The sequence below is a fragment of the Rattus norvegicus genome, chromosome 6, assembly GCF_036323735.1.
Source record: "Rattus norvegicus strain BN/NHsdMcwi chromosome 6, GRCr8, whole genome shotgun sequence".
Taxonomy (NCBI): Eukaryota; Metazoa; Chordata; class Mammalia; order Rodentia; family Muridae; genus Rattus; species Rattus norvegicus.
Genome location: NC_086024.1, coordinates 142,316,492 through 142,460,670, shown reverse-complemented (window position 1 = coordinate 142,460,670; position 144,179 = coordinate 142,316,492). Strand labels below are relative to the sequence as shown.

At 39.4% G+C, this 144,179-nt stretch overlaps 5 gene segments (V, D, J or C); all 5 read left to right on the top strand.

The window, feature by feature from the left end:
* Positions 1-57,175: 57,175 nt before the first annotated feature.
* On the top strand, positions 57,176-57,547 carry LOC120103447 (Ig heavy chain V region 186-1-like). The segment is given in 1 exon segment: positions 57,176-57,547. A coding segment is annotated over 1 exon segment (372 nt).
* Positions 57,548-66,550: 9,003 nt separating this feature from the next.
* LOC120103446 (Ig heavy chain V region VH558 A1/A4-like) lies at positions 66,551-67,053 on the top strand. The segment is given in 2 exon segments: positions 66,551-66,641; positions 66,725-67,053. Coding segments are annotated over 2 exon segments (375 nt in total).
* An 18,699-nt stretch (positions 67,054-85,752) lies between these two features.
* LOC691939 (immunoglobulin heavy variable 2-70-like) lies at positions 85,753-86,305 on the top strand. The segment is given in 2 exon segments: positions 85,753-85,901; positions 85,986-86,305. Coding segments are annotated over 2 exon segments (444 nt in total).
* Positions 86,306-99,261: 12,956 nt separating this feature from the next.
* On the top strand, positions 99,262-99,912 carry LOC503095 (immunoglobulin heavy chain, variable region). The segment is given in 2 exon segments: positions 99,262-99,353; positions 99,437-99,912. Coding segments are annotated over 2 exon segments (375 nt in total).
* A 29,761-nt stretch (positions 99,913-129,673) lies between these two features.
* On the top strand, positions 129,674-130,265 carry Igh-6-ps1 (immunoglobulin heavy chain 6, pseudogene 1). The segment is given in 2 exon segments: positions 129,674-129,790; positions 129,874-130,265. Coding segments are annotated over 2 exon segments (438 nt in total).
* The last annotated feature ends 13,914 nt before the right edge of the window (positions 130,266-144,179 follow it).

Sequence of the window (144,179 nt, the reverse complement as noted above, 5' to 3'; positions counted from 1 at the left end):
TTGTCATGGAATATCTTGGTTTCTCCCTCAATGTTAATGAATAGTTTTTGCTGGATATAGTAGTCTGGGCTGACATTTGTTTTCTTGTAGGGTCTGTATGATATCTATCCAGGATCTTCTGGCTTTCATAGTCTGTGGTGAGAAGTCTGGTGTAATTCTGATAGATCTACATTTATTGGCCCGTCCAGCGAGTCAAGTTATTCAGGGTTCTGAAGAGGCTCTACCTGAGTGTCAAGGTGGGAGTAAAGCAGGACACCAAGCAAGGTTCTGTCATCAAGGTCTCATTTATTGAGAGGAATGTACAGCATTTAAAGCTCTGAGGCAGGAATTGAAGCTTAGGTTGGGGAATATTGGGAAGTGCCCAGGGATATAATGTGAATCAATAAACCACAAGATATCCTCCTTAAACAAAGAGGCAACAGTCTTCCGGGGACATGTTCTTTGAAAAGGTTGAACCCTTCTCAGGAATCTGCTCAGGGACATCCGGTGTTTGCTCAGGCTGAAACATCCTGTGATTGCTCCCAAAACCTTCCTGGAAGAGGCTTTTGTCCAACAATCTCATAATTTTACAGCAGCCACCATAGGGGTGAGCGTCTGTGGCCATACAGCCCACAGTCACGTAGCCACCTTGAGCTATACAGTCACAAAGCGGCCAGGCCTCAATCCAATACGGCTCCCCACATCTCCCCCGTTTTTCTTTTATAAAAGACCATTAGGTGGAAGTAGTGGTCTGAGAGAGATCAGACATGCCTCACAGAGTGCCCAGCTCAGCCATGGCGAGCCACTCTTGCAGTTAGGACTACACCCCATTGGCTATGAATGAACTTATGCTATAACACACCGTTCTGGGCTATACGTGTGTGTTTTTGGGGGGAGAAACTGGGCAGAGGAGCATTTGACCGGCCCGTACGTTTAAACGGGGTGCAGCCACCTCCATCTTAGGATTGACCTCTCGAACCCTAGCCTTATCCGTCATAGGATTACCTAGTTGCCCTCAAGGCTCCGTGTCTATATTGGTCAAGGGTCAGAGGAAGTTGCCCATCACTGAGGATGGCTTACTACTTTGGGTCATCTTCTCATTCCTCTTACTTGAGCCCAGGGGGTAAAGGGTAGGGGCCAAATGACATTAATTTAGGAGATTGTGGAAATTGAGCCTCTCCCGATATGTTGTGGGCACCTCATCTTGTTTGTCATCTTTCTGGTTCTCCTCAGCTGTTCCAGTCTCCAAGCGATGATAATATACTGAAACAGAATTTCTAGGCAAAGCAGAATCTATTTGTGATTTAATAAAGTCTGTAAGTCGCTGAAAGGCCCAAGGACTGAATGAAATCAATAGAAGCAGGCTCACAAGGGCTCCTAAAATCAAAGGCAACACGGTAGAGAGCCATGGGGATGTAAAAAACCAGTTTTTGTACCAAGACTCCTGTTGCTTTCTCTCTCTTTCATTTTTCTAGACTAGCTCTCACTTTTCTTAGACTGTCTTCTACATGTCCAGTCTTACCTACATAAACACAGCATTCCTCTTTTAAGGCTGCACAAAGTCCTCCTTGTTGTAGGAAGAGCAAATCAAGCCCTCTTCTATTTTGCAGTACTACTTCTGACAGGGATGCAACAGAATATTTTAAATTGGTTAAGCCCTCTCTCAGTTCAGCTAGGTCCTGGTCAATTGCAGCGCTGAGTAAATGATAGCATTGTAGATTTTGTTGGGAGGTCACAAGAGAAGTGATGCCTGTGCCTGTCCCTGCTGTCCCTAACCCCAAGAGGACTATGAGAGTAAAGCCCATATAGGCTCTCTCTTTTTTCGATGGGGTGCACCAGGGTTTCTATCCCAAAATCCAAGATATCTTGTGGCTCATGAATGCTGAGTCTGGGGAGTAGTTGTACTAATATGCAATAATTGTGCTGCTGCAAGAAATCAGATATTATTACATAGGTAATGATGAACATGCCAGATAGGTATGGTTTGGGGCGAGCAGGTACTCATGATATGTGTTAACAACCAAGGTATGGTAGCATATTTCTAACAGCTGGTGAGGAGGGAGTATATGTTCTCCCAAAATACAACTTCTCACCCCGGATACCTCAGTGAGGGTAAATCCTAAAAAGTCTCCATCTTCCTCCAAGGGCACAGGAATGACTCCCGGGACCCGAACCAGGAGAGCTGAATCTTCATGCTCCCAGGATCAGCATGTCTCACCAGCCACTCAGGCAGCTGGCACACTTCTGTAGCATCCTGTAGAAAAAATACAAAGATTCCCTCTTCCCCATAAAAATACTTCGACAGGATCATGCCAATATGTGGATCTTTCTATTTCACCGAGACAGAAGTATGCCTAGTTGTAAGGTGCCATAAACACTCAGAGTGTTCCTTGGCATCCAAATTTTAAAATTGAAATAAAAGGAGAATTATTTAGCATACAGGGGTAACTCCCCTTTTTATTTATTAAGATATAGTTAAGATATTTTTTATTAAGATAAGTCCTCAAGGATTAAATTGAGGACACTGAGCACTTGTATTTATAAATTGACTTTTATACCAAATTATTGTCTCCAGCATTATTGTTTTGGTGATATAAAGAATGAGATTTTTTGACTAATTGTTCCTATGTAAGGCCTATAATCTGTCTGGTATCATTGTCCTCCCTTGCTAAGGGGTCCAGGCAATCCAGTTTGAGTTCTTAAATTGCCTATAAAGGAACAGTACTTAATGCTCTTAACCACTAAGCCATCTCTCCATCCCCTCACCAGCTTTATATACCTAAACATAAGCATTAATTAGAAATGCCAAATCCTGTAAACCTGGTCTAGATTTAGCCTTACTTAGAAATCCCTGAGCTGGCAGGGCGAGGCTGGGAGTTGAGAGTAAGCAAATGGAGTCTTCCTCTTTCTTTGAGGGTATGCTATTATCTCCATTACCATTTCTAAAGAGCTGGGTATGAGTCTATGGTTTTGTTTAGTTGTCTGAGGTAGAGCACTGAAAGGACAGTGAGTTGTTAGACATTCACACTGAAATCATCACTCACTGATTTCATGTAGAAAACTTGCCTCCGATAAAGCAATAAGTAATTGTAAAATTTGAGGGTTAGTAGTATCTAAAAAAAAAGGAAAACTTTTTAATCAATTGTAAACCACAAGCCACACATTGGCTATTAATGTATGAATTAATAGCTTGATTCTCTTTTTTTTCTTTTTAACATTTTAAAAACAGTGGCTACAGCATGAAATTTAATAATCTGTGCTGAAGCAGGGGAAACTCAAGAGAATAAACAAGTGGTCCAATCATATATGTAGCATTTTTATTAGATGAACCACCTATAAATACAGTAAGTGCATTTTCTATGGGTTTACAGTAAATACAACAGTATGTAAAGAGTAAAAGTATCAATTTTGCCTGAAAGATTTGTATATGTAATAGGCCAAATATCAGTATTTTTAATAACCAATTTAATTGCTATTTGGAATAAGATATGTTTTACCAGGTTTCTTTTTAAAACACTTTCAAGGCTCTAACCTACAATTCTCTTTAACACAACTGAAGCTTTACCTCCAATGAGGAAAACAAACAAAGGCCTAAGTCCTCTGGTAAGGTGAGGTACTGAAAGAGCATACCCCTAAACGGGGAGCCACGTCTCTCGCTCCAATCGCGGGGTGGGGTGCCCCCAGGAATCACGAGTAGCCAGTCTTGATGTAACAGCAAGCGGTAGCTTTTATTAACGAGATCCCTATTAGCGGGATCCCGGGTCGATACGTATTCCACACAGGAGACAGAGGAATCGACCCCGAAACTCAAAAGTCAGGGGTTTATATAGGGAAGGCTAGGGGGTTTGGCGCGTTTACACACAATTGGCTAATTTCTGGCACGGCTATAAGTGATTGGCTCATTTAAACATGGCAGTGAGATTACAGCACAGCAGGAGAATACGTATTGCCTGGAGCATACAGGATTTTAGGAGCTAGGGGCGTATCAGGGTTTGAAGGACATCTGGTTAAGGTGTGACTCTGAGTTAGCTGGGGGAGGTGCCTTTCTGCCAGATGGCTTGGGTCAGTCCTGATAACTCGGGCTGGTTCCTGCATTCCTTTTCTTTATCTTTATGGTCTGTTAGTCCTAGCGGCAGGGTGGGGCTGCCTGGACTTGCTTTTCACAGTGTTTAGTCCTGAGTCTGAATTTTGAAACTTATTCTTTTAACTTCATATTTTTAAACCTTAAATCTGTATAATTTTCCTTTCATTCCCCTCTTCTTCTACTAAGTAATTCTAATCTTAGAATTTTGATATCAAATCTCATATTTGGTTTCACCAGTTGTCCTAACTGATTGGTACTGTTGTCTCAGAACCATCAACAGCACAGCAACCACTCAATTTTTAACAAAAGCAATTAACCAGTTTGTCACGCAGGGTCCAAAAACTAAAACCACGAAAATTACTAGTGATGGCCCAGCTATATAGCAGAAAGTAGGGTAGTCATCCAGGAAGACCGAGTGAACCAAGACTCAAACCAACCTTGTTCAGCGTCTCTATCTTTTTGTAGGAGTCAAGCCTATTAACTAGTTTCTTTAACACACATGGACCTATAATCAGAAGCAGAAGCAAAACTAAGAAGGGTCCCATAAGGGAAGATATCAGAGTAGTCATCCAAGGAGATCTACTAAACCAGCTCTCGAACCATCCCTGATGCGCTTCTCTGTCTTTTGTCTAACCTTTCTCTTAAGTTTATTCATGGAGTCTTTAATTACTCCTGAATGGTCTGCATAGAAGCAACATTCTTTCAGTGTAGCACACAGGCTCCTTCTTTAAGGAATATCAGGTCTAATCTTCTCCTATTCTGAAGGACTACCTCTGAGAGGGAGGTTAGGTATTCTTGGAGGTCAGCTAAAAAGTCTTTCACTCTTCTTATATCTGAGTCAGTGGCAGTTCTAGAATCTCTATAAGCCTTGTATTGTAGGGCAACAGCACATGTCCTTGTGCTGCCCTTGCAGCACCTAGATAGCCTTAAGTAATTCTCAACTCTTGTTTTTTTTTTTTTTTTTTTTTTTTTTTTTGTCTTACTAAGTCTTTAGCATCAGGATTCCAATCTGGACACTATCTAAACCTACACACCAAGATCATGACTAGCTTTTAGAACTTCTAAACTTATACAGATTGTGATCCCTGAGTCACAGTCCCAAGAAGTGTTAGGAGTACTAACATATGCAATGTTACATCATTTGTAATAGAAATCAACCCTATCCCCACAACTATCTTGATAGAACCCAGGACAAACATGACTGAATTTCCCTCTAGGTTCCAGCTCTCAGCCCCAACAGCTAGTACACGGCTGGTGAGGGCTGAGAGTTGACAGCTGTCAGGGTGGTCAGCAGCACCAAGTACAGTCCTTTCCAGTGAGGCTCGAGTGTCTGGGCTCAGTGTAGCTGCAGTCTCCGACGTGGAACTGATGGGATGTCTCAGGGGCCTCCGGGGCATAGGCTGCTGTCAGCTGTGAACAGATTAGCCTGGCACACAAATCATTATTACTATGGCACTATGACATGTTGATTCAGTAACATCATCTAATACAGTCAGGGGAGCTGAGGCTCCATGTAAGATCTCAAAGGGGGTAAGGCTGAATCTGGAAGGGGTATTTCTTGCTCTGAAGAGAGCAAGAAGAAAGGAGTGCCACCCAGTCTGTGCCAGTCTCCATGGTCAATTTGGTCAGGGTCTCTTTTAGAGTTCTATTTATTTACTCTATCTGTCCTGAACTATGAGGTCTGTAAATACAATGTAATTTCCAATAGACCTCTAAATACTTGGCCACACCCTGGCTTACCTTGGCAACGAAAGTAGGGTCATTGTCTGACCAGATTACCTTGGGCATTCCAAATCAGGGGAAGATTTCTTCCAGTATCTTCTTGATGATTGCAGAGGCTGTCTCTCGTTTGGTGAGGAAAGCTTCTATCTATTCCTGAAAAAGTATCTACAAGCACTAGGAGATACTTGTGATTATATCGTTCTGGTTTTATCTCAGTGTAGTTCACTTCGACTTTTCACTAAACTCTCTAGGTCTCTTTGCCCTGTTTGCTTGCTAAGCATTCACTTATTGACATACCTTATACTTTCTACTGTCTCTCTGGCTAAAATCTTGAAGTCTATTACATACACCTTAACTATTTGTACAAACTTTTTATCTAAGTAAGTCCATATCTGTATTTGGCAAAGTGAGTCTTTTTTTTTTTTTTTTTTTTTTTTTTTTTTTTTTGTTCTCTGGGGAGTATAGCTTTCCCCTCAAGTGTGCCATTGTCTTTTTTTTTTTTTTTCATTTAAGCAATTTGGGCCTTTTCTTCTGTTGTACATTCTAAGTGAGGCCATCCCTTAGTCCAATCCCAGTTCCCAGTGGCTGTCTCTTGCAGGCCTGTAACCAGGATAGGCTCCTGCATAGCCATTTCCCGAGCCACTTTATCTGCTTTGCTACTGCCCAATGCCACTGAATCTCTTCCCTCCTGATATCCTGAGCAATGAATAGTACTCCCAGTTGTTGGCTTCACCAGGGCATTCAAGAGATGGCAAAGGCATCTGCCGCACTGATGTACTGGGGGGTTGAGGTTCAGCCATCCCAGATGACATTGTGTTGTCCACCATGGCAGCACCCACTTATCTCTGACCTTCATGAAGAGAACTGTTCCCGTCTGTAGACAATGTAGCCTCGGCTTTCAGCATGGGTCAATCAACCAGTCGCAGAGGTCTTTCCTCCACCCATGGGCTTCTGCCAGTGCTTGACAATCATGTTGCAGTGGCTCCATGTCAGTATTGGGCAGCAAGGTGACCAGATTGTCCCCAACCAGTGGAGAATCTAGTCCATGGCAGCTGACCAGTGGTCCCATCTTTTGGGACGTTCTATTCAAAGGCAAAACGTCAGCCACTCTATCACAGTTTAAGTCCTGGATTGGGTGATAATTGTCAGTACCAGGCTGGCAGGAACAGTGTGTTCCAGGCAGGACGGCACTAAGCCACACATCTCCCAGCATCAGGTACTGGTGTACTGAGAAAAGTCTTAATCCCCACATACACAGTCTGCAGATATGCATCTCATGAGCAAGGGATAGAGGCAGTCAGGGATGACCATGAGCTAGTGGGTTACACAGCCCACGCCAAGGTCAACTGTTCTTCAGGCAGTCCATAAGTATTGTTTGTTGCCAGTAGGCCCCTGTACCCAAGGTCTTTGGATACTGGCCCACTGGAGCATAGGAGCACAGAGCATTGGGTCCCTGTATCCATAAAACAACTGGGCAGACTTCCCTTCTATCTCTGCACATAGCCAGCACTCCAGGACCGAGAGGCTCTCCAGTGTCCCCTCTTGTTCTTTCTGGGGCAGTCCCTGACCCAGCGTCTTTTTTTCTTTGCATTAGGCACATTGATCTTTAGCCAGGAATTCTCTTCTGTTGCCAGGTACTGTCTTCCTAGGTTCCCTAGTATATGTTCCTCTCTTGTCTTTTATCTCTCTTTAGCTCTCTAACTTCCTCTTCTTTTTGTCTCTTTTCTTCTCTAGCTTCCTGTTCTTTTTAATCCTCTTTCTTTCTTTCTTTTTTTCAATCTCTCTGTCTGCATCTTCTTCTACAGCTATTAGGTGCTGTCCACCTTTGTGCACAGACCCTGAACCACACATCAAACTTATTTTCTCTGCAACTTACAATAACTCTCTCAGTGATTTAGCTTAACCCTTCAAGTTTCTGTAACTTTCTCTCCATATCCTTTCCTTATCTTAGTCAGATTGGTGGGGCACTTTCCAGCCCCTCAGAGACCCACCCTTGGAGTCTGGCGGCAGACCTGGAGCACTCCCTACCTTTAGGCATATTGAATCCAACAGGCAGGAGTGAGGGCCTTCTATCCGTGTCTGGAACATTCTTTCTGGCCTCTAGTAGGATTCCGTCTTTCCTCGGTGGTAAACAAGACCTCTAACAGTTACTAAAAATCATCTCAAATGGGATGGTGAGAAAACAAGAGAATCTTGAGAATAGAGGTCTACCGAAGAGGGCAAACAGCATTTAGTCACACAGCTAAACCAGGTGGCCTTCTTGGACAAAAAGGCCATTGTATAAATAAGCACAAGCTTAGATTTTCCCTCAAGGAGTATCTCTCTTCAGTGTCAGCTCCGTGGCTTTGCCTCTCAAGAGAACTAGCCTCCAAATGACACTAGGCCTTTAGTAACAACTAATAACAAAAGGATGGAGAGATGGTTAGAACCTGGGTGCTAGATGCCAGATGGCTGACAAAAGAATCGTAACCAGTTCACCTGGGGCTATCAGGACCTCAGTAACAGCCCTTTTACCAAACTGTCTCACTGGGTTTAAAGGCCCATGGAAAAGAAAACATTAATCCTGACCTTGGCCACCGCCTGATAAGGCAGGCTTCTTTAAAGAACTTCTCTAAATGAGCTCTCTCCTACTGTGAGTAAATGTCAGAAATTCCTTTCTTGTTCTTGTTTTCCTTATAGTCCTCTCCCACCTCGCTCTCAGCCTTTTTAGATAGTTCTTCCTGTAGCATTTCTAACACAGCCTGTCCCTTTTTTATAGCCTGTTGACAGCATTTCTGATCTTTTAAGCAGCTACGCACTAAATGCCATACCAGCTGAAACTCTGCCTTTAAGATTCCTTGCTCCCAAGCAAAATTTACTCACTTCTCTAGCTTATCTCAGCTGGCTGTGAGCACAAGCACAGATAAAACACTGTTTTAAAAATTAACTTTGGCTATCAACCAACACACAGCCACTAGAGCGGGGTCCACAAAATTAAGTTTCTTACTTACTAAGCACTAAGGGGACCAAGTAAAACTCTTCGACGAACAAAGCAAACAGTTCCATGATTTCAAACACAGTCGTCGGTCCAAGATTTTAAACACAGTCGTCAGTCCAAATTCAAACACGAAACAAAAGTCAAAAAGACACTGGACAATATCACAGAAAACAATCCAGACAAACAAGACCAAGACAAAGCATCCTATAACCAATTTCCACAGATGCCTGGTACCTTCAGTACCTGGCCCAAACTGCAGCTTAACCTTAGCTGCTTCTGGGATACCAAACACAGAAACAGAATACAGACAACAGACACTAACACATCTAAGCACACTTGTCTGTGCCTATACTTAAATAGGCAGCCGAACGCGACTTCCAAAGTCAAGTCACAGTCAGATCTTTTTGACTGTCCGTTGCCGGGTCCTCCCGACAAAATTTGGCTCGTAGAACTTCTCTCACGCGTCCCAGAGCCTGCGCGATTGGGGCGTCCCCCTATGCGCTTTCTAAAAAGGAAAAAGAAAAAAAAAGACTATTCAGAGTAGGAACCCTTCATCTACTCACAGGGGCCTATTCGGGGTGGGGAAACTTCTTCCACCCGTGCACAGGGCAATAATCCTTCTTCTGCCCAGACAGTGCACTCTCAAGCTAGCTTTCTACGGGGCGGGAATCCTTCTTCCACCAGTGCACAGGGCAGGAATCCTTCTTCTGCCCAGACAGTGCACCAAGACACTAAACCGGTACCGAAAAACACAGACTACAGGACTTAATTCACACACACTCACACACAGCGGCCGCTTTCCAGCACTCACACTAACGTACCTCCAAGTGGCATTCGGGGTTCCGGGGGGTCACGCTCCGATCCCGGACGAGCCCCCAAATGAAAGAGCGTACCCCTAAACGGGGAGCCGCGTCTCTCACTCCAATCGCGGGGTGGGGTGCCCCCAGGAATCACGAGTAGCCAGTCTTGATGTAACAGCAAGAGGTAGCTTTTATTAAAGAGATCCCTATTAGTGGGATCCCGGGTCGATATGTATCCCACACAGGAGACAGAAGAATCGACCCTGAAACTCAAAAGTCAGGGGTTTATATAGGGAAGGCTAGGGGGTTTGGCGTGGTTACACACAATTGGCTAATTTCTGGCACGGCTATAAGTGATTGGCTCATTTAAACATGGCAGTGAGATTACAGCACAGCAGGAGAATACGTATTGACTGGAGCATACAGGATTTTAGGAGCTAGGGGCGTATCAGGGTTTGAAGGACATCTGGTTAAGGTGTGACTCTGAGTAAGCTGGGGGAGGTGCCTTTCTGTCAGATGGCTTGGGTCAGTCCTGATAACTCGGGCTGGTTCCTGTATTCCTTTTCTTTATCTTTATGGTCTGCTAGTCCCAGCGGCAGGGCAGGGCTGCCTGGACTTGCTTTTCAGTGTTTAGTCCTGAGTCTGAATTTTGAAACTTATTCTTTTAACTTCATATTTTTAAACCTTAAATCTGTATAATTTTCCTTTCAGTACTTAGCCAATTAACATATCCTTAGAAGCTTAAAAATTAGTTTCAAACATTCTTTTCTGGAGTAGTGCAACAGCTACTCCCCAAATATTAAAGCTCATTTTGAGAGGAAAGGTTTGTCGTAAAAATTTCCATATACACTGAAAGATTTAAAGTTTTAACTTCTTACATTGAAGAAGTGACAAAATTACATAATATAAGGCTATTTGCCATTTTTTGTAAAATTTTTAATGATATCACTTCATGGGCTTTGTAAAATTATAAGCAAGCTCACGAAATTATAACTCCTCCAATTGCCAGGACGTAAACAAACTGCATAAAAACAATCCTCTAAATCTATCTTGAAATGGCAGTTGGAGTAAACAAACAGGCTGCAGTGTTCTCATAAGTTCTAAAACCTCATCAATCCTTCGTAAATACTGTAACAATCTCTACCTGATTGATTTTTTCTTAATTACAAATAAGTTTGAGTTAGTAAATATAACACTGGCAATCCTTAATAACAATCCTTAAGTTCTCCTTGTAACACCAGAGCACAAACACAAATTTGGGAAGTCACCTGAGTTCTGAGTATGTGACTAGGCAGCTGTCCTTGGGGCAGTAGAATTAGCATCAAAATACAGATAACTTCGGGGCAAACCACAACTTTGGAAAGCAAAACTCAACCTCCAACAATCTAGTTTCGAAAATCCAGTCTCCAAAACACCGAGTCTATCCTTCATGCTACAAAGTTTGACTGCCAATTCCTACATATGAATGTACGATGGTGCGGTCTCCAATACTTCAACAAAGAGACATTGCCCTAAAATCTTTTAGAAGCCTGGTTTCTAGGATAAGAGTTCTATAAAAATATTATCTCAATTTAGACCTGTTTCCCTAGGTTAGCTCATGCCACATGTTATCTAGAATGACTCTATCCAAATTACTAGTTTTATGTCAACTTTCTGTTACTGATGTTATAATTTTTTAACCATCTCCAATAACTTAAAGCCAATAATACATGACCAAGGTATATAGAGCATATTTATACATTTAAAACCAGGCATAAACAAAATTGAAGTGGCTACACATGTCTTTAATATTTAGATCAAGCACCATTTTTACTTTTCTAGCTGTGATTTTAAGGGAAGCACTTTGTCACCTGCTAAGTCTAATAATATGTCAGGGATTTTTCTAAGAGAAACAGCCATCAGCTCCCGTACCATAGAAGCTGAGGAGCTGCTGGTACCTTTAAGATCAGCTCATGCAGACCCTCGGTCTCTGGGCAGCTTCTCCAGCTGACCTAGGCTCCTAGGTTCAGGAGCAGGGCTCCAAAGGCCGATTGAAACTGCTTTTTATTCATTTGTTACTTTTTTTTTTTGAAACGAGTTAAAACCAAATCAAGGTGTGAACGACCAGCAGATAAAGTTTTTACCATTTTTTTTCTTTTGAACATGAAACATAAACGTTTAAACAACGAGAAACAAAAACCACAGACATAAACTGACAGACATGGACAGCTTGGTGCACCAAGGACAGACAATAGACAGAGAGGGGAAAAACTAGATGGTGTCCCACTGAAGGGATCCAGATATCCTACCTATGGAACCCAGAACCAGAAATAAGCATTTCTCCAATAGGAACCAGCAGAGAGCAGGATGTCTCCTGCCTTTCTTTGTTCCTAGGAGAGCTCTGAAAGTTTTTCTCTTTCTCCAAAGCATCTGTGGAGAGTCCAGGAGGACTGATTTTCCCAAACCCATTCTCTCTCATGTCTAGGGTGTAAACTATCTCTAATCAGGGTCCAACGACTAAAACATAACACTAAAAGAACGCATACGCAAAAACACTTTACCATTACCTTGTCCCTTTTTTATTACAAGTTTTACTCATGCTAGCCCAAATCATCAAGGCCTTTTCTAGCCCATCTTACCCCAATACATCCCTGTTTCCACGCTGGCTTCCTCACCTTGAAACTCCTCTTATGCTGACTTGGCCTGAGCTGCGCTGTTGCCCACGCACAGCCTGCAGCTTGCTTGCTAGCAGTCCTGTACGCTTGTCACTCTCAGCCCCACACTTCCCTACTCTGTTTTGTCCCTTTCTCATGGTCTCTTGTAAGTTTTGAATCTCTAATGTAATGTCCCCTAGCTCCTGTTGTAAATGTAAGACTTGTTTGAGTCCGGTGATTTGAGCCTGAAGCACAGACTTAGTCTGAGTTAGTCCCTCTACCACTGCGATTGGCAGAGGTGCGGGAGGAGCTGACTGAATTTGAGGCAAATAGTGTGGGGGGCGGGTAGGTCCGGATCTTTGTGTGAAAAGGACCCGAGGTTCTTGTGGCATGGGGCCATGTTTCTTTTCCTCATACCTTCCCCCTCTAATTCGCCTCAGAGGCGGGGTTTAGACCTGAGTCAGAGGGGCGGTGATATCCGTGGCTTTTGGTTTCAGCCGCTGACCCGCCATGTATTTTGCCCCTGGACTGAACCAGCTGCCCACATCCCAAGAACACCCGGATGGCCCTCGCATCCGCCAGCTTCAGTCCAGCTTCCCCGAAGCGGCCTGGCACCTGCAGCACTGCGGTCGCCCCACACCCCCTGTGACGGCTCGGAGGGCACAGCGCTTGGGGGGGAGCCGCACAGGGCACTGATGTCGCATGGCACGGCACGCCACATGGTGCCCTGAGCAGCAGAGTACTTTTTTTTTAAACAGTCTAGTTGTCGAGAGTCAGAGAACAGGGGTCGTCAAAGTCACAAGTAACACAAAACAAAGACATAAGACACACAGTAGCCAGCACAAAACACAAAGACACAAAGACACAGATGCTATCTCCTGAATCAGAACCGCCTAGGATCCTTTTTCTTACAATAAGACATTTAAACACTTTCCAACCTTATTCCAACTATAGGAATTAATTTCTGGTCCTTCAATAATAAACCAAGGACAAGTTTCTGACACAAAGACAAAAACAAATTCACTTAAAATTAACCAGGGACACTTTTCATCAACAAAACAAAAAATTAATTAAATCCTTTTTCTTAACTTTTATTCCTCTCTCCCTGAGTGAGTGCTTGATTTCTCCTATGAAACAAGTTTCCTTAGACAATACCTTCCCCATGCCAATCAGACAACAATTATTTGGGGCCCTGTCTTACTTCCCTCTCCAGCGACACACGAGCAATGCGGTCTGAAGAGTCCTCTGTCTCTCTGCGGATCTCCTTTTCTCCATCGTCCTGTAGTTGGCCGTGCTTCGGGGGTCTCTGTTCAGGCGCCACTTGACCCGTCCAGCGAGTCCATTTATTCAGGGTCTCGAAGAGGCTCTACCTGAGTGTCAAGGCGGGAGAAAAGAAGGACACCAAGCAAGGTTCTGTTGTCTAGGTCTCATTTATTGAGAGGAATGTACAACATTTAAAGCTCAGAAATTGAAGCTTAGGGTGGGGGAGTATTGGGAAGTGCCCAGGGATATAATGTGAATCAATAAACTGCAAGATATCCTCCTTAAACAAAGAGGCAACAGTCTTCCGGGGACATGTTCTTTGAAAAGGTTGAACCCTTCTCAGGAATCTGCTCAGGGACATCCAGTGTTTGCTCAGGCTGAAACATCGTGTGATTGCCCCCAAAACCTTCCTGGAAGAGGCTTTTGTCCAACAATCTCATAATTTTACAGTAGCCACCTTAGGGGTGAGCATCTGTGGCCATACAGCCCACAGTCATGTAGCCACCTTGAGCTATACAGTCACAAAGCACCCAGGCCTAAATTCAATATGGCTCCCTACAATTTAAATGTTACTTGACATTTTTTCCCTTACTGCTTTTAATATTCTTTCTTTGTTTTGTGCATTTGGTGTTTTGACTATTATGTGACGGGAGGAATTTCTTTTCTGGTCCAATCTATTCAGAGTTCTGTAGGCTTAGTGTATGTTCATGGGCATCTTTTTCTTAAGTTAGGGAAGTTTTCTTCTATGGTTTTGTTGAAGATATTATTGGCCCTTTAAGTTGGAAATCTTCACTCTCTTCTATACCTATTATTCTTAGGTTTGATCTTCTCATTGTGTCCTGTATTTACTGTGCGTTTCAGGCTAGGACATTTATTCCATTTTACATTATCTTTGACACTTTTGTAGATGTTTTCTCTGATATCTTCTGCTCCTGAGATTCTCTCTTCTATCCCTTGTACTGTGTTGGTGATGTTCGCATCTATGACTCTTGATCTCTTTCCTGGGTTTTCTATCTCCAGGGTTGTCTTGCTTTGTGCTTTCTTAATTGTTTCTACTTCCATTTTTTAAATCCCGGATGGTTTTGGTCATTTCCATCTGCTGTTTGTTTGCTTTTTCCAAGTACTTATTTAAGGGAATTTTGTGTTTCCTTTTTAAGGGCTTCTAGTTGTTTGTTTGTATTGTGCTATATTTCCTTAGGTGAGTTATTTATGACCTTCTTAAAGTCCTCCATCATCATGATAAAATATTATTTTAAATCTATATCTTGTTTTCTTGTGTGTTTGGATATTTAGTGTTTGTTTTGGTGGGAGAACTGGACTCTGAGGATGCTAAGTAGTTTATGGTTTATGTTGCTTGGGTTCCTGTGCTTGCCTCTGGCCATTAGGTTGCCTCTGATGTTAGCTTGTCTTGCTGTTTCTGATGGTGGTTTGACCCTCCTGTGGGCCTGTGTGTCAGTACTCCTGTAGACCTGCTTTTCTGTTTTCTTTCAGCCATTTATGGGAACAGAGTGTTCTGTTTTCAGGTGTGTAGACGCTCTTGGTGGCTGGGTTTCAGCTCTCCTTGAAGGCAGCATCAAGAAGGGTCCTGCCCCTCCTTTTCCTAGGTCCCTTTGTGCAGGGGGCACAGATGGCACAGGGCATTTTGCTCTTGAGTCAGGAATGTGAGCAGAATTCTCAGATGTATCTGCACCTCTGAGGGTCTAGCTCTCCACCTCCCCCAAGGGATTTGGGTGCAGGGAGCTGTTTGACTGGTTCATTTCAGATCTGGGCACAGATCTGGACTGCAGGGCTCTATGTAGTTCAGAGGCACTATGCAGGCTCCTCTTGGGCCAGGGAAGTGGGCAAAGGTCAGTCATTGTTTTTAGTAGCTGAGTAGTACACCATTGTGTAAATGAACCACATTTTCTGTATCCATTCCTCTTGTGAGGGTCATATCCATTCTTTCCAGCTTCTGTCAAATATATGCAGGGTTGTTGTAAAGATAGTGGAGCATATGTCATTGTTATATTTTGGACTATCTTTTGCATATATGCCCAGGAGTGGTAGAGGTGTTCCTCAGGTAGAACTAAGTACAGTTTTCTGAACAAACTCCAGGCTGATTTCCAGAGTGGTTGTACCAGCTTGCAATCCCACCAACACTGGGCAAGTTTTACTCTTTCTGCCCATCCTCACCAGCATCTGTTGCCACCTAAATTTTTTTATCTTAGCCATTCTGAATGTGTGAGGTGGAATCTCAGGGTTGTTTTAACTCTCACTTCCTTGATGACTAAGGATGTAGAATGTTTCTTTAGGTACTTCTCATTCATTCGGTATTCATCAGCTGAGAATTATTTGTTTGGCCACGAGCCCCATTTTTAAAAGGGTCATTTGATTTTCTGGAGTATAACTTCTTTAGTTCTTTCTATAAATTGGATATTTGCCTTCTATCAGATGTAGGATTAGTAAAGATGTTTTACCAACTGTTGGTTGCTGTTTTCTCCTAATAACAGTGTCCTTTTCTTTACAGAAGCTTTGCAATTTTATGAAGTCCCATTTGTTGATTCTTGATCTTAGAGCATATGCCATTGATGTTCTGTTCAGGAAAATTTTCCAAGTGCCCATGTGTTCCAGGCTCTTCCACAACTTTTCTTCTATTACTTGAGAGGTGTATTTGCTTCTTTTTGTTCTAGAACTTTGAGGTGTGCTTTCAAGATGCTAGTGTATGTTCTTTCCAGTTTCCTTTTTGAAGTCACTCAGAGCTATGAGTTATTCTCTTAGCACTGCTTTCATTGTGTCACATAAGTTTCAGTATGTGCCTTTATTTTTATCGAATTCTAAAAAGTTTTTAATTTCTATGTTTATTTCTTCCCTTACCACATTATCATTGAGTAGACTGTTGTTCAGTTTCCTTGTATATGTGGGCATTCTTTCAATTTTCTTTTTGTTATTGATGACCAGCCTTAGTCCATAGTGATCTGATAGTATTCATGAGGTGATTTCAATCTTCATGTATCTGTTCAGGCCTGTTTTGCAACTGATTATGGTCAATTTTGGAGAAGGTACTTTGAGGTTCTGAGAAGAAATTTTATTCTTTTGTTTCAGGATGAAATGTTCTTCAGATATCTTTTATATCCATTTGGTTCATTACTTCTTTTAGTTCCTATGTTTCTGTGTCTAATTTCTGTTTGCATAATTTGTCCATTGATGAGAGTGTTATGTTGATCTCTCCCACTATTATTGCATGAGGTGCAATTTGCGCTTTAAGCTTTTGTAAGGTTTTTGTTATCAATGTAGGTGCCCTTGCATTTGAAACATAGACAGTAAGGATTGAGTGATCATCTTGGGTGATTTTTTTCTTTGATGTGTATGAGATGTACTTCCTCATTGTCTTTAATAACTTTTGATTGAAAATACATTTTACTCAATATTAGAATAGCTACTCTTGCTTGTTTCTTCGATCATTCGCTTGGAAAATTGTTTTCCAGCATTTTAATGTGAGATAGTGTCTGTCATTTAGGTATAGTTCCTGTATTCAGCAATATGTCGGGTCCTCCTTATGTATCCAGTCTGTTAATCTATATGTTTTCATTGGAGAAATAGGTCCACTGATTCTGAGAGATATTAGAGATCATTGTTGTTTTCTGTTGTTTTTGTTGTTAGAGGTTGAACAACCTTTTTTAGGCTAGTTTAAATTAGATTACTCTCTTGCATTTTTGCAGAGTGCAGTTTCCCTCCATTTATTGGACCTTTCTATTTATTATCCTTTGTAGGGCTGGATTTGTGAATACATATTGTATAAATTTGAATTTGCAATGGAATATCTTGTTTTTTTCCATCTCTGGTAATTGAGAGCTTGCTAAATATAATATATTGGGCTGTCATTTTTGTTCTCTTAGGGACTCTATAACTTCTGCCAAAATCTTCTGGCTTTCATAGTCTCTGGTGAGAAGTCTTGTTTAATTCTGATAGGTCTGCATTTATATGTTGCCTGCCTTTTTCCCTTAATGATTATAATATTTTTCTTTGTTTTGTTCATCTGGTGTTTTGACTATTATGTGATGGGAGAAATTTCTTTTCTGGTCCAGTCTATTTGGAGTTCTCTAGGCTTCTTGTATGTTTATGGGCATCCCCTTTTTTAGCTGAAGAATTATTTTTCTATAAATTTACTGTCCCTTACAGTTGGGATTCTTCACTCTCTTCTATACCTATTATCCTAAGGTTTGATCTTCTCATTGTGTCCTGGATTTCCTGTAGGTTTTGGGTTAGGAGCTTTTTCAGTTTTACAATTCTTTGATGGTTCTGTTGATGTTTTCTATGGTATCTTCTGCTCTTGAGATTCTATCTTCTATCTCTTGTATTCTGTTGGTGATGCTTGCATCTATGCTTCCTGATCTTTTTCCTAGGTTCCTATCTCCAAGGTTATCTCCCTTTGTGCCTTTTTATAAATTGTTTCTATTTCCAAATGTAAATCCTGAATGGTTCTGTTCAGTTCCTTCACCTGTTTGACTGTGTTTTCCTGGATTTCTTTAAGGGATTTTTTGTTTCCTCTTTAAGTGATTCTATTTGTTTACCAGTGTTGTTCTGTTTTTCTTTAGGGGAGTTAGTTACATCCCTCTTAAAGTCCTCTATCATCATCATGAAATGTGATTTTATATCCAAACCTTGCTTTTGCACTGTGTTTGGATATCCAGTGTTTGCTTTGGTGGGAGAAATGTACTCTGATGATGCCAAGTAGTGTTGGTTTCTGTTCCTTAGTTTCCTCACTTGCCTCTCACCATCAGGTTGTGTCTGGTATTAGCTTATCTTACTGTCTCTGACAGTGACTTTACCCTCCTGTAAGCCTGTGTTTCAGCACTCCTGTAGACCTGCTTTCTTTCAGCAAGATCTGGGAACAGAGAGGTGCTCCTGGGTTTCTGTGACCTGAAGCCTCCATGTGGGTTGCTTGGTGTAGATCAGTTGCTTTCACTTCTGCTCTCAGGTGTGTAGGCACTCCTGGGAAATGGCTTTAAGTTCTAGGTGCAGACAGAAACCTGAAGGGTCCTGTCCTTGACTGCTTCTATGTCCCTGTGCCCAGAGGGCACAAATAATACTAGGCTGTTTCCTGTTGGGTCAGGCATGTGGGCAGAAGTGGGCAGAAGTGGTGGTATCACCCGAGGTCTCAAGATTGTCCACACTCCTGGTTCAGCTCTCTCACCCTTGAACTGTATTTCTTTAAGGCAGCTATTTAATAAAGTCCTCTAACAGCATCATGAGTTGTGATTTTAAATCAAAATCTTATTTTTCCAGAAACCATTTGGAAAATTTATACCTAAGTTTATAGAATATTGTAATTACATGAGAAATCCAGTGTAATAATTATTGACTGGAAACTAGTAAACCTAAAAAAATGGAGAGTAAAATAGAACTATGTTATTCCACTACATCTGTAAGTTTTTTCCTCTCCATGGCAATAAATGTCTGTAATAAAGCTAGTCAGAGAAACAAAACTCTACAATTTGAAAATTTGAAAATATATGGCGATCAGTATGTAACTAGAAGCAGGCATAAAGTGGATGAAATTTAAAGAGATTATGACAACTTTGAAGGTGATAAGTAGTTATGTATTATAGAATGAGGTAATGCACTGTTTTATTTTAATTTTCTGGGTATGCCAGTTTTATACATACATGTGGTGACAAGTGATGCACATGAGGTGCCATTTTTTTGTCCTAGAATTCACATCTCATTCATCATCACAGTGAGCATTTTCACAGATCAACAACATATGTGACCGCAATAACTAACAGGGATGCCAATGTGGTGCTAACCCACTTTTTTCCTCTGAGAATGATCTCTCTAAAAATTAAATAATAGGTGATGCCATGCACAGGATGATAATTCTCCCTGTAGAAGCTACAGATCATCAAGGAAGTGGCCAGTTTTAGGTATGTGAAACCTCAATTTGAATATTTGTTTACAAGTGGTCTAAGAGATGCTTCCAAGAGGACATCTTAACATCTTAGTTACTTGCTCTTGGTAATTTTTATAAGTGTTATAAATTTGAACACCATAAATAATCTTCAAAATTATTCTGAAAAATATATTTCTCTTATGGAAAAATGTGATTTTCTATTGTGGTTATCTGTTACATGATATATAAACACGCACCTTATACTAATACCGGTTAGCACTAACAGACAGCCCTCAGACTGTCTCTAGCCTTATAGACAGGTCAAGACCATATTCTTTTTTTTCAGGGACTGTCTCCTCTCTGCTCACTAAACTCCCATTGTTGTCTTACATAGCCCATGCTTCAATATTTTCGTGGCTGGCTGGAAAATACCACTGCACCCTATGCTCTGCTTCTGCCATACCTTCCTTGGGTACCCAGTTGAGTTGCCATGTAAAGGAACATACCACACAATTTCAGTTTAGAATCAGTAGGTAACACAACTGCTAGGCACAGAATCTAGAATCCTTTTTTAATGAACTATTTTATGTTAGAAATTCTCTGGTAAATCAAAAATACAGCTTCTGACTTCCTATATTCTGTCTGTTCCCTTGCTCCCACTATCCAGAAGGGAGCCTATGTCTCCTGCCTTTTTCTTCTTCTTTCTGACCTGGAAGTCCCACCTACAACTGGACCAATGATCAGTCCCTTATAATGTTTATTTTTAGGGGAAAATTCCACCACAAGCATCAAATATTTCTTTTGATATAATATTTAAATCATTAAGAGTGTTTACTTATGAGCTCTCTTCTCTCTTCCTCACTTCTTCCCCTCTTTTAATAGAGACATCCAAAAACGAAAAAAAAAGTGTTTCCTTATGAAACTTCAAATTTAAACAGCCACATTTTGTAATCCGAAATATTTTACTTTTTTATTTTGGCCCATCTAATTAGCTCCTATATTTATCAACTTAATCCAACATATTTAATAAAATTGTTCATGTATAAAGGAAATTCAGGGGAAAATAATGGAGCAGATACTGAAGGAAAGGCCACCCAGAGACTGCCCCACCTAAGGATGCATTCCATCTACAGACACCGAACTCAGATACTATTAATGATGCCAAGAAGTGCTTGTTGGCAGGAGACTGATATGGCTGTCCCATGAGATGCTCTGCCTGAGCTGACCAATACAAATGCAGATCCTTGCAGCCCAGAATTGATATTGAGCACAGTGATTTTAAGAGAAGATTTAGGGGAAGGACTGAAAAGGTAGAAGGGGTTTGCAACCCAATATGAGGAATAACAGTATCAAATATCCAGATTCCCCAGAGCCCCCAGGAACTAAACTACCAACCAAGGAGTTCTTATGGAGGGATCCATGGGATCAGCTGCTTAGGTAGCAGATAGCTTTATCTGTTTTAAACATAAGTGGAGGCTGTTGGTCATATGGAGACTCGGTGCCCCAAGTAAGGGAATGCTAGTGAGGTGAGGTGGGAATGAGTAGAAGGGTGGGTGGGTGCGGGAGCTCCCTCATGGAATCACAGAAAAGGGGGATGGAATAGAGGGGTTGCGGAGGAGGAAATTGGGAAGGGGGATTGCATGTGAAATGTAAATAAATAAAAAAACAATACAAATAAGGTTATAAAAAAAGTAAAATCTAAGCTTACAGAGCAGGCATAAAATTACTAACATGAAACAAATAGAACTTTTATGGTGTTTTTAACAATTAAGGATTCGTTCTGGGCTGTGTGTCCCATCCTTATGAAGTACATGAAAAACATGGAAATATACTGAACCACAGTATTCATCTAGAATGGAGGAATGCATCATTGTCTACTGTTTCCATCAGGGCAATGACCATTCTCACTCCAAATTTCTTCAACTAAAAATTATTATAAATTTCTTTTTTTTTCTAGAACATCCTTTTTTATTTTCCCTTGAACACACCAAGCTCATTTCCACTCCAGGGTTTTGTTTAGTCACTGTTTCTTCTGCCTAGAAGGTTCTTTCTCTTTTTGTTTGCCTCATTTATGTTAAGTAGAATTATCTCCTGAAAGAAGGCTTCCTCAGTCAGACTCTGCCCACAGTGTTTATTTTTTTTATTTTTTATTTTTTTTTTTTATTAACTTGAGTATTTCTTATATACATTTCGAGTGTTATTCCCTTTCCCGGTTTCCGGGCAAACATCCCCTCCCCCCTCCCTTCATTATGGGTGTTCCCCTCCCAACCCTCCCCCCATTGCCCCCTCCCCCCAACAGTCTAGTTCACTGGGGGTTCAGTCTTAGCAGGACCCAGGGCTTCCCCTTCCACTGGTGCTCTTACTAAGATATTAATTGCTATCTATGAGGTCAGAGTCCAGGGTCAGTCCATGTATAGTCTTTAGGTATTGACTTAGTCCCTGGAAGCTCGGGTTGCTTGGGATTGTTGTACATATGGGGTCTTGAGCCCCTTCAAACTCTTCCAGTTCTTTCTCTGATTCCTTCAACGGGGGTCCTATTCTCAGTACAGTGGTTTGCTGCTGGCATTCGCCTCTGTATTTGCTGTATTCTGGCTGTGTCTCTCAGGAGCGATCTACATCCGGCTCCTGTCAGTCTGCACTTCTTTGCTTCATCCATCTTGTCAAATTGGGTGGCTGTATTATGTATGGGCCACATGTGGGGCAGGCTCTGAATGGGTGTTCCTTAAGTCTCTGTTTTAATCTTTGCCTCTCTCTTTCCTGCCAAGGGTATTCTTGTTCCCCTTTTAAGGGAGTGAAGCATTCACATTTTGATCATCCGTCTTGAGTTTCATTTGTTCTAGGCATCTAGGGTAATTCAAGCATTTGTGCTAATAGCTACTTATCAGTGAGTGCATACCATGTATGTCTTTCTGTGATTGGGTTAGCTCACTCAGGATGATATTTTCCAGTTCCAACCATTTGCCTACGAATTTCATAAAGCCGTTGTTTATGATAGCTGAGTAATATTTCATTATGTAGATGTACCACATTTTCTGTATCCATTCCTCTGTTGAAGGGCATCTGGGTTCTTTCCAGCTTCTGGCTATTATAAATAAGGCTGCTATGAACATAGTGAAGCACGTGTCTTTTTTATATGTGGGGTATCTTTTGCGAATATGCCCAAGAGAGGTATAGCTGGATCATCATGCAGTTCAATGTCCAATTTTCTGAGGAACCTCCAGACTGATTTCCAGAGTGGTTGTACCAGTCTGCAATCACACCAACAATGGAGGAGTGTTCCTCTTTCTCCACATCCTCGCCAGCATCTGCTGTCACCTGAGTTTTTGATCTTAGCCATTCTCACTGGTGTGAGGTGAAATCTCAGGGTTGTTTTGATTTGCATTTCCCTTATGACTAAAGATGTTGAATATTTCTTTAGGTGTTTCTCGGCCATTCGGCATTCCTCAGCTGTGAATTCTTTGTTTAGCTCTGAACCCCATATTTTAATAGGGTTATTAGTCTCCCTGCAGTCTAACTTCTTCAGTTCTTTGTCTATTTTGGATATAAGGCCTCTATCTGTTATAGGATTGGTAAAGATCTTTTCCCAATCTCTTGGTTGCCGATTTGTCCTATCCACAGTGTCCTTTGCCTTACAGAAGCTTTGCAGTTTTATGAGATCCCATTTGTCGATTCTTGATCTTAGAGCATAAGCCATTGGTGTTTTGTTCAGGAAATTTTTCCCAGTGCCCATGTGTTCCAGATGCTTCCATAGTTTTTCTTCTATTAGTTTGAGTGTGTCTGGTTTTATGTGGAGGTCCTTGATCCACTTGGACTTAAGCTTTGTACAGGGTGATAAGCATGGATCAATCTGCATTCTTCTACATGTTGACCTCCAGTTGAACCAGCACCATTTGCGGAAAATGCTATCTTTTTTCCATTGGATGGTTTTGGCTCCTTTGTCAAAAATCAAGTGACCATAGGTGTGTGGGTTCATTTCTGGGTCTTCAATTCTATTCCATTGGTCTGTCTGTCTGTCCCTGTACCAATACCATGCGTTTTTATCACTATTGCTCTGTAATACTGCTTGAGGTCAGGGATAGTGATTCCCCCTGAAGTCCTTTTATTGTTGAGGATAGTTTTAGCTATCCTGGGTTTTTTGTTATTCCAGATGAATTTGCAAATTGTTCTGTCTAACTCTTTGAAGAATTGGATTGGTATTTTGATGGGGATTGCATTGAATCTGTAGATCACTTTTGGTAAAATGGCCATTTTTAGTATATTAATCCTGCCAATCCATGAGAATGGGAGATCTTTCCATCTTCTGAGGTCTTCTTCAATTTCTTTCTTCAGTGTCTTGAAGTTCTTATTGTACAGATCTTTTACTTGCTTGGTTAAAGTCACACCGAGGTACTTTATATTATTTGGGTCTATTATGAAGGGTGTCGTTTCCCTAATTTCTATCTTGGCTTGTTTCTCTTTTGTGTAGAGAAAGGCTACTGATTTATTTGAGTTAATTTTATATCCAGTCACTTTGCTGAAGTTGTTTATCAGCTTTAGTAGGTCTCTGTTGGAACTTTTGGGATCACTTAAATAAACTATCATATCATCTGCAAATAGTGATATTTTGACTTCTTCTTTTCCAATCTGTATCGCCTTGACCTCCTTTTTTTGTCTGATTGCTCTGGCTGGAACTTCAAGAACTATATTGAATAAGTAGGAAGAGAGTGGGCAGCCTTGTCTAGTCCCTGATTTTAGTGGGATTGCTTTAAGTTTCTCTCCATTTAGTTTAATGTTAGCAACTGGTTTGCTGTTTATGGCTTTTATTATGTTTAGGTATGGGCCTTGAATTCCTATTCTTTCCAGGACTTTTATCATGAAGTGGTGTTGAATTTTGTCAAATGCTTTCTCAGCATCTAATGAAATGATCATGTGGCTTTGTTCTTTCAGTTTGTTTATATAATGGATCACGTTGATGGTTTTCTGCATATTAAACCATCCCTGCATGCCTGGGATGAAACCTACTTGATCATGGTGGATGATTGTTTTGATGTGCTTTTGGATTCGGTTTGCCAGAATTTTATTGAGTATTTTTGCGTCGATATTCCTAAGGGAAATTGGTCTGAAGTTCTCTTTCTTTGTTGGGTCTTTGTGTGGTTTAGGTATAAGAGTAATTGTGGCTTCATAGAAGGAATTCGGGAGTGATCCATCTGTTTCAATTTTGTGGAATAGTTTGGATAATATTGGTATGAGGTCTTTTATGAAGGTTTGATAGAATTCTGCACTAAACCCGTCTGGACCTGGGCTCTTTTTGGTTTGGAGACCTTTAATGATTGCTTCTATTTCCTTAGGAGTTATGGGGTTGTTTAACTCATTTATCTGTCCCTGATTTAACTTTGGTACCTGGTATCTGTCTAGGAAATTGTCCATTTCCTGCAGATTTTCAAGTTTTGTTGAATATAGGCTTTTATAGTAAGATCTGAGGATTTTTTTTAATTTCCTCTGAATCTGTAGTTATGTCTCCCTTTTCATTTCTGATTTTGTTAATTTGGACACACTCTCTGGGTCCTCTCGTTAGTCTGGATAAGGGTTTATCTATCTTGTTCATTTTCTCAAAGAACCAATTTTGGTTCTGTTGATTCTTTCTATGGTCTTTTTTGTTTCTACTTGGTTGATTTCAGCTCTGAGTTTGATTATTTCCTGCCTTCTACTCCTCATGGGTGTATTTGCTTCTTTTTGCTCTAGAGCTTTTAGGTGTGCTGTCAAGCTGGTGACATATGCTCTTTCCTGTTTCTTTCTGCAGGCACTCAGCGCTATGAGTTTTCCTCTTAGCACAGCTTTCATCGTGTCCCATAAGTTTGGGTATGTTTTACCTTCATTTTCATTATATTCTACAAAGTTTTTAATTTCTTTCTTTATTTCTTCCTTGACTAGGTTATCATTGAGTAGAGCATTGTTCAATTTCCACGTATATGTGGGCATTCTTCCCTTATTGTTATTGAAGACCCGTTTTAGGCCGTGGTGGTCTGATAGCACACATGGGATTATTTCTATCTTTCTTTACCTGTTGAGGCCCGTTTTTTGACCAACTATATGGTCAATTTTGGAGAAAGTACCATGAGGAGCTGAGAAGAAGGTATATCCTTTTGCTTTAGGATAGAATGTTCTGTAAATATCTGTTAAGTCCATTTTACTCATGACTTCTCTTAGTCTGTCTACGTCTCTGTTTAATTTCTGTTTCCATGACCTGTACATAGATGAGAGTGGGGTGTTGAAATCACCCACTATTATTGTGTGAGGTGCAATGTGTGATTTGAGCTTTAGTAAGGTTTCTTTTACGTATGTAGGTGCCCTTGTATTTGGGGCATAGATATTTAGGATTGAGAGTTTATGTTGGTGGATTTTTCCTTTGATGAATATGAAGTGTCCTTCCTTATCTTTTTTGAGGACTTTTAATTGAAAATTGATTTTATTTGATATTAGAATGGCTACTCCAGCTTGCTTCTTCTGACCTTTGCTTGGAAAGTTGTTTTCCAACCTTTCACTCTGAGGTAGTGTCTGTCTTTGTCTCTGAGGTTTGTTTCCTGTAGGCAGCAGAATGCAGGGTCCTCGTTGCGTATCCAGTTTGTTAATCTATGTCTTTTTATTGGGGAGTTGAGGCCATTGATGTTGAGAGATATTAAGGAATAGTGATTATTGCTTCCTGTTATATTATATTTGGCTGTGAGGTTATGTTTGTGTGCTTTTCTTCTCTTTGTTTTGTTGCCAAGATGATTAGTTTCTTGCTTCTTCTAGGGTATAGCTTGCCTCCTTATGTTGGTCTTTACCATTTATTATCCTTTGTAGTGCTGGATTTGTAGAAAGATATTGTGTAAATTTGGTTTTGTCATGGAATATCTTGGTTTCTCCATCTATGTTAATTGAGAGTTTTGCAGGATACAATAACCTGGGCTGGCATTTGTTTTCTCTTAGGGTCTGTATGACATCTGTCCAGGATCTTCTGGCCTTCATAGTTTCTGGCAAAATGTCTGGTGTGATTCTGATAGGTCTGCCTTTATATGTTACTTGACCTTTTTCCCTTACTGCTTTTAATATTCTTTCTTTATTTTTTGCGTTTGTTGTTTTGACTATTATATGACGGGAGGTGTTTCTTTTCTGGTCCAATCTATTTGGAGTTCTGTAGGCTTCTTGTATGCTTATGGGTATCTCTTTTTTTAGGTTAGGGAAGTTTTCTTCTATGATTTTGTTGAAGATATTTACTGGTCCTTTGAGCTGGGAGTCTTCACTCTCTTCTATACCTATTATCCTTATGTTTGATCTTCTCATTGAGTCCTGGATTTCCTGTATGTTTTGGACCAGTAGCTTTTTCTGCTTTACATTATCTTTGACAGTTGAGTCAATGATTTCTATGGAATCTTCTGCTCCCGAGATTCTCTCTTCCATCTCTTGTATTCTGTTGGTGAAGCTTGTATCTACAGCTCCTTGTCTCTTCTTTTGGTTTTCTATATCCAGGGTTGTTTCCATGTGTTCTTTCTTGATTGCTTCTATTTCCATTTTTAATTCCTTCAACTGTTTGATTGTGTTTTCCTGGAATTCTTTCAGGGATTTTTGCGATTCCTCTCTGTAGTCTTCTACTTGTTTATTAATATTTTCCTGTGTTTCTCTAAGGGAGTTCTTCACGTCTTTCTTTAAGTTCTCCAGCATCATGATCAAATATGATTTTGAAAGTAGATCTTGCTTTTCTGGTGTGTTTGGATATTCCATGTTTATTTTGCTGGGAGAATTGGGCTCCGATAATGCCATGTAGTCTTGGTTTCTGTTGCTTGGGTTCCGGCGCTTGCCTCTTGCCATCAGATTATCTCTAGTGTTACTTTGTTCTGCTATTTCTGACAGTGGCTAGACTGTCCTATAAGCCTGTGTGTCAGGAGTGCTGTAGACCTGTTTTCCTGTTTTCTTTCAGCCAGTTATGGGGACAGAGTGTTCTGCTTTCGGGCGTGTAGTTTTTCCTCTCTACAGTTCTTCAGCTGCTCTTGTGGGCCTGTGTCTTGAGTTCACCAGGCAGGTCACTTGCAGCAGAATAGTTGGTCTTACCTGTGGTCCCAAAGCACAAGTTTGCTCGCGGGGTGCTGCCCACGAGCTCTCTGCAGCGGCAGCAACCAGGAAGATCTGCGCTGCCCTTTGCGGGAGCTTCAGTGTACTAGGGTTCCAGATGGTGTTTGGTGTTTTCCTCTGGCGTCCGAGATGTGTGTGCAGAGTGCAGTCTCTTCTTGTTTCCCAGGCGTGTCTGCCTCTCTGAAGGTTTAGCTCTCCCTCCCAAGGGATTTGGGTGCAGAGAACTGTTTATCCGGTCTGTTTCCTTCAGGTTCCAGTGGTGTCTCAGGCGCAGGGGTCTTGCCGCTACTGGGCCCTCCCCTACGGGAACCCAGAGGCCTTATACAGTTTCCTCTTGGGCCAGGGATGTGGGCAGGGGTGGGCAGTGTTGGTGGTCTCTTCCGCTCTGCAGCCTCAGGAGTGCCCACCTGACCAGACTGTGAGGTCTCTCCTATAAATTTCTGTATTGAAGTTTGACAATGGATTCAGCCTATAGAAAATAAAGATACATTTCTAGGGATAAAGAATTAGGCTGAATATACAACTGAATATTTTCATATCTACAATTTAAACAATTTGTGTCACTAGAATTTTACAATATGCATTTGAAAAGCGCCAGAATCTTCAGCAGAGATAGGGAGTGGGTATGGAAGAGGACTCCATATCCTATGTGGCTTACTTTCTTAACTGACATGTGCATATTGTGATTGACATATAACGTTTTCATGCTCAAACACTGTGAAGATTCAGTTTGACAAACTTCAAAGACTTATATTTTCTTGTATTTAAACCTGGAACCCTGAGATATCTCAGACACTGAGGTGCCAATGAGGCAGGTACATGAGTTGGTCTAAAACACCCTACGCATAAATAGCAGTGGGCTGTCTGGGCTGGCATCAGTGGGAGAAGATGTGCCTAACCCTTGAGATACTTGAAGCCCCATGGAGAGGGGAATATGGTGTGTGGGGCATGGTCCTGAAGATGGGGTGGAGGAATGGTCTGAGGAATTGTGGGAGGTTGAACTGGCAGTGAAACAATGACTGGAATGTAAAAAATAAAATTTATAAAGATAAATACTAAAATATATATCATATATTCTGTAAACATAATCTTTCTAAACTTATGGCAGACCCTTTACAACTCACCCAGCTACATGCCTTTTCAAATTTTCTATGTAAATAAAAGACACATGAAAGGAAAAAGAAGAAACACAAAGAGACATAGAAACAAGCATGCATATACATAAAAATGCAATTCTGTAATCATTATCTATATCCAACAGAAAAGTGAAACAAAATTAATACTCAAACCAATGAGAGTAATGATCTACAAAAACACTGTTGGTTTCACTTTGTGTTCGCCTTTTGCTAGAAATACATCATTAAATGTGATGAATAAACCCAATAGTGCTCCATTGGAGAAAACTAAATTTTTCTTTGAATATGAGGGCCAGTTTCATAAACTTCTTGGTAAAAGGTGAAACCCTGTTGCCGTGTCTTTCTCTTAACACTGCCTCCATTTGGATTGAGTCTGTGCATACACTATGCCTTTTGTCACAGAGCCTGTAGCTTCATACGTGTATAAATCTCTTATGTCTGGAAGTCAGTTTCCTAGGGAGATGCACTGCCCTCCTATGCAGGTACCTCTGTTCAAAGACTTTTACATTAAGATAAAACACAAAGTTCACCCTTGTGCTTTCTACTTAGCTCTCTGCAAGTGAATAACTCACATAACCATAGAGCATGAGCAGAACCAGGTCACTGAGATAATACTAACACCTAAACTTCAAGTAGGCATATCACCAGCATTTCATTAAATTTATTATTTCCTTTCCTTAAATTTATTATTTGTGATAAAATAATGTATAAGCAGTTCCATAAAGCCATATTACAGATAGAATATAAAACTGACCCACCAACATAAAGACAGTTCCAAATGTATGATGAACTATTGATTTGATTTTTGACTACTTGTTTAGAAATAGATTTTTAAGTTTTGTTGCTTTTTATTCCAAAATGATCTTTTTACTTCCCAAATTGATAAATTTTTGCTGTGCTATATGCATTCTGTATCATCTATGTATTTTAATTTTACTTATATTGAAGGTTCTAGATTTCATCTTACCTCTTTTTATTATCCTTTATTTTGATTTATGCTACATGAATGTCTTATTTTCCATTTCCCACCACCATTTCATATTAGAAATATGATGCCTCAACTACCTGTCTTCTCTCTTTTTATTTTATCTTTATTTTACTATATAATCTTTTGACATTCCTCAGACCTTAATGGCCTCCCTTATCTTATACGGTATCTGACCTAGAAGTTTACAATTTTAGTCTTTGAGTAAAATGTACCCAAGTGTGCTTGTCTGTTATGTAGTGACCAACTACTTTTTAATTTGACTAGTGACCTGCTCCATAGGAAAGACTTCTTCCCTGGTAAACAGTGTCAAAAGGCCATGGCTACAGATAACATAGGCCTAGTAAACCCTAGTTGCCTTGCTAATGGTCAAGTAGTCAAACTGCCCTAAAAAATTTGTATATACACTAAAAATAATTGCTTCTCTCAGCCTTGACAATGGCAGCTTCTATGTACAGTATACATATGTACAGTGTAAAGATTAGGATAGACATGCATTAATGGAAAGGGAGAAGAGAATGAATCTCTGAAAACTTAATCACAGATGAGTCTTCTATATAAATGTTCCACGAAAACCCACAAACTATCCCAAAAAAAGGGGATGGAAAGAACATAAGATATAGAATGTTGGATATATATATATATATATATATATATATATATATATATATATATATATAAAGACCTCAGGACTTGACATGGTCCCCTGAACTCTCAGCAGCTATAGTTTTAAGCCAGTCAAAGCTAAAATTTGAAAGCCTGTGCGAACGTTGATCAGAGAAAAAATGTCTTCTGAAAAAGCTTCATAATAACAGTTTAATTCATTAGACCTATATCATACAATACAAGAGTTTAATTTCCTAAGCTGTCCTCTTTGGATTACACTTATACATTGGTACATGTGTGCTCTCTTCTCACCACTAAAGATAGTTTACAATTTAAAAATATTAAAACAAGGATGGGGAGCAATGCCTCATCACCCATATTAGCTGAGGGTTTATTGACATTTGATGACCAATGAGAAAAATTTAATCATATTTTAGTAATTTTTTTTATTAACTTGAGTATTTCTTATTTACATTTCGAGTGCCATTCCCTTTCCCAGTTTCCGGGCCAAAATCCCCCCAACCCCGCCCTTCCCCTTCTTTATGGATGTTCCCTTCCCCATCCTCCCCCCATTGCCTCCCTCCCCCCAACAATCATGTTCACTGGGGGCTCAGCCCTAGCAGGACCAAGAGCTTCCCTTTCCACTGGTGATCCCACCAGGATATTCATTGCTACCTATGAGGTCAGAGTCCAGGGTCAGTCCTTTTATAATCTTTAGGTAGTGGCCCAGGCCCTGGAAGCTCTGGTTGCTTGGCACTGTTGTTCATATGGGGTCTTGAGCCCCTTCAGGCTCTTCCAATTCCCTCTCTCATTCCCTCAACGGGGGTCCTGCTCTCAGTTCAGTGGACTGCTGCTGTCATTCACCTCTGCACTTGCCGCATTCTGGCTGTGTCTCTCAGGAGAGATCTACCTCCGGCTCCTATTGGCCTGCACTTCTTTGCTTCATCAATCTTTTCTAATTGGGTGGCTGTATATGTATGGGCCACATGTGGGGCAGGCTCTGAATGGGTGTTCCTTCTGTGTCTGTTTTAATCTTTGCCTCTCTATTCCCTGCCAAGGGTATTCTTGTTCCCCTTTTAAAGAAGGAGTGAAGCATTCACATTTTGATCATCTGTCTTGAGTTTCATTTGTTCTAGGCATCTAGGGTAATTCAAGCATTTGGGCTAATACCCACTTATCAATGAGTGCATACCATGTGTGTTTTTCTGTGATTGGGTTACCTCACTCAGGAAGATATTTTCCAGTTCCAACCATTTGCCTACTAATTTCAGACAGGCATTGTTTTTGATAGCTGAGTAATATTCCATTGTGTAGATGTACCACATTTTCTGTATCCATTCCTCTGTTGAAGGGCATCTGGGTTCTTTGCAGCTTCTGGATATTACAAATAAGGCTGCTATAAACATAGTGGAGCACGTGTCTTTTTTATGCGTTGGGGCATCTTTTGGGTATATGCCCAAGAGAGGTATAGCTGGATCATCAGGCAGTTCAATGTCCAATTTTCTGATTTCCAGACTGATTTCCAGAATGGTTGTACCAGTCTGCAATCCCACCAACAATGGAGGAGTGTTCCTCTTTCTCCACATCCTCGCCAGCATTTGCTGTCTCCTGAGTTTTTGATTTTAGCCATTCTCACTGGTGTGAGGTGAAATTTCAGGGTTGTTTTGATTTGCATTTCCCTTATGATTAAAGATGTTGAACATTTATTTAGGTGTTTCTCAGCCATTCGGCATTCCTCAGCTGTGAATTCTTTGTTTAGCTCTGAACCCCATTTTTAATAGGGTTCTTTGTCTCCCTGCGGTCTAACTTCTTCAGTTCTTTGTATATTTTGGATATAAGCCCTCTCTCTGTTTAGGATTGGTAAAGACCTTTTATCAATTTGTTGGTTGCCGTTTTGTCCTAACTACAGTGTCCTTTGCCTTACAGAAGCTTTGAAGTTTTATGAGATCCCATTTGTCAATTCTTGATCTTAGAGCATAAGCCATTGGTGTTTTGTTCAGGAAATTTTTTCCAGTGCCCATGTGTTCCAGATGCTGCCCTAGTTTTTCTTCTATTAGTTTGAGTTTACCTGGTTTGATGTGGAGGTCCTTGATCCACTTGGACTTAAGCTTTGTACAGGGTGATAAGCATGGATCGATCTGCATTCTTCTACATGTTGCCCTCCAGTTGAACCAGCACCATTTGCTGAAAATGCTATCTTTTTTCCATTGGATGGTTTTGGCTCCTTTGTCAAAAATCAAGTGACCATAGGTGTGTGGGTTCATTTCTGGGTCTTCAATTCTATTCCATTGGTCTATCTGTCTGTCTCTGTACCAATACCATGAAGTTTTTATCACTATGTCTCTGTAATACTGCTTGAGTTCAGGGATAGTGATTCCCCCTGAAGTTCTTTTATTGTTGAGGATAGTTTTAGCTATCCTGGGTTTTTTGTTATTCCAGATGAATTTGCAAATTGTTCTGTCTAACTCTTTGAAGAACTGGATTGGTATTTTGATGGGGATTGCATTGAATCTGCAGATCGCTTTTAGTAAAATGGCCATTTTTAGTATATTAATCCTGCCAATCCATGAGAATGGGAGATCTTTCCATCTTCTGAGGTCTTCTTCAATTTCTTTCTTCAGAGTCTTGAAGTTCTTATTGTACAGATCTTTTACTTGCTTGGTTAAAGTCACTCCGAGGTACTTTATATTATTTGGGTCTATTACGAAGGGTGTCGTTTCCCTAATTTCTTTCTCGGCTGGTTTCTCTTCTGCGTAGAGGAAGACTATTGATTTATTTGAGTTAATTTTATACCCAGCCAATTTGCTGAAGTTGTTTATCAACTTTAGTAGTTCTCTGGTGGAACTTTTGGGATCACTTAAATATACTATCATATCATTTGCAAATAGTGATATTTTGACTTCTTCTTTTCCAATCTGTATCCCCTTGATCTCCTTTTGTTGTGTGATTGCTCTGGCTAGAACTTCAAGAACTGTATTAAATAAGTAGGAAGAGAGTGGTCAGCCTTGTCTAGTCCCTGATTAGTGCGATTGCTTCAAGTTTCTCTCCATTTAGTTTAATGTTAGCAACTGGTTTGCTGTATATGGCTTTTACTATGTTTAGGTATGGGCCTTGAATTCCTATTCTTTCCAGGATTTTATCATGAACGGATGTTGAATTTTGTCAAATGCTTTCTCAGCATCTAATGAAATGATCATGTGGTTTTGTTCTTTCAGTTTGTTTATATAATGGATCACGGTGATGGTTTTCCGTATATTAAACCGTCCCTGTATGCCTGGGATGAAGCCTACTTGATCATGGTGGATGATTGTTTTGATGTGTTCTTGGATTTGGTTTGCCAGAATTTTTTTTAGTACTTTTGTATCGATATTCATAAGGGAAATTGGTCTGAAGTTTTCTTTCTTTGTTGGGTCTTTGTGTGGTTTGGGTATAAGAGTAATTGTGGCTTCATAGAAGGAATTCGGTAGGGCTCCATCTGTTTCAATTTTGTGGAACAGTTTGGATAGTATTGGTATGAGGTCTTCTATGAAGGTCTGATAGAATTCTGCACTAAACCCGCTGGACCTGGGCTCTTTCTGTTTGGGAGACCTTTAATGACTGCTTCTATTTCCTTAGGAGTTATGGGGTTGTTTAACTCGTTTATCTGTCCCTGATTTAACTTTGGTACCTGGTATCTGTCTAGGAAATTGTCCATTTCCTGCAGATTTTCAAGTTTTGTTGAATATAGGCTTTTATAGTAAGATCTGATGATTTTTAATTTCCTCTGTTTCTGTAGTTATATCTCTCTTTTCATTTCTGATTTTGTTAATTGGCACACACTCTGTCCTCGAGTGAGTCTGGCTATGGGTTTGTCTATCTTGTTGATTTTTTCAAAGAACCAACTTTTGGTTCTGTTGATTCTTTCTATGGTCCTTTTTGTTTCTACTTGGTTGATTTCAGCTCTGAGTTTGATTATTTCCTGCCTTCTGCTCCTCATGGGTGTATTTGCTTCTTTTTGTTCTAGAGCTTTTAAGTGTGCTGTCATGCTGGTGACATATGCTCTTTCATGTTTCTTTCTGCAGGCACACAGAGCTATGAGTTTTCCTCTTAGCACAGCTTTCATTGTGTCCCATAAGTTTGGGTATGTTGCCCCTTCATTTTCATTAAGTTCTAAGAAGTCTTTAATTTCTTTCTTTATTTCTTCCTTCACCAGGTTATCATTGAGTAGAGCATTGTTCAGCTTCCACATATATGTGCGCGTTCTTCCCTTTTTTTTTATTGAAGACCAGCCTTAGGCCATTGTGGTCTGATAGCACGCATGGTATTATTTCTAACTTTCTGTATCTGTTGAGGCCCATTTTTTGACCAATTATATGGTCAATTTTGGAGAAAGTACCATGAGGAGCTGTGAAGAATGTATATCCTTTTGCTTTAGGATAGAATGTTCTATAAATATCTGTTAAGTCTATTTGATTCATGATTTCTCTTCATCTGTTTACGTCTCTGTTTAATTTCTGTTTTCTTGACCTGTCCATTGATGAGAGTGGGGTGTTGAAATCTCCTACTATTATTGGGTGAGGAACAATGTGTGCTTTGAGCTTTAGTAAGGTTTCTTTTACGTATGTAGGTGCCCTTGTATTTGGGGCATAGATATTTAGGATTGAGAGTTCATGTTGGTGGATTTTTCCTTTGATGAATATGAAGTGTCCTTCCTTATGTTTTTTGATGACTTTTATTTGAAAATTGATTTTATTCGATATTAGAATGGCTACTCCACCTTGCTTCTTCTGACCATTTGCTTGGAAAGTTGTTTTCTAGCCTTTTTCTCTGAGGTAGTGTCTGTCCTTCTCTCTGAGGTGTGTTTCCTGTTGGCAGCAGAATGCAGGGTCCTCGTTGCATATCCAGTTTGTTAATCTATTGGGGAGTTGAGACCATTGATGTTGAGAGATATTAAGGAATAGTGATTATAGCTTCCTTTTATAGGTTCCAGCAGTGTCTCGGGCACAGGGGGTCTGCAGTTCCAGTGCACCTATCTACCGTTTCCCAGAGGCTGTATACAGTTTCCTCTTGGGCCAGGGATGTGGGCAGGGGTGGGCAGTATTGGTGGTCTCTCCCACTCTGCAGTCTCAGGAGTGCCCACCTGTCCGGGTGGTGAGCTCTCTTTCCCACAGTGTTCGGTTGCAGTAAGCTGTGGGCAGGGCTCCGTGAAGTTTGGAATCCAGCTAAAAATCAGAAGTGCCTGGTCCTAGAGGAATTTTGCCTTTGTGTGTCGTTAGACCACCAGTCAGGTCGTTTGGAGCAGAAAAGTTGGTCTTACCTGTGGTCCTGAGGCTCAAGTTTGCTCATGGGGTGTTGCTTATGATCTCTCCACTAGGGCAGTCCCAGGAGGACCTGCGCTGCCCTTTTTCAGGATCCCCCATGCAACAAGGTTCCAGATAGCATTTGGTGTTTTCCTCTGGCATCAGAAATGTTGGCAGAGTGTAGTCTCTTCTGGCTTCCCAGGCTTGTCTGTCTCTCTGAAGTTTTAGCTCTCCTTCCCACAGGATTTGGGTGCAGAGAGCTGTTAATCCAGTCCCTTTAGGTTCTGGTGGTGTCTCGGGCACAGAGGGTCTGCAGCTCCAGTGCACCTATCTACCCAGGATTTGTTTTCAAGTAGCAAAGGAAGGACTTTCTCTGGATAGGGAGGAAACTGATGCAGAACACAGGAAAACAGTTTTTTATAAAACTAAAATGGAATAACCTATGTTCTGATGAGGGGTTTATTTTTAATTGGCCATGATATAATGAGAGATCCTAAGGAGTTCTTTTCATGTATGTATGTATGTATGTATGTATGTATGTATGTATGTATGTATGTATGTATTTTCTATCCATCAATTCATTCATTCACTCATTCATTCATTTATATCCTTATTTGTTACCCCTCTCTCTTGGTTTCCCTTAAACAATTCCTACTTCTGTTCTGATCTCCTCTCCTCTGAGAGGGTGATGGTATATTGTATATCCCCCCACCCTGCTGCATCTACTTTTGCAGGCTTAGGGGGATCCTCTACTACTGAGTCCACACAAGGCAGTCTAGTCCTGGGAATACATACTACAGATAGACAACAGCTTTAGGCATAGGCTCCACTCCAGTTGTTGAGGGAGACCAAAGAAAACTGAACTCTACATGTGCTACATATGTGCTAGGGTCCTAGGTTCATCCCATGTATGCTTTTTGGTTGGTGACTCAGACTCTGAGAGCCGCTGTTACTATGGAGTGATTCTCATAGCAAACCTCTAGAATTCATATCTTTGTATGGATGGTCCTTTTAATTTTCTATAGTCAGAATGTTCACTAATTTTCCATTCTTGTTGATACAGGTCTATTACAGCACTATGTTCAAAATGTTTTCAGTTCTTAAGAGCCAGCCAGGTCCTAAGTTGCTGTAGCATTTCAGTTATTTATGTCAATATTCTCAGTCCTGTGTACAGTTATTGTGTAGGTCTTTTTACTTTGTCCATTATACAATGTAGGGTGAGTGATTTACACTCTGACTACAGGTTCTCTGCTCCAAAGGTAGCCTAATGAGGACAGAAAAGAAGGTGTTATCTCCTGTCACTACCTTTTTAGAAATGGGAACTGTAAGAGCTGGATCCCATTGACACCAAGGAGCAACCTGGGTTTGGGAGCGATACTATAGCAATACTAGCACAATGTAAAATCTCTGATGTACATGTCATTATCCCCATGTATTCTTGATCCATTTCTCTCTTCATCTAAGTTCAATGAACACTGATGTTACAGGGATAAATTATTTCTGAAGCCAGACTGCAATTTCATTGTAAGCCATGACAAACCTACCTGTGTGGATTTTCATGAACAGCAGGGGGAGCAATGAGGCCAATAATCCCTATAGAGAGATGAGGAGGGTGTGGGGGGGACAATGTCTCCACTGTGGTTTCCCTTCTTAAGTATATTAACTGATCTGGCCTGTTGTGATTGACATGAGTTGTCTCCATGCCTGAACAACATCAAGATTCTTTGTGAAACACTTCACAGAAATTCTATCATGAAATTCTATGTTCATGTAAGTAGCTCTATCTACCAGCACACACACACACACACACACACACACACACACACACACACACACACACACACACACAAATCAAACCAGTGAAAATTACTGTAGTGGAGATCTTGAAATGACTGAACAAGTAAAGATAATTGCACAGCGGGTCCCCACAGTCTAATGTATCCACTTCGGAGCATATATACCCTCTTCTCACCCAAAAATAATATAAAATATTAAAAAACAAAACATTACAAGGTGGATGTGAATGAATCCTTGAGAATCTACACTAAGCTGAATGTCTTGACATTTGATAACTGATGGGAAAAATACATTCACTTTTTTGGCAGAAGATTTCTGGAAATTTAGTATTTACTAGTGATGACTCTGTGTGTATGCATAGTACATTTACATTCAGTCATTGTAGTGAGTTTTGAAATATATAACCTTTTGGAAAAGTAAATATTAATTCCATATATCTGAAATAAGGCAATAAATTCTAAAAAAAATACCCATTTTTAGAGTTTTCCATCATTTTAATCATCATCACAAAAACCATCTATAGAGCAATCTGATGACATTGTGTCAAAGTGGAGCAATAGAATCATGGGAAAATTCTTCTGAGAGTCTAGATCCTAGAGTTATATCCACAGCATCTTCTCAGAGTGGAAGTGTATGGGATGCATTTCGTCAGAGAGGATTAGGACTTGTATTTGAGCAGCCTGTTGCCTGACCCATGTGCCTTTTAAGTCCCTCTCCTCTAGTTCTTCTTCAGCTGGACTAGATAATTATATAAAATTTCCCCTGCTCATTAATATGCAAATTAACTGAGTCTACAGCAGTAAATGCAGGGAAGTCTATACTCTGAAAACAACCTATGATCAGGGTCCTCTCCACAATCCCTGAACACCCTGACTCTAACCATGGAATGGAGCTGGGTCTTTCCCTTTCTCCTGTTCATAACTGCTGGTAAGGGGCTCACAATTTCCAAATTTGAAGAAGAGACAGGGTCTGAGGTGACAATGATTTCCACTCTGCCTTTCTTTGAACAGGTGTCCACTCTGAGGTTCAGCTGCAGCAGTCTGGAGACGGGCTGGTAAGGCCTGGGGCTTCAGTGAAGATGTCCTGCAAGGCTTCTAGGTACACTTTCACCAGCTCTGCTATGCACTGGGTAAAGAAGAGGCCCGGACAGGCCCTGGAATGAATTGGATATTTTATTCCTGGATTTGATGTTACTAACTATAATCAGAAGTTTAAGGACAGGGTGATATTGACTGCAAACTCATCCTCCAACAGAGCCTACATGGAACTCAGCAGATTGACATCTGAAAAATCTGTGGTCTATTACTGTGCAAGACACAGTGTTCTAGCCGCATCCTGAATGTGTCAAAAACGGAAGGAGCAGCAAGCTTCCATAAGACTGAGAAGACAGAAAAGACTAATTTTTAGACATGCTCAGGAATAGTAATGTTGAATGTTCATTTATTTTCTCCTCCTCCTAGTCCTATAGTGCCCTTGTCATCTTTATAATGAACATCTATGAATAAAGTGATGCTGCTAGATAACCCTACAACTCACTGTACGTTTTGAATCACTTCACCAGTTACCATTCCTATTTTTTCCAACTTTATTAACTTCGGTATTTCTTATTTACATTTTGATTGTTTTTCCATTTCCTGTTTTCTGGGCCAACATCCCCATAACTCCTCCCCCTCCCTTTCTCTATGGGTGTTCCCCTCCCCATCCTCCCCCCATTACCGCCCTTCCCCCTCTGTATTTGCTGTATTCTGGCTGTGTCTCTCAGGAGAGATCTACCTCCAGCTCCTGTCTGCCTGCACTTCTTTGCTTCATCCATCTTTTCTAATTGGGTGGGTGTATATGTATGGGCCACATGTGGGGCAGGCTCTGAATGGGTGTTCCTTCTGTGTCTGTTTTAATCTTTGCCTCTCTATTCCCTGCCAAGGGTATTCTTGTACCCCTTTTAAAGAAGGAGCAAAGCATTCACATTTTGATCATCCGTCTTGAGTTTCATTTGTTCTAGGCATCTAGGGTAATTCAAGCATTTGGGCTAATAGCCACTTATCAATGAGTGCATACCATGTGTATTTTTCTGTGATTGGGTTACCTCACTCAAGATGATATTTTCCAGTTGCATCAATTTGCCTATGAATTTCATAAAGTCATTGTTTTTGATAGCTGAGTAATATTCCATTGTGTAGATGTACCACATTTTCTGTACCCAATTAACTTTTTTTATAGAATTTCATGTGAGTGCTGTCACAGCAGATTCTGCATCTATAAATCTTTGCTGTTCCTTATGTTTGTACCATGTGTTCTAGGACAAGTATGAAGAACTCATAGTGCACTGCTAGGCAGGTTGTCAAAGACATGATAAGGTAACTTACATCCTTGAGTTTGAAGAGCAGATTTCCCCCTTCTTCATCCTCAACATACTGAATCCTATGGCAGGCAGACCCCAGTGGCTATTATACTGAAGCAGTGGAAGAGCATCCTGACTCCTGTGGCAGGAGTGGACATCATTCAGAAATCTTCCCAACATAACCCCAGAGATGATTATAGCAGAGTTGAAATCAGTGATGGAGAGATATTTTCTGTATTTCAGGTTTCCCAGACAGTCATAGCTCCTGTATTCTTATGTGTTTGAGAAAGGGTATGAAGGTCATCCTTCCTGATATGATGGTTTTTGAACTTACAGCAACCACATACATCTGAAATTCTCACCATTTCAATATTCTCAGAAATTTGCTGTAGCAGCTTTAGGACAGCACTGGTGGTGATAAAGCAATGGCTGTAGAGTCCCAGCACATCCCAAACCCAAGTTCTCAGCACAAAGAAGTCTTCTTTGCCCCAGAGAGATAAAGGGCAGGGAAAAAAGAGGAAAAGTTAGGAGACGAAAAATGAGGGAGTAGGGGAAGGGAACAAGGGAGAAGGAGGATTTGTCTTTGAGTAGTAAAGGAACGACTTCCTCTGGATAGGGAGGAAACAGATGCAGCATACGGGAAAATGGCTTTTTATGAAAGCAATATGGAATAACCTATTTTCTGATGAGAATTGCTACTTTCTCCCGGTTTCCTGCAAACAGTTCCTCCTTCTATTCTGCTTTCTTCTCCTCTGAGAAGGTGATGGCATATTGGATATCCCCCAATGCTAATGCATCCTCTGATACTGAGGCCAGGCAATGCAGTCTAGTCAGGGGATTCATTCTACAGATAGGCAAGAGATTAAGGCATAACCCCTATTCCTGTAATCGGGGGACACCAAAGAAGACTGAACTATACATGTGCTAAATATGTGCTAGGGTCCTAGGTTCAGCTCATGTGTTCTCTTTTTTTGGTGACTCAGTCTCTGACAGTCCCTGTAACTATGGAGTGATTCTTATTGCAAATCTCTAGTATTCAGATCTTCTGTCTGGTTGGTCTTTTTAATTTTCTCTAGTCAGAATTTTCACTAATTATCCATTCTTGTTAATATAGATCTATTACAGGACTGTGTTCAAAATAGTTTCAGCTCCTAAGAGTCAGCCAGGTCCTGAGCTGCTGTATCATTTCAGTTATTTTTATCAACATTCTCAGTGCTGTGTACAGTTATTCTGTAAGTCTTTTAACTTTGTCTATTATACAATGTAAGGTGAGTGATTTACACTCTGAACACAGGTTCTCTGTCCCAGGTGTAGCCTAATGAAGATAGAAAAGAAGCTGTTTTATCCTGTCATTACCTTTTTAGCAATGGGAACTGCAAGAGCTGGATCCAAATGCTACCAAGGAAGAACCTGGCTTTGGCAGCCATATGATAATAATGCAAGCACAATATAAAATCTCTGATATATAAGTTATTATCCCCATGTAATCTCGATCCATTTCTCCCTTCAGCTTAGTTTCATTATTTCTGAAGGCAGACTGCAACTACAGTGTAAGCCATGACAACCCTACCTGTGTGGGTGTTCATGACCAGCAGGGGACACAATGAGGCCAATAATCCCCATAGATAGATGAGGAAGGTGTGGAGGGGACTCTGTCTCCTTTGAGGTTTCCTTTCCTAAGTATATTAACTGATCTGGCCTGCTGTGATTGACATGTCATGTCTCCATGCTGGAACACCATCAAGATTCTTTGTGAAACACTTCACAGAAATTCTACCATAAAATTCTATGTTCATGGATTGAAGTATTCTTACTGAAAAAACAAACTCTGAGTAGCTATATTTACCAGTATACAGACACACACACACACACGCACACACACACACACACACACACACAAATCAAACCAGTGAAAATTACCACATTGTAGATCTTGAAATGGCTGAGCAAGTAAAGATATCTTTGGTAAGCTTGCCAATATCAGGTAAATCTCTTGGGAATGATTAAGCAAGTAGTCCCCTCAGGTTAACAAAACCACGTTAGTGCATGTGTACCCTCTTCTCATCCCAAAATAATATAATATATTAAAAAAAAACAAAACATTACTATGTGGATGTGAAGGAAACCTTGAGGGTCCACACTAAGTTGATTGTTTTATGACATTTGATAACTGATGGGAAAAATATATTCACTTTTGTGGCAGAAGATTTCTAGAGATTCAATATTTATTAGTGCTGATTCTATGTGTATATGCATAATACATTTACTTTCAGTCATTGTGTTGAGTTTTGAAATATATAACCTGTTGGAAATGTAAATATTAATTCCATATATCTGAAAGAAGGCAATAAACTCTAAAAATATAGCCATTTTCAGAGTTTTCCATCATTTTAATCATCATCACAAAACCATCTATAGAGCAATCTGATATTTTGCCACAGTGAAGCAACAGAATCATGAAAAATCTTTGGAGAGTTTAGACCCTAGAGTTATATCCACAGCATCTGCTCAGAGTGGAAGTGTATGGGATGCATTTACTCAGAGAGGCTTAGGACTTGTACCTAAGCATCCTGTGGCCTGACCCATGTACATTTTAACTCCCTCTCCTCCAATTGTTCTCCAGCTGGACTAGGTTATCATGTAAAATTTCTCCTGCTCATTAATATGCAAATTACCTGAGTCTACAGCAGTAAACACAAGGAAGTCACACACTGAACGTAACCTATTATCAGTGTCCTCTCCACAATTCCTGAACACCCTGACTCTAACCATGGAATGGAGCTTGGTCTTTCCCTTTCTCCTGTTCATAACTGTTGGTAAGGGCTCACAATTTCCAAATTTGAAGAAGAGACAGGGTCTGAGGTGACAATGATTTCCACTCTGCCTTTCTCTGAACTGGTGTCCACTCTGAGGTAAAGCTGCAGCAGTCTGGGATGAGCTGGTGAGGCCTGGGGCTTCAGTGAAGATGTCCTACAAGGCTTCTGCGTACAATTTCACTGACTATGCTATGCACTGGGTAAAGCAGAGGCCCGGACAGGGCCTGGAATGGATTGGAGTTATTATTCCTCTAATTGATACTACTGGTTATCATCAGAAGTATAAGGGCAAGGCAACACTGACTGCAGATAAATCCTCCAACACAGCCTACATGGAACTCAGCAGATTGACATCTGAGGACTCAGCCGTCTATTACTGTGCAAGACAGTGTTCTAACCACATCCTGCATGTGTCAAAAACTGAAGGAGCAGCAAGCTTCCATGGGACTGAGATGAGATAAAAGACTAATCTTTAGACATGCTCAGGGACAGTAATGTTGAATGTCCATTTATTGTCTCCTCCTCCTAGTCCTATAGTGCCCTTGTAATCTTTATAATGAATCATCTTTATAATGCTGCTTGACTAACCCTATAATTCACCATACCTTGTGACTCACTTCACCATTTACCACTTCTATTGGCATGTTTCCTACTCAATAAAACAATAAAAGTGAAAAGTGTGGTGATACATGTTAAAAATATCACTGGATCCTGAGAGAACTGGATTTGTAATCATTAAAGATAATGTATAATAAAAATTAAACCTGAAACCCCATGGGAGAGAGACCTCACCGCCTGATCAGGTGGGCACTCCTGAGGCTGCAGAGCGGAGGAGACCACCAACACTGCCCACCCCTGCCCACATCCCTGGCCCAAGAGGCAACTGTATAAGGCCTCTGGGTTCCCGTAGGGGAGGGCCCGGGAGCGGCAGGACCCCTGCGCCTGAGACACCACCGGAACCTGAAGGAAACAGACCGGATAAACAGTTCTCTGCACCCAAATCCCTTGGGAGGGAGAGCTGAACCTTCAGAGAGGCAGACACGCCTGGGAAACCAGAAGAGACTGCACTCTGTGCACATCCAGACGCCAGAGGAAAACACCAAACGTCATCTGGAACCCTGGTGCACGGAGGCTCCCGGAAAGAGCGGCGCAGATCTTTCCGGTTGCTGCCGCCGCAGAGAGGACTTAGGCAGTACCCCACGAGCAAACTTGAGCCTTGGAACCACAGGTAGGACTAACTTTTCCCCTGCAAGAAACCTGCCTGGTGAACTCAAGACACAGGCCCACAGGAACAGCTGAAGACCTGTAGAGAGGAAAAACTACACGCCCGAAAGCAGAACACTCTGTCCCCATAACTGGCTGAAAGAAAACAGGAAAACAGGTCTACAGCACTCCTGACACACAGGCTTATAGGACAGTCTAGCCACAGTCAGAAATAGCAGAACAAAGTAACACTAGAGATAATCTGATGGCGAGAGGCAAGCGCAGGAACCCAAGCAACAGAAACCAAGACTACTTGGCATCATCGGAGCCCAATTCTCCCACCAAAGCAAACACGGAATATCCAAACACACCAGAAAAGCAAGATCTAGTTTCAAAATCATATTAGATCATCATGCTGGAGGACTTCAAGAAAGACATAAAGAACTCCCTTAGAGAACAAGTAGAAGCCTACAGAGAGGAATTGCAAAAATCCCTGAAAGAATTCCAGGAAAACACAATCAAACAGTTGAAGGAATTAAAAATGGAAATAGAAGCAATCAAGAAAGAACACATGGAAACAACCCTGGACATAGAAAATCAAAAGAAAAGACAAGGAGCTGTAGATACAAGCTTCACCAACAGAATACAAGAGATGGAAGAGAGAATCTCGGGAGCAGAAGATTCCATAGAAATCATTGACTCAACTGTCAAAGATAATGTAAAGCAGGAAAAGCTACTGGTCCAAAACATACAGGAAATCCAGGACTCAATGAGAAGATCAAACCTAAGGATAATAGGAATAGAAGAGAGTGAAGACTCCCAGCTCAAAGGACCAGTAAATATCTTCAACAAAATCATAGAAGAAAACTTCCCTAACCTAAAAAAAGAGATACCCATAGGCATACAAGAAGCCTACAGAACTCCAAATAGATTGGACCAGAAAAGAAACACCTCCCGTCACATAATTGTCAAAACACCAAACGCACAAAATAAAGAAAGAATATTAAAAGCAGTAAGGGAAAAAGATCAAGTAACATATAAAGGCAGACCTATCAGAATCACACCAGACTTTTCGCCAGAAACTATGAAGGCCAGAAGATCCTGGACAGATGTCATACAGACCCTAAGAGAACACAAATGCCAGCCCAGGTTACTGTATCCTGCAAAACTCTCAATTAACATAGATGGAGAAACCAAGATATTCCATGACAAAACCAAATTTACACAATATCTTTCTACAAATCCAGCACTACAAAGGATAATAAAGGGTAAAGCCCAACATAAGGAGGCAAGCTATACCCTAGAAGAAGCAAGAAACTAATCATCTTGGCAACAAAACAAAGAGAAGAAAAGCACACAAACATAACCTCACATCCAAATATGAATATAACAGGAAGCAATAATCACTATTCCTTAATATCTCTTAACATCAATGGCCTCAACTCCCCAATAAAAAGACATAGATTAACAAACTGGATACGCAATGAGGACCCTGCATTCTGTTGCCTACAGGAAACACACCTCAGAGACAAAGACAGACACTACCTCAGAGTGAAAGGCTGGAAAACAACTTTCCAAGCAAATGGTCAGAAGAAGCAAGCTGGAGTAGCCATTCTAATATCAAATAAAATCAATTTTCAATTAAAAGTCATCAAAAAAGATAAGGAAGGACACTTCATATTCATCAAAGGAAAAATCCACCAAGATGAACTCTCAATCCTCATCTTCGGTTGGTTTATATACAAGTGTGCAATTTCTAGGCTTGAAAGTAAAATGATGCTATCTGGTGCTGGATAGAGGAGCCTTATTTTTTATTATGGCAGCTTGCTATTTTTGTAACATGGTGATTTGGTTGAACACAATAAAGTACAGTAGTAACTGATCTCCCCTTCTTCCTGGATGAGTGAGGAGATGATTAAATGTTGATGTCAGCATCCTTGAGCATATTCAGATGAGCTTCTGCTTCTGTTGAAAAGGATGCTGTATTTGATTGTGGTCCGAAGCTTTGAAGCACTACTTGGCATCTCCTTCCTTGGAGGTCTCACTGTTTAAACATAACAGATTTAATAGCTTGTTGGTAAGGTGAGGTCCAGCTTGTCTCCACTAGGTCATCTTCATGTGAATCCGGTGGTTATACGGTTTTGTTCTAGGGATATTTCATTTTTTTAATAACGGTTTTAGCTGACATTCATGGAGAGAATGAATCCTTAGAACTGTGCCACTAGTGAAAGGAAATCCTGTCTAGAGTATATTTCTTTACAAAGCTGTGTCACACCATCCTTTGGGCCCTCTGCTGGAAAAGTAGAATCAAGTCTCAAATAATGCCTTTTAAATTGTATCCTCTAGTATTATAGATGTAGGACAGTACTGTATCATACCTCTGTGGATGTAAAATAGCTTGTACCTGCTTTATGATACGTAGTAGTGACCGTGCTTTATCAGAGCTGTTTTTAATGATGTTGCTCAGAATGTTTTCTTTCCAGATGATGATTGAGAAGCTAATTTAAAAAAAAATGGTGCCAGGTACCACAAGAGTAACAGAACTGTGCTGTTTTCTCGGGTTTTGTTTTTTTACTTTTTTTTTTTTAATGGAGTGTGCTGGATGTCTCTACAGTTTTGTTCAGATGACTGCAGAACCTGGAAAAGCTGTTGCTGCTGTTGATGCATAACACACTGCTATTATTGGTCTTTTTATATAAATATAAATATATATATATACAGATATATAATTTGAATTTTTGGAAACTTTAGCTCTGCTGTCAACTTTGGAAAAAAGTATCCCCGTTTACTGTGTTGAGTTGGCACTGTACAGAAATTAACAGCCATATTGGTCTAGAAATGTTGAACTTAAGTTTTTTCCATTTGTACAGGGGTAACACACTGTATTAAATATGTAAGGTCTTATCTACGTGCGTTTGATTACAAAAACTAATAAAGTATTCTCTAAATTTAAAAAAAAATAAATCTAATTGATCAATAAAAAAAAAAAGAACTGTTTACCTTTCTGTGGTTCATCACGAGTCAAGAAATATTTTAGCATATATAATAAAACTACCAGTTCTATTTTAGTTTTCATGCTTTCAAAATGTTATTTGTAGAACTATTTTATTTAAAAAGTCTCTTTGTCTTGAAATCTGTTTTAAAAACAAAATCACCATCAGAAAGAGATGTACACATCTTTGCAACCATTAATTAGACATTAATATGTTTCTAATGCTGTGAAAACAAAATGTTTACAATAATGTGAATTAAAGTCCCATGTGAATTATTAAAAAAAATTAAACCTATAAAATCTAACATAGGCAAGCAAACCCTCTTTCATAGTCACAGTGACCTCAGGTGTGTTGTTATCTCTTGCTGTGTGTTCCAGCAGAATTCTAGTCTCTTAGAATGTAAGGAATATTTATGAGAATGCACAGGTATGCAAATTTAATTCCTGTACAATGCTCAAAATATCATTAAATCACTTTTAATTGAACTACTTTATCAACACAATGTATGTACCTGTGAACTGAGGGAGGTTCTTGATTTTACATAAATGTTTGATCTCATATTCACTTCACTTCCAGTCTCAGGAGTCATCCCTGCATTCACTCTCCTCTATAGAGCATGGACCTATACTGATACAGTATCCACTCTCAGAGTCCATTGCATACTTGTTGCCCAGCTCTGTTCTATGCAGTATTTGTGAACTTGTGTGTGTCTCTATCCACATAGGTTTCTTGTGCTGTATTTTGGTAATTTTTTCTTCTGTTTGTTTTGTCCTATTTCCATTTGTTTGTATTTCCTTTTCATCACATTTGATTCTGTATGTTTTGTAATTTTATGAACAGAGTAGAGTTGGGAGAAGATTGAGAAGGTGTTGGGGAATGGAAACCAGTAATAGGAATATATTGCACAAAGCAATCTATTTTCAATAAGTTATAGGAAAAAGAATTGTAAAGCATTAATAAAGAAAATTTTCTGATAGATACCTGTTGTGTAAATCTCCTACATGCTCAAAATCTCATGTCTTTGTTTACATCTTTAAAGTGTATATAAAAAAGGCAGGATTGAAGTATTTAACATGAGGCATCTATAAAAACTGTAATGTTTAATTATAATGAAATACATAAGTAAAATGTTTGGCTTTTAGCCTATCTTAGCCTCCCTCTCCCTCTCCCTCTCCCTGACCCCCCACCTTTATCTTCATTGCTCACTCTCTCTCTTACAATCTGTCTCTGTTTGTGTGTATGTGAGTGTGTTTGTGTGTGTATGTGTATGTAGTTTAAGTTTGATGTTTTCTATTTTTAATCTCTAAGAGCACAGAATAATTTCTCCTAGGAAAGCTTTTATTTCTTGAAGTCATCACTGCAGGTGTCATAGAGGGAAGCAAATCATGTGAAGATAAGAATGAGAATTTCACAAGGCTGATTGCCTTGTGAACCTGGATTGAAATCTGAGGAGTCTGAGCACAGACTGTTCATTGTAGATATATTTCAATAGAGTACTAGACATCGGAAAAGGGTCTGTAGGCATCACCAGTTTACATAGTCATTCTAAATCCAGTTGAACAGTAAAGTTTAAGGTATGGCCATATAGAAACTCTTTATGAAGTTCTTGTGACTATGAGTGTAGTTCTGCTAAATTCTAGAATCTAGTGTAGTCTCTGACCAACAGCATACAGCTCAGCAGGCCATAAAGTACAAGTGACACCTCCCTTAGGATGGGTAATATTCTAATGATAGAAATGTCTGGGATAATCATTCAGGGTAATTAAGATGAGTTCTGTCCCCACAGATAACAAAACAAAACAAAAATAATACAAAGCAAAAGACCAGTTTGTTGAATACCTCGACTCTCAGCTTTCTGAATGGAGTGCAGATATTTGATTTTTTTTCCCCTTCTGTGAGGAGCCATCTTATGTGACTAAAATGCCTGTAATAAAAACAGGAGGATATTGGAGTAAAATAGGAAAGGTTGATAAATGGAATTGAACCAAAATTCCAGATGAGGTAAACGCCTACAAGTATGCTTCTCTGTGAGTACTAGGCCGTCATGTCCACTGCTATCTTCATGTCAATAGTCATCAATAATCTTGACAAATACCCATTGTATGTTGTCATTGAAAGAAAAACTTCTGAATAAATTAGCTGTGCAGATCTTGAGGAACAGGTTTGTAGGGGTCTGGCACCTGGGCTCTCCCATAAAAATCTCTAACCAGACTAGGTGAATAGTTCAAGGAAGGGGGAGAGAACTAAGCCAGGGAGAGGGGACAGCTTCTGCTGTTCCAACTGTGGGTTCTGCTCTTTTCCACTGCTGCCTGGTTCTTAGGTTGCCTGGACTGAGCCAGCAGGAGACGTACTAGCTGTCCAGGAGTGAAGGGGAACTTCTGTCTGTGATGATTTAGGGGAGAGGAGATCTCTTCTCCAAGCTGCTATGTTATAGCTCTTATGACAGAAGCTCTCAGGCAATGGAATAGTTCCTGCACACCTTTGATTATGAACAGGACACTCAAATACAGGTTTTTGGATGGGTCAGTGTCTGACAGAGGTACTTCCTATTGGTTTGGCCAGAGTTTGTGAAGACTGCATCTGCTTATTTGTAAGTGTGGTCCTATTTCTATGATTGATCTGCCTTGAAGCTACAAGAACTGTGATCACATCTTCAACTGTGGAGGAGAAGGGCTTAGGGCATTGTTTTGAGCCTATGTAACCTGTGGTCACTTCCTTACCTGTGAGGAGGGGATTGAGGCATTGTCCTACATGACTGGTCTGTCTCAAACATTCCTACTGGGACTTTGGGGGGCACAGGTATGTAAGGCTAAGATATTCTGGGAGACTGGGAATGCACCTGCTTTCCCTTTTCGGGTCTCCCAGGAAATTGACCTATCTTGGCCAGGAATCAAGGTAACTTTCACTGCCCACCACCCCAGAATTACCCCTTTTACTTTTTAAAGAAGTAATCATTTGTAATTAAATTTTGGGTGGGCTTGAAGTATCATAAGAAAACACTAAATATGCCAGAGTGTTAGTGCAAATAAGCTGGGGTGGTAGCAAGGCAAGAGGGTGGGGTTGGGAGGTCAAAGGATCGTTGTTCCATGGGTTGTACCATTTGAGGGTATTAACATTAGTTTTTAAACAACATTGGGTTAATCTAACTAGACATCATGTTTTCCTTACTATCACGTAACTTTCCCCAAGTTCAGTAGCCATTTGGCTTTGGCAAGAGAGTTCACTTCACTAGAAGGTCTCAAGTCTGTGGGTCTCAGCTCTCATCTGTGGATCTAAGTGTGTGTCTCTGAGAGTCTTCTGTCAGATGAGGGTCTGGATAAAGGCAACTTTGTTGTCCCTGTCAGGTCTGAGGGGATGGCTTTTGAAGGGATGGATCTGTGGGAGCAGCACTGTAGAAAAACCTGTAAGGTGATCACAACAGAGGAGCAGAAAGCCAGCAGGTGGATGTCTGCATAGGATGGGTGGTCTATGTTAAACCTGTGTTGGTTTGCTTGGGAGTATATCATGGTCTGTTGTTATGATTCTAAAAAAGAAAGCCTGTTTGAGGAGTTAAGTCATGGAAGGCATCCTTTAACTCTGCGTTGGATGGTGGAGGAAGAAATTATCATGTTAATTATGTATCTGGAATAGGCAGTAACATTTTGTCTGTGAAAGAAAACTTGTTGTTAATTAAGGATTAAGTAAAGGTTATCAGTACATTTGGTTTGACCTGTGGGAGTAGATTAGATAGATGACCTTTAATCCTTAAAGAAAATTTTGAAATTTTTTGGATATTAATCGTGAAAACTAGGGAGAAAATAAACAGTTAAATAAAGCGACATGGATATTTTGGGTTGAGAAGCCTGAACATTGTCTTAGGTGTTCCTGTTAGAGAGAACAAGCATTTAAGCAAATTCTGAAAAGTTTCAGGTTTTGGTTGTGTTTTTCCAGTGTCTTTGGCCAGTCTAAGATGTAGTGGGGGAGGGTCCTGCTCTGCCAAGCAGCTGCTGTGGCTGTGTGCTCTAAGCAGGCAGATCTCTGTGTTTTCACCACTTGATTCTTCTTGGCTGGTAAATCCTAATTTGCCAACTTTGAAGAAAAGCTTAAAGAAAGAATAGTCTTGATAGCACAGTCAGGGTACAAGGAGTGAGAAGCAGTTGTTGTGTTAATGGTGGGTGGGGTGTCCCACACCTGCTTTGGTGCTGGGCACTGAATTTGGGGTGGCAGGACAAGGGAAGTTTGATGTGCTTTCCCTGTGCAGTCTCTGAGGCTGTGGGAAGTGCCTGGCGTGGGGAAGCATAATCTGAGGCATGGGACAGAGAGCCAGAGCTTGCTATGTCTCCTTGACACTGTGATGAGACCCTGGGTAGTCTGATTCCCAGACTCTTGGTCATCCAGGTGCCACCAGATGCTGAGGAGGAGCTGAGAAAGGAGTGGGTGCTGTGGGCTGGATTTGCCCGTGGCCGAGAGAAAAGGGGGGAACTATGGCTAGTCCTGTGGTGGAAATCCTTGACTTGTCACAGGTTGGCTCTAGACTTGGGATTAATGGAGGCCACAGCTGGGAACATAGAGTGGACTTCCACTGGAGATTAGTCTGAGGCTCTGCAAACAAAGGACTTCCCTACAGCTTGTGACAGTAGTGGGACATCTCAGGACAGGCCTCAGATTAAAAACTTTTGCAGAAAAGAGTGTTTGGAAGGAAAGACTAATTGTCTAATCTTCTAGGCCTCTAGGTACCTCATAAAAATGAAGATCTGTGTATTGCTTATAGGGGGACATTGCCTTTTTCTGTTTGGGTGGTAGGAACTCCCTCTAAGGCTTGTAAGGTATCTCTCCCTGTTTGTATGGGTATGGTGGCTTAAGGGGAGAGGCAGGTGGAAGCTCTTTTGTTTTTTAATGGAGTCCTACCTTTGGGTAGGCATGGGAGGGGCTAGATGAGCAGGTGGTTTGTTTAGTGTCTCCTCTGAAGCATTGGGGGTTTCCTGAGTCTGCTTAGCAACAGGACACAGCCCCTAGGGACAGTGGAAATGGCAAGTTTGACCACACTTGCCCCACACCACCCCTGCTTGCGTGTCAGGCTGTCTGGCTGTGGGAAGCTGCAGGACACAGCTTCTGGTGTGGGAAGCAAGGTCCGGGTGGAAATTTTCATGTGGTGTTGAATTGTCCTTTACATAAAAGAGGAAAAACACTTTTTCCAATAGGAATATTCCCTGGTCCTATTGGCCTTGGGAGATTCCATAGAGGTTCAAAATGCTAAGCCTAATGGCAGATTTAAGAACTGGCATCTGCCCTGTAGCTTTTAAGTGGCTGCCACGTTATCAGATTTTCTTTTTATTTTAAGGAGAGGTTAGGTAGAGAGTTTTGTCACTACCAGATGTGAGTGTCCTGATTTAAACAGGGGCTAGAGGGACCTTCAGCCAACACCAGAGAGTAGCTCTGTCCAGAAGGCTTCAGTTGCCTGTTCAGATTGTCCAATTACAAGCGATGGCACTGACTGAAAGCACAGCAGTAAAGGATAGGTTGTCTTTAGGGAGGGGATCACCTTTCCACAGTATCTGTCCATCTCGTCTTGTAGTGAGTTGTTCGGGCAACATATTGTGGGCACCAGTTGTAGGGCTCTGGCACTGAAGGGCTCTCCCACAGAGTTATCTCACCTGGATAGGTGCTCCGGTTTGTCAAGGGGGAGATCGACCTCAGGTAGTGAAGGGGGAATGCTTCCACTGCCTCTGCTGCCTGTCCTTCTTTTTGCTGCAGGAGACAGACTACTGGTGAGGAGTACAGGAGAACTTTTGGAGGCAATTTCAGGGAAAGCAGACCTCTTCTTCAAGCTGCGGTGTTAAAGCACTTGTGACAGAAGTTCTCAGATGACAGACTAATTCCTGCATTCCTTTAGTTCTGAACACAACCTTTTAGTACAGTTTTTTTGGATGGGTCAGACCTCATCTACATATTTGGTAATATGGTCATCTTTCTGTGACTAGTCTGTTGGTTTCTACAGAGGTTTGTGGGGGGCTGTAGCTAGTGAGGCCATGATCTGGGATATTGGAAATGCACCTGCCATTCCTTTTAGTGTCTTCTGGGGATTCAATCTATCTCCATCAGTAATCAGGGTAACTTTCATTGCCTGCCACCCCACAGAACTAGAGCCATTCATCCCTTCAGCTGAGCTCTGTGAATGCTGAAGTTATAGGGATAAGTTCTTTCTTAAGGCAGCCTGAACAACTTTAGTGTATGCCATGGCAACCATCATATATGGGAGCTCATGACCAGCAGGGTGCACAATGAGGCCAATAATCCACATAGATGAACTGGGTAGGGAGGTGCACCCTCTGTGATTTCCTTTCCTAAGTATATTAATGGATCTGCCCCGTTGCTGAGTGACATGTAATGTCTTTATTGTCAAACAATGTAAAGATTCTTTGATAAATGGCCGACAGATTTATGATTACTTGTTTTTATTTGCTTTTTATGCTTTTGGAATAAAAGTCATATACTGCATTCTTTTTTTTTCTTTTTTATTGTTCAAGGTTATGTATATATATATATATATTTTTTTTTTAACGAGTATTTCTTATTTACATTTCGACTGTTATTCCCTTTCCCGGTTTCCGGGCCAACATCCCCCTAATCCCTCCCCCTCCCCTTCTTTATGGGTGTTCCCCTCTCCACCCTCCCCCCATTGCCGCCCTCCCCCAACAATCACGTTCACTGGGGGTTCAGTTTTAGCAGGACCAAGGGCTTCCCCTTCCACTGGTGATCTTACTAGGATATTCATTGCTACCTATGAGGTCAGAGTCCAGGGTCAGTCCATGTATAGTCTTTAGGTAGTGGCTTAGTCCCTGAAAGCTCTAGTTACTTGGCATTGTTGTTCATAAGGGGTCACGAGCCCCTTCAAGCTCTTCCAGTTCTTTCTCTGATTCCTTTAACGGGGGTCCTATTCTCAGTTCAGTGGTTTGCTGCTGGCATTCGCCTCTGTATTGCTGCATATACTGCATTCTAATAGCCGATTTCTCTACCCAACTAATTCCAGATCATTCCTAACTTCCAACTCAATCATCTAAACACAGTTTTTTCTCTCTTTGAAAAAATAAAAAACAATAAAAAAGAAAGAAGAAAAAATTAAAAGGTTTAAAAGAAACATATACAAAACAATAAAACCATCAAAAAGCAAGGCACACACACACACACACACACACACACACACACACACACACACACACTGAAAGCAATGAAACATTTGTGTATTCATCAAGTCATCATATACAGACAACAGGTAAGTGACACAAATAGAGCTGAAAAACTTAATATTAGAATAAATGTCAGCAGGAATAATATTGTGTTCATTTTTGCTGCCTATCAATTGTTAAATATGTCTTCCATTTTTGATTGTGCTTAATATTCCCTGTGAGACTCCATTAAAGAAAACTAATTATTCCTTTCCTTGGGAGTGTTAATTACTGGACTTTGTTGTTATGCGTGAGAGCGTGTGTTTATTTACTTCTCCTAACTTTGGGATTTTATCTGGGTTGAATTGTTTCAGGCTCTAGGCCTTTCCTCACAGTGCCTGTGAGTTTACATATGTATTAGCACAATTGTGTCTGGAAGATACTCTTTCCTTTGTTAGAGTCATCTACCTCCTTTGACTCTCATAATCTGCTCCATTTTGAAACCATTTCTTAGAAATAAATTTACTTATTTATACAATAGCAATGGAATTACCTCATTCTGCTTTAAACACTCTCTGATCATCAACTCAAAGGAACTTTTCCTGTGCCTCACACTGATATATGCAATTAAAAACTTTTTGTTGTAAAATTATAAAAAATGCTGTCTTTTACCCTGCTAGATCCTGCTTCACAGTGCCTCAAGGTATCTGCTAGATATCTTGCCAGAAACACAAATCCCAACTCCGTGGCAGCCCAGTGTCTCTAGCTGCTGCACTCTCTTCCACTTTAATCTGCACATGATAGAACACACAACACAATAAACTCTGATCCAATTGTAAGATATAATTGCCCACCTAAACAATATAACATATTGTAAAATATTTATAACATATAAAGCCCTATATGCATCCATCCCTTAGGAATATTCATAGAAACCTATAAATACCAACAGTGGAATCTTAACATCAACCTCCATGTTCTCTCCATGGCTACTCTGCAGTCTCCTCCAGTTTCCCTTTCTTTCCATTAGAGTCTCCCCTTCTTCCCTCAAACTTTTCTCCCGGCCATCCTTCCTTCTCATCCAATGACAGGCCTCATTCTATCTTGTACCTGCCTCACCTGTATGACATCATCCCACATTTCACACGTTTTGTCTAATTAAATAAAAACCTTTCTCTCAAATATAAGCTGAGTACACCTATTATCATATTGTAATTAAAAGCATAAAATTAATTTAATATCAGGTCCAATGCTTTATTAGTTAATCAGAACATTTATTTTTCCAATCCAGTTTAAGAAAGACTTAAAATATATGTTACATCCTGGTTATCTTGTATACTATCTTTGATAACTAACTAATAAAATATGTATTTTCAGCGTTTAACAGCCTAATAGACTATGAGACTATAATCAGTCTTCAATACCATCAGAATTCTGAGAATAATCAATATTACCTGAAAATATGAGAAGCACAAAACAAAGTTTCTAAACTTAGCCAATTTATAGAGACTGCTGATCACCTGGACAGTCGCTATTCCTCAAAATGTCAGTGCTTCAGTCTTCAGCCTTTTGGCCCAGGATCATCTAACAGACCTTCCCAATGCAGATGTTTGAAGGGCTGATTACCCCCTCTTGGCAGAGCTTACCAGTCAACTATTCTGCATAATTTGTCCTTTTTTGGATAGTATTTTATCTGTAGATGAATTGAAGCAACTTTTGCCTAGTGGTTGTCTCACTGCAATTGGAGCAACTCCATCGATGCTCAATTTCTTCTTAGAATCCAGGAAGGGATCCTATCAGGAGCAGACATGAAGATAAAGAACTTCAAATCTCATATTTTGTGGATTTTTGATGTTTTTGAAAACCATCTATATATAAGGTAATCTGGACTGTTGTCCGTAAATATCTATTATCTCGAATGTATTCTAACAAACTTGGAGCCATGAATTTGCCATTTGCCCCTTAATTCACATGAGTAATCAATTCAGAAGTTTATAATGGGATCAACAGAAATACTGACTCTAAACCTTGTACTTTTAGCCCACAGAAAGCTGATCATCTTTTGGCATTTGATGACTGGTGTGCCAAATATAATGAATTTTGGGGGAAGTTTTCTCGAGGTTCACTATTTAATAGTGATGACCCTATCTATGTGTTTGTAAGTGGTACTAATGAAACTCACTTTATAATTAGTTAAGAAAACAAAAGCAGTCAGGATATTGGGAAGAGACTGTTTGGAGAGTTTCAAAGAGAACTTCAGGGAGCTAGATGTTGTATATAGTAGTGAGAGTCTTGAAACTGATGTGTGATTATAGCATAATTCATATATCATTGAAAATTTTAAAGAATAAAATTCTTGTGAAGTTTAGAAATAACAAATTTAAATATGTATAGAATTTTCATACTGGTATGATTTGTATACTGTGTATACTTTTCTTGTAACCTTTTGTCCTCTCATTTTCCTTTTGTTCTATTAGAGAATTTCAGTGAGACATTATCATGTATTTGAATATGTAGATATACATAACTATGAAGTACTTAAGACCTACTAACAAGAGTCTCATTATTGTTTGTGATTTTGATTGATTTTAATTGCATCCATTTTCCCAAAAGTAATGGCCTTTTCTTATTCCTTTTTGAAAAATACACACACACACACACACACACACACACACACACATATATATACATATATATATATATATATATATATATATGGTTTAGTGATATAATCCTTTGTTGACACATTTCTGGCTTATGTCCATAATTTAGTTATTGATGATAGTGCTGTAATCATTATTATGTAAATACATTGGTCAATAGTTTGAGTCTTTTAGTTTACAACTTGTTGGAATGGCAACTATTAATTGCTAATATCTGAAAGAATCTCTAAAATCTCAAAAATTAGCCATTTATGAAAATTTCCATCCTTCAATCCTCCTCCTCCTCTTCCTCCTCCTCCTCCTCCTCTTCCTCCTCCTCCTCCTCATCATCATCACAACCACCATCTGTTGATGTCATTGTGCCAAAGAGGCACAACAGTCACAGGCCAGAAATCTGCTGTGATTTTATTTTCTCATGTTAAACCCACAGCATTTCAAATGGCTCAGGGAATGTGTATGGGATACATTTACTGAGAGAGGATTAGGACTTGGACCTGAGCATCTTGCTGCCTGACCATTGTACCTTTCAAATCCCTCCTATCTAGCTCGTGTACGACTGGACTAGGTTCTTTTGTAAGAAGTACCCTGTTTACGTATATGCAAATTTATTGAATCTATGGCAGTAAATACAGCAATGTCCATACTCTGAAAATAAATGGTCAGCGTCCCCTCCACAGTACCTGAACATACTTATTCTAAACATGAAATGGAGTTGAGTCTCTCTGTTTGTCCTCTAAGTAACTGCAGGTAAGGGGTTTAAAGTTTCAAATCTGAAAAGTAGAAAGGACCTGAGGTGAAAATGCCTTCCACTCTCTGTCTCTCCAGAGGTGTTCACTCCCAGATTCAGCTGCAGCAGTGTGGCTCTGATCTGCAGAGGCCTGGGGCTTCAGGGAAGTTGTCCTGCAAGAATTCTTACTTCAGCTTCAGGAGGCAGTTCCTCAGCAGCTACTGTATGAGCTGGGTGAAAAAGAGACCTGAACAGGGCATGGAATGGATTGGTTATATTAATCTTTACAGTGGTGACACTAGCTATAATCAGAAGTTCAAAGGGAAGGCCACATTAAGTACAGACACATCCACCAAAACAGCTTACATGGAACTCAGCAGCCTGGTATCTGAAGACTCTGTGGTCTATTACTGTGCAAGACACAGTGTTGTAACCACATCCTGAGTGTCAGAAACGCCGAAAGAGCAGGCAGGTGCACTGGGATTGAGAAAATGGAGATTATTTTGAAGACATGCTAGGAATTGGTTATTCTGAGTGACCCTTTGTTTGTCTCCTCCACAGTATTATATGGCATTTGTCAACTTTTCTAACTTGTGTGTGCATGTGGTATGAAACAGGAGTGACGATCCAAGGGGCAACAGAATGAATGGAAATATACAACTTTAGGAGGTAGGCAGACCCAGAAGAATGTTCCAGGAACCTGGGAAAAGCGATTCTTATCACTCAAAATGAGTGACCTTAGATTAAATGCCCAAAAGTGGGTAGAGGGAAAGGGTAGAATCCATCTCCAGTACAAAACAGGGTATCAAGTGGAGGGATGTGGTTTCAAAAGCACTGACCCAGATTTTTTTCTGTCTAAAAGAACTGCAGGGACAAAAATGGAGATGATATTGAGGGAAAGAAAGTCTAGTGATGAGCCCATATTGGGACCCATCTCAATAGGAGGCTCCAAGGCTTGACACTAGTACTGAATGCTATGATACACTTATAGATTGAAGGTTAACATGACTGCATTCTGAGAGGCCCATCAGCCTCTGACTCAGATAGAGGCACATACATGCACCCTCCAAATGGTCTGAAGACAGGGACTCTGATGGTTTAATTAGAGAAAGGCTGGAAGAAATTGAGGAAGAAGGCAATCCAATAGGAAGTCAAGTAGTCTCAACTAACCTGGACCCTCAATATGTCTCAGACACTGAACCACCAACTAGAGGAACAGGATGAGGAACTGTCAAAGTGTTGAAAAGTTGGGGACTAAAATGATTAAAGCTAATAAAAAATTACATCTGTGAATAAAGTGATGCTAATTATGCTTACTGTGGTACACTGTATCTTGACATTCTGTTCACTAGTTCCCAGTTCCATTGGTATTTTTATTCTTATAAAATAATAAAGAAGATGCTGTGATAATTCACAGTGATAAAAATATCTCTGGATTCCAAGATACTGGTTTGGTTGTAGTTGCTTTGAATGAAGTAATATGAATTTTAATATAAAAATCCTGCATGATGTTTTTCCTGCACAAAACATCATAACCAAGAAGAAAGTTGGGGAAGAAAAGCTTTACTCGGTTTACACTTTCCACATTGTTGTTCATCACCAAAGAAACTCAGGACTGGAACTTCAGTAGGTCAGGAAGTAGGAGCTGATGCAGAGGCCCTGGAGGGATGTTATTTACTGGCTTGCTATCCTGGCTTGCTCAGCTTGCAGTCTTATAGAACCCAAGACTACCAGCCCAGGGACAGCACCACCCACAATGGGCCGGGTGCCCCCCCACCTTGATCACTTGTCAAGAAAATGCCTTACAGCTGGGTCTCATGGTAGTATCTTCCCCACTGAGTCTCCTATCTCTCTGATAACTTCAGCTTGTGTCAAGTTGACACACAAAACCAGCCAGTATACTTACTTTTATGTGCATTGTAAACTGTGTCTATGTTGTTCGGCAGAAATTTCAGTCTTTTAGAATGTAATGTATGCATATCAGAATATACAATCATATACGCATAATTACTGTAGGTTGGACATCATTTCACAGATCTCAGTAATCAACTCAATGTATGTACATGTTAACTGAGGCAGGTTCTGAGATTGCACATAAATCTTTCATCCCATGCTTCCTTGTTTCTCAGAGTCAGCATGCTGACTCAGCATCATTTTTCACAGTCACCCCCTGGATAATTGGAAGTCACTCTTGTTCTATAGAGCACTTGCTTTTGGATTAATGGGTGACTATCAACCAGGCCATTGTCACCTTTGGAACATGGTAATTTCAGATTAGCTATAGTACGATTTCTCTTTAGCCAGAACATTAATTTTGCATGTTCTTGTAGGAGAGAATTTGCCCCTTAATATATGAATGCCATGTGGATGAAATGGATGAAAAATCATATGGTTAATACATTGCATCAGGTAGGAATCTCTTTGGTCAAGTTTGTGTTAGACATCATTTGTATTTTTCAAAAGTTATTTTGGAATTCTCATACAGCAAATTTTTCCACTGTGTTCATGTACTATGGGGATCAGTGTGCCTGTTTCACTTGAATCTTGGAATGGATGTCTCCTAATATCCAACTTTGTCACTCTCAAGCCTATACACATAGGACTATGCATCTATTTGAGACACCTGCTCTATCATTTTTATTGATGCCATATTGGTATTAGCTGAAACTGGAAATAACCTAGAAGTTATCAATGGAAAGATTATGCACAAAAGTAGTACTAAACTGAAAGCTACCATAAATATGATGAGGACTTGGTGCTTACTTATATCGTCCTGTGCTTGCTGCTTCAATCTCTTCATTCACATGAGCTCTACTCAGTTGATTTAGACAGTCTTGTTCTCCTGGTGTCTTCCATCCCCTCTGGCTATTACATGCTTTTAGCTACATCTTCTGTGAATTACCCTGTGCTCCAAAGAGTGGGATTTGATGGTGGGATTTCCATCTAGAGTTGTGTGCTCCAATGTCTCTTTCTGCGTTAAGTCTAACATAGGTTTCAGTATTTGTTATGATTTAGTTTGATGAAATTACTCATTGTATAAACAAATGGATTTGATTCTTGTCCTTTCTCCTGATGCTTTTTTCCACTTTTATGGTAAAACCACCATAATAATGGTTTTACATTATATTTATTTCTCTACATATTATTTCATAGTTTTGCAGACTGTATTTTTATTTTTTTAATTGGATATATTTTTTCATTTACATTTCAAATGTTATTCCCTTTCACGTTTTCCTGTACATAAGCTCCCTATTTCCACCCCTTCCCCCATAAGTGTCTTTCCCCCATCCACCCCCTATCACACCCCTGACATTTCCTGGTACTGGAGTTCCAACATTGGCAGGACCAATGGCTTCCTCTTCCACTGGTGCCCCAACAAGGCTATTCTCTGCTACATATGTAGATGGATCACTGAGTCAGTCCATGTATAGTCTTGAGTAGTGGTTCAGTCCTTGGAGCTTTGGTTGATTGTCATTGTTGTTCTTTTGGGGTTGAAAGCCCCTTCAGGTCTTTCAATCCTTCAAAAATGTGGTACATCTACACAGTGGAGTACTCCAAAGCAATAAAAAACAATGACTTCTTAAAATTCATATGCAAATGTAATGAACTAGAAAATATCACCCTGAGTGAGGTAACCCAATCACAGAAAAACACACATGGTATGCAATCATTGATAAGTAGATATTAGCCCAAGAGCTTGAATTACCCAACATGCAATCCACAGACCAAAGGAAGCCCAAGGAGAAGGATGACTAAAATATGGCTACTTTCACTCCTTTTATGAAAGTGGGAACAAAAATATCTATACGAATGGAAAGTTATGAAACATGTTGGGTACACATGATACTTTAAGTTAAGACCTGGAAGTAGTAGAGGGTGGGGAAATTCTCATCAGTATGTATTGTATAAAAATGATAATCTTTTTTTAATAAGAGGGGTAGAAGAAAAATACATTCATAAACAGAACCTTACACAACTGTTAAAATATATCAATTTATGAAATTTGCTGGTACGTGGTTTGAAATACAGAAAAAGCCTCAACCAATGTGGAGAACCACAGACTCTAAAAGACAAGCATGTATATATTTGCTTAAATGTGGGTGTTAGTTGTTATGTATTCCATAGACAGGTTACAATCCTTATGAGTACAGAGATGAGATTTACTGGAAGAATCTACTAGAGAGGGATGGATATCCTTAGGTATCAGAAATAGAATGTAAATGGATGGATTAAAATGGGAGTTCAGAGAGCTCAGGGAAAGGGAAGAAACATGAGGAGAGAAATTGAAAACTAAGGTCCATTTGAGGGGTTGTATGCAATCCTAATTCAGGAGAAGTTGCTTAAAATATATACACCTATGAGTGAAATCTAAATCGAATCATCTAATAGTGGAAGAGACAAAGTCCCAACTAGACACCTCTCTCCACCAAATAAAAATTCCGGTTCTTGGAATGTGTCACAGATAAACAATGTGTTAGACAATGGACCACAATTCATCTCCAAAATCATTCAGTCTGCTTCCAAAGCTATTAGTTTCTTTCCACAAGCTGAATGCAAGTTGTTTTTCCTGAAGGCAACATCTATACCCTATATTGAATGGGGGAAGTTGAGCTGCAATCTACTTGGAGTTTTCACTACTCCTGACTAGAATACATGATACTAGAAGTCATCTGTACACTGCCAAAGTAGAAAGATAAACAACAATACAGCTACAATCTGATTTCCAATATGATTTCCCTGTAAGTTATGCTGTTGCAATAGTAGCACAAACCTTGAGGTTTGAAACAACTCATGACTGACTGGGTTTTAGACTCACACTATTGGATGGAAATTATCACTGATGCTGATTTGTTGGCCAAGAAGCTAATACAAAATAGTCCAAGCTTACCAAGAACTAGAAGTTCAAACACAAATTCAAATCACAAATTGACTAAGATGTTCACAACACAGATGTTCAATAATCTCAGAAAATTTCTCTGAGAGTTGCAGGACATTACTGGTGATGGCAAACCCATACCTGTAGGGTCCCAGGACACTTAAGCCAATTTTCAAAGAGAGGTCTTGTAAGAGGGAATAAGAGATAAAGATAGGAAGGAAAGGATGGGAGAGAAGGGGTAAGAAAAGAGAGAGTGAGGATTGTTCCCTAAGTGGCACAAAGGAAGAGAACTTCATCTGCATTGGAAAACGGCTGTTTATGAAGGTGATGTGGGATAAACTATGCTAGGTTGAGGAGTTTAGATTTAACTAAACATGGTAATTAGGATATCCAAAGTGGGAATTTATAGATTTTAAATTCCAAATGCTCCCCTCTCCTCTGAACCCCATAAACAAGTCCCCCCTTCTATTCCCTTCCTTTCTTCTCTGAGAGCGTAGGTGCACCATTGAATATCCTACAACCCCGGTCCATCAAATCTCTGCTGGTTTAGGGACATCAATTCCCAGTGAGGTCAGAGAAGAGAGGCCAGTTAAGGGAATGGATTCCAAGAGAGGTAGTATATTTAGGGACAGACCCCATTACTGTTATTGGGGAACCCAAATGGAGATAGAGCTACCCATGTGCTGGGCACCTTGTTCTAGCCCATGTATGCTCTTTGGTTGGTGTCTCAGTCCCAGAAACACCCTGCCGTTATGGAGTTGTTTCATTGCAAATCTCTAAGATTCAGACCTTTTATGTGGTAGGTCCTTTATATTTTCCCCAAGCAGAGGTTTTTGTAACTATTCAATTGTTTAATGTAGGCTAATTTCAGAACTTTGTTCTAAGGGTCAGACAGGTCTTGAACTGTGTCAACGTTTTTGCTATATCAATAACAACAGTTATTATATTATATATGTATAATATTTATATATTGCATATATTATACATATATATTATATATAATGCATCAACAGTGTAGTTCCAATGCACAATTATTGTGTAAGTCTTTTTACTATGTCTATTACATATGTAGGGAGTGTGATTTACCTGTTGAACAAAGGTGCTCTACCCGAGGTGTACCATGATGAAGACAGGAACAAGGCTCTTATCTCCCGTTTTTACCTTTGGAGAAATTGGAAGCATTAGAGCTGGAATGAACAAAGGAGGAATCTGACTTTGAGAGGATATTACAGTAGTATCTGCACTCCTCAAAATCGCTGATGTATAAATCATTATCCTTAGGTAAACTAGAGCCCTTTATTCCCTAAGATGAGCTCTGTGAACAAGGAAGTTAAAGAGATAAGTTATTTCATAAGCCAGACTGTGCAGCTTTAGTGTGATACATGACAAAGCTACCTGCATTTGAACTCGGGACCAGTAGGGGGCACCATTAGACCAAGAATCCCAAGAGAGTTGTGAGTAGAGGACTCTGTTTCCTCTGTGGTTTCTTACCTTAAGTGTATTAACTGCTCTGTCCTGTTGTGATTGACATGCGATGTCTCCATGCTCAAACCTCATAAAGATTCTTTGTAAAACAGGCCATGGATATATATTTACAAGTTTTTATTTGCTTTTTATAATTTTTGATATATTCATGCAATGTATTTTAGTAACTCATTCCTTCATCCTCAACTTATTCCAGAGCTTTTCTACCTACGAACTCACTCAACTACACACATTTTTTTCCTTTTTGAAAAACCAAAAAAGGAAGAAAATTAAAATGGAATTAAAAGCAAATACAAGTAAAACAAAGCAACACACACAGAGATACACAGACACAGACACAGACACAGACACAGACACAGACACACACACACACAGACACACACACACACACACACACACACACACACACATACACACACACACACACACGTAAAACCACAACTCGGTAACTGTGATATATAGGCCAAACTTAAGTACCACAAATGGAATTGAAGAAGTTCATATTTAAATGCCTGCACTTCTGGTGCTGGCTCCAGTCAAGGCTCCTTGTGGAAGCATTTCAGAGGCAAACACATCATAAAATAATAATCTACAAACGTTAGTGTCCCAATTCTAGTATCTCTGCTTCTACAATTCAATATACCATACAAAATATTCAAATCTTTGAACACATGTGAGTGAGAACATGAATCACCTGCTTTATGGACATGAATGATCTATCTGTTCAGTATATTTTTTCCAGTTCCAGGCAGACACTTAACATAATTTGTTTTACCACTGAGTCACTTTCATTTATCTACATTCAGTCACTACATTTAGCTACCAATTTTTCACATTTTATTTATTTTTTGTTGAAAATCTTGGATTATTCTTTCCACTGTATGCTGTTCATATAGCAAGAGTAACATGTTGTGAATAAATATGTATTTGTAAATGTCTGTACAATAAGGTGTAGAGTCATTTGAGTACAGGTTTGTAGCATTATTGCTGGGACAGAACAAAATGTTATTGATTTATGTATTGGTGATTTCAAAGGAAAGACATTATCCCAGGTAAGTGTGGTCAAAACCCATGTTTAAAGTTGGTATATGTTCTAGTAGACCTTGGTCATATTGTTAATAGTTATGTTGTCAAGGTGCCTTATAAATATTTATGTTCATACCCACTATATTTTGTGACCCTTGATCACAGAGGCTCATATGTGCTGTGTATGAAGACTGAGGGAGACATTCATGAGTATTCAGAGTGCTGAGATTGGAAGAGACTCATCCAGAGATAAGTAATGACACCAATCCCTCAAACAGAAATCAAGTTCCATCGTAAAAAGGGAAAGAAACAGATGTATGATACAGAAAATGGGGCCAAGGAGATCAAAATCTATTTCCAGGGATTCCACTGTTCTTAGTGCACACATGAACTCTCGGTAGCTATACTTAGCTACACAAACTTATTTACCTAATCAAACCAGTGGGCATTATCACAAAGGAGACCTCAAAATGAGTGAGCAGGTAAAGATATCTACTGCAATTTTAGCAATATCAGGTAAATGACTTAGATTTGAATAATTTAAGTCACTCTCAGAATTTACTATATCCACCTTGGTGCACATATGCCCTGAACTCACTGCTAGAAGTAAAATAAATATTAAAAATTACAACATGAAGGTGGAGAAATCCTTGACAGCCCATAACAGGCTGAATATCTTCTGAAATTTGATGACTGATGGGCAAAATATATTCGCTTTTTGGGGGAAGATTTCTGCAGGTTCATACTTTATTACTAGCAATAATCCTATCAATGTGTATATAGGTAGCACTAATTAAACTCACTGTTTTATTAGATAATGAAACAGAGGAAATAAGATGCTGGAAAAGGGACTTATTGGAAGGGTCCAAGAGGAACTATGTGGACTAGTAGTGGTATATTGTGGTATGAGTCCTGAGAGTGGTGGTAGATTATAGCATATTTCATATAAGATTGAAAAAATTCAAAGAATAAAAATCTTTATGGAATATAGACATAATGACTTTACTTATGTACAGATTTTTCAAATGTGCACTTTGTACACTGGATATTTCTCATGATACCACTTGTCCCTCCTATTTTGCCTTTATTCTACTAGAGAATTTTATGGGTACAATATCATGTATTTGCATAAATAGTTGTAAATAACTGAAATTTTTAAGAGCTGCTAATGAGAGTCTCATTTAATGTCTGTGATTTTGAGATTGTCTTCATTAATATAATTATCACGAATTACATTCATTTTTCAAAAAGCAATGTTAATTTCTTATTTTTTTCTGGTCTAAAGTCTGATTATATATATATGTATATATATATATATGTATATATATGTGTGGGTGTGTGTGGGTGTGTGTGTTTTCGTGTGTACAATTTATAATATATATAATCATGACTTACTGATAAAATATTTCTTGACATGCCTTTAGCTTATTGCTATAATTTATTGAGAACCCTCCTGCAATAAGCTTTGATAGTTAAGTAATTTTGAAGCACATTTAATTTTAGTCATTGGCTTTTGAAACATATAACCTGTTGGAAAAGCAAATATTAGTTGCAAATATCAGAAAGCAAACTCTAAAACTATAAAAATTGGCTATTCTTGAAATTGTCCATTATTATAATCATAATCATCATCTTCATCATTGTCACAATGATCACAACACACGATCATCACCATCCACACCATCACCACCACCACCACCCTCATTATCATCATCATCATCATCATCATCATCATCATCATCTCATCATCATTTTCATCATCACAGAGCATTATCTGTAAATCGGTGTGTTAGCATATAACAGAGTGGAGCAACAGATACAGGCAAAAAATTGATTGCGATATCTGTTCATGGTTCATAGAAAGTGACTGGGATCCACTTCCTCAGAGAGGAATAGGATTTGGACCTGAGCATCCTGCTGCCTGACCAATGTGCCTTTTCAGTCCTTCGTCTTCACAGTTTTTCTCCAGCTGGACTAGGTTCTTATGTAGTAAGTCCCCTCATCATGAATATGCAAATTATCTGAGTCTTTGGGAGTAAATACAGGGATGTCCACACATTGAAAACAACATATGATCAGTCCTCCCCTGAACACAATAACTAACCATGGAATGGAACTGGGTCTTTCTCTTCCTCCTGTCAGTAACTGCAGGTAAGGGGCTCATTATTTAGAAATATGTAAAGGAGACAGAGCCTGAGATGGCACTGACATCCACTCTGACATTTCCTCCATAGAAGTCCACTCCCAGGTCCAGCTGCAGCAGTCTGGAGCTGAGCTGGCAAAGCCTGGCTCTTCAGTGAAGATTTCCTGCAAGGCTTCTGGCTACACCTTCACCAGCTACTATATAAGCTGGATAAAGCAGACGACTGGACAGGGCCTTGAGTATATTGGATATATTAATACGGGAAGTGGAGGTACTAACTACAATGAGAAGTTCAAGGGCAAGGCCACATTGACTGTAGACAAATCCTCCAGCACAGCCTTCATGCAACTCAGCAGCCTGACACCTGACGACTCTGCGGTCTATTACTGTGCAAGACACAGCATTGTAACCACATGCTGAGTGTGTCAAAAACTCTCAAGGAGGAGGAAGCTGTGCTGGGCCTGAGATGACAGAAAGAATAACCTTCAGACTTGCTTAGAAAGAGTATTTTTTTAATATCCATTTATTGCTTCTTCCTCACAATCTTATATTGCCTTTGTCATTTTCTTAAGAGCAGTTCTATGAAAATTGTTTTCCTGATTTAGGGTAAACCCACAGTACAGCATACCTTGTTATTCTCTTCACCAGCGACCACTTCCATTGACCTGTTTCTTATTCAACAAGACAACAAAAAATTGGAAACATATGGTGTATTAGTTTCTTTTTATTCTAGAGCTTTTAGGTGTGCTGTTAAGCTACTAATGTATGCCCTCTACAGTTTCTATTTGGAGGCACTCAGAGCTATGTCTTGTCTTCTTAGCAGTGCTGTCATTGTGTCGCATTATTTTGGGTATGCTGTGCATTCATTTTCAGTATTTTAAAATGCCTTTTATTTCTTTCTTTATTTCTTACTAGACCAAGTTATCAATGAGTATAACATTGTTCAACATCCATGTATATGTGGGTATTCTGTTGTTTTTATTGTTATTGAAGACATGCCTTTATCTGTGGTGGCCTTATAGGCTGCATGGGATTATTTCAATTTTCTTGTATCTGTTGAGTCATGTTTTGTGACCGATTATTTGGTCAGTTTTGGAGACGGGACCATGAGGTGCTAAAAAGAAGGCACAGTCTTTTGTTTTAGAATGAAATGTTCTATAAATATCTGCTAAATCTATTTGCTTCATAACTTCTGTTAGTTTCTCTGTGTGTATGTTTGGTTTCTGTTTCCATGATATGTTCAATGATGACGGTGGGGTGATGAAATCTCCCACTATTATTGTGTGAGGTGCAGTTTATGCTTTGAGCTTTAGTAAGGTTTCTTTTATGAATGTAGATTCCCTTGCATTTGGAGTATAGATGTCCATGATTGAGAGTTTATCTTGTTGAACATTTTGTTTGCTTCATAGGAAGGGTCATTCCATATCATTTTTGATAAGTTTTGGTTGAAAGTTGATTACATTTGATATTAGAATGGATAGTCCAGATTGTTTCTTGGGACGATTTTTCTTGGAAAAAAATTTCCACCCTTTAACTGTGAGGTAGTTTCTGTTTTTGCCACTGAGGTACATTTGCTGTATGCAACAAAATGCTGGGTCCTCTTTCTATCTGTTGGTCTATCTCTTTTCATTGGGGAATTAAGTCCATTGGTGTTAAGGAATTTTAATAAATAGTGATGATTGTTTCCTATTTTTGTTGTTAGAATTATGTTTCTGTGCTTTCTTCTTTTGTGTTTGTTGCAAATCGATTATTATTTTTTTTTTGCTTTTTTTAGGATATACTTTCAATCCTTATCTTGAAGTTTTCCATATATTATTGTTTGTAGGGCTGGATTTTTGAAAAGATATTTGTATATTTGTTTTTGTCTTTGAATATCTTGTATTCTGCATTTATGGTAATTGAGAGTTTTGCTGGATGTAAAAGCCTTGATCAGGATATGTGTTCTCTTAGCGTCTGTATGATACCTCCCCAGAATCTTCTAGATTTCACCGTCTCTGTTGAGAAATCTGGGGTTATTCTACTAGGTCTGTCTTTATATGTTGCTTGACTGTTTTCCTTACTGCTTTTAATATTCTTTGGTTTGTGCATTTGGTGTTTTAACTATTATTTGGTTGGGATAATTTCTCTTCTGTCCAATCTATTTGGAGTTCTTTCTATCAGCTTCTCATATGTTTATATGCATCTCTTTCTTTACGTTATGGAAGTTTTCTTTTATAATTTTGTTAAAGATATTTTAGTGGACCTTTAAGTTGGGAATGTTTTCTCTCTTCTATACCTATTATCGTTAGGTTTGATCTTCTCACTGTGTACTGGATTTCTTGGATGTCTTGGGTTAGTAGATTTTTGTGTTTCACATTTTTTTTTTTATTTTTTGTCAATGATTTCTATGGTCTTCTGCCCTGATATTCTCTCTTCTATCTCTTACATTCTGCTGGTGATTCTTGCTTCTATGTGATAGACATGTAACATTTCCATGCTCAAACTCTGTGAATATTCTCTGTTAAACACTCCAAAGATTTGTATATTTTGTATTTTTAATATAAATAAATCCAGATCCCTGAGATTGCACAAATACTGATCTCTTTCCTAGATTTTCTATCTCCAGGGTTGTCTCTGTTTGTGATTTCTTTACTGTTTCTATTTCCATTTTTAGATTCTGAATGGATTTATTCAATTCCTTCACCTGTTTGGTTGTGCTTCCCTGTAATTCTTTAAGGGGTGTTTGTGTTTTCTCTTTAAGGGCTCCTACTTGTTGACCTATGTTGTCCTGTATTTCTTTAAGGGAGTTATTTATGTCCTCCTTAAAGTCCTCTATCATCCTCATGAATTGTGATTTTTAAATCCAAATCTTGCTTTTGTAGTTTGTTTGGATATCCAGTATTTGTTTTTGTGAGACAACTGAGCACTGATAATGACAAGTAGTCTTGGTTTCTGATTCTTTGGTTATTCTTGTCTATACCTCACTATAAATGATAACTTTTAGACGTGGATCCAACTGCCACTAGGAAATAGGAGGACATTTGGAGCATCCTTTATGATAATGTAGAAACAACTTAAATTGAAAGGCTTGAGAGAACATTCATCATTTTCATATAAACAAGTGCAATTACTCCCTGCATCTGAGTCATGCCAGAAAACTCGTTGTAGGGATATGATACTGCTCAATTTAGACTGGCAATGTTAGTGTAAGCAATTGAAAATGTGAAGGTGAGTTCATAACCAAGATGGGGCACAATGTGGCTCAGAACGTCCAGCAGAGAGATGTGGTGGGAGTGAGTGGATATTGTATCCTCTGTGTTTTCCTTTCTTAATTTACATGCACATATTGTGATTGACATAAAATGTTTCCATGCTCAAACTCTGTGAATATTCTCTGTTAAACACTCCAAAGATTTGTATATTTTTTATTTTTAATATAAATAAATCTAGATCCCTGAGAATGCTCAAATACTGAGGCAACAAGCAGACAGCATGCATGATGTGGTCAGATCCCTCTGACACATATACATCAGAAAACTGCCAACTCTGTTTTCAGTGGAAGAATATGCACCTAACCTGATACATACTTGAAGTCTGAAGGAGTTAGGATGTTGGGTAGAGGGGGAAATCTTCTTGAAGACAAGGGCAAGAAGAAATGGGATGAGGGACTGGGTAGGGTTGACTAGGAGTGTGTCAATGCTTGGATTGAAAAAATAAAAGAAATAAAAATAATTATTAAAACTTATACTATGTGTTCTGTTCACTGATATTCTTTTTAACTCCTGCCATAAATTTCCCCATTCATCTAACTAGACATCCTTTCATTTTTCTATAGAATAAAAAAAACATAAAATAGGTTTAAGTAATCAAAAAAAGAAGAATCTCTTTCACACACACACATGCTTGACTCTATAAGCATTTATCTCTCTAATAAAAATGTGACAAATCAATGTCCAAAAGGATGAGAAGAAAAATTACTCAACATTGTTGTGTTCATTTTGTGTTGACCTTCTATACTGATATTCATTCTTATTTTTTTTTAATTAAATTGAGTATTTCTTATATACATTTCGAGTGTTATTCCCTTTACTGGTTTCCGGGCAAACATCCCCCTAATCCCTCCCCCATCCCCTTCCTTATGGGTGTTCCCCTCCCAACCCTCCCCCCATTGCCGCCCTCCCCCCACCAGTCTAGTTCACTGGGGATTCAGTCTTAGCAGGACCCAGGGCTTCCCCTTCCAATGGTGCTCTTACTAGGATATTCATTGCTACCTATGAGGTCAGAGTCCAGGGTCAGTCCATGTATAGTCTTTAGGTAGTGGCTTAGTCCCTGGAAGCTCTGGTTGCTTGACATTGTTGTACATATGGGGTCTCGAGCCCCTTCAAGCTCTTCCAGTTCTTTCTCTGATTCCTTCAACGGGGGTTCTATTCTCAGTTCAGTGGTTTGCTGCTGGCATTCGCCTCTGTTTTTGCTGTATTCTGGCTGTGTCTCTCAGGAGCAATCTACATCCGGCTCCTGTCGGTCTGCACTTCTTTGCTTCATCCATCTTGTCTAATTGGGTGGCTGTATATGTATGGGCCACATGTGGGGCAGGCTCTGAATGGGTGTTTCTTCAGTCTCTGTTTTAATCTTTGCCTCTCTCTTCCCTGCCAAGGGTATTCTTGTTCCCCTTTTAAAGAAGGAGTGAAGCATTCACATTTTGATCATCCGTCTTGAGTTTCATTTGTTCTAGGCATCTAGGGTAGTTCAAGCATTTGGGCTAATAGCCACTTATCAATGAGTGCATACCATGTATGTCTTTCTGTGATTGGGTTAGCTCACTCAGGATGATATTTTCCAGTTCCAACCATTTGCCTACGAATTTCATAAAGTCGTTGTTTTTGATAGCTGAGTAATATTCCATTGTGTAGATGTACCACATTTTCTGTATCCATTCCTCTGTTGAAGGGCATCTGGGTTCTTTCCGGCTTCTGGCTACTATAAATACTGCTGCAATGAACATAGTGGAGCAAGTGTCTTTTTTATATGTTGGGGCATCTTTTGGGTATATTCCCAAGAGAGGTATAGCTGGATCCTCAGGCAGTTCAATGTCCAATTTTCTGAGGATCCTCCAGACTGATTTCCAGAATGGTTGTACCAGTATGCAATCACACCAAAAATGGAGGAGTGTTCCTCTTTCTCCACATCCTTGCCAGCATCTGTTGTCCCCTGAGTGTTTGATCTTAGCCATTCTCACTGGTGTGAGGTGAAATCTCAGGGTTGTTTTGATTTGCATTTCCCTTATGACTAAAGATGTTGAACATTTCTTTAGGTGTTTCTCAGCCATTCTGCATTCCTCAGCTGTGAATTCTTTGTTTAGCTCTGAACCCCATTTTTTAATAGGGTTGTTTGTCTCCCTGCGGTCTAACTTCTTGAGTTCTTTGTATATTTTGGATATAAGGCCTCTATCTGTTGTAGGATTGGTAAAGATCTTTTCCCAATCTGTTGGTTGCCGTTTTGTCCTAACCACAGTGTCCTTTGCCTTACAGAAGCTTTGCAGTTTTATGAGATCCCATTTGTTGATTCTTGATCTTAGGGCGTAAGCCATTGGTGTTTTGTTTAGGAAATTTTTTCCAGTGCCCATGTGTTCCAGATGCTTCCCTAGTTTTTCTTCTATTAGTTTTAGTTTGTCTGGTTTGATGTTTAGGTCCTTGATCCACTTGGACTTAAGCTTTGTACAGGGTGATAAGCATGGATCGATCTGCATTCTTCTACATGTTGACCTCCAGTTGAAACAGCACCATTTGCTGAAAATGCTATCTTTTTTCCATTTGATGGTTTTGGCTCCTTTGTCAAAAATCAAGTGACCATAGGTGTGTGGGTTCATTTCTGGGTCTTCAGTTCTATTCCATTGGTCTATCTGTCTGTCTCTGTACCAATACCATGTAGTTTTTATCACTATTGCTCTGTAATACTGCTTGAGTTCAGGGATAGTGATTCCCCCTGAAGTCCTTTTATTGTTGAGGATAGCTTTAGCTATCCTGGGTTTTTTGTTATTCCAGATGAATTTGCAAATTGTTCTGTCTAACTCTTTGAGAATTGGATTGGTATTTTGATGGAGATTGCATTGAATCTGTAGATTGCTTTTGGTAAAATGGCCATTTTTACTATATTAATCCTGCCAATCCATGAGCATGGGAGATCTTTCCATCTTCTGAGGTCTTCTTCAATTTCCTTCTTCAGTGTCTTGAAGTTCTTATTGTACAGATCTTTTACTTGCTTTGTTAAAGTCACACCGGGGTACTTTATATTATTTGGGTCTATTATGAAGGGTGTCGTTTCCCTAATTTCTTTCTCGGCTTGTTTCTCTTTTGTATAGAGGAAGGCAACTGATTTATTTGAGTTAATTTTATACCCAGCCACTTTGCTGAAGTTGTTTATCAGCTTTAGTAGTTCTCTGGTGGAACTTTTGGGATCACTTAAATATAGTATCATATCATCTGCAGATAGTGATATTTTGACTTCTTCTTTTCCGATCTGTATCCCCTTGACCTCCTTTTGTTGTCTGATTGATCTGGCTAGAACTTCAAGAACTATATTGAATAAGTAGGGAGAGAGTGGGCAACCTTGTCTAGTCCCTGATTTTAGTGGGATTGCTTCAAGTTTCTCTCCATTTAGTTTAATGTTAGCAACTGGTTTGCTGTATATGGCTTTTACTATGTTCAGGTATGGGCCTTGAAAACCTATTTTTTCCAGGACTTTTATCATGAAGGGGTGTTGAATTTTGTCAAATGCTTTCTCAGCGTCTAATGAAATGATCATGTGGTTTTGTTCTTTCAGTTTGTTTATATAATGGATCACGTTGATGGTTTTCCGTATATTAAACCATCCCTGCATGCCTGTGATGAAGCCTACTTGGTCATGGTGAATGATTGTTTTGATGTGGTCTTGGATTCGGTTTGCGAGAATTTTGTTGAGTATTTTTTCGTTGATATTCATAAGGGAAATTGGTCTGAAGTTCTCTTTCTTTGTTGTGTCTTTGTGTGGTTTAGGTATAAGAGTAATTGTGGCTTCATAGAAGGTATTCGGTAGTGATCCATCCGTTTCAATTTTGTGGAATAGTTTGGATAATATTGGTATGAGGTCTTCTATGAAGGTTTGATAGAATTCTGCATTAAACCCATCTGGACCTGGGCTCTTTTTGGTTGGGAGACCTTTAATGACTGCTTCTATTTCCTTAGGAGTTATGGGGTTGTTTAACTGGTTTATCTGTTCCTGATTTAACTACGATACCTGGTATCTGTCTAGGAAATTGTCCATTTCCTGAAGATTTTCAAGTTTTGTTGAATATAGGTTTTTATAGTAAGATCTGATGAGTTTTTGAATTTCCTCTGAATCTGTTGTTATGTCTCCCTTTTCATTTCTGATTTTGTTAATTTGGACGCACTCTCTGTGTCCTCTCGTTAGTCTGGCTAAGGGTTTATCTATCTTGTTGATTTTCTCAAAGAACCAACTTTTGGTTCTGTTGATTCTTTCTATGGTCTTTTTTGTTTCCACTTGGTTGATTTCAGCTCTGAGTTTGATTATTTCCTGCCTTCTACTCCTCCTGGGTGTATTTGCTTCTTTTTGTTCTAGAGCTTTTAGGTGTGCTGTCAAGCTGCTGATATATGCTCTTTCCTGTTTCTTTCTGCAGGCACTCAGCGCTATGAGTTTTCCTCTTAGCACAGCTTTCATTGTGTCCCATAAGTTTGGGTATGTTGTACCTTCATGTTCATTAAATTCTAAAAAGTTTTTAATTTCTTTCTTTATTTCTTCCTTGACCAGGTTATCATTGAGTAGAGCATTGTTCAATTTCCAAGTATATGTGGGCATTCTTCCTTGATTGTTATTGAAGACCAGTTTTAGGCCGTGGTGGTCCGATAGCACGCATGGGATTATTTCTATCTTTCTGTACCTGTTGAGGCCCATTTTTTGACCAATTATATGGTCAATTTTGGAGAAAGTACCATGAGGAGCTGAAAAGAAGGTATATCCTTTTGCTTTAGGATAGAATGTTCTATAAATATCCGTTAAGTCCATTTGGCTCATGACTTCTCTTAGTCTGTCTACATCTCTGTTTAATTTCTGTTTCCATGATCTGTCCATTGATGAGAGTGGGGTGTTGAATTCTCCCACTATTATTGTGTGAGGTGCAATGTGTGTTTTGAGCTTTAGTAAGGTTTCTTTTACGTATGTAGGTGCCCTTTTATTTGGGGCATAGATATTTAGGATTGAGAGTTCATCTTGGTGGATTTTTCCTTTGATGAATATGAAGTGTCCTTCCTTATCTTTTTTGATGACTTTTAGTTGAAAATTGATTTTATTTGATATTAGAATGGCTACTCCAGCTTGCTTCTTCTGACCATTTGCTTGGAAAATTGTTTTCCAGTCTTTTACTCTGAGGTAATGTCTGTCTTTGTCTCTGAGGTGTGTTTGCTCTAGGCAGCAGAATGCAGGGTCCTCTTTGCGTATCCAGTTTGTTAATCTATGTCTTTTTACTGGGGAGTTGAGGCCATTGATGTTGAGAGATATTAAGGAATAGTGATTATTGCTTCCCGTTATATTCATATTTGGATGTGAGCTTATGTTTGTGTGCTTTCATTCTCTTTGTTTTGTTGCCAAGACGATTAGTTTCTTGCTTCTTCTAGGGTATAGCTTGCCTCCTTATGTTGGGCTTTACCATTTATTATCCTTTGTAGTGCTGGATTTGTAGAAAGATATTGTGTAAATTTGGTTTTGTCATGGAATATCTTGGTTTCTCCATCTATGTTAATTGAGAGTTTTGCAGGATACAGTAACCTGGGCTGGCATTTGTGTTCTCTTATGGTCTGTATGACATCAGTCCAGGATCTTCTGGCCTTCATAGTTTCTGGCGAGAAGTCTGGTGTGATTCTGATAGGTCTGCCTTTATATGTTATTTGACCTTTTTCCCTTACTGCTTTTAATATTCTTTCTTTATTTTGTGCGTTTGGTGTTTTGACTATTATGTGACAGGAGGTGTTTCTTTTCTGGTCCAATCTATTTGGAGTTCTGTAGGCTTCTTGTATGCCTATGGGTATCTCTTTTTTAGGTTAGGGAAGTTTTCTTCTATGATTTTGTTGAAGATATTTACTGGTCCTTTGAGCTGGGAGTCTTCACTCTCTTCTATACCTATTATCCTTAGGTTTGATCTTCTCATTGAGTCCTGGATTTCCTGTATGTTTTGGACCAGTAGCTTTTTCCGCTTTACATTATCTTTGACAGTTGAGTCAATGATTTCTATGGAATCTTCTGCTCCTGAGATTCTCTCTTCCATCTCTTGTATTCTGTTGGTGAAGCTTGTATCTACAGCTCCTTGTCTCTTCTTTTGGTTTTCTATATCCAGGGTTGTTTCCATGTGTTCTTTCTTGATTGCTTCTATTTCCATTTTTAATTCCTTCAACTGTTTGATTGTGTTTTCCTGGAATTCTTTCAGGGATTTTTGTGACTCCTCTCTATGGGCTTCTACTTGTTTATTTAGGATTTCCTGATATTCTTTCAGGGATTTTTGTGTCTCCTATCTATGGGCTTCTACTTGTTTATTTATGTTTTCCTGGAATTCTTTCAGGCATTTTTGCGATTCCTCTCTGTAGGCTTCTACTTGTTTATTAATGTTTTCCTGTGTTTCTCTAAGGGAGTTCTTCACGTCTTTCTTGAAGTCCTCCAGCATCATGATCAAATATGATTTTGAAACTAGATCTTGCTTTTCTGGTGTGTTTGGACATTCCATGTTTGTTTTGGTGGGAGAATTGGGCTCTGATGATGCCATGTAGTCTTGGTTTCTGTTGCTTCGGTTCCTGCGCTTGCCTCTCGCCATCAGATTATCTCTAGTGTTACTTTGTTCTGCTATTTCTGACAGTGGCTAGACTGTCCCTATAAGCCTGTGTGTCAGGAGTGCTATAGACCTGTTTTCCTGTTTTCTTTCAGCCAGTTATGGGGACAGAGTGTTCTGCTTTCGTTCGTGTAGTTTTTCCTCTGTACAGGTCTTCAGCTGTTCCTGTGGGCCTGTGTCTTGAGTTCACCAGACAGGTCACTTGCAGCATAAAAGTTAGTCTTACCTGTGGTCCCGAGGCTCAAGTTCGCTCGCGGGGTGCTGCCCACGGGCTCTTTGTGGTGGCAGCAACCAGGAAGACCTTTGCCGCCCCTTCTGGGAGCTTCAGTGCACCAGGGTTCCAGATGGCCTTTGGTGTTTTCCTCTGGCGTCCGAGATGTGTGTGCAGAGAGCAGTCTCTTCTGGTTTCCCAGGCTTGTCTGCCTCTCTGAAGGTTTAGCTCTCCCTCCCACTGGATTTGGGTGCAGAGAACCTTTTATCCGGTCTGTTTCCTTCAGGTTCAGGCGGTGTCTCAGGCAGGGGACCTGCCACTCCTGGGCCCTCCCCCACGGGAGCCCAGAGGCCTTATACAGTTTCCTCTTGGGCCAGGGATGTGGGCAGGGGTGGGCAGTGTTGGTGGTCTCTTCCGCTCTGCAGCCTCAGGAGTGCCCACCTGACCAGGCGGTGAAGTCTCTTTCCCACGGGGTCTGGGAGCAGAGAGCTGCTGCGGGCCGGGATCCGCGGGTGTGGGACTTCCGGTAAACACAGGACATGCCCGGTCCTAGAGGAATTCTGCCTCTGTGTGTCCCGATTTCACCAGGCAGCTTTCTTGCAGCAGACAAGTTGGTCTTATCTGTGGTCCCGAGGCTCAAGTTTGCTCGCGGGGTGCTGCCCACGGGCTCTCTGTGGCGGCAGCAACCAGGAAGACCCTGATATTCATTCTTAAGTGTGGTTTATTAACATTATAGTGCTCCTTTGGTGAAATCTATAATTATCTTTGCATGTAGCTGTCAGCTTCAGAAACTTCTTGGTTAAGGATGAGAAACTGTGGCCATGTACCTCACTCAACACTGGGTCTCCATTTGGGTTGAGTCTGTGCATACCCTGTGTATGCTTTCACGGTCTCTGTGTGAGAGTCCTGTTATGTCTGGAAGTCAGTTTGTTTGAGAAATACACTGTCCTACCATGCAGGTACCACTTATCAAAGACTCCTATATTAAAATAAAACACAAAGCTCACCTCTGGGCTTTCTGCTCAGCTCTCTGCATGTGAGCAATTCACATAACCCATAGAACATGACCATAAAAAGACCACTGAGACAAACTTCAGGTCTGCATATAAATAGTTTTTCATACACTTTCCTTAAATGTATTATTTTTGATAAAAATAATCTAACAGAAAATTGATAAGCCCACAACATATTCTAAACTGAAAATGAATCCTTCAGCTTAAAGACATTCCAAAATGCATATAGACAACTATAAATTATTGATTATTTCTTGAATATTGTTTCAAAATCAATTTATAAGTTCTATTGCTTTTTATTCCACAATTGTAATTTTTCACTCCAAATATCATCCAATTTTTTTCATCTCTAAGAGCACAGGAGAATAATTTCTCCTAGGAAAGTTTTCTTTATTGAGGTCATCCCTGCAAGTGTCACAGAGGGAAACAAACCATGTGCAGACAAGAATGAGAATGTGGTGCCGATTGCCTTGTCAACCTGTAGTGGACTGTGAGGAGTCTGAGCACAGACTGTTCATTGAAGGTATATTTCAACATAATAAGAGAATTTGGAAAAGGGTCTGTGGGCAGCAGCAATTTGTATAATCATTCCAAATAGAGTTGAACAGTAAAGGTTAACGTGTGGCCATATAGAAACTCTTTACAAAATTCTTGTGACTATGCATATGTTCTATTGCTACAGCCTAGAGTCTAGTGTGTTCTCTGACTAACAGCATGCATCTCAGCAGTTCATAAACTATATGTGGCACCTCCCTAGGATGGAAGAGTCTGGGATAATCATTCTGGGTAATTAGGATGAGTTCTGTTCCCACAAATAGCAAAAAAAAAAAAAATCACCAGTTTCTTGAGGACCTCCACTCTCAGCTTTCTGAATGGAGTGCAGATATTTGATTTTTTTCTCCTTCCTTGAGCAGACATCCCTGTGCGACTAAAATTCCTGTAATAAAAACAGAGGGATATTGGAGTAAAATAAAAAAGACTGATAAATGGAATTGAACCAAAAATCCAGATCAGATAAATCATAAAACTTTGCTTCTCTGTGAGCACCAGGGCCTCATGCCCTCTTCAATCTTCATGTCACTGTCACCATTACTAATGACAATTACTTGTTGCATGTATCAGTGAAAGAAAGACATCTGAATAAATTAGCTGTGCAGAACTTGAGGAACAGGTGTGTAGGCCTCTGGCACCCGGGGCTCTCCCACTGAGATCTTTCACCTGATTGGGTGCATGGGTTAGGGCAAGGGAAGAGAACTCAGGCAGGGAGTGGGAACAGCTTTTACTGCCCCAGTTGCAGGCTCTGCTCCCTTTAGCTCCTCCTGCTACTTTGGTTGCTGGGGCTGAGCCAGCAGGGGTCTGACTAGCTGGCAAGGGGTGCAGCAAAGCTTGAGGAGGGGATCATTTCTGGGACAGCAGATCTCTTTCCCAAGTGGATGTCTTTGCCAAATGACAGGGTTACAGCTTTTGTGACAGAAGCTCTCAGATGATGGAATAGTTCCTGCACACCTTTAATTCTAAACAGGACACTTAAATACAGTCTTTTTTTTTCAGGATGGGTCAGTGACTGACAACAGGTACTTCCTATTTGTTTGACCTGAGAGCTTGGGAAGACCTCATCTACATATTTGGAGGCATGGTTCTCTTTCTATGACTGATCTCTCTGATCCTACAAGACCTGTAGTCACATCTTCTCCTCTGGAGGAGGTGATTAGGGTGTTGTCTTGAGCCTATGTAACCTGTGGTAAAATCCTGACCTGTGGAGAGGGGCTTTGGGGTGTTGCTCTCTGTGACTGATCTGTTTTGGGCCTGTGTAACCTGTAGTCACATTCAAACCTGTGGAGGAGGGTCTTGAGGTATTGCCCTACACGTCTGGTCTGTCTAAATCCTCTCAACAGTGGTCTTTGGGAGGGGCACAAGTACACGAGACCCTGATATTATGAGATAATGGGAACATACCTGCTGACCCTTTTAGTGTCTCCTAGGAATTCGACCTCTCTAGATCAGGAATCAGGGTGCCTTTCACTGCCTCCTGCCACACAATCCCCCCCTTTACTTTTTTAAATGAGAGGTGTCATTTGTAGTGAAAATTTTGGGTGGAATTGAAGTATCAAAAAAACCCCATTAAATAGGCAGGAGGGATAGGTCAATTAAGCTAGAGTGGTAACAAGGGATGAGGGAGGGTGTTAGGAGAATAAAGGATCATTGAACGAAATAATTGTTGCATGGTTTGTATGGTTTGAGGGTATTAACATTAGTTTTAAACAACACTAGATTAATCTAGCTAGACATCATGTTTTCCTTACTATCATGTAATTTTCCCCAAGTTCAGTAGCCATTTGGCTTTGGAAAGAGAGTTGATCTGTAGCTGTAAGGTTTCAAGTCTGTAGGTCACAACTGCCATCTGTGGATCTCAGTGTGTGTCTCGGGGAGTCATCAGACAGATGAGTGTCTGGATAAAGCAACTCTCTTGTCCCAGGTTAGCATGGGGTGGGGACATCCTTGTGGAGAATGGGGGTGTGGGGGAGGAGATATGGGATGTGTAGCAGTTGGGGGAGGGGAGTTCAGGCTGGGAATAAAATCTGGAGTGTAAAAATAATTAAATTTAAAAACGAGTTGTTTTTTAAGCATTCATTGAAACATATATCTGTAACAAAGACTTAAGTTTCCTAGTGCTTATTTAAGCAAAGATTCCCCCAGTAATTATTTAAGCATAAAGAGTTAAGTTGTCAGAGCTTATTGAAACACAGGGCAGTTAAGTTCTTGGTGTTTAATAGAGCAGAGAGAGTTATAGAGAAAAGAAGCCAGTGGTTTTCAGGCACAGAATAAGCCAGAGAGTGTTAAGATTCAGAAGCCATCAGCAACTATCCCCCAGTACAGTTATAGATTGTTACAAGGCCAGAGGACATCATTCTTTCATTTAACTCTCTGTTTCTCCTCAGCTCCAAATCTCCAAAGGCTGGGGTAGCCCTCAGCAATATTTATGCTATTTATGTAAATTAAAAATAATTCCAGAAGAAGACTAGTTATCATGTGTGATGTGTGCTCAGGAAAGAGCAAGGAACATGTGAGTGTAACCCTTACAGGTTATGAATAAAAGTACTTTGGATAAGGCATTGAGTTCTTGGATTAGATCTTGTGGGAGTTATTGAGGGGCAAGCACAGGCTCATGTGTACCAACTTGAAATAATAATATGGGAAGTTTCAATCTTTATGAATCTTATGTTATGTCTTCTGAGAGACAGCGCATTACCTTATGATCAGGTTTCTAGCCTGATCAGTTCAAGGGCCAAATGTTGACTCCAGTGTGGCCAGGGTCCACAGAGCGAGAGGAGATTCGTTTCTAGTGGTATTTGATGTCAATATCAGTGTGCAAAATGTCACTTCAGAAACTGATGTCTATATTTCTGTGATCCTAGATACCTTTGGGCCTTGTATCCCTAATCACAGACTCCTTCTAATAGATGAACTTCAGGTGGTATGAAGTTTGCTATTCTGACTCTAGAAGGATCATAGTGTTCAGGGATGATCAAATTTAACACCACCTACTTACTTCATGCTAAGTGTATAGCCCCAACCTTAGTCATTTTGATACATAGTCAACATAAATTCAACAACCTTTTTTGAAAGTCAACACAATTTTCACCAGTCCTTGCAGCTGAACTTCATGTACATGTTTCTCTAAGAAGAGACACAGAAACCAAAACATCACACAAAGTTCTGAAGAAGATGTGAAAACAAGTGCACTTCAAGAGATGTATAAAGTACAAGGAAATAATATAAAAACTACAACAGAACCATTACCTGACACAATACAAACGTGCCAGTTCCTATCTGACGGAATTCAAAATTATGGAAAGAGGTAAATGTCTCATAAAGTATTTGGAGTCTGAATATTCAAAAGAATTAACAATGACACTGAGGAGCCAAACATAAATTTACATATATGCATAAATTTGCAGAATCTTTTCAAGATCTTGACAAGGCAGTCTTCAAAGTGAATGCAACAGTTAATAAATTGGAGGTCAAAGCTCAGAGTGTGGAGGAAAACATAGCAAGGTGATTAAGACCTTGAAAATTATAAAAAAGTGCTTGAAATGAAGGGGATGGGCAACCTAACACAAATTGCAACAAATGTCATCATTGACAGACAACACCATGAAGAAGAATTAATTTCTTTGATGGAGCATACAGTTGAGTAAATAATATAAACAGACATTAATAAGGAAAAAATTCAATAGCAAGAATGATATTTCTAAGAACTCCAGGATATGTCCAACAAGCAAAACCTAAGAATTCACAGTATAGAAGAAGCAGAGGTAAAATTGAACGAAAGAGATCAACTAATAGAGAGATTACACAAAATTTACAGAAAGAAGTAGGCTTCCAAATACATGAGGTATGTAGAACACCAAATAGTCAGGAGTATGGAATATTCCAATCAGGATGTCAAATATAAAAAACAAAGAAACAATACTGAAAGAAGGATCCAAAACACCAATTCACATAAAATGACAGAAGTAGAAGAATTACGCTAGACCCTTTGTTAGCAACCACAAAGACTGGAAAGATGCGGAATGTAATATTTCATTCTCTAAAAATGAGCAACTGTCCTCCAAAAGTATTATACCCTGCTAAGTTATCTTTCAAAATTGATGGAAAAATAAAAGTATTTCAAAAAAGTACAATGTGACACAGCTCATCATGATCAAGTTAGCACTGCAGAAAGTTCTCAGTGGAATGTTTTACAGGAAGAAAGATGAAAAGTAGCTTCACTGTATATAAACAAGCTCCACAAGGGAACAAACCACTACGCCCAACACAGCAACTCATCAAACTCTCAGAACTAATCTGGGAACAGGAAAATAAGTAAACTATGTTGTGTGCAATTTTTCTAAATGCACCTTCTAGGGTACTTAGCCTGTGCTCTGACCACTTCTGGTTCCCTGGTTCCCTGTTTCCATCCAGTTTAGTTCAGGATCGTACACAACCATCCCATAGCCTGGGATGTTTTCAACTCTGTATAGTTAGTGCTGGTCTCTATGAGTAGAATGTGAACAAACGTCATGTAATCTTAGAAGGCCTGTGGGTTATCTGTGTTGATTCATGCGGAGAGACCTGAGTGTCTGGGATGACTGAGTAGGGGAGTTCTGACCCAGGTCCTGCCCCTTGAGCATCACCAGCCATTGATCCACATAATCCCCACGTGTGCTTATGACTGCTGTTGACCTGTAATCGATCTACTGTCTTCACTACTTTACTTACAATCTCTCTTTCTTGGGAATATATTCACCCATTACTCAGAGAAAATCACTCCATGATAAATGAAACAGATGTGCTTCTTAGGGATGAGGAATGCAGATGGTCATGAGGCTGTGGATAGCAAGGAACAGGCATTGTGCTTGGTCTTTAGGGCCATGGGAAAGGATCTAGACACCAATCTCAAAAAGGCCAATAACCTATATAGTCCTTTGTAGAAATGGTTCATTTCCAGACTTGGTCTTGAAGTTGGAATCACAAGGAGATACATGCACTGTCTGTTTCAATGCCTACTGTATTATTTAGCCAAAATAAACTTGGGGACATCAAGGATAGAGAGTTAAAATGGTCTCAAGGAGAAAGGCATGGATAAAAATAGGAATTTAAAAAATAAAAGCAAATGATAGATTTCTATTAAAGAAGGAATACTTGCATATATACATAATTAGTATATATAATTAGTGTATATATATATATATATATATATATATATATACTAATTAGTATGTGAAGGAGAACATTTAGGCTATGGAATTGCTAGGATAAGAAAATAAAGATTAGAGAATTAAATGTTGATATACAAGAGACAAAAAAGTTTTTAGTTTGTTCTCCTAGTTACTGGTAGGATTTGCTATGACAATGCCTAAAGAGATGTTAGAGAGAACTGGCTGCTTTACATGCATACAATTAAAAACTTAATAAAAAATCATTTCAACTTCAGTAGTGTGTATTATCTTTCTGTTCTTCCATAAAAACACTTATTGAGGGCTGCTCTCTGCCCTACCAGGCAACCAGAAGTGCTGTGCCAGATTCCTGTGAAGAACAGGCTGTGGAAAACATATAAAGAAATGTGCTTCTATTTTGTGTTTAGTTTCTGTTTTAAGGAAGCAGGGGTTGCAACAAATGACCTGGAATTCATAGAATTTATGTAAATTTAAGGATTTTATAAACAATTATTCAAAATTATGAAAGCCTTAAAGATGTAACTTTACTAAATGAAAGACTGTGTTCGGGCTCTCTGGTTGGGAGAAAGAAAGAATGAAAGGAGAGAAGGAAAGAGAACGAAAAATTGGGGGAAGTCAAAGGCAAGAAAGTAGAGGAAGGAAAATGAAGAGAATCCTTGGATAAACAGAGAGCACTTGAAATGACAGCTTGCATCCACTACTGACCCTGAGTCATTATTATGTTAGTGCCACTCCCATTGCTGCCTTGCTTCCAGACCCTCCCCAAGCTTAGGCTGTACCTCTGCACTGTGTGACAATGGCTCACGACTGTCACAGGTGAGAGCCTCCTTGTGGCTGTTCACCTTCCTGAAGAACCTACATGTCCTTAAAGAAAATAGATTAAGTTCTGTATAAGGTGTGGAGCTGTCCCTGAAGAAACCATAGGAATGTCAGTTTTCCCATTCCAGACCAAGTTCACTCTGAAGTAGAGCTCTGCTGCCACTAAGACACAGCTTTTTGTTACTGTGCAGGAGACACAGTGAGCAGGTTCCTTGTGTGTTCAGAAACTTCTCCCTTTGAGGATGCTCAGGACCAGCAGAGGGTGGTATAGATCCAACTTTCACCAGGAGTGAAACAGTAACAGGTGTAGAGAAACATCTGGAGAGTGAGGAAGTCCTAGGAGACTCTGAGGCTTCCTTTCCTAACAACACACAACTTCAAAGACTAAACCATACATGCGTTGTAGCTACTGTCACAAGACTACAAATTTAGGACAGTAAAAGTTCTTTGTTAAGTAATTGAGCATATGCTTTATTAATTACAGATTAACCTTATTGGAAGGACAAAAACAATTACATATGCAAATGAAATGATAGAAAATTTCAAACATGCGCCATCATCTTCATTGTCAGCTGCATCTGTAAATCTGTCTGTAACTTCTTTTGACTGGCAGGAGGGACTTTCTCAGTTGGAAAATAAGATTGATTGTGACTTGGAAATACAGTCCTGGATGTTTCAGCCACAGTGTTAAGCCCATGCAGCTCTATTGGAAAAGTGTAGAAGACCTGGCTCTGCTGCCATGTGATGCCCTCAGCTCAGGTGAAGGAGAGAGGGAAAAGCTGGGTGTATTTTATAGTCAGGCCTTTCTTATATTTTTATTTTCTTTTTATTTCCAATAACTTTTTATTATTCAGTTTAAATACAAAATTATTTGTATTCATGGATCAGGGTATGTTATTTCAAAATGTTCAGATACAAATCTCTATGCTTAGAGTCTATGTTTTCTGCTCTTAATTTTAAAGAGGTCATGAATACAGGGCAATATAAAGAAGAAGCAACTGATTGTTGAATAAATAACAATTTCAAATATGTGAGGCAGTAACTTGTCACATCAGTAAAGTCTGTGAAATCACCTTCTTTCATGGAACTACAATATTAATAATTGCCAGATTGAGATGGCATATACTCTTTTACTAGGCAAGAAATCTACTATATCTTTACCAATTATGTGGAAAATATATAATAATGAGACTCATTCATGCCCTAGACACAGAGTGTCCACAATGTAGGAGTAAAATCTCCCCTTTGAACTCCTTATCTATCCTCTGTGCAGAAACATAGAGAAATGATATCTAGATAAGTGGGCAGAGTCAGGATACTTTATGTTAGAGTTAGAGTTTCTATCAATCCTACTGCAACCCAACATCACTGAGCAGAAGTGTTTTATACTGAGGAACCTGGTCTTGTGTGTTATGTACTCTCTGTGGGAAGCAGATATGCACTCTCATGTGGCTCCTGCATCTCCCATCATAGACTGATTGATCTTGGGTCCTAAGACTTAAGTACACCATCAGCGTCAGCACCTGATGAGGGAATGCAAATCTCTCTTGGATCCACCAAACCTTGGGTTGAAAAGACAAAGGTGGGCCTGTGCACTCACTGGTGTGCAGCCATGGGCAGGCTTACTTCCTCATTCCTGCTGCTGATTATCCCTGCATGTGAGTACCAAGGCTTCCTAAGGGATGAACTGTTCTATCCTCACCTGTTCCAACCTTGGCTTCTCCCCTTTCCTTTCTTCACAGATGTCTTGTCTCAGGTTACTCTGAAAGAGTCTGGCCCTGGGATATTGCAGCCTTCCCAGACCCTCAGTCTGACTTGCTCTTTCTCTGGGTTTTCACTGAGCACTTCTGGTATATGTGTGAGCTGGATTCGTCAGCCTTCAGGGAAGGGTCTGGAGTGGCTGGCAACTATTTGTTGGGAGGATAGTAAGGGCTACAACCCTTCTCTGAAGAACCGGCTCACAATCTCCAAGGACACCTCCAACAACCAAGCATTCCTCAAGATCACCAGTGTGGACACTGCAGATACCGCCATATACTACTGTGCTCGGAGAGCACACTGACACAGCCTCAGTTTTCATCTGTACAGTATTTCAGCCTGTTTCTCAGCTCTGTTCCTTCCTCTTATATTATAAAAGGGTATGTCCACAGCTTTTCTTCTGGCCTCAGTGGTTTCCTGTTTGTTCTTAGGTTAAGATGTTTCTATTCCCCTTTTTTCACCCTAGGTCCCTATTACGATGTTCATAAAGAATTCTGTTTGTGTTCTGTTTTATAAAGCTCAGGAAGTTTGGTGCTTATATCAGGTGATTCAGAGCTATGATTCCTTTCAGTCTTAGGCTTCAAAACCCAGCAGCAGAAGATTCCAAACGATCATAATGTTCATCTTCAGTGAACAGATGTATATAGTGGAGGTGGGAATTGCTGGATGAGTATTCTCAAATTGAGTCTTTAACCAGAGAATGTCCATAGATACTTCCAAATAATTCAGGCTGTTCTGAATTATTGCTCTCCACAAACTATTTTTAAGACATTATAGTTCAAGACAACACTTATCTGTCTCACTGAATACAGAGAAGTTGAGTTTGTACCCAAGTAGAATCTTCACTCCTACTGATTAGTGTTCATAGAACTGGAGGTACTTTGTATAGTATTGGATGAGAAAGACAGTCATCAATATAGCTATAAACCCCATCTTCTAAAATAGTTACCTGTGTGTGGGTTATGTACAATAGGTGCAAAAGCATTGTGGAATTAATAATTTACTCTTTGATGGAATTTAAGGACTATGAAATCAGGGTTAGGGTGGTTAGAGTTTGGGTTAGTCATGGCTGACTCTGGTAGAAATGCCAAAAGACTGCAATTGGATAAGCCATGGCCCTAAGGGAAAACCATATGACATTGTTGTGATAGATCAACATATCAATGAAATGATTTTTATTTACATAACCATACACTTCAAACTGTAACTCATCTATCCCTCATCAGAGACATGTTTGGCAGTAGATGGGAAGAAAGAGAGTACCACAAATGGATAATTTGGAGAGTTCAACACATTAGAGCACTGGTAATAAATGGGTTGTCCTCATTAAACCTTCATCTCAATACAAATGGAGCATTGCAGAGGAAGATTTTAAGAGTCAGAGACAATGGATGATGGTAAAGAAACAGTCTCATCCAGACACATAGAACTGATGCATATATGAACTCACATAGACTGTGGGAACAAGCATAGGGCTTAGATAGGTTCAAGTCAATGACACCCTGAACAGAAAGGGGGATGTGGACATGTGCTCCCACCATTAGCTAAGAATCTATCTGCAGCTGGTATTCATTTAAAATGGACAATTAGTCTTCTTAAGTGGATTTTTACTTTCTGTATTAACCACACTAGAAGGTAGGCACTATGACCAGTAGAAGGACAAACAGAACCAACACAATGGCATATTTGCAGAGTATTTGTCTTATATAGTCTTATTTCTTCATTTTTTTGTCTTATTAGTCTTTTCACGTACATTTGGTTTCAGATTTTGTGTTTTTTTTTTAAAGTTTGCCAGTGTGTGTGTGTGTGTGTGTGTGTGTGTGTGTGTATGTGTGTGTGACTATTGTGAAGTTGTAGTTTCTATGTGTTATTTCCCAACCCATTTATCCTTTGAGTAGAGGAACACTACTGATTTGTTTGACTTTTTTTATAACTAGCCACTTTGCTGAAGTTGTTTCTCAGAACTAGGAGCTCTCTGGTAGAATTTTTGGGCTCAGTTATATATACTATCACATCATCTGCAAATAGTGAAATCAGAACTTCCTCCCTCCCAATTTGTATCTGTTTGATTTCCTTTTGTTGTCTAAGTGCACTGGCTAGAACTCTGAGTACTATATTGAATAGATAGTTAGAGAGTGGGCAGCCTTGCCTTTTTCCTGGTTTTCATGGTATTGCTTTGAGTTACTCTCTGTTTAGTGTGATATTGGTTGTTGGTTTTTTGTTTGTTGCTTTGAGTGTATTTAGGTATGAACCTGAATTCCTGATCTCTCTGATACTTTTCACATGAAGGGTGTTGAATTTTGTCAAAGGGCTTTTCAGCAGCTAATGAGATGTTCATGTGGCTTTTTTCTTTGGGTTTGTTTATATATAGGATTACTTCGAGAGATTTGTATATATTGAAGCATCCCTGCATTTCTTGGATGAACCCTACTTGATCATGTTTAATGATGTTTTTTGATATGTTCTTGGATTTGGTTTGCAAGAATTTTATTTATTAATTTTGTACTGGTATTCATAGGGGAAATTGTTCTTTTTTTTTTTTTTAACTTGAGTATTTCTTATATACATTTCGAGTGTTATTCCCTTTCCCGGTTTCCGGGCAAACATCCCCCTCCCCCCTCCCCTTCCTTATGGGTGTTCCCCTCCCAACCCTCCCACCATTGCCGCCCTCCCCCCATAGACTAGTTCACTGGGGGTTCAGTCTTAGCAGGACCCAGGGCTTCCCCTTCCACTGGTGCTCTTACTAGGATATTCATTGCTACCTATGGGGTCAGAGTCCAGGGTCAGTCCATGTATAGTCTTTAGGTAGTGGCTTAGTCCCTGGAAGCTCTGGTTGCTTGGCATTGTTGTACTTTTGGGGTCTCGAGCCCCTTCAAGCTCTTCCAGTTCTTTCTCTGATTCCTTCAATAGGGGACCTATTCTCAGTTCATTGGTTTGCTGCTGGCATTCGCCTCTGTATTTGCTGTATTCTGGCTGTGTCTCTCAGGAGCGATCTACATCCGGCTCCTGTCGGTCTGCACTTCTTTGCTTCATCCATCTAGTCCAATTGGGTGGCTGTATATGTATGGGCCAAATGTGGGACAGGCTCTGAATGGGTGTTCCTTCAGTCTCTGTTTTAATCTTTGCCTCTCCCTTCCCTGCCAAGGGTATTCTTTTTCCTCATTTAAAGAAGGAGTGAAGCATTCACATTTTGATCATCCGTCTTGAGTTTCGTTTGTTCTAGGGATCTAGGGTAATTCAAGCATTTGGGCTAATAGCCACTTATCAATGAGTGCATACCATGTATGTCTTTCTGTGATTGGGTTAGCTCACTCAGGATGATATTTTCCAGTTCCAACCATTTGCCTACGAATTTCATAAACTCGTTGTTTTTGATAGCTGAGTAATATTCCATTGTGTAGATGTACCACATTTTCTGTATCCATTCCTCTGTTGAAGGGCATCTGGGTTCTTTCCATTTTCTGGCTATTATAAATAAGGCTGCGATGAACATAGTGGAGCACGTGTCTCTTTTATATGTTGAGGCATCTTTTGGGTATATGCCCAAGAGAGGTATAGCTGGATCCTCAGGCAGTTCAATGTCCAATTTTCTGAGGAACCTCCAGACTGATTTCCAGAATGGTTTTACCAGTCTGCAATCCCACCAACAATGGAGGAGTGTTCCTCTTTCTCCACAACCTCGCCAGCATCTGCTGTCACCTGAGTTTTTGATCTTAGCCAATCGCACTGGTGTGAGGTGAAATCTCAGGGTTGTTTTGATTTGCATTTCCCTTATGACTAAAGATGTTGAACATTTCTTTAGGTGTTTCTCAGCCATTCGGCATTCCTCAGCTGTGAATTCTTTGTTTAGCTCCGGGAAATTGTTCTTAAGTATTCTTCGTTGTGTCTTTTAGTTTTAGGTATCAGTGTAACTATGGCTTCATACAAAGAATTGGGCAGTTTCCCTTCTGTTTCTCTTTTGTGGAATATTTTGAGAAGCATTCGGGTTAGGTCTTCTTTGAAGGTTTGGTAGAATTCTTCACTGAAACCCTCTGGCTTGGCTTTTTTTTTTTTTTTTTTTTTTTGGTTGGTAAACTTCTAATGACTTCTTCTATTTCTTTAGGGGTTATGTGGCTCTTCATATGGTTTATTTGAACATGATTCAACTTTGGTATATGGTTTGTGTGTATAAAATCATTCATTTCATCCAGGTGTTCCAGTTTTGTTGAGTATAGGTTTTGTAGTAGGATCTGATTATGTTTTTGTATGTCCACCGTTTCTGTTTCCTTTTTCATTCCTGCTTTTGTTATTTTGGATACTCTCTCTGTGCCCCTTTGTTAGTTTTTCTTAGGGTTTTTCTTTTTTTTTTCTTTCTTTTTCTTTTAGTCTAATATTGGCTTTATTGTAAGATTCATCTTAACAGGAAATACTCTATGGGCATTGCTCAACACTTCTAGACTGTTGTGGTAATCAATAGTTTTACAAGATTAGAATTTTGCTTGTAGGAACCCTGTTTAGTTTGACCTAGCTGTAGACTCGTAATTTTTTTTTTATTAACTTGAGTATTTCTTATTTACATTCCGAATTTTATTCCCTTTCCCGGTTTCCGGGCCAACATCCCCCTAACTCCTCCACCTCCCCTTCTCTAGGGATGTTCCCCTCCCCATCCTCCCCCATTACCGCCCTACCCCCAACAATCACGTTCACTGGGGGTTCAGTCTTAGCAGGACCAAGGGCTTCCCCTTCCACTGGTGCTCTTGCTAGGCTGTTCATTGCTACCTATGAGGTTGGAGCCCAGGATCAGTCCATGTGTAGACTTTGTGTAGTGGCTTAGTCCCAGGAAGCTCTGGTTGGTTGGCATTGTTGTTCATATGGGGTCTCAAGCCACTTCAAGCTCTTCCAGTCCTTTCTCTGATTCCTTCAACGGGGGTCCCGTTCTCAGTTCAGTGGTTTGTTGCTGGCATTCGCCTATGAATTTGCTGTAATCTGGCTGTGTCTCTCAGGGGAGATCTGCATCCGGTTCCTGTCGGCTTGCACTTCTTTGCTTCATCCATCTTTTTCTTAGGATTTTTCTATCTTGTAAATTTTTTCAAAGAACCAGCTCTTAGTCTTGTTGGGTCTTTGAACAGTACTCTTTGTTTCTTCATGGTTGATTTTAGCCTTTAGTTTGTTCATTTCCTGACATATTCTCCTCTTTTTTTGTATTTGTTTCTTTTTTCTAGACCTTTCAAATGTGTTGTTAGGCTGCTAGTACATTCCCTTACACTGTGGGTTCTGTCCTTGACAGGATCAAGGGCTTCTCTAACTATTGATGCCCGACAAGGCCATTCTTTCCTATATAAGTGCCCAAAAGGACACTTTCTTAACTATGTTCATAGCAGTTATATTGATGAGAGCCAGAAACTGGTAACAAATTACCTGTCTTTCACTGGAAGAATGGTTCATAAAGTGAGCTTTGTCTACTCTGCCATTAAAAACAAGGACCTCATAAATTTCAAAGGTATATGGATGGAACTAGAAGATAATGGCCTGGTGAACTAACCCAGACCCAAATAGAAATGTGTTGTATATAAACACTTATTGGTGCATGTTAACCACAATTTTCAGGGTAGCCATGCAATAATTAACAGACCCAATGAAGTCAAATACCTAGTAGGGCCCCAAGTAAGCATTATTGAATCATTTTCCGAAGGGGAAACAAAAGTAAATGAAAGTGGATAGAAGGAGGGACATGTGAGGAGGAAGGTTTGTGATGCAGAGTTGGGGGGGAAGATCAAATGTAGGGAGAACAGTAGAGAGAGAAGAGAGATGAGTGGTGGAGTAGGCAATCTCTATGATGTGCCAGAGATCTGAAATCTAGAGATGCTTCAGAGGATCTATGAGGGTGACTCTACTTGAAAATCCTAACAGTGCGGGTGTGGATCTTGAAATGGCTATATCCTCTATCAGTGGAACTTACAAGTGATTATGATTTAATGGAAAAATACATAAAAAAGCTAATACAAGGTAGGCCATGGACCACAACCTAGAAGTTCAAACATAAATTCAAATCATAAACTGAGTAAAAGGTTTACAACAAAGATGATTATATGCATATTCTTTAAGAGAAAATTTCTGGCTAAACATTCATTAATTGTTCCTAGCTCTACAGCTTGGTAGAGAGTTAACAACTAACTAAGTTAACATTGAAGTTTTATATAGTTTAACCCAGTCGATATTTTATCTGTCTTTGAATCTATAAAGAATCATTAGTTCCATTTTTAATTGTTTTATAACTTGTTGAATATATTCTACGTTATGTCTGCTTTTTGTCTCAGCAGCAATTAAGTAATTATATTTGAAGTGTAGCAGATTTCTTATTGTAGTTTTGACATCAGAAAGGACTTAATAGTAGTCCTATTATGGAAGATCTTAATAATTAATGATATTAACTTAGGAAGTCTGATAGGATCATCATTAAGAATTAAGAAATCATCTATTTGTCTATATAATATTACTACAATACAGTATATCTTCATTGTTCTTGGAAATCTCCTGCAAAGTGTTGGCAAATGACAAATGATTGTAGAAATATCCAATAATAACAAAACCATTTTAATAACAGGAATCTTTCCTTAATGTCCCTGGCCTTGGCTATAGGAGCAAATCTGTCATGAGTTAGAATCCCTGGGGGAAATCATATCAGGAAGATCATGTACTGGTTTTTAGCTTCTACTAGATGGCTCATGGGAATGCAGAGATAAACACATAGTTAGATGAGGTTATTGCTCCAGGAAACTTTTTGGGGTATCTGTCCCTGAGATAAGTCAAATAGTAAAATTGGTGCAGGGTAAACAGAGAAAATCAACAAGCTCAGATTGGTCAGTAGAATAGTTTACAGATTGAAGATCTTATTTTATTATAAGCTGAGAGTTCTCTGAAAATGTACTTAAGAATAGGGGTTCATACACGGAGCACTCAGAAGAATAGACTTCAGTAAATAAGATAGATGTACTAAAATAAACTTTTCCTACTTTATAGTGCAGATGGGGAAACATACAGTAAAATGAATTAGGTGTTAGTATTTGCCATTCATGAAAATACTAGTTCAGACATGTGTGTTTTTCTGGAGGGCTTTCAAGCAACACACATTGCCAGTACAGTTGCAGGCTATCATATATTAATTGTGTTGGATTTGGAGTTGAAGTTTTGGGTGGTAGTAGTAATAATGATAAGAATAATCCTTTTGTATTTTCTAATTGTGACTGAAGTTTTATCCCTGACTGTGTATGGACAAAGCAAGTGGATATTCTGTACCATGTAGCAGTCTGTCTTTTTCCTTTGAAACTTGTATGAATAAAGAAGTTGGTACCTAGTAAGTCCACGTAGCAGAAATACCTTGATGGCTGGTCAAATCCACAGAATTGTCCCGGTTGCTCGTCAAAGCCACGGAAGTGCCATGATTGCTAACAAGACAGCTGAGCATTTCCCCTGACTATCATGCAAAGGTCACTTTTTCCCTTCACTGACTCTTTATCTCCTCTGCTGGTCACCCTGTCTGTACAGAGTCTCCTTCTCTCCTGTCCATGTAGTGGAAGCCATATCATAACAGAAACTCCCCTCACACTGTGTTTCTTGTGCTTTTTCTTTTGTCTGTTTTATCCCATTCCTGTTACTGTTTTTTCATCTAATTTTATTTTATTATTATTTTTAGGTGATGAGAGAAAGAGAGAGAGAGAGAGAGAGAGAGAGAGAGAGAGAGAGAGAGAGAGAGAGAGAGAGAGAACAAAGGATTTTGGTAATATTTGCTTTGCAAATATTACATCTGCCCATGTGACCAGAGCTTAAATCCTAGTCCTAGACTGAAGACTGTAGATTTCTTTACGTTTTTTCCTACTAACAGACGTGTCACTTTGAAATATTGAGAAATATTTGTATAATCGAATATAACTTTGAAAATACTTAAAGGTACTGATCTGTTCGCAGTATAGGAATGCTACATGGAACACAGTTCTTACCATACAATAAAAAATGTAAAAATCCCATGTTCAAGATTTTAGAAGTTGAGAAGAAAAATGATGCATAAAATTTACATTACTTTACCACATTTTTGTAGTCTTGCATATCATGCATGGATCATAGGCATTAATCCACCAAGTTTTGTGTCCTCTTTTCCAATATCTTCAATTGAATATCTGTATTCAACATTCATAAAATTTTATTAATCATTCTGAACTTGTCAAAATTTTATTTAAATGCTTTCATATGTCAGATGAGCATCCATGGGCAAAAGTAAAGTGAAATACAACCATTCAGACTGCATTATAATTATGTAATAAAGAGTGTTGTGTTTGGGTTGTGTCTCATAGTGAAAGAAAGCTTTAAGTCAAATCAGATTATTCATTAGTTACTCCCACCAGCTTTGTGCCAACATCCCTTTATCACAATTTTCAGGTAGGACAGATTCTAGGTCTGTAAATGATTTGTGGCTGGATTGCTGTTTACATTTCTCTATTGCTAGCCTGGGATATAGCGAAAGACACTGGAGTCCATATTCAATTAGTTGTGTGAACGTTTAATTCTGCAATGGATCCATGCCCAGAGACCTAGGGTAAAATCAAATACTACTGGTAAAGTAAACAATGTAACAAAATTGAATCCTGATGATATTTTACTGCTGTCCTATATTAGTGATGGATACAGGCATCAGCAGGAAACTTTCTTAAAGCAAATGAAAAAGAAAAGACAGACCAACAGCTAGACGTTAAGGCAAAAATCAGGAATGCCTAGATCTGAATGAATTGACTTCATCAAATCCTACCCATTAGAGCTCAATAAATCTTGAGAAATAGGAAGCAGAGAGTACAAGATCCAGAAGGGATGGAAGACACTAGGATTTGCAGGTTTTAACTCAACTGAGACATAGTCATATGAACTCACAAAGACAGAATTTGCAAGCACCAGGCCACCATGGGATCTCTTGGTCCCTTGTAGGCATACATTTTTTACCATTACTTTTTAACAAAGCTCATCATTCCCTGTGGTCCACAACCCAATGCTGGAAATGGTAGAGAAAATTTATTAAGATATTGAGGAAGTAGGCTTGTTCAGTAATAGTTGGGGTGAGCTTGATCTTTGGCAGCAGTTGAGTCCCATAGCAAACATCAAACACAACTCAGCAGCTGCAAACCAGTCCTGTAGGCAGGCTGACACCAGGCACCTGTAGCTGAAACATGAAGAAACCATAAGACTCACCAGCTGTCCTGAAGCTGATAAAGCATCAAGCAGTTGAAGGAATCTCATAAGCAGTTCTTAGGGGCCATTTTCTCTCAATGTCAGCATTACTATAGGTTGAGCTCAACAATACTATTATGGAAGGTGAACCAATACATGCCTGTTGTTAGATAAGAATAATGAGATGGAGTAACTAAACAAGGGCCAGTGCTTATCTTCCAATGTATGTGTGGTCATATTTGTACTCCTTCTTCAAATATCCTTTCATGTGTTTGCTATATCAAAACATTCTTTCACCTGTGCTCTTTAGGAAAAGTTTTTTTCCCACATATTGTTTTTAGCAACAGTCCTCTCTGTGTATGTTATACTTTCCAGCTTAGTACTTTTATGGGTCTCCTGAGTGATTGAACAAGTGAGCCTCTGACTCTTGTGCTTTCTCTTGGGAGTCTTTTCCTTTTGTTTATTTACCTTGTCCAATGTCAGTGTTATAGCTTTTTTTAGCCAGTTGTATTTTATTTTGATCAGTTCTATTTTTAACTCCTAGAACTTCATTCTTATGAAAGACAGGAAGGATGAGGATCCAGATAGGAAAGAAATGGGAAGGAAGAGAAAAGCATAGAAATAGGACAAATATAATAAGAGTGTATATATATGACCGAAGAATGTAGTCTTTATTAAAGCGGAAAGTAAACAGTAAGAAAAACAAATAGTTGTAAATAACCCATATAGGTATCAGTAGAGATAGTGGTATAATTCTTTCCTACTTTCTTGTATGTTTCTTTTTTTTTTTTATCTTGTCTAGGCATAAAAATCTCCTAGGCTTCCACAAGGAGCTCACCATACAGGAGAAACACATGCAATTAATCAATTTGTTTTTCAAAATCATTCCAGACCTGATCCTGCAGCTCTGGCACAGGAGCACAGCCCTAAATTTCCAGCTCCCATTGCTGAGTGATCTACACCAATCCCAGAACACTCAACAAGAGGTTGATGGTAAGGTGACATTTTCTTATTCATTTTTCTGTTTTCTAATCATTTTTTCTTTGGAGAATTTCATGTGAGTATTGTCACAGCAGATACTGTATATATAAATCTTTGCTGTTCCTGATTTTGTGCCATGTGTTCTAGAACAACAATGAAGAACTCAAACTTCACTGTGAGGCATGTTGTCAAAATACAGGATAAGGTAACTTATGTTCTTGAGGTTCAAGAGCAGGTTTCCCCCTTCTTGAGCCTCAACCCACTGAATCTTATGGTAGGCAGAACCTAATGGCTATGATACTGAAGCACTGGAAGCACATCCTGACTCCTCGTTCAGGAGTGGACATCATTCAGGAATCTTCCCAACATAACCCTAGAGCTGATTATAGCAGATTTGAAATCAGTGATGGAGAGAAACTATCTGTATTTCATGTTTCCCAGACAGTTATAGTTCCTGTATTCATGTGTCTTTGAGAAAGGGGATGAATGTCATCCTTCCTGATGTGATGGTTTTTGAACTTACAGCAACCACATATATCTGAAATTCTCACCATTTCAATATTCCCAGAAACTTTCTCTAACAACTGTAGGACAACATACGTGATGGTAAAGCAATGGCTGTAGATTCTCAGGACATCCCAAGCCCAAATTCTCAGCACAAAGAAGTCTTGTTTTCCCCAGAGAGACAAGAGCAGAGAATAAGAGGAAAAGTCAGGAGATAAAGAAGGAGGGAGAAGGGGAAGGGAACAAGGAAGAAGTAGGATTTGCCTTCTAGTAGAAAGGACTGAGTTTCTCTGGATAGGGAAGAAACTGCTGCAGCATACAGGAAAATGGCTTTTTATAAAAGAAAATTGAATAACCTATTTTGTAATTGAGGTTTATGAACCATGTTTAATTGGCCAGGATATATTTGGAGATTCAAAGGAGATTTATTTATTTATTTATTTATTTATTTATTTATTCATTCATTCATTCATTCATTTATTTATTTATTTATTTATCTGTCTACCCATCTATTCATTCCTTTATTTATTCATTTTATATCCTTATTTTTTGCCCCTCTCTCCTGGTTTCCTTTAAATAGTCCCTCCTTCTATTCTGCTTTTTCCTTCTCTGAGAGGGTGATAACATATTGGATATCTTCAAACCCACTGTATCTACTCTATGTAGGCTAATGGGGATCCTTTCCTACTGAGGTCAGACAAGGTTGTCTAGTCAGGGAATTTCATTCTACAGATAGACAACAGGTTTAGGCATAGACCCAATTCCAGTATTGCAGGACACCAAAGAAGACTGAAGTATACAAGTGCTACATATGTGCTAGGGTCCTAAGTCCAGCCCATGTGTGCTCTTTGGTTAGTGGCTCAGTCTCTGAGAGCCCCTGTAACTATGTAGGGATTCTTATGCAAACCTCTAGGATTTGTATCTTCTGTGTGGTTGGTACTTTTAAGTTTCTCTAAGGAGAATTTTTACTAATTATCCATTTTTGTTAATACAAATCTATCACAGCGCTATGTTTAAAATGGTTTCAGCTCCTAAGAGTCATCCAGTCCTGAGTTGTTGCAGCATTTCAGTTATTTATGTCAACATTCTCAGTTCTGTGTACAGTTTTTGTGTGTTATACAATATAGGGTGATTGATTTACACACTTAACACAGGTTCTCTGTCCCAGGTGTAGCCACATGGAAACAGAAAAGAAGCTGTTATCTCCTGTGGTTACCTTTTTAGAAAGGGAACTGCAAGAACTGGATCCAAATGCCACCAAGGAGGTACCTGGCGTTGTGAGCGATACTATAGTAATACTGGCACAAAATAACCTCTCTGATGTATAAGTCATTATCCCCATGTAATCTCGATCCATTTCTCCCTTCAACTGAGTTTCATTATTTCTGAAGCCAGACTACAGCTTCAGTGTAAGCCATGAGAAATCTACCTGCATGGAAGTTCATGTCCAGCAGGGGGCGGAATGAGACCAATAATCACCCATTAGAGATGAAGAGGGTGTGGAGGAGACTCTGTTTCCTATGTGGTTTCCTTAGTAAAGTATTTTAACTGATTTGGCCTGCTGTGATTGACATGTGATGTCTCCATGCACAATTACCATGAAGATTTTTTGTGGAAAACTTCACAGAAATTCTATCGTGAAATTCTATGTTCAGGGACTGAACTGTTCTTACGGAAAAACAAACTCTCAGGTGATATATTTACCAGCACAACACACACACACACACACACACACACACACACACACACACACACACACACACCACACTACACCACACCAGTGAAAATTAGCATATTGGAAATCCTGAAATTGCTGAGCAAGTAAAGATATCTTCTGGTAAGCTTCCCAGTATGAGGTAAATCTCTTAGAATTTAATTAGGCAAGGAGTACCCACTGGTTAATGTATCCACTTTGGTGCATATGTACCCTCTTCTCATCACAAAATAATGTAAGGTATAAAAAACAAAATGTTACGACATGGTGAGAACCCACACCAGGCTGAATGTCCTTTGACATTTGATGACTGATGGGAAAAATTATATTCACTTTTGTGGGGAAAGATTTCTGGAGATTCACTGTTTACTAGTGATTACTCTAAGTGTATATGCATAGTACATTTAATTTTAGTCATTACTGACTCTTGAGTCAACAAGTACATAACTTGTTGGGTAGGCAGATATTAAATCCATACATCTGAAAGAAGGCAGTAAAAATTAGCCATTTTTGGAGTATTCTATCAATTTCATCATCACCACAAAAATCCATGCATAGAGCAATCTGATGACATTGTGTCAATGTGGAGCAACAGTATCATGGCAAATATCTTTTGAGAGCTTAGTCTGTAAAGTTACATCCACATAATCTGCTCAGAGTGCAAGTGTATGGGATGCATTTCTTCAGAGAGGATTAGAACTGGTACCTGAGCAGCCTATTCCTGATCCATGTGCCATTTAATTCCTTCCCCTCCAGTTCTTCTTCAGGTAGACTAGGTTCTTATGTAATAAGTCTCACAGTCATTAATATGCAAATTACCAGAGTCTATGACTGTAAATACAGGGATGTCCACACCCTTAAAACAACCTATGATTAGTGTCCTCTCCATAGTCCCTGAACACAGTGACTCTAACCATGGAATGGAGCTGTGTCTGTCTCTTTCTCCTATCAGTAACTGCAGGTAAGGGGCTCACCATTTCCAAATCTGAAGAGGAGACAGGGCCTGAGGCGAAAATTACATCCACTCTGCCTTTCTCTACACAGGTGTCCACTCTCAGGTCCAGCTGCAGCAGTCTGGAACTGAGCTGGTGAAGCCTGGTTCTTCACTGAAACTCTCCTGCAAGGCTTCTGGCTACACCTTCACAGACTATGCTATGCAGTGGGTAAAGCAGAGGCCAGGACAGGGTCTGGAATGGATTGGGTATATTCTTCCTTGGAATGGTGTTACTGACTACAATCAGAAGTTTAAGGGCAAGGCCACACTGACTGTAGATACATCCTCCAACACAGCCTACATGGAACTCAGCAGATTGACATCTGATGACTCTGTGGTCTATTATTGTGCAAGACACTGTGTTGTAACCATGGCCTGAATGTGTCAGAAACCCTGGAGGAGCAGCAAAAGACTAATCTTTAGACCTACTGAGTAATAGTAATTTTGACTGTGTATTTGTTGCCTCCTCCTCTCTTTTTAAATGAACATCTATGAATAAAGTAATGCTATTTGGATAAACCTACAATTCATCCTAACTTGCGGATCAGTTCACCAGTTATCACTTCCATTGGCATGTTTCTTATTCAAAAAAAACAATAAAAAGGGAAAAGTATGGTGATGCATGTTAAAAATATCACTGGATCTTGAGAGACCAAGATTTGTAATTGTTGGGAATAATGCATAATACGAATTTGACTTGTAAATCTAAATCACCAAAATAGGCAAGCAAATACTCCTTCATAGTCTCAGTGACCTCAGGTGTGTTGTTATCACTTGCCATGTTTTTCAGCAGAAATTCCAGTCTCTTAGTAGGTGAGAAATATTCATCAGAATGCACAGACATGCAAATATAATTCTTGTACATTGGACAAAATATTATCAAACCACTTTTCATTAAACTCCTTAACAACACATGTCTATAATTGTTGATGGAGGTAGGTTCTGAGATTATAGATAAGTTTTTGGTCCCATATTTACTTCCTTCCCAGTCTCAGTATTCATACCTAGTCACTACCCTCTGTAGAACATGGACCTATACAGATACAGCACCAACTCTCATAGACCATTATATATCTCTTACACAGCTTTGTTCTACAGAATATTTGTGAATATGTGTCTCTCCATGCACAGGTGTTTCTTATATTTTGTGTCTGATGATTTTTCTTCTGTTTGTTTGTTTTGTCCTATTTCCATTTCTTTGCTTTTCCTTTTTGTCATACTTAGATTCTGTTTGTTTTCTAATTTTATAAACAGAGTAGAGCTGGGAGAAGATTGAGAATGGAAATTAGTAATCAGATATATTGCATGAAGCAATCTAATTTCAAAAAGTTATAAAAAAGAACTGTAGTGTATTAATAAAGAGAAATTTCTGATCAGATATTTGTAGTGTAAATTTTCAACATGCTGATAAGTTTCATGTCTTTGTTTAAATCTTTATAGTGTATTTAAAAGGCAGGACTGACAGGATTTAAAGTTGAGGCACGTGTAAAATGTGTAATGCTGCACCCAAATCCCGTGGGAGGGAGAGCTAAACCTTTAGAGGGGCAGATACGCCTGGGAAGCCTGAAGAGACTACACTCTGCCCACATTTCTGACTCCAGAGGAAAATACCTAACACCATCTGGGAACCCGGTGCACAGGGGCTCCTAGAAAATGTGGCGCAGTCCCTCTTGGTTGCTGCCCTCACAGAGAGCTCTAAAGGATCCCCCCACAAGCAACGTGAGCCTCAGGACCACACGTAAGACCATCTTTTCTGCTCCAAGAGACCTGCCTGCTGGACTCAGGACACAGACCCATAGGAACAGCTGAAGACCAGTAGACAGGGAAGAATACACGCCCGAAAGCAGAACACTCTGTTCCCATAACAGGATGAAAGAAAACAGGAAAACAGGTCTACAGCACTCCTGACACACAGGCCTATAGGACGATCTAGCCACTGTCAGAAATAGCAGAACAAAGTAACACCAGAGACAATCTGATGGCAAGAGGCAAGCACAGGAAGCCAAACAAGAGAAACCAAGACTACCTGGCATCATTGAGCCCAATTCTCCCACCAAAGCAAACACTGGATATCCAAACACACCAGACAAGCAAGATCTAGATTTAAAATCATATTTGATCATGATGCTGGAGGACTTCAAGAAAGACATAAAGAACTCCCTTAGAGAAACGCAGGGAAACATAAATAAACAAGTAGAAGCCTATAGAGAGGAATCACAAAAATCCCTGAAAGAATTCCAGGAAAACACAATCAAACCAGTGAAGGAATTAAAAATGGAAATAGAAGCAATAAAGTAAGAACACAGGGAAACAACCCTGGATATAGAAAACCAAAGGAAGAAACAAGAAGCCGTAGATACAAGCATCACTAACAGAATACAATAGATAGAAGAGAGAATCTCACGTGCAGAAGATTCTATAGAAATCATCGACACCATTGCCAGAGATAATGTAAAACAGAAAAAGCTACTGGTCCAAAACATACAGGAAATCCAGGACTCAATGAGAAGATCAAGCCTAAGGATAATGGGTATAGAAGAGATTGAAGAATCCCAGCTCAAAGGACTAGTAAATATCTTCAACAAAATCATAGAAGAAAACTTCCCTAACCTAAAGAAAGAGACGCGCATAAACATACAAGAAGTCTACAGAACTCCAAAGAGATTGGACCAAAAAAGAAACTCCTCCTGTCACATAACAGTCAAAACCCCAAATGCACAAATTACAGAATATTAAAAGCAGTAAGGGAAAAGGGTCAAGTAACATATAACGGCAGACCTATCAGAATCACACCAGACTTCTCGCCAGAGACTATGAAAGGCAGAAGATCCTGGAAAAACGTCATACAGACGCTAAGACAACACAAATGCCATCCCAGGTTACTGTATCCTGCAAAACTCTCAATTAACATAGATGGAGAAATCAAGATATTCCATGGCAAAACCAAATTTACACAATATCTTTCTACAAATCCAGGGCTACAAAGGATAATAAATGGTAAAGCCCAACATAAGGAGGCAAACTACACCCTAGAAGAAGCAAGAAACTAATCATCTTGGCAACAAAACAAAGAGAAGAAAAGCACACAAACATAACCTCACATCCAAATATGAATGTAAGAGGAAGCAATAATTACCCTCCTTAATATCTCTCATTATCTTTGATAATTGAGCAGTACTCCATTGTGTAGATGTACCACATTCTTTGAATCCATTCCTCTGTTGAAGGGCATCTGGGTTCTTTGCAGCTTCTGGCTTTTATAAATAAGGCTGCTATGAACATAGTGGAGCCTGTGTCTTTGTTGCATGTTGGAGCATCTTTTGGGTATATGCCCAGGAAAGGTATAGCTGGGTCCTCCGGTAGTGCAATGTCCAATTTTCTGAGGAATCTCCAGACTGATTTCCAGAGTGGTTGTACCAGTTTGCAATCCCACCAAAAATTGAGGAATATTCATCTTTCTCCACATTGTCTCCAGCGTCTGCTGTCACCTGAGTTTTTATCTTAGCCATTCTGACTGGTAGTAGGTGGAATCTCAGGATTGTTTTGATTTGCATTTCCCTCATGACTAAGGATGTTGAACATTTCCTTAGGTGCTTTTTGGCCATTAGATATTCTTCACTTGGGAATGTATTGTTTAGCTCTGAACCCCATTTTTAATGGGGTTATTTGGTTCTCTGAAGTCTAACTTTTTTAATTCTTTGTATATTTTGGATATTAGCTCTCTATCAGTTGTAGGATTGGTAAAGATCTTTTCCCAATCTGTTGTCGTTTTTTCCTTATGACAGTGTTTTTTGCCCTACAAAAGCTTTCCAATGCCTTTTAAATGTGATTTAAAATTTGTTTATGCCACACAAATTTATCATTTCTCCATTTCCCCACACCATTTCATGTTTGAAACATTTGGTTCCTCTATCTGCCCTCTCTGACTTTATTTGATCTCTATTTTACTATAACATACTTGTAAACTCCTCATGATCTAATGGCCCAATTCTAGTCCCTCAGCTTCTACAATTAAATACATTAAAAATATTTGCATCTTGCAATGCATATGAGTGAGAACATGAAGAATTTGCATTATGGACATGTGTGATCTAGTCAGCATATTTTTCCAGTTGTATGTAGATACTTACAGATTATTCAGGTTGTTATCATATATTATCCATAAATTTCCATTGTAGATTCATATTTGAGTTTTACAACGGATATGTACAACTTATCATTTTATTTATGCTTTGTTGGGAATCTAGAATGAATTCTTCCTCTACATGCTGTGAATTTGCATGGATAATATGCTGTGAATAAGCGTAGATGTCCAAGAGTCTCTAATAAGAAGTAGCATGATTGAAGTACATGATTCAGAGAGTTACTGCTGGAAGCTGCATAATTTTATTTATTATATTTTGGTGAATTTTCATAGGAAAGACTTCATCCCAGGTAAGTATCGTCCAAAGCACATGCTTAGAGATGATGTATACCTTGTTAGACCTCAGTTTTATTGCTAATATTCATTTGTTCAAAATGCCATTTAAATATTTATGTTTAAACACAGTAGATCACCTGAATCTTGACCACTGAGCTTTCTGTGAGTAGTGTGTAAGGACTTATGCAGACATTCATGACTGGTCAAAGTACTAAGAGTGATTGACAGCCACAGACCAGTTAATGATAAGAGTTTCTCATCAAAAAATTGAGAAGCATTACAAAACAGGGAAAGGAATAATGTAAAATAAAGAGAATGATTTAAAAGACAGAGAATTCTATCTCCAGGGACTGACTTTTTCTTATTGCACGTGACGCCTCAGTAGCTATATTTATGAGCACTTCACACACACACACACACACACACACACACACACACACACACACAAATCATATCAGTTAAAATTATCACACGAGAGACCTCAAATTAGCTGAGCAGGTGAGGACTTATACTGGCAATGTTAACAATATCTCTTAGAATAGAATTACACAAGTAGTCCTCTGAGCCTAACACATCTTCCTTGGGTAATGATACAACAATTCAAACATTAAACACGAATGAGGAGGAATTTATGTGGGCCCAAACAAAGCTGACGATCTTTTGGTATTTGATGACTGATGTGCCAAATATCATGAATTTTGGGGGAAGGTTTCTCGAGGTTCCCTATTTAATAGTGATGACCCTATCTATGTGAATGTAAGTAGTACTAATTAAACTCACATTGTAATTAGTTAAGAAAACAAAAGCAGTCAGGATATTGGAGACTTTTTGAAGGGTCTCAAAAAGAACTTCAGGGAGCTAGTTGCTGTATACAGTAGTGAGAGACTTGAAACTGATGTTTGATTATAGCATAATTTATTTATGATTGAAAATTTCAAAGAATAAAATTATTGTGGTTTAGAAATAACAAATTTAAATATGTATAGAATTTTCATACAGGTGTACTTTTTATACTGTGTATACTTTTCCTGTAAACTTTTTTCCTCTCATTTTCCCTTTGTTGTATTAGAGAATTTCAGTGAGACATTATCATGTATTTGCATACATAGATATACATAACTGTGAAATACATAAGACCTACTAATAAGAGTCTCATTATTGTTTGTGATTTTGAGATTGTCTTAATTAATACAGTTATCTCTAATTGCACCCATTTTCCCAAAAGTAATGGACTTTTCTTATTCCTTTTTGAAAAAAATACATGCACACACACACACACACACACACACACACACATATGTATATGCTTTAGTTATAGAATCCTTTGTTGATACATTTCTGGATTATGTCCATAATTTGGTTATTGATGATAGTGCTGTAATCATTATTCTGTAAATACATTGGTCAATTGATTGAGACATTTAGTCTATAACCTGTTTGAAAGATAGCTATTAATTGCTAATATCAGAAAGAATTTCTAATTTCTCAAAAATTAGCCATTTATGGAAATTTCCATCCTTTCATCCTACTCTTACTTTTCCTCCTCCTTCTCATCATCATCATCATCATCATCATCATCATCATCATTATCATCATCATCACAACCACCATCTGTGGATGTATCTGATGTCATTGTGTCAAAGAGGAGCAATAGCCACAGGCCAGAAATCTGCTGAGATCTTATTTTCTCATGTTAAATGCACAGCATTTCAACATGGCTCAGGAAATATGTATGGGATGCATTTACTGAGAGAGGATTAGGATTTGGACCTGAGCATCTTTCTGCCTGACCATTGTGCCTTTTAAATCCCTACTCTCCAGTTTGTGTCCAGCTGGACTAGGTTCTTTTGTAAGAAGTACCCTGTTCATGAATATGCAAATGCATTGAATCCATGGCAGTAAATACAACAATGTCCATACCCTGTGAGGGTAACCCTACACAGTATCTGAACATACTTATTTTAAAATGGAATGGGGTTGAGTCTTTCTCTTTGTCCCATAAGTAACTGTAGGTAAGGGGCTTACAAGTTCCAAATCTGAAGAAGAGAAAGGACTTGAGGTGACAATACCATCCACTCTGACATTCTCTCCCGAGGTGTTTACTCACAGATTCAGCTGCAGCAGTGTGGATTTGATCTGCAGAGGCCTGGGGCTTCAGTGAGTTGTGCTGTAAGAACTTTTACTTCAGCTTCATGAGGCAGTTTCACAGCAGCTACTGTATGATCTGGGTGAAGCAGAGACCTGGGCAGGGCATGGAATGGATTGGATATATTAGTCTTTACAATGGTGATACTAACGATAATCAGAAGTTCAAAGGCAAGGCCACATTGACTACAAATACATCCTTCAAAACAGCTTACGTGGAACTCAGCATCCTGGTATGTGAGGACTCTGTGGTCTATTACTATGCAAGACACAGTGTTGTAACCACATCCTGAGTGTCAGAAACCCTGGAGGAAAAGGAAAGTGCACTGGGATTGAGAAAATGGAGATTATTTTGAAGAGATGCTAGGAATTGGTTATTTTGAGTGCCCCTTTGTTTTTCTCCTCCACAGTATTATATGGTATTTGTTAACTTTTCATACTTGTGTTTCCATGTGGGATGAAATAGGAGTGAAGATCCAAGAGACATCAGAATGAATGGAAATATACAACCTTAGGAGGTAGGTAGACCCACTAGAATGTACCAGGGACCTGGGAAGACAGAGACTCTCATCACTCAAAGTGAGTGACCTTAGATTAAATGCACAACAGTGGGTACAGGAACCATGTGGAGTCCATCTCCTGTACAAAACAGGATATCAAGTGGAGGGATGGTGTTGCCATCCCATAGTCAAAAGCTCTGACTCAGATCTTTTTCTGTTTAAAAGAACTGCAGGAAAAATGGAGAAGATAATGAGGGAAAGAAAATCTACTGATGAGCCCATATTGGGTCCCATCTCGATAGGAGGTTCCAAGACCCGACACTAGTACTGATGTTATGATATACTTACAGATAGAAGCTTAACATGACTGCATTCTGAGAGGCCCATCAGCCTCTGACTCGGAAAGAAGCAGATAACATGCACCCTACCAATGGTCTGAAGAAAGAGACCATGATGGTTGAATTAGTGAAAGACTGGAAGAAATTGAGGAAGAAGGCAATCCCATAAAAAGTCCAGTAGTCTCAACTAACCTGGACCCTCAATATGTCTCAGACAGTGAACCACCAACTAGGCAGCATATATTAGCTAGTTTGAGGCATCCAATACTTATTGAGCAGATGACTGCCTGATCTGGCCTCAATGAGAGAAGACATAACAAAATCTTGAGAGACTTGAGACCCAGGGAACGGGGAGGCCTTGAGGGATGTGTAGGGGAGTGAAGGTTTGGTTGTGGTGAGACATCCTCTTGGAGATGTTGGAGGATGAATGGGATAAGGAACTGTCAGAGGGCTGAAAAATTGGGGACTAAAATGATTAAAGCTAATAAAAATTACAGATGTGAATAAAGTGGTGATAATTGTGCTTATTCTTGTAAACTGTATCTTGATCTTTTGTTCATTAGTTTCCACTTCCATTGTCATTCTTAATCTTAAAAAACAGTAAAAATGATGCTGCAATAATTCATAGTGATAAAAACATTTCTGAATTCCAAGAGACTGAAGCTTTGGTTGTAGTTTTTTTGAAAGAAGTAATATGAATTTTAACATTAAAATCCATATAAATAACATTTGATCAAATAAAACTTGTCTCATAGCCTTAACTGACTGTCTTAGTCAGGGATTCTGTTGCTGCACAAAACATCATGACCAAAAAGAAAGTTGGGGAGGAAAAGCTTTACTCAGCTTACACTTTCCACATTCTTGTTCATCACCAAAAAGTCAGGACTGGAACTCAAGCAGGTCAGGAAGTAGGAGCTGACACAGAGGCCATGGAGGGATGTTATTTACTGGCATGCTACCGCTAGCTTGCTCAGCTTGCTGTCTTATAGAAACCATGACTATCAGCCCAGGGACAGCACCACCCACAATGGGATGGGTGCCCCCTGCCACCAATCACTAGTTAAGAAAATGCCTTACAGCTGGGTCTCATGGTGGCATCTTGCCCACTGAGTCTCTTATCTCTCTGATAACTTCAAGTTATAACACAAGTCAAGTTGACACACAAAACCAGCCAGTATACTTACATTTATATCCATTGTAAGCTGTGTCTATGTTGTCCAGCAGAAATTTCAGTCTGTTAGAATATAATGTATGTATTTCAGAATACGCAGTCAGATAAGTATAATTACCGTAGGTTGGACATCATTTCACAGAACTCAGTAATCATTTCCCCCTACAGCTGTGTTCCGTGAACACTGAAGTTACAGAGATAAATTATTTGTGAAGCCAGACTGCAACTTCAGTGTAAGCCATAGCAATGGGAGTTGATGACCAGCAGGGGGTGCAATGAGGCCAATAATCCCCATAGAGAGATGATGAGGGTGTGGGAAAGACTCTCATTCTTATGTTTCCATTTCTTAAATATATTAATTGATCTGGCCCATTGTGATTGACATGTGATGTCTCCATGCTCGAACACCATCGAGATTCTTTGTGAACCACTTCACAGTAATTCTATCATGAAATTCTATGTTCAGAGACTGAACTATTGTTCCTGAAAAAGCAAACTCTCAGTAGCTATATTTACCAGCACAACACACACAAACACACACACACACACACACACACACACAGAAATCAAACCAGTGAAAATTAAAACATTGGCAATATTGAAATGGCAGAGTAAGTAAAGATAACTTCTAGTAAGCTTAATAATGTCAAGTAAATCTCTTGGAATTGAATTAGGCAAGGAGTGCCCACAGTTTAATGTACCCACTTTGGTGTGTAAGTACTCTCTTCTTATCACAAAATAATAATATGTATTAAAAATAATGTTAGAACATAAATGTGAAGGAAACCTTGAGGGTCCACACGAAGCTGAATATCTTTTGACATTTGGTGACTGATGAGAAAAATATATATTTTTTTTGGTGGGAAGATTTCTGGAGCTTCACTATTGACTAGTGATGACTATGTGTATATGCATTGTACATTTACTTTAAGACATCATAGTGAGTTTTGAAGTATATAACCTGTTGAAAATTGAAATATTAATTCCATATATCTATAAGAAGGCAAAAAATTGTCAAAAAAATTAGCTATTTTTGGAGAATTCCATCCTTGTCTTCATCATCATCACAAAACCATCTGTAGAGCAATCTAATGACATTGTTCCAAAGTGGAGCAACAGAATCATGCCAAAAATCTTTTGAGAGCTTAGTCCCTAAAGTTACATCCACAGCATCTGCTCAGAGTGCAAGTATATGGGATGCATTTCCTCAGAGAGGATTAGGACTTGTACCTGAGCTTTTTTGCCTGACCCATGTGTCTTTTAAGTCCTTCCCTCCAATTCTTCTTCTGGTAGACTAGGTTCTTACACAACGAATCTGCTGGTCATTAATATGCAAATTACCTGACTCTATGTCCCTAAATACAGGGATCTCAACAATCTGAAAACAACCTATGATCAGTGTCATCTCCACAGTCCCTGAAAACACTGACTGTAACCCTGGAATGGAACTGGGTCTTTCTCTTTCTCCTGTCAGTCATTGCTGGTAAGGAGCACACCATTTCCAAATCTGAAGAGGAGACAGGGATTGAGGAGAAAATTACATCCACACTGCCTTTCTCTACACAGGTGTTCATTCCCATGTCCAGCTGCAACAGTCTTAAGCTGAGCTGATGAAACCTGGGCCTTCAGTGAAATTCTCATGCAAGGCTTCTGGCTACACAGTCACCAGTCATCCTATGGACTGAGTAAAGCAGAGGCCTGGACAAAGCCTGGAATGAATTGCAGGTATTGTTCCTGGAACTGGAGATACTCTCTACAATGAGAAGTTTAAGGGCAAGGCCACACTGACTGCAGACACTTCTGCCATCACAGCCTACATGAAACTCATCAGATTGACATCTGAGGACTCTGTGGTATATTACTGTGCACGACAGTGTTGCAACCACATTCTGGATGTGTCTGAAAACCTAGCAGCAAACTTCCATGTCACTGAGATAACAGAAAAGACTAATCTTTAGACTTGCACAGGAATAGTAATTTTGAATGTCCATTTTTTGCCTCTTCCTCACTGTCTTTTAGTGCCGCTGTCTTCTTTATAAATGAACATCTATGAAGAAATTAATGCTAATTGCATCCACCTAGAATTCACCATACCATATGAATAACTTCACCAGTTACCACTTCCACTGGCATGTTTCTTATTCAATAAATCAAGAAAAAGTGAAAGTTATGGTGATTCATGTTAATATTATCACAGGATCCTGTGAGACCAGGATTTCTAGTTGTTGGGAATAATGTATAATATGAATTTGAGCTGTAAAGTCTAAACTAGCAACATAGGAAAGCAAACACTCCTTCATCGTCTCAATGACCTCAGGTGTATTGTTATCACTTGCAGTGTGTTCCAGCAGAAATACAATCTCTGAGAAGGTGAGAAATATCAGAATGCACAGGCCCCTGCAAATATAATTCCTGTACCTTGATCAAAGTATTATCAAACCACTTTTTTTTATTAACTTGAGTATTTCTTATATACATTTCAAGTGTTATTCCCTTTCCCGGTTTCCGGGTATCAAACCACTTTTTATCAAACTCTTTAACCAACACATTTATATACCTTGTTGATTGAGGTAGGTTCTGAGATTATAGATAAGTTTTTGGTCACATATTTACTTCTTTTTCAGTCTCAATAAACATTCCTACAGTCACTTCCCTCTTTAGAACATGAACCTATACAGATACATCAAATCTCATAGTGCATTCCATATTTTTTGCTTTATTCTACAGAATATTTTTGTTTTTTTTTTTTTTTTTTTTTTTTTTTTTTTTTTTTTTTTTTTTTTTTCCTCCTGCTGTTTTTTTTTTTTTTTTTTTTTTATTAACTTGAGTATTTCTTATATACATTTCGAGTGTTATTCCCTTTCCCGGTTTCCGGGCAAACATCCCCCTCCCCCCTCCCCTTCCTTATGGGTGTTCCCCTCCCAACCCTCCCCCCATTGCCGCCCTCCCCCCATAGACTAGTTCACTGTGGGTTCAGTCTTAGCAGGACCCAGGGCTTCCCCTTCCACTGGTGCTCTTACTAGGATATTCATTGCTACCTATGGGGTCAGAGTCCAGGGTCAGTCCATGTATAGTCTTTAGGTAGTGGCTTAGTCCCTGGAAGCTCTGGTTGCTTGGCATTGTTGTACTTTTGGGGTCTCGAGCCCCTTCAAGCTCTTCCAGTTCTTTCTCTGATTCCTTCAATAGGGGACCTATTCTCAGTTCAGTGGTTTGCTGCTGGCATTCGCCTCTATATTTGCTGTATTCTGGCTGTGTCTCTCAGGAGCGATCTACATCCGGCTCCTGTCGGTCTGCACTTCTTTGCTTCATCCATCTTGTCTAATTGGGTGGCTGTATATGTATGGGCCACATGTGGGGCAGGCTCTGAATGGGTGTTCCTTCAGTCTCTGTTTTAATCTTTGCCTCTCCCTTCCCTGCCAAGGGTATTCTTTTTCCTCATTTAAAGAAGGAGTGAAGCATTCCCATTTTGATCATCCGTCTTGAGTTTCGTTTGTTCTAGGGATCTAGGGTAATTCAAGCATTTGGGCTAATAGCCACTTATCAATGAGTGCATACCATGTATGTCTTTCTGTGATTGGGTTAGCTCACTCAGGATGATATTTTCCAGTTCCAACCATTTGCCTACGAATTTCATAAACTCGTTGTTTTTGATAGCTGAGTAATATTCCATTGTGTAGATGTACCACATTTTCTGTATCCATTCCTCTGTTGAAGGGCATCTGGGTTCTTTCCAGCTTCTGGCTATTATAAATAAGGCTGCGATGAACATAGTGGAGCACGTGTCTCTTTTATATGTTGAGGCATCTTTTGGGTATATGCCCAAGAGAGGTATAGCTGGATCCTCAGGCAGTTCAATGTCCAATTTTCTGAGGAACCTCCAGACTGATTTCCAGAATGGTTTTACCAGTCTGCAATCCCACCAACAATGGAGGAGTGTTCCTCTTTCTCCACATCCTCGCCAGCATCTGCTGTCACCTGAGTTTTTGATCTTAGCCAATCGCACTGGTGTGAGGTGAAATCTCAGGGTTGTTTTGATTTGCATTTCCCTTATGACTAAAGATGTTGAACATTTCTTTAGGTGTTTCTCAGCCATTCGGCATTCCTCAGCTGTGAATTCTTTGTTTAGCTCTGAACCCCATTTTTTAATAGGGTTATTTGTTTCCCTGCGGTCTAACTTCTTGAGTTCTTTGTATATTTTGGAAATAAGGCCTCTATCTGTTGTAGGATTGGTAAAGATCTTTTCCCAATCTGTTGGTTGCCGTTTTGTCCTAACCACAGTGTCCTTTGCCTTACAGAAGCTTTGCAGTTTTATGAGATCCCATTTGTCAATTCTTGATCTTAGAGCATAAGCCATTGGTGTTTTGTTCAGGAAATTTTTTCCAGTGCCCATGTGTTCCAGATGCTTCCCTAGTTTTTCTTCTATTAGTTTGAGTGTGTCTGGTTTGATGTGGAGGTCCTTGATCCACTTGGACTTAAGCTTTGTACAGGGTGATAAGGATGGATCGATCTGCATTCTTCTACATGTTGCCCTCCAGTTGAACCAGCACCATTTGCTGAAAATACTATCTTTTTTCCATTGGATGGTTTTGGCTCCTTTGTCAAAAATCAAGTGACCATAGGTGTGTGGGTTCATTTCTGGGTCTTCAATTCTATTCCATTGGTCTATCTGTCTGTCTCTGTACCAATACCATGCAGTTTTTATCACTATTGCTCTGTAATACTGCTTGAGTTCAGGGATAGTGATTCCCCCTGAAGTCCTTTTATTGTTGAGGATAGCTTTAGCTATCCTAGGTTTTTTGTTATTCCAGATGAATTTGCAAATTGTTCTGTCTAACTCTTTGAAGAATTGGATTGGTATTTTGATGGGGATTGCATTGAATCTGTAGATTGCTTTTGGTAAAATGGCCATTTTTACCATATTAATCCTGCCAATCCATGAGCATGGGAGATCTTTCCATCTTCTGAGGTCTTCTTCAATTTCTTTCCTCAGTGTCTTGAAGTTCTTATTGTACAGATCTTTTACTTGCTTGGTTAAAGTCACACCGAGGTACTTTATATTATTTGGGTCTATTATGAAGGGTGTCGTTTCCCTAATTTCTTTCTCGGCTTGTTTCTCTTTTGTATAGAGGAAGGCAACTGATTTATTTGAGTTAATTTTATACCCAGCCACTTTGCTGAAGTTGTTTATCAGCTTTAGTAGTTCTCTGGTGGAACTTTTGGGATCACTTAAATATACTATCATGTCATCTGCAAATAGTGATATTTTGACCTCTTCTTTTCCGATCTGTATCCCTTTGATCTCCTTTTGTTGTCTGATTGCTCTGGCTAGAACTTCAAGAACTATATTGAATAAGTAGGGAGAGAGTGGGCAGCCTTGTCTAGTCCCTGATTTTAGTGGGATTGCTTCAAGTTTCTCTCCATTTAGTTTAATGTTAGCAACTGGTTTGCTGTATATGGCTTTTACTATGTTTAGGTATGGGCCTTGAATTCCTATTCTTTCCAGGACTTTTATCATGAAGGGGTGTTGAATTTTGTCAAATGCTTTCTCAGCATCTAATGAAATGATCATGTGGTTCTGTTCTTTCAGTTTGTTTATATAATGGATCACGTTGATGGTTTTCCGTATATTAAACCATCCCTGCATGCCTGGGATGAAGCCTACTTGATCATGGTGGATGATTGTTTTGATGTGCTCTTGAATTCGGTTTGCCAGAATTTTATTGAGTATTTTTGCGTCGATATTCATAAGGGAAATTGGTCTGAAGTTCTCTTTCTTTGTTGTGTCTTTGTGTGGTTTAGGTATAAGAGTAATTGTGGCTTCATAGAAGGAATTCGGTAGGGCTCCATCTGTTTCAATTTTGTGGAATAGTTTGGATAATATTGGTATGAGGTCTTCTATGAAGGTTTGATAGAATTCTGCACTAAACCCGTCTGGACCTGGGCTCTTTTTGGTTGGGAGACCTTTAATGACTGCTTCTATTTCCTTAGGAGTTATGGGGTTGTTTAACTGGTTTATCTGTTCCTGATTTAACTTCGATACCTGGTATCTGTCTAGGAAATTGTCCATTTCCTGAAGATTTTCAAATTTTGTTGAATATAGGTTTTTATAGTAAGATCTGATGATTTTTTGAATTTCCTCCGAATCTGTAGTTATGTCTCCCTTTTCATTTCTGATTTTGTTAATTTGGACACACTCTCTGTGTCCTCTCGTTAGTCTGGCTAAGGGTTTATCTATCTTGTTGATTTTCTCAAAGAACCAACTTTTGGTTCTGTTGATTCTTTCTATGGTCCTTTTTGTTTCTACTTGGTTGATTTCAGCTCTGAGTTTGATTATTTCCTGCCTTCTACTCCTCCTGGGTGTATTTGCTTCTTTTTGTTCTAGAGCTTTTAGGTGTGCTGTCAAGCTGCTGACATATGCTCTTTCCTGTTTCTTTCTGCAGGCACTCAGCGCTATGAGTTTTCCTCTTAGCACAGCTTTCATTGTGTCCCATAAGTTTGAGTATGTTGTATCTTCATTTTCATTAAATTCTAAAAAGTTTTTAATTTCTTTCTTTATTTCTTCCTTGACCAGGTTATCATTGAGTAGAGCATTGTTCAATTTCCACGTATATGTGGGCATTCTTCCCTTATTGTTATTGAAGACCAGTTTTAGGCCGTGGTGGTCCGATAGCACGCATGGGATTATTTCTATCTTTCTGTACCTGTTGAGGCCCGTTTTTTGACCAATTATATGGTCAATTTTGGAGAAAGTACCATGAGGAGCTGAGAAGAAGGTATATCCTTTTGCTTTAGGATAGAATGTTCTATAAATATCCGTTAAGTCCATTTGGCTCATGACTTCTCTTAGTCTGTCTACATCACTGTTTAATTTCTGTTTCCATGATCTGTCCATTGATGAGAGTGGGGTGTTGAAATCTCCCACTATTATTGTGTGAGGTGCAATGTGTGTTTTGAGCTTTAGTAAGGTTTCTTTTACATATGTAGGTGCCCTTGTATTTGGGGCATAGATATTTAGGATTGAGAGTTCATCTTGGTTGATTTTTCCTTTGATGAATATGAAGTGTCCTTCCTTATCTTTTTTGATGACTTTTAGTTGGAAATTGATTTTATTTGATATTAGAATGGCTACTCCAGCTTGCTTCTTCTGACCATTTGCTTGGAAAGTTGTTTTCCAGCCTTTCACTCTGAGGTAGTGTCTGTCTTTGTCTCTGAGGTGTGTTTCCTGTAGGCAGCAGAATGCAGGGTCCTCGTTGCGTATCCAGTTTGTTAATCTATGTCTTTTTATTGGGGAGTTGAGGCCATTGATATTGAGAGATATTAAGGAATAGTGATTATTGCTTCCCGTTATATTCATATTTGATGTGAGGTTATGTTTGTGTGCTTTCATTCTCTTTGTTTTGTTGCCAAGACGATTAGTTTCTTGCTTCTTCTAGGGTATAGCTTGCCTCCTTATGTTGGGCTTTACCATTTATTATCCTTTGTAGTGCTGGATTTGTAGAAAGATATTGTGTAAATTTGGTTTTGTCATGGAATATCTTGGTTTCTCCATCAATGTTAATTGAGAGTTTTGCTGGATACAGTAATCTGGGCTGGCATTTGTGTTCTCTTAGGGTCTGTATAACATCAGTCCAGGATCTTCTGGCCTTCATAGTTTCTGGCGAGAAGTCTGGTGTGATTCTGATAGGTCTCCCTTTATATGTTACTTGACCTTTTTCCCTTACTGCTTTTAATATTCTTTCTTTATTTTGTGCGTTTGGTGTTTTGACAATTATGTGACGGGAGGTGTTTCTTTTCTGGTCCAATCTATTTGGAGTTCTGTAGGCTTCCTGTATGTCTATGGGTATCTCTTTTTTTAGGTTAGGGAAGTTTTCTTCTATGATTTTGTTGAAGATATTTACTGGTCCTTTGAGCTGGGAGTCTTCACTCTCTTCTATACCTATTATCCTTAGGTTTGATCTTCTCATTGAGTCCTGGATTTCCTGTATGTTTTGGACCAGTAGCTTTTTCCGCTTTACATTATCTTTGACAGTTGAGTCAATGATTTCTATGGAATCTTCTGCTCCTGAGATTCTCTCTTCCATCTCTTGTATTCTGTTGGTGAAGCTTGTATCTACAGCTCCTTGTCTCTTCTTTTGGTTTTCTATATCCAGGGTTGTTTCCATGTGTTCTTTCTTGATTGCTTCTATTTCCATTTTTAATTCCTTCAACTGTTTGATTGTGTTTTCCTGGAATTCTTTCAGGGATTTTTGCGATTCCTCTCTGTAGGCTTCTACTTGTTTATTAATGTTTTCCTGTGTTTCCCTAAGTGTGTTCATGTCTTTCCTGAAGTCCTCCAGCATCATGATCAAATATGATTTTGAAACTAGATCTTGCTTTTCTGGTGTGTTTGGATATTCCATGTTTGTTTTGGTGGGAGAATTGGGCTCCGATGATGGCATGTAGTCTTGGTTTCTGTTGCTTGGGTTCCTGCGCTTGCCTCTCGCCATCAGATTATCTCTAGTGTTACTTTGTTCTGCTATTTCTGACAGTGGCTAGACTCTCCTATAAGCCTGTGTGTCAGGAGTGCTGTAGACCTGTTTTCCTCTCTTTCAGTCAGTTATGGGGACAGAGTGTTCTGCTTTCGGGCGTGTAGTTTTTCCTCTCTACAGGTCTTCAGCTGTTCCTGTGGGCCTGTGTCTTGAGTTCACCAGGCAGCTTTCTTGCAGCAGAAAATTTGGCCTTACCTGTGGTCCCGAGGCTCAGGTTTGCTCGTGGGGTGCTGTCCAGGGGCTCTCTGCAGCGGCAGCAACCAGGAAGACCTGTGCCGCCCCTTCCGGGAGCTTCAGTGCACCAGGGTTCCAGATGGTCTTTGGCTTTTTCCTCTGGCGTCCGAGATGTGTGTGTAGAGAGCAGTCTCTTCTGGTTTCCCAGGCTTGTCTGCCTCTCTGAAGGTTCAGCTCTCCCTCCCACGGGATTTGGGTGCAGAGAACTGTTTATCTGGTCTGTTTCCTTCTGGTTCTGGTGGTGTCTTAGGCACAGGGGTCCTGCCGCTCCTGGGCCCTCCCCCACGGGAGCCCAGAGGCCTTATACAGTTTCCTCTTGGGCCAGGGATGTGGGCAGGGGTGAGCAGTGTTGGTGGTCTCTTCCGCTCTGCAGCCTCAGGAGTGCCCACCTGACCAGGCGGTTGGGTCTCTCTCTCACCGGGTCTGGGAGCAGAGAGCTGCTGCGGGCCGGGATCCGCGGGTGTGGGACTTCCGGTAAACACAGAACGTGCCCGGTTCTAGAGAAATTCTGCTTCCGTGTGTCCCAAGCTCACCAGGCAGCTTTCTTGCAGCAGAAAATTTGGTCTTACCTGTGGTCTCGAGGCTCAAGTTCGCTCGTGGGGTGCTGCCCAGGGGCTCTCTACAGAATATTTTTGAATATGTTTCTCTCCATGCACATGTGTTTCCTATATTTTTTGTTTAATGAATTTTCTTCTGTTTATTTGTTTCATCCTATTTCATTTTGTTTGCTTTTCCTTTTTATTATATGTGCATTCTGTTCTTTTCTAATTTTGAACAGAGGAGAGCTGGATGAAGATTGAGAAGGTGTTGGGGAATGGAAAACAGTAAGCAGAACATATAGCATGAAGCAATTTATTTCCAATAAGTTATAGAAAAAAAAGGATAATGTATTAATAAAGAGAAATTTATAATAGTATATTTGTTGTGTAAATTTCCTCTATGCTCAAAAGTCTCATGTCTTTGTTTACATTTTTTATGTGTATGTAAAATGCAGGACTGAAAGGCTTTAATGATGAGGAACGTGTAAAAATGTAATGCTTAGGTATAATGGGATACATATGTAAAAAGTTTGGGTTTTAGCCTATGTAAGCCTCTTTTTCTTGCTCTCTCTGTCTCTGTATTTGTGAGTGAGTGTGTGTGTGTGTGTGTGAGTTTGTGTGGTGTTTGTGCACACATAGTTGTGTGTTTGTTCATTGGTGTGTGTGTTTCTGTACGTATTTTAAGTTTGAAGTTTTTATTATTAATCTCTAAAAGCACAGAAAATTTTCTGCTAGGAAACTTTTATTTCTTGAGGTCATCCCTGCAGGTGTTACTGAGGGAAAGAAACCATGTGAAGATAAGAATGAGAATGTGGTGCCCATTGCCTTGTCAAACTGTATTGTACTTTGAGGAGTCTGAGCACAGTCTGTTCATTGTAGGTATATTCCAACATAATAGTAGAATTTGGAAAAGGTTATGTGGGCAGCACCAATTTGCATAATAATTCCAAATCCAGTTGCACAGTAAAGCGTAGATTGTGGCCATATAGAAATTCTTTACGAATTTATTGTGACTATGTGTGTAGTTCTATTGTTAAAGCCTAGAGTCTAGTTTGGTCTCTGACCAACAGCATCCAGCTCAGCAGGCCATAAAGTACATGTGATACCTCCCTTATGATGAATAATAATCTAATGGTAGAGCCTGGGATAAACATTCTGGGTAATTAGGGTGAGTTCTGTCCCCAAAGATAGCAAAAAAAAAAAGCACCAGTTTTTGAAGAACATCCACTCTCAGCTTTCTCAATAGAGTGCTGATATCTTGTTTACCCTTCCTCAAGAAGACTAAAATTCCTGTAATAAAAACAGCAGAATATTTGAGTAAAATAAGAAAGGTTGATAAGTGGAATTGGACCTAAAAGCCAGACGGGTTAAACCTGTATAACTAGGCTTCTCTTTGAGTACCAGGCCCTTGTGCCCTCTGCAATCTTCATGTCAAAGTCATCAGTAATATTGACAAATGCTTGTATGTGCTGTGAAAGAAAAACATCTGAATAAATTAGCTGTACAAAACATGAGGAACAGGTGTGCAGGACTCTGGCACCTGGGGTTCTCCCACTAATATCTCTCCCTCACTAGGGACATGGGTTCCAGCAAAGGGAAGAGAACCCTGGTGGGGAGGAGAATAGCTTCCATCACCCCTGCTGCCAGTTCTACTATATTTTCCACTGCTTCCTGCCTCTTAGATTACCTGGGATGAGCCAGCAGAAGACTGTCTAACATGCCAGGGGTGCAGGGAAGCTTCTAGCTGCAATGATATAGGGGACAGCAGATATAGGGTCCCCAAGCTGCTGTGTTATATCTCTTATGGCAGAAGCTCTCAGTTGATGGAATAGTCCTTAATGTGTGTCTCAGGGAGTCATCAGTCAGAAGAGTGTCTGGATAAAAGCAGTTTTGTTGTCTCAGGTTAGGGTGGGTGGGGTGGGGATATCCTTGTGGAGACTGGGTAAATGGGGAGGAGGCAAAGAATTTGGAACCATAGGGGGTTTGACCAGAAAGAAAATAGGATCTGGAGTGTAATAATAAAAATAAATCATGTTTTCCTTATTTAATTCTGAACAGGATGCATAAATACAGTTTTTTGGATGGGTCAGTGTCTGACAGCAGGTACTTCCTATTTGTTTGGCCTGAGAGCTTGGGAAGACCCCATATACATATTTAGATGTATGGTCCTTTTTCTATGATTGATCTGTCATGAGCCAACAAGACCTGTGGTCACATCCATCTTCACCTGTGGAGGGGGTGATAAGGCCGTTGTCTTGAGCCTATGTAACCTGTGGTGAAATCCTCACTTATGCAGGAGGGCATTGAGGTATTCTTCCCGGTGACTGATCTGTGTTGGGCCTCTGTATCCTGTAGTCACTTCCTCATCTGTGGAGAAGGGGCTTGAGGCATTGCCCAACATGACTTGTCTGTTTCGAATCTCCCTACTGGTGGCATTGGGGGTCACAGCTATGTGAGGTCCAGATATTCTGGGAAACTGGGAATATACCTGCTGTCCCTTTTTTAGTCTTCCAGGGATTCAACTTATCTTAACCAGGAATCAGGGTACCTTTCACTGCCCGCCGCCCCACAATTCCCCCTTTTATTTTTTTAAACAAGAGTTGTCATTTGTAATGAAAATTTTAAGTGGGATTGAAATATCAAAAGAAAACACTAAATAGGTCAGAGGAGTAGTGAAACTAAGCTAGAGTACTAACAAGGGAAGTGGGTAGGAGCACAGAGGATCATTGAACAAAGTAATTGATCAATGGATTGTATGGTTTGAGGGTATTAACATTGGTTTTAACCAACATTGGATTAATCTAGCTAGACATCATGTTTTCCTTAATATCATGTAACTTTCCCCTAGTTCAGTAGCTATTTGACTTTGGCACGAGAGTTGATCTGTAGCTGGAAGTTTTCGAGTCTGTGGGTCTCGCTGTTATCTGTGGATCTTAGTGTGTGTCTCAGGGAGTCATCAGTCAGAAGAGTGTCTGGATAAAAGCAGTTTTGTTGTCTCAGGTTAGGGTGGGTGGGGTGGGGATATCCTTGTGGAGACTGGGTAAATGGGGAGGAGGTAAAGAATTTGGAACCATAGGGGGTTTGACCAGAAAGAAAATAGAATCTGGAGTGTAATAATAAAAATAAATAAATTTAAAGAGAGGGTTAATTGTTTTAGTGTTTATTGAAACATATAGCAGTCACAAAGAGTTAAGTTTCCCAGTGCCTATTTAAGCAATGTTTCCCCCATTGCTTATTTAAACATAATGAGTTAAGTTTTCAGTGCTTATCGAAACATAGGACAGTAATAAAAAGTTAAGTTCACGGTGTTTAATAGAGCACAGAGAGTTAAAGAGAAAAGAAGCCTGTGGGTTTCAGGCACAGAATAAGGAAGAGAGTATTAAGATTACTGAAGCCATCAGCATCTAGCCCCCAATACACTTAGAGACTGTTACAAGGCCAGATATCATCAGTCATTTGTCCAACTCTCTGTTCCAACTTAGCTCCAAACCTACAAAGGCCAGGGCAGCACTATTTATGCTGTTTATTGAAATTAAAAATAATTCCAAATGAAGACTAGTTAGTATGTGTGATGTGTTCTCGGGCATGAGCATGGAACATGTGAGGAAAACACACACAGAGGATGAATAAAAATACTTTGGATAAGGCGTTGAGTCTTATATCTGGAGAGAGTTGTTGAGGTACAATCATAGGCTCATGTGTACCATCTTGAAATATTATTATGGGAAGTTTCAAGCTTTATGAGACTTCTGGCTTCTGAGACACAGGGCATCACCTTGTGATCAGGTTTCTAGCAAGATCAGTGCAGAGCCCAAAGGTTGACTCCAGTGTGTCCTGGGTCCACTGAGAGAATGGAACTTTGTGTCTAGTGATATCTGAGTTCAATACATGTGTGGAATTGTGATACCTGGAGTGTAAAGTGTCACTGCAGAACATGATGTCTATATTTCTGTAATCCTAGACACATTCGTGCCTTGTATCTCCAAACACAGATTCCTGATTGTAGATGAATTTCAAGTAGTACGAAGTTTGCTATTCTGACTCTAGCAGGCTCATAGTGTTCAGGGATGACCAGGTTTAACACCACTTACTTACCTCATACTAAATGTACAGCCACGCCCATAGTCATTTTGATACATACCCAACATCAGCAACTTCTTTTGACAGTCAACACCATTTACAGCAGTCCTTGCAGCTAAATTTCATGCAGTTGTTTCTCTAAGTAGAGACACAAAAACCAAACATTACAAAAAGATCTGAAGAAGATGTTAAAACATGTTCACTTCAGCAGATGTATAAAGTACAAGGAAATAATATAAAAAACCCTACAGCACAACCATTACCCAAAACACAATACCGACATGCCACTTCCTATCTTTGAGAATTCAAAATTATGGAAAGAGATAAAATGTCTCAGAAAGTATTTGGAGTCTTAATATTCAAAAGAACTAACAAACACACGGAAGAACCAACCACATATGCATAAATTAAGGGAACCTCTTCAAGATCTTGACAACGCAGTCTTCAAAGTGAATGCAACAGTTCATAAGTTGGAGGGCAAAGTTCAGATTATGGAGGAAAAATAGCAAGAGGATTAAAACATTGAAAAAATTATCGTATGAAAGTGCTTGAAATGAAGAGAATGGGCAGCCAAAAATTTTACAACAGATGTTATCATTGATAGACAATACCATGAAGAAGAATGAATTTCTGTAATGAGGATACAATTGAGTAAATAATATAAATAGACATGTATAAGGAAAAAAATCAGTAGTATGTATGATATTTGTAAGAACTCCAGGATATGTCCAGGAAGTCAAACCTAAGAATTCCCAGCGGAGAAGAAGCAGAGGAAAAATTGAATGGAAAAGATAAAACTAATTAGAGATTACACCAAATTTACAGAAAGAAGTAGGTTTCCAAACACAAGAGGTATGAAGAACACTAAATAGTCATGAGTATGGAATATTACAATCAGGATGTCAAATATAACAATGAAACAATAGTAAAAGGAGCATCCAAAACACCAATTCACTTAAAAAGTTAGAAATAGCAGAATTACTGTAAACCCATTGTTAGCAACCACAAAGACTGGAAACATCTGGAATACAACATTTCAAACTCTGAAAATGAGCAACTGTGAGGCAAGAATGTTATACCCTGCTACATTTTCTTTCAAAGGTGATTGAAAAATAAAACTATTTTAAGAAAGTACAATCCGACACAGGTCATGATGATCAAGTTAGCACTACAGAAAGTTCCTATTGGAATGTTTTTCAGGAAGAAAGATGAAAGGTAGCCTCACTTCTGATAAACAAGCTCAACAAGGGAAGAAAGAACCACGCCCAACACAGCAGTTCCTCAAACTCTCAGAACTAATATGGAAACAAGAAAATAAATAAACAATGTTCTGTGTAATTTTACTAAACATGCCTTCTGGAGTACTTGGCCTGTGTTCTAATCTCTCCTGGTTTCCTGGTTCCCTTTTACAATCTGGTTTAGCTCAGGATCAAACACAACCATCCCCCAAACAATCCTATGACTACTTTTTGTTCCCCCTTTTAAGAAGGAGTGAAGCATCAGCACTTTGGTCATACTTCTTCTTGAGCTTCCTATGGTCTGTGGATTGTATCTTTGGTAATTTGAGCTTTTGGGCTAATATCCACTTATCAGTGAATGCATACCTTGTGTGTTTTACTGTGGTTTGGTTACCTCGCCCAGGATGATGTTTTCTAGTTCAATCCATTTGCCTATGAATTTCATGAAGTCATTGCTTTTGATAGCTGAGTAGGACTCCATTGTGTAGATGTAACTCTTTTCTGTATTCATTCCTCTGTTGAAGGAAAACTGGATGCTTTGCAGCTTCTGTCTATTAAAATCAGGCTGCTATTAACATAGTGGAATGTGTGTCTTTGTTGTATGTTGGACCATATTTTGAGTATATCCCAAGGAGAGGTATAGCTGGGTTCGAAGATAGTGAAATGTCCAATTTTCTGAGAAACATCGAGACTGATTTCCAGAGTGGTTGTAGCAGTTTGCAGTCCCACCAACAATAGAGGAATGTTCCTCTTTCTCCACATCCTCACCAGCATTTGCTGTCAACTGAGACTTTGATCTTAGCCATTCTGACTGGAGTGAGGTGGAATCACAGGGTTGCTTTTATTTGCATTTCCCTGATGACTGAAGATGTTGAGCATTTCTTTATGTACTTCTCAGCCATTCTACATTCTTCAGCTGAGATTTCTCTGTTCAGAATTATTTGTACTCCACTATTTAATAGGTTTATTTGGCTCTCTGGAGTCTATCTTCTTGAGTTCTTTGTATATTTTGGATATTATCCCTATTTCAGATGTAGGTTTGCTAAAGATCCCAATCTGTTGGTTGCTGTTTTGTCCTAATGGCAGTGTATTTTGTCTTTCAGAAGTTTGAAGTTTTATGAGGTCTCATTTCTTAATTCTTGGTCTTAGAGCATAAGTCATTTTGTATTCTTAATTTAATACAACAAATACTGAAAACCCTAAAGGCTATGTAGATCCTGACACAAGAACAATTTTTCGACTTCAATACTCCATTCTCAAATATAGATGGGTCTTACAAACTAATAAAGAAGAAAATTCAGAGCTAAAATGTACCATGGATGAACTCGACTTAACAAACTAATAGAGAATATGCCACCCAATAGATAGAGAACATACCTTTTTCTCACATGTAACCTTCTCAGAATCTTTCACATCATAGGACACAAGTTAATTCTCAACAGAAGGGAAGAATTAAGATAACTCGTCTTTTGTCAGAAAATAAAGGATGATTAGATCCTCAGTTTTTATATTTTTATCATCTTTCTAAGAGTCACATAATACTGTCAAGGGTAAAGGCAGGAAGATGGGGAGAAGGGCTATAAAATGTTATTTTATAGTCATGACATAGAGGTTGCAGTCATGAATTCAATAGCTGTGACAGTTGTTTACATTGGAACACAATAGGAACAGATGTATCAATAGCCAGTCTTGGATTTTGAAGGGTTTAGGATGCCCTACTGCCTCCCTGAAGCACTAATCAATTCTTGTAGTGTCTAGGTAGACAGGGTATTATCTTCAGCTATGCACTCACTGGTAAGCTCAACAGGCTCCATTATAGTCTTACTCACAATACATAGTCCATTAGATAGTCTACTTATGTAGATGGTCCTGGTTATATTCAGTGGGTCACAAAACAAAGCAAAATGAAATGAAATAAACATGGGACAGAGTCTTATATTTATAGTTGTCAAACTTCTAACCTTAACCTCAACATGAAGTTTGACAGGGTTAGAAAGAAGTTAAAAGATGCAAGAGTCATCAGGTTATAATATATACATGTATGAAACTGTCAAAAACAAAATTGGTTAGTCAAAATCAAATGAACAAATAAGCAACTAAAATATTTCTCTTTCAAAAAAATCTATGATATTAATTACCCCAAAGTCTCTTATCAAGATCAATCCCTAAAATATTTGTCTCCCTCCTTGGCATCATCTTTTCAACTCTGTAGAGATAGTGCTGCTTTTTGGAGTCTGTGAGTAGAATGTGAACAAACATCATGTAATTTTAGAAGGCCTGTGGGTTATCTCTGTTTCATGAGGAGAGACATGAGGGTCTGGCATGGCTGAGTAGGGCAGGTCTGACCCAGTTCCTGCCCCGTAGCATCACCAGTCCATTGATCCACATAATTTCCACCTGTGCTTATGACAGCTGTTGACCTGAAATAGATCTACTGTCTATACTACTTTACTTACCATCTGTCTTTCTCGGGAGTATACTTTCCCCATTACTCAGAGAAAATCATTTGGCAATAAATGAAACAGATTCCTTCTCAGGGATGAGGAATGGAGGTGGTCATGATGCTGTGGACAGCAAGGAACAGGCCTTGTTCTTGGCCTTTAGGGCCATGGGAAAGTATCTAGTCAACAGAACCACAAAGGACAAAAGCCTCCATGCTCCTTTGTAGACATAGTTTATTGCCATATATGGAATTGAATTTGGAATCATGACGCAATTCATGTACTCTTAGGTCCAATGCCCACTGCATTAATTGGCCAGAATAAACTTGGGGACATGAAGAATACAGAATTAAAATGCTCTCAAAATGAAAAGGTATGGATAGAAAAGAGGAATCTATAAAATACAAGCAAATGATAGATATATATTATAGAATGAAGACTTTTATATATCTCAAAATAATAGTATTTGAAGGAGAGTACATTAGGCCATGGAATCACTAGGGCATGGAAATAAAAACTAGAGAATTAAAAGATGATGTACAAGATAGAAAAACTTAGTAGTTTGTTTTCCTAGTCACTTGTAGGATTGACTGTGACATTGCTTAGAGAGATATTAGAGAGAGCTGGCTGCTTAACATAATAAAATAAAAAACTTTATAAAAATATTTCAACCTTAGTAGTATATGTGATCTTCTTTCATGAAAACAGTTACTAATACCTGCTGTCTGCTATTTCAGGAAACCACAAGGGCTGTGCCCAGTTACCAGTGAAGAACAGGCTGTGTAAAATCAATAAGTAAATATGCTCTTGCTCTGAGTTTTGATTTGTTTTTTAAGGAAATAGGCTGTGATTAATGACCTGGAATTCATAGGATTTATGTAAATTTAAGGATTTTAAATATAATTATTAATAATAATCCAAGCCTTGAAGGTGCAGCTTTAGTAAATAAAAGGCTAGGTTCAGGCTCTCTGGTGGGGAGAAAGAAAGAATGAAAGGAGAGAAGGAAAAAGAATGAATAAAAGAGGGAAGGCAAAATCATAAGAGGAGAGTAAGAAGAGTGTTGAGAATCTTTGGGTAAACAGAGAGCACTTGAACTGACAGTTTACATCCACAACTGACCCAGAGTCATTATCATAATAGTGCCTCTCCTATTCCTGCCTTGCTTCAATACCCTTCCCACACTGAGGCTGGGCCTTCACACTGAGTGGTAATGGCTCATTTCCGTTGCAGGGTAAGAGCCTCCTGTTGACTGTTCAACTTTAGGAAGAATCTATGTTCCCTGAAAGAAAAGAGGATAAGGTCTATATAAAGTGCGGAGTTTTCCCTGAAGAATCCATCAGAACGTCAGTTTACCCACTCAAGAATGAGTTCACTCTAAAAGAGAGCTCTGCTGCCATTAAGACACAGCTTTGTGTTAACTGTGTAGGAGATACAGTGAGCAGGTGCCATGTGTGTTAGAAACATCTCCCTTTGAGGTTGCTCAGGACCAGAAGAGGGTGTTGTAGATCCAACTTTCACCAGAATTGAAACAATAACAGGTGCAGAGAAACATCTGGAAAGTGAAGCAGTCCTAGGAGACTCTGAGACTTCCTTTCCTAAGGTCACTCAACTTTAAAGATAAAAGGATACATGTGATGCAGCTACTGTGACAAGACTACAAATTTAGGACAGAAAAAGTTCTTTGCTAAGTAATGGAACATATGTTTTATTAATTACGTATTAACTTTATGGAACTGGCAAAAACCAATTACATATTCAAATGAAAAATGTGATAGAAAGTTTTAAACGTGTTGTGTTCAGAAATCATCATCACCTTCAACTGCATTTGTAAATCTGTCTGTCACTTTTTTCAAGTGGAAAAAGAAGTTTCTCAGATGGAAAATACTATAGATTGTGACTTGGGAATACAGTCATTAGTGTTCCATCCACAATGTTAAGCCCATGCAGCTCTGCTGGAAAAGTGAAGGAGGTCTGGTCCCGGTGCCATGTGATGCCTTCAACTCAAGTGGAGGAGAGATTAAAAAGCTGTGCTAATTTTCAGTCTGACCTTCCTTGCAGTTTTATTTCCATCATTCATGTTTCTGTATATTTTCCCCTAAAATGTTTTAAAATATAATAATATTAAACCCTAATATATGCTTATTTTGACTTGGGGAAAAAGGATTATGAAGGTAGTCAAGAAGTGATATCTGTACCATACTAATACCAATAACACATGAATATAAGCCATGTTCCTTAAAACCTCTAGATGCTAAGGCCACCTTTACTGTTCACAGCACTCCTGGCCCCAGATTCTTAACTCTCCTGTCTTGTGTTTAAGGAACGAGAGTCCTTCAATCTGCTATAGTGTTCCAGTGCTATAGTGTTTGTGTATTGTATCTATTCTCCTTTCCAGTTTAATCTTAAAATGATTTATTAGCCTTTCAAGAACCAGTTGTACACTATAAGAATTTTAGAGTTCCAGCCTACTTGGAATATACCTGAGATTCCTAATAATTTCTGATAAGAAGTTTACTTTCTTTTCCCTGGCTGGTTGTCAATTTCACCTCATGAGATTAGATCCCGCTTCTGGTAGCAAACTTTATAAGTCATCTTAACGAATATCTGGTTGCTGCTCTACTCTGCCTATCTGGAATCCTGTTACTTATACCATCAGCATATAGTACGCCCTCCCCAAATGAATTGCATGATAGTTTGGTCACTTTCAGTCCAAGTGGGTGAGAGTTTCTGAAGGATGGATTGTTACTCCCATCTTAGCTAATACATGTTTAGTCTGTAGTGCTTTCCTCCTTAAATATCCTTTGAAGAACATGGAGACACAGCAATGCTTATGGCACTGATTAGAAATACATAAACATAATAGCTGAGTTGGAAACAGGCTCTCTAGCTGAGTATAATCTGAATACAGGAATTGTGAAAGCTGGAATGCTTATCAGTGAAATAATCTAAGTGTATGAGTTAATGGGATCCACATTTAGAGTAATAAGTTCTAATTTTTGAGCCCTATGTGGCAGAGTGTTTTATATATAAATTTGTATAAAATCTTATTGGTTATATTTATGTATTTTAATTTTTGTAACAGGTTATTCACATCTGTGACTGTACATTTATGTACTTGGACCTGGAATTACTTCAAGCACATCTGAAAAACTCAGGAAAATATCTTCTTCCATTGTAGCTCATATCGCAGACTTGAGACAATAATGCGTTTCTGTGCCCTCTACGGACAAACATCTGAAATTCAAAATCTGTGTTCCTGGTTACATGTGACATACTCTCTTCTGAAGAATCTGTTTTCTGTCTTTTCAATGTTCAGGAACCAGCAATACTTTTATTTCTAGTCTTCTGGTCCCTTCATCCAAACCTGACAACTTAGCCTCCATTTCATCCATTCCAGGTTCTTTGCCTTCTTGTAGACCCTGTCTCCTGCCTGATGAGGATGTATATGATGACCTTTGAGTCTCATGGTGACAATGTCAGAAAAATCTTTCAAGATACACAATTTACTCATATGTAAAGTGTTATTTTAACATTGACAACCCCCTAGAAAAAGAACAAAAGCATTAGTATGGGTCTTATTGCCCATTCTACCCTGATTCAGGGCTGCAGATGGCATTGGGCATTCTGGGATTGTTTTATCTTTCTTGAGTTGATGCAACTATGTGCTAAGATCTTATTTTATGGTTTTCACATAACTTGATATTTTTACTTTTCAAAATGTATGAGGATGTTTTACTCATAAAAGGCATTTGATTTTTTTTATAAATATCTTTAAAGGCGTCATTCATGTACTTAAGCTTTTTTTTCCTCTAAATTCAGTCACCTTCATGCCAGCAAGCCTCTGCATAAAGTTGACTAAACTCAGGAAAATCTTATTCTCTCTTTGTTCTAAACCGTCCATACTGATATGAACATAGAAGAATACATTGTATTTTAATATTTCTAAAGGCAGGAAAAAAATGCCCTAACCTTGCATGCTGTGCCTGTCAGCATCCTCTGCACACTGTGCCTTTTTCCAAGATCATTAGCATCTAAGAGAATTTTTTAAACTTCTCCACTCTTAGGGTATATGTTTTCTGCTGTCAATTTTAAAGTTGTCACAAATACAGGCCAATATAAAGATTGTTGAATAAATAGCAAATTCAAATATATGAGGCAGGAACTTTAGACATAAGTAAAGTCAGTGAAATCACTCTCTTCCATGGAATTTTAGTATTAATAATTGCCAGCTTGTGATGTCATATACAATTATGCAAGAATTGTACTATAATTGTTCCAATTCTGTGGAGAATATATAGTGATAAGATTCACTAAGACCTCAGTAACACAATGTCATTAAAGTAGGAGTAAAAATCTCTTTTAGCTCCTCATCTGTCTTCCATGCAGAAACACATGGAAATGATTCATGTATGAGTGGACAGAGTCATAACCCTTTACTTTATAGTTATGGTTTCTATTAATCCTACTGTAACCCAACATCACTCCGCAGAATTGTTGTATACTGATGAACCCAGTCTTGCTTGTTACCTACTCTCTATGGGAAGACACAATGTATTCTCTGAGGGCTCTTCTGTCTCCCATCATACACTGATATCTCTCGAGTCTTAAACTTAAGTACCCCATCAGACTCAGCACCTGGGGAGGGAATGCAAATCTCTCCTGGACTCACCCAAACTTGGGTTGAAAAGCCAAAACTGGGTCTGTGCACTCACTGGTATACAGCCATGGACAGGCTTACTTCCTCATTCCTACTGCTGATTGTTCCCTCATGTGAGTGCCAAGGCTTCCTATGGGATGAAAATTTCTATTCTCATTCTATGATAACCTTACCATCTCCTTTATTTTCTTCACAGATGTCTTATCCCAGGTTAGTCTGAAAGAGTCTGGCCCTGGGATATTGCAGCCCTTCCAGACCCTCAGTCTGACTTGCTCTTTCTCTGGATTTTCACTGGGCACTTCTAATATGGGTGTTGGTTGGATTCGTCAGACTTCAGGGAAGGGCCTGGAGTATTTGGCAACCATTTGGTGGGATGATGATAAGTACTTCAATCCATCACTGAATAGTCGGCTCACAGTCTCCAAGGACACCTCCAATAACCAAGCATTCCTGAAGATCACTAGTGTGGACACGGCGGATACTGGCACATATTACTGTACTCAGAGACCACATTGGTGCTGCCTCACTTTTTGGTTGTACAATATTTCAGGTTGGTTCTCAGCTCAGTTCCTTCCTATTTTATCATAAGATGGTATGTTCACATCTTTGATTCTGGCCTCTGTGGTTTCCTGTTTAGTCTTAGTTAAGAACTTTCTATTACTGTTTTTCACAGAAGGTCACTATTAAGATTTTCTTAAATGATTCTGTCTGTGTTATATTTCATATAACTGAAGGATGTTTGGTGCCTACACCAGATAGTTCAGAACTAATATTCCTCTCAAATTAGGCTTCAAATTCCCACAGCAGAAGATTCCAAATTATTGTAATGTTCAACTTCAGTTAACAGCTGTATATGGTGAAGATGGGATTTACTGGATGAGTATTATCAAATTGAGTCATTAACCAAAGAGTGTCAATAGATACTCCCAAATCTTTCAGACTCTTCTGAAGTCTATTGATTGGTGTCCACAAAATAATTTCAACACCATATGGTTCAAGATAACACTTAACTATATCACTGAATACAGAGAAGTTGAGCTTGTGCCCAAGTAGAAGTTTAACTCCTACTGATTTGTTCATAGAACTGGAGGTAGTTTGTATAGTATTGAATAAGAAAGACAATCATCAATATAGCTATAAACCCCAGCTTCTAAAATTGTTTCCTGTGTGTGGGTTATGCTTGTACAATAGGTTCAAAAGCATTGTGGAATTAATAATTTATTCTTTGATGGAATTTAAGAACTATGAAATCAGGGTTAGGGTGATTAGAGTTTGGGTTACTCATGGCTGACTCTGGTAGAAATGCCAAAAGACTGCAATTGGACAGGCCACAGCCCTAAGGGAAAACCACGTGCCATTGTTGTGATGGAGCAACATAAAAATAAAATGACTTTAATTTATATAACCATACACTTCAAACAGTAACTCACATATGCCTCATCAGAGACATGTTTGGCAGTAGATGGGAAGCAAGAGAGATCCACAAATGGATAATGTCCAGAGTGGAAGACATTAGAGCACTGGTACTAAATGAGTTGTCCTCATTAAACCTTCATCTCAATACTAATGGATCATTGCAGAGGAAGATTTTAAGAGCCAGAGAACATGGATGATGGTAAAGAGACATTCTCATCCAGACACAATAGGGCTGATGCACATATAAACTCACATAAACTGTGGGAACAAGCACAGGGCTTAGATAAGTTCAAGCCAATGACACCCTCTGCCTAAAGGGGGAAGTGGACATGTGCTCCCACCACTAGCTAAGAATCTATCTACAGCTGTTATTCATTACAATGGACAATCTTCTTCACTGGAGTCTTACTTTCTGTATTAACCACACTAGATAGTAGGCACTATACAGCTCTATTTAGTGATTTTTTAAATCTTATTAGTCTTTTCACATACATTTGCTTTCAGATTTTGTGGTTTTATGAAATTTCATATGTGTGAATGTTTGTGTGTGTGTGTGTGTGTGTGTGTGTGTGTGTGTGTGACAAGAGAGATAGGATGAATAGTATAGAGGGAAAGAGGTAGATAGTGATTCTTGTTATATATTTTAGTTTGTGTTTTGTTAAAGAGAGAAAGAAAGCATATGAATTTGGGTTGCTACCAAGTATTGAGGATTGAGGAGGACTTGGGTAAAGGAAAAGTATGATGAGATTATATTATTTATAAGAATGTATTTTAAAATAAAGGTAATTTAAATTAAACTGGGTAAAGGCTCCAGCTATTGTGTACTTCTTACCTTTTTATAAATCAGAACATCATGGAAAGACAAAACATGTTCATTATTGCTGGTGTGCTCATACTCATCCTGAGTGCAATGCTTCTAGTAATTTCTGGTCAGTGGCCTATTTCTCTGTTGTTCCATCTCTTATCATTTCTCTCTTCCTGCACTGATAAAAATTAGATGAGAATCTATGGAAAACTTTAAATGTTTCTGTAGATTGATATCATACAGGTAAAGGCATGTACAAGATAGAATGAGGCCTGTCATTGGACAAGAAGAAAGAATGGTCAGGAAAAATGTTTGAGAGAAGAGGAGGAGACTGAAATGTAGGGAGACAAGAGGAGGAAGCAAAGGGAGAGCATGGAGTTTGATGTTAAGATTCCACTCTGTGTATTTACAGGTTGTTATGAATATCCTTAAGGGATGGATGTGTACAGGGCTTCTTATGTTTAGGTGGGAAATTATATCTTATCAATTGGATCAGAGGTTTTTGTGCTGTGTGTTCTTTCATGTAGCGATTTAATTTAAGTTACTGTGTGATAGTCAGAGAAGCTAAACCACCATGGAGTTGGGATGTGTGTTTCTGACATGGTGACACCTGCCTTGGGAACTAGATGGGTAGAGTGATTTCTACCAGGCTCAGTGAGAAGCCTTCAGCAGTGTGATATGAGATACAGCAAAGCAGGTGAGAGACTTTGTTGACTGAGATGAAGATAGTTTGATGCACTATGGTGCAGGAACCAGTGGGGGTAAAAGACAGTCTCTCATTTTTTATTTCTTTACAGCAACAGATGGTGAGCCAACTTGTGGGTGAGAATCCACTAGTAATCCTAAGAGTTGATAAAAACATTTCGTTTTCTAGGTAAGAGGAGTCCAATACCAAGTTGAGTCATGTGATGTGCCAAGCCTGGGAACTTCAACCACCACCACCACCACCACCACCACCACCACCACCACCACCACCACCACCACCAAAAACAAAACAGTCGTAGCCTAGGGTTGGCAGGCTTTGGGTCCGCTGCTCTGTGATAAGTAGTGCTCAGAGAGTTAGAGATTAAATCTGCTTTTTAAAGAAAGTTATTTAGAAAGTCTTTCAGGATACACATATTACTTCTGAGGTTGCATCCACAAGAATTTTGGGCTGAAATCCTAGTTAGACAAGCTACTTCTTAAAGACAGGTATTAAAAGCTGATTAAATTTGTTTTAAAAAGAAGAAAGTACAGAGACTATCAGAATCACCTGGGGATTTTCCTCCACGGTTTGGAACTTAGGGAAAAGTTAGCTACTGACTCCAAGTAGAGAATTGTGATATTTACAAGTTATTAAGGTTAAATAAAATCTGTGGCTCCAGTTCGAAAGCTTAAGAGATTGATGTATTTTGGGTATTAAGGTTAAAAAAAATAATCTGAGGCTCTGGGTAGAAATCTTGACAGATTGATATATTTTGGGCTAAAGTCCTTGTTTGAAAATTTGCTTATTCGTATTAGAAATGATAAAATGTGTTTAATTTGTTCTATGAATTACTCCTCTAAAGGCCATATGGCTCATTGATGCTGGATAGCCAAGGGTTTGTGGTTAGTTATTTACCATTACAGGAAGCTCAGATCGTCTGAATGTGGGCACCACAAGAATTTTGGGTTAATTTCTTGATATGAGAGATTATAAAAGGCTATGAGCTTCATTGTTTAAAACTACTGTTTAGCTTACTTCCATTTTTAAAATTGTTTAATCTTCATAATGGCCTGGGTTTTATAGTTATATTATTACTCTTGGAAAGAATGAAAGATATAAGCTTTTCTCTTTACAGATGAAGGAGCATAGCCTTCTGGGGAAAGGTTTTGTTTTTGTGTTTTTAAAAGTGTGATTAGGCTCTGGAAACATCACAGAATCATACTGATCAGATTTGAGACAGGGAGACTGTCTGACAAACTAGATGCAAGAAAATCAAACAAAAAGTTCTCTATTCTAAACTTTTGTCTTGAGAATTATATTTTAAAGAATGTACCTCTTTGGATTCCTGGTCTCAAGTACTTTGAGTTGAGTCCCATCAAGACACACATCCTGTTATATTTACTTCACTCTTTGTATTCCCATCCCCAAGGTTATCCCAACGTCCTTGCATGGCTTGAAAAAATTTATAAAAGAATCATTGCCCCAATTTCCTGGACTTTTGGGGGCCTGAAAGTTCTTATTCTGTTTTTTTTTTATGAGGAATTTGAAATGTTTATAATTTAACAGGGAGGAATTATCTAGGTTGAGTTGTACTGCCATAATCACTTTTGGTAGCTAAGCTAAAATCATATCTTTGCTTTTTTATAAAATTTACATGTTTAAAAGTACGAGTTTTTGAGCCAGTCGCTTTATTGATGACATTCCGAAATTCTGAGTCAATTACACATGTGAGATAAGGGACAAATAGCAAAGCCATGGCTCTGATTTTGTTAGAGCACATTCAAGATAATATATTAAGACATAAGGACTACAGTCCAGATTACATTATATAGGTAGATGTTTTTCAAAAACGTCAGAAATCCACAAAATGTGAAATTTAAAGTTATTTATCTTTTCTTGCAACATATGTGCTCCTAACAGTTCCCTTTTGTTGGATATAATGAAGAAATTGAGCATCTATAAACCCAGGTGAGTTAATACTTTGTGGCTAGGCAGACACTGGGGGGGCAGAAACTGCCTGTTTAATCTTCAGACTGATACTGTTCAAAAAGAGACATTTATGCAGAATAATTGCTGAGTAATAATCTCTACCAAGCCAGAATTACCATCCGTTCGAGATTTCTGCACTTCAAGAGTCTGTCATTGATTTGGGGCCAGAAGATGAAGACTTGTGCTCACATGTTGCTAATAGAGGACTGTGTTAGTGGAGATTGGTCTCTACAACCTCTCAGTTCTGGAAGCCATGTTAGGCTTCCTGTGTTTATAGATTATTGTTCATTCTTAGATTTCTGATGGGGTTGAAGAAAGATTATAGTCTCATAGACTATCAGGCTACTTAACTCTGAAAATCAATGTTTTATTAGATAGTTACCAGATAGTATACAAGGTAGCCAGAGTATAACATAGATTTTAAGCTTTTCTACTTTTTCTATCTTTATTAAATTTGGAATTTCTTATTTACATTTCAAATGTTATTCCCTTTCCTGGTTTCCAGGACAACATTCCCCTAACCCCTCTTCCTCCCGTTCTATATGGGTGTTCCCCTCCCAATACTCTCTGGATTACTGCCCTCCCCATAAGAATCCCGTTAACTAGGGGTCCAGGCCAGGCAGGACCAAGGACATCCCTATCCACTGGTGCCCTTACTAGGCAATCCATTGCTACCTATGCAGTTGGAGTCCGAGGTCAGTCCATGTATAGTCTTTGGGTAGTGGCTTAGTCCCCGGAAGGTCTGGTTGGTTGGCATTGTTGTTCATAGGGGGTCTCAAGCCCCTTCAGCTCTTTCAGTCCTTTCTCTGATTCCTTCCACAGGGGTCACGTTATCAGTTCAGTGGTTCGCTGCTGGCATTCACCTATGTATTTGCCATATTCTGCCTGTGTCTCACAGGAGAGATCTATATCTGGTTCCTGTCAGCTTGCACTTCTTTGCTTCATCCATCTTACCTACTTTGGCGGCTGTATATGCATGGGCTACATGTGGGGCATGCTCTGAATGGGCGTTCCTTCAGTCTCTGTTCTAAATTTTGCCTCCCTATCCCCTCCCAAGGGTATTCTTGCTCCCCTTTTAAAGAAGGAGTGAAGTATCTGCATTTTGGTCATCTTTCATGAGTTTCATGTGTTCTGTGCATCTAGGGTAATTTGAGAATTTGGGCTAATATCCACTTATGAATGTGTGCATACCAAATGTGTTTTTCTGTGATTCAGTTACCTCACTCAGGATGATATTTTCCAGTTCAATCCATTTGCCTATGAATTTCAGAAAGTCATTGTTTTTGATAGCTGAGTAGCATTCCATTGTGTAGATGTACCACATTTCCTGTATCCATTATCTTTTGAAGGACAATTGGGTTCTTTCCAGCTTCTGGCTATTATAAATAAGGCTGCTATGAACATAAAGGAGGATGTGTCTTTGTTATATGTTGGAGAACCTTTTGGGTATATGCCCACAAGGGGTATAGCTAGGTCCCCACTAGTGCAATGTCCAATTTTCTGAGGAACCTCCAGATGGATTTCCAGAATGATTTTAACAGTCTGCAATCCCTCGAACAATGTAGGAGTGTTCTGCTTTCTCTACATCCTTGACAGCACCTGCTGTCAACGGAACTTTTGAACTTAGCCATTCTGACTGGTGTGAGGTGGAATCTCCGTTTTGTTTTGATGTGTATTTCCCTTATGACTAACGATGTTGAACATTTCTTTAGGAGCTTCTAAGCCATTCGACATTCCTCAGGGGTGAATTCTTTAATTCTGAACCCCATTTTTTAATAGGGTCATTTGTCTCCCTGCAGTCTAACTTTTTTTTGGTGTATTTTGGATACCAACCCTCTATCAGTTGTAGAATTGGTAAAGATCTTTTCCCAATCTACTGATTGCCATTGTTTCCTAACAACATTGTCCTTTGCCTAACAGAAGCTTTGCAGTTTTGAGATCCCATTTGTCTATTCTTGATCTTAGAGCATAAGTCATTGGTGTTTTGTTCAGGAAATTTTCTCCAGTGCCCATGTGTTCAAGATCCTTCTCCACTTTTTCTTCTAATAGGTTGAATGCATCTGGTTTGATGTGGAGGTCCTTGATTCACTTGGACTGAAGCTTTGTACAGGGTAATAAGAAGGGATTGATCTGCATTCTGACCTCCAGTTGAACCAGCATCATTGAAAATGCTATCTTATTTCCTTGGGATGGTTTTGGCTCCTTTGTCAAAAATCAAGTGACCATAGATGTGTGGGTTCCTTTGTGCGTATTCAATTCTATTCCACTGGTCTATCTGCCTGTGTGTGTACCAATATCAAACAGTTTTCATCACTATGGTTCTGTAATATTTCTTGAGTTCAGGGATAGTATTTCTCCTTGAAGTCCTTTTATTGTTGATGATTTTAGCTATCCTGGGATTTTTGTTATTCCAGATGATTTTGCAAATTGTTCTGTGTAACTCTATGAAGAATTGGATTGGAATTTTGATGGGGATTGCATTGAATCTGTAGACCACTTCTGGTAAAATGGTCATTTTTACTATATTAATCCTGCCATTTCATGAGCATGGGATTTCTTTCTATCTTCTGTGGTCTTCTTGAGTTTCTTTCTTCAGAGGCTTGAAGTTCTTATCATGCAGATCTTTCACTTCCTTGGTTAAATTCACACCTATGTATTTTACTTTATTTGGGACTATTTTGAAATGTGCCATTTCCCTAATTTCTTTACCAGCTTGCTTCTGTTTTGTGTAGAGGAAGGCTATTGATTTATTTGAGTTAATTTTATATTCAACAATTAGCTGAAGGTGTTTATCAGGTTTAGTAGTCCTCTGGTGGAACTTTTGAGATCACATGAATATACTATCATACCATCTGCAAATAGTGATATTTTGACTTCCTCCTTTACAATCTGTATCCCTCTGATATCCTTTTGTTGTCTGACTGGTCAGGCTAGGACTTCGAGAACTAAATTGAATAAGTAGGGAGAGAGTTGGCAGCCTTGTCTAGTCCCTGATTTTTGTGGAATTATTTCAAGTTTCTCTCCATTTAGTTTAATGTGAGCTACTGGTTTGCTGTATATGGCTTTTATTATGTTTAGGTACGGTCCTTGAATTCCTATTCTTTCCAGGAAGGAAAGAATTCCTATTCTTATCATGAAGGGGTGTTGAATTTTGTCAAATGCTTTCTCAACATCTAATGAAATGATCATGTGGTTTTGTTCTTTCAGATTGTTTATATAATGGATTACTTACACTGATGGTTTTCCATATATTGAACCATCCCTGCATGCCTGGGATGAAGCCTCCTTTCTTTGATCATGGTGGATGATTGTTTTGATGTGCTCTTGGATTTGGTTTGCAAGAATTTTTTTTTAATTAACTTGAGTATTTCTTATATACATTTCCAGTGTTATTCCCTTTCCCGGTTTCCGGGCAAAAATCCCCCTCCCCCCTCCCCTTCCTTATGGGTGTTCCCCTCCCAACCCTCCCCCCATTGCTGCCCTCCCCCCAACAGTCTAGTTCACTGTGGGTTCAGTCTTAGCAGGACCCAGGGCTTCCCCTTCCACTGGTGCTCTTACTAAGAAATTCATTGCTACCTATGTGGTCAGAGTCCAGGGTCAGTCCATGTACAGTCTTTAGGTAGTGGCTTAGTCCCTGGAAGCTCTGGTTGCTTGGCATTGTTGTACATTTGGGGTCTCGAGCCCCTTCAAGCTCTTCCAGTTCTTTCTCTGATTCCTTCAACGGGGGTCCTATTCTCAGTTCAGTGGTTTGCTGCTGGCATTCACCTCTGTATTTGCTGTATTCTGGCTGTGTCTCTCAGGAGCGATCTACATCCGGCTCCTGTCAGTCTGCACTTCTTTGCTTCATCCATCTTGTCTAATTGGGTGGCTGTATATGTATGGGCCACATGTGGGGCAGGCTCTGAATGGGTGTTCCTTCAGTCTCTGTTTTAATCTTTGCCTCTTCCTTCCCTGCCAAGGGTATTCTGTTTCCTCATTTAAAGAAGGAGTGAAGCATTCACATTTTGATCATCCGTCTTGAGTTTCGTTTGTTCTAGGGATCAAGGGTAATTCAAGCATTTGGGCTAATAGCCACAATGAGTGCATAACATGTATGTCTTTCTGTGATTGGGTTAGCTCACTCAGGATGATATTTTCCAGTTCCAACCATTTGCCTACGAATTTCATATACTCGTTGTTTTTGATAGCTGAGTAATATTCCATTGTGTAGATGTACCACATTTTCTGTATCCATTCCTCTGTTGAAGGGCATCTGGGTTCTTTCCAGTTTCTGGCTATTATAAATAAGGATGCAATGAACATAGTGGAGCACATGTCTCTTTTATATGTTGAGGCATCTTTTGGGTATATGCCCAAGAGAGGTTTAGCTGGATCCTCAGGCAGTTCAATGTCCAATTTTCTGAGGAACCTCCAGACTGATTTCCAGAATGGTTTCACCAGTCTGTAATCCCACCAACAATGGAGGAGTGTTCCTCTTTCTCCACATCCTCGCCAGCATCTGCTGTCACCTGAGTTTTTGATCTTAGCCATTCTCACTGGTGTGAGGTGAAATCTCAGCGTTGTTTTGATTTGCATTTCCCTTATGACTAAAGATGTTGAACATTTCTTTAGGTGTTTCTCAGCCATTCGGCATTCCTCAGGTGTGAATTCTTTGTTTAGCTCTGAACCCCATTTTTAATAGGGTTATTTGTTTCCCTGCCGTCTAACTTCTTGAGTTCTTTGTATATTTTGGATATAAGGCCTCTATCTGTTGTAGGATTGGTAAAGATATTTTCCCAATCTGTTGATTGCCGTTTTGTCTTAACCACAGTGTCCTTTGCCTTACAGAAGCTTTGCAGTTTTATGAGATCCCATTTGTCGATTCTTGATCTTAGAGCGTAAGCCATTGGTGTTTTGTTCAGGAAATTTTTTCCAGTGCCCATGTGTTCCAGATGCTTCCCTAGTTTTTCTTCTATTAGTTTGAGTGTGTCTGGTTTGATGTGGAAGTCCTTGATCCACTTGGACTTAAGCTTTGTACAGGGTGATAAGCATGGATCGATCTGCATTCTTCTACATGTTGACCTCCAGTTGAACCAGCACCATTTGCTGAAAATGCTATCTTTTTTCCATTGGATGGTTTTGGCTCCTTTGTCAAAAATCAAGTGACCATAGGTGTGTGAGTTCATTTCTGGGTCTTCAATTCTATTCCATTGGTCTATCTTTCTGTCTCTGTACCAATGCCATGCAGTTTTTATCACTATTGCTCTGTAATACTGCTTGAGTTCAGGGATAGTGATTCCCCCTGAGGTCCTTTTATTGTTGAGGATAGCTTTAGCTATCCTGGGTTTTTTGTTATTCCAAATGAATTTGCAAATTGTTCTGTCTAACTCTTTGAAGAATTGGATTGGTATTTTGATGGGGATTGCATTGAATCTGTAGATTGCTTTTGGTAAAATGGCCATTTTTACTGTATTAATCCTGCCAATCCATGAACATGGGGGATCTTTCCATCTTCTGAGGTCTTCTTCAATTTCTTTCCTCAGTGTCTTGAAGTTCTTATTGTACAGATCTTTTACTTGCTTGGTTAAAGTCACACCGAGGTACTTTATATTATTTGGGTCTATTATAAAGGGTGTCGTTTCCCTAATTTCTTTCTCGGCTTGTTTCTCTTTTGTATAGAGGAAGGCAACTGATTTATTTGAGTTAATTTTATACCCAGCCACTTTGCTGAAGTTGTTTATCAGCTTTAGTAGTTCTCTGGTGGAACTTTTGGGATCACTTAAATATACTATCATAACATCTGCAAATAGTGATATTTTGACATCTTCTTTTCCGATCTGTATCCCCTTGATCTCCTTTTGTTGTCTGATTGCTCTGGCTAGAACTTCAAGAACTATATTGAATAACTAGGGAGAGAGTGGGCAGCCTTGTCTAGTCCCTGATTTTAGTGGGATTGCTTCAAGTTTCTCTCCATTTAGTTTAATGTTAGCAACTGGTTTGCTGTATATGGCTTTTATTATGTTTAGGTATGGGCCTTGAATTCTTATTCTTTCCAGGACTTTTATCATGAAGGGGTGTTGAATTTTCTTAAATGCTTTCTCAGCATCTAATGAAATGATCATTTGGTTCTGTTCTTTCAGTTTGTTTATATAATGGATCACGTTGATGGTTTTCCGTATATTAAACCATCCCTGCATGCCTGGGATGAAGCCTACTTGATCATGATGGATGATTGCTTTGATGTGCTCTTGAATTCGGTTTGCCAGAATTTTATTGAGTATTATTGCGTCGATATTCATAAGGGAAATTGGTCTGAAGTTCTCTCTCTTTGTTGTGTCTTTGTGTGGTTTATGTATAAGAGTAATTGTGGCTTCGTAGAAGGTATTCGGTAGTGATCCATCTGTTTCAATTTTGTGGAATAGTTTGGATAATATTGGTATGAGGTCTTCTATGAAGTATTGATAGAATTCTGCACTAAACCCGTCTGGACCTGGGCTCTTTTTGGTTTGGAGACCTTTAATGACTTCTTCTATTTCCTTAGGAGTTATGGGGTTGTTTAACTGGTTTATCTGTTCCTGACTTAACTTCGATACCTGGTATCTGTCTAGGAAATTGTCCATTGCCTGAAGATTTTCAAGTTTTCTTTAATATAGGTTTTTATAGTAAGATCTGATGATTTTTTCAATTTCCTCTGAATCTGTAGTTATGTCTCCCTTTTCATTTCTGATTTTGTTAATTTGGACGCACTCTCTGAGTCCTCTCGTTAGTCTGGCTAAGGGTTTATCTATCTTGTTGATTTTCTCAAAGAACCAACTTTTGGTTCTGTTGATTCTTTATATGGTCCTTTTTGTTTCTACTTGGTTGATTTCAGCTCTGAGTTTGATTATTTGCTGCCTTCTACTCCTCCTGGGTGTATTTGCTTCTTTTTGTTCTAGAGCTTTTAGGTGTGCTGTCAAGCTGCTGACATATGCTCTTTCCTGTTTCTTTCTTCAGGCACTCAGCGCTATGAGTTTTCCTCTTAGCACAGCTTTCATTGTGTCCCATAAGTTTGGGTATGTTGTACCTTCATTTTCATTAAATTCTAAAAAGTTTTTAATTTCTTTCTTTATTTCATCCTTGACCAGGTTATCATTGAGTAGAGCATTGTTCAATTTCCACGTATATGTGGGCATTCTTCCCTTATTGTTATTGAAGACCAGTTTTAGGCCGTGGTGGTCCGATAGCACGCATGTGATTATTTCTATCTTTCTGTACCTGTTGAGGCCCGTTTTTTGACCAATTATATGGTCAATTTTGGAGAAAGTACCATGAGGAGCTGAGAAGAAGGTATATCCTTTTGCTTTAGGATAGAATGTTCTATAAATATCCGTTAAGTCCATTTGGCTCATGACTTCTCTTAGTCTGTCGACATCACTGTTTAATTTCTGTTTCCATGATCTGTCCATTGATGAGAGTGGGGTGTTGAAATCTCCCATTATTAGTGTGTGAGGTGCAATGTGTGTTTTGAGCTTTAGTAAGGTTTCTTTCACGTATGTAGGTGCCATTGTATTTGGGGCATAGATATTTAGGATTGAGAGTTCATCTTGTTGGATTTTTCCTTTGATGAATATGAAGTGTCCTTCCTTATCTTTTTGATGACTTTTAGTTGAAAATTGATTATATTTGATACTAGAATGGCTACTCCAGCTTGCTTCTTCTGACCATTTGCTTGAAAAATTGTTTTCCAGCCTTTCACTCTGAAGTAGTGTCTGTCTTTGTCTGAGGTGTGTTTCCTGTAGGCAGCAGAATTCAGGGTCCTCGTTGCGTATCCAGTTTGTTAATCTATGTCTTTTTATTGGGGAGTTGAGGTCATTGATGTTGAGAGATATTAAGGAATAGTGATTATTTCTTCGCGTTATATTCATATTTGGATGTGAGGTTATGTTTGTGTGCTTTCATTCTCTTTGTTTTGTTGCCAAGACGATTAGTTTCTTGCTTCTTCTAGGGTATAGCTTGCCTCCTTATGTTGGGCTTTACCATTTATTATCCTTTGTAGTGCTGGATTTGTAGAAAGATATTGTGTAAATTTGGTTTTGTCATGGAATATCTTGGTTTCTCCATCTATGTTAATTGAGAGTTTTGCAGGATACAGTAACCTGGGCTGGCATTTGTGTTCTCTTAGGGTCTGTATGACATCAGTCCAGGATCTTCTGGCCTTCATAGTTTCCGGCGAGAAGTCTGGTGTGATTCTGATAGGTCTGCCTTTATATGTTACTTGACCTTTTTCCCTTACTGCTTTTAATATTCTTTCTTTATTTTGTGCGTTTGGTGTTTTGACAATTATGTGACGGGAGGTGTTTCTTTTCTGGTCCAATCTATTTGGAGTTCTGTAGGCTTCTTGTATGCCTATGGGTATCTCTTTTTTTAGGTTAGGGAAGTGTTCTTCTATCATTTTGTTGAAGATATTTACTGGTCCTTTGAGCTGGGAGTCTTCACTCTCTTCTATACCTATTATCCTTAGGTTTGATCTTCTCATTGAGTCCTGGATTTCCTGTATGTTTTGGACCAGTAGCTTTTTCCGCTTTACATTATCTTTGACAGTTGCGTCAATGATTTCTATGGAATCTTCTGCTCTTGAGATTCTCTCTTCCATCTCTTGTATTCTGTTGGTGAAGCTTGTATCTACAGCTCCTTGTCTCTTCTTTTGGTTTTATATATACAGGGTTGTTTCCATGTGTTCTTTCTTGATTGCTTCTATTTCCATTTTTAATTCATTCAACTGTTTGATTGTGTTTTCTTGGAATTCTTTCAGGGATTTTTGTGTCTTCTGTCTATGGGCTTCTACTTGTTTATTTATGTTTTCCTGGAATTCTTTCAGGGATTTTTGCGATTCCTTTCTGTAGGCTTCTACTTGTTTATTAATGTTTTTCTGTGTTTCTCTAAGGGAGTTCTTCACGTCTTTCTTAAGTCCTCCAGCATCATGATCAAATATGATTTTGAAACTAGATCTTGCTTTTCTGGTGTGTTTGGATATTCCATGTTTGTTTTGGTGGGAGAATTGGGCTCCGATGATGCCATATAGTCTTGGTTTCTGTTGCTTGGGTTCCTGCGCTTGCCTCTCGCCATCAGATTATCTCTAGTGTTACTTTGTTCTGCTATTTCTGACAGTGGCTAGACTGTCCTATAAGCCTGTGTGTCAGGAGTGCTGTAGACCTGTTTTCCTCTCTTTCAGCCAGTTATGGGGACAGAGTGTTCTGCTCTCGGGCGTGTAGTTTTTTCCTCTCTACAGGTCTTCAGCTGTTTCTGTGGGCCTGTGTCTTGAGTTCACCAGGCAGGTCACTTGCATCAGAAAAGTTGGTCTTACCTGTTGTCCTGAGGCTCAAGTTAGCTCGCGGGGTGCTGCCCTTGGGCTCTCTGTGGCGGCAGCAACCAGGAAGATATGTGCCGCCCTTTCCGGCAGCTTCAGTGCATCAGGGTTCCAGATGGCCTTTGGCGTTTTCCTCTGGCGTCCAAGATGTATGTGCAGAGAGCAGTCTCTTCTGGTTCCCCAGGCTTGTCTGACTCTCTGAAGGTTTAGCTCTCTGTCCCACGGGATTTGGGTGCAAAGAACTGTTTATCAGGTCTGTTTCCTTCAGGTTCAGGCGGTGTC